Genomic DNA, 144,179 nt, shown 5'->3' on the forward strand with positions numbered 1-144,179 from the left:
AAATCATGATTCTGTATATTACAAAATACATTTTGTTGATTTTTATATAGCTAACACACACATAAGGTACAAAATTCAAAAGGCACAAAAGGGTACGCAATGAAAAGCCAGTTTCTCTCTCGCCCCCTGCCTCCCACAACCAGACTTTCTCTTAAATGTCTCATAAATCCTTCCAGGGGAGTCCTATGCCTACCATTGTACATTTTGGAGTGAGTTAATAGCCCTTAATCCTTCAAGGTTCTCAGGAACCAAAAATTGTTATGAGAAGGAAATACATCCCTAATGCAATGTATCTGTGCTGATAAAAGATGCAATTATACTACCTCTATGCCAGTTACATAAGCAAATTTATATAGTACAAGTCTTTCTAAGTAATGTTCTCATATTGACAACAGTAGTTGCAGGTACTCAACCGAGACACACTCCCTTAACAGGCATCCATCCCAAAGATTTCCCAAAGATGTCCTCAGTAACCAAAGTGATTCGAAAAGCTCAGAAACATAGATATCAGAGTCTGCAGTTCTCGGCGGTGTAGCGACTAAGACACTAACCCCCATGCCAGGCTCCTAAATGCAGGCTTCACCTTCTTCCAAGATCAGACCTGGCAAGTACTCTTCCTCATCTTGTTCTGCCCTAGGGTGCTGGGGGTGGGCAGGAAGCATGGGAGGGGTGGGTGGGGGAATTCCAGTTCAAATGAAGCAGTTTAAAGAAAGTCATTTCCATAAAATCTTGCTTAAAATAGAGAAAGCCATTCTATGCTTACCGAAACTCTGTCCTCTTCAAACTCACCCCCAACCCACCCCCAACACATAAAGAAGAGGAGGAGCGGGATCCAGGGTTTCCCTCGAGATCTTGGGCCGTGTGCGCTGCCCCACGGGCTTACACTGACACAGATCCTCCCACCTGAGTCTTCACCACCCACAGTCTCATTGTGGATCTTCTCCCCAGTAGGCAGTTTCAGGAGTTTTTCAGGAATCTGCTAGTTTGGAAGTTTATTTACCAGTGAAGTGAATTTCCCTGTCTGCTCTCCTTCCTCTCCTCCCAGTACCCATCTGATAAAGTTACAGAAGGCATCTCGGATTCACAACAACCCTCACCAGCCCCCCACTGAATAGCACATCGTCTGGCAACAGGAGGCGTTTGATTACATTTGGATGGAACGCCTGCATCAACTCCAGTTGTCCCTGAATTGGAACTGATGGGCCTCACGTGCTGCAGCCAACAGTTTGCCTTCACCCACTCCCCTCTCCGAAGGGAACCTTTCTTTGGGAAAACAAGAAACCTACGTGCCATCCTGGGTGAGAGACTAACAGGAGCTGTGTCCCAGCATTGCCTTCCAGGCGAAGCAGACAAGAGTACACTCTCAGAGGTGTGAAACTGCGAGCCGTGCTTCAAGCATCCTAGAAAGAACCTCTAAACCAGGGGACCCAATTGCCCTCTTCAAAGTACCTCTATGCCTCTATGTTCATTTCAACTCACAGGCATTGAGTTCTTACTACATGCAGTATAAGGCATTCTGCTGTTGTCTCCTTAGCAAGCCCTCATAGCCTCCCCTCTCCCATTCTGACTTATTTACTCAGACACTATTCTGTAGGCAGAATATTGGCCCTACAAAAATGTCCATGTCCTGTCCGTGTCCTAATGCCCTGAACTTGTGAATATGTTATATTACATGGCAAGGGAGCATTAAGGTTGCAGATGAAATTAAGCTTGCTGCAGCTGACCATAAAACAGGAAAATTATCTAGGGTTATTCATGTGGCCCCAGTGTAATCACAAAGACCCATAAGTAGGAAAGAGGGAAGCAGAAGTAGAAGAGTCAGAACTAGAGTGGTGGTATCTTGAGAAAGACTCGAACTGCCATTGCTGGCTTGGGGGATGGAGGAAGGGGCCAGGAGCCAAGGAGTACAGGCAGCCTTTACAATCTGGAAAAGGCAGGAAAACAGATTGTTCCCTACGGATTTGTTGATTTTAGTCCAGTGAAATCCATTGTAGATTTCCGACCTCCAGAACTGCAAGAGAATAAATTTGTATTGTTGCAGCCAGCAGCAACACATTCACTGTAGACCTCCTATGTGCCAGGCCTGATACCTGGTGCTGAGAGGGCATTCTCACAGCAAGGGATTTGTACCTTGTATCAGTCATCAGGGTCCCACTAGGGAAACTAAAGCTACTCTAAGTGTCTGAGCAGAACGAGTTTAATGTAGGTCACTGGCGACACAGGTGGTGGAAGAAGTTAAGAAGCTAACCCAGACATTAGCAATAGCAGAAGTTATTACGCTGGTGCTGCTAGACTAGGCCAGAGAGATAAAGAAAGGAGGTCATGTTACTGGAATCCAGAAGCCAGGGTCACCTGGTAGAAACTGGACCACGGTGGGCCTGTCCAGTAGAAGCTGGAGCTATGGGTGGGGATAGAACGAGCCAGAGGTGCTGGCAGAGGCAGAAAGGGAGAGAAATAAACCCAGCTTCTTCCTGCCTCCTGCCCCTCTGTCTCCTGACAATGTCTCCCACTGGCTGTGCCCAGGGGAAGCCAGCTGATGTGGGTACTTGGGATACACAAGGGTCATCCCTCTGTGGTTGAGGGAAGAGCAATGAATGGACTAATGAATCCGAGGATAGATTCATTCATTCCTTTGTAGTTAGGTGTGACTGAGTTCCAGCTAACGGAACATGAGTGGAAATATATGTGCCACTTCCAGGCCTGGCTGTGAAAACCTCCCATGCACACTCCAGCATGGTTCCCCCTCCTGCCAGACTGGTATCTATTCCTTCTCTGTGTTGGTCTCCATGAATCTTGAAATATAACTTATTGTTTAAAATCCAAGTTTTTACCATGATTTCTAAGGCCCTTCATCATGTGGCCCTTCCCTAGCTTCCCACTCTCATTCTGTGTGTCCTGCCCTCATTCACACACCACACTGGCCTTTGCTTTGCTCTCAATATCCCAGGCACGTCCCATCTCAGGGCCCTGCACTTGTAGCTTCTGCTGGACTCCTCTCCTCTTGTCTTTCTCTTAACTGATAACTGTTCACCATTTGGATGTCAGCTCGACTGTTATTTAGTTAGGCGACCACTTACTCCATCTAAGAAAGGCCCCCTTCAGCTTAAATGACAGTCACATTTCCTTATTTTATTTTCCTCATGATACCTGAGATGATTTTGGTTATGTGTTTATTTATGTAGCATAACCTTCCCAAACCTGTAAGCCCCTTGAGGATAGGAGCATGATCTTAATATTTGCTATATCCTTGTATCAGTCAGTTAGATGTTCACCAAAATCTTTCTTTTTCTTGAAAATAGAGCAGGGCTCATTTCAGATTCCTTTGTAGTTAGGTGTGACTGAGTTCCAGCTAATGGAACATGTGTAGAAATATATGTGCCACTTCCAGGCCTGGCTGTGAAAACCTCCCATGCACACTCCAGCATGGTCCCCCCTCCTACCAGATGATGACAAGGCCTCAGGGAGTAGTAGAGGGACGAGATGAAAGAAACCTGGCCTCTTGAATGACTAAGTGAAGGAGAGTTGCCCCAGCAACCTACATTCTCCTCCAAGACTGTTATGTGAGCAAGAAATAAGTTCTGTGTTGACTCATTACATGAGGCTACCCTAACTAAAACAATGCCCAATGCCAAGAGCAGTACCTGGTCCATAATTAGCCCTCAATGAACAGTGATTGAATGACTGACTATTACACACTTAATAATGATGTGTTCAGTGATGAAATGTCTTTTCCCAACACTCGTTCTTCATTTACTAAGCTCCCTGAGGACAAGGATGTTTTATCAATCTCTATACACTCTGTGCTTTCCACTGTACCTAAACCTCAGTAGTCATTCAATGGATGTGTGTTGCATTGAGTTTCCAGGCAATGTAAGGGAGACAATGACTGGCAAAGCATGGTCAAGATGCACGAGCATGAGGAGGTGTTAGACATGCCTGTGACCACCAATGTTGGTGCAGTTCTTGCAAGCTTACCAAGGGCTCTTCACCTGCTTCTTATTTGTAACAACAATTCTGAAATGTAATAACTTTTATAATTCCCATTTTAGACATAATAAATATGAGTTCACAAAGGGATCTTTGCTCAAGATTTTACTTTTTAAAGTGATAAAGCTAGAATTCATTCATTGTTTTGTTTTTTTTGAGAGGGATTATCACTCTGTCACCCAGGCTGGAGTGTGGTGGTGTGATCTCAGCTCACGTCAACCTCCCCCTCCTGGGTTCCAGCCATTCTCCTGCCTCAGCCTCCTGAGTAGCTGGGATTACAGGTGCCCACCACCATGCCCAGCTAATTTTTGTATTTTTAGTAGAGATGGGATTTCACCATGTTGTCCAGGCTGGTCTCAAACTCCTAACTTCAAGTGATCCACCCACCTCGGCCTCCCAAAGTGCTGGGATTACAGGTGTGAGCCACTGCGCCCGGCCCAATTCATTGTTTAAGAATACTTATTGAGTGCCTAAGATGGGCTAGTGCCCTGGCTGAATCTTCTGCACCTACTAGGGGCTTAGGAAATATGAGAACTCAAAGTTCTGAAGAAATTGGAATTACCTCCCAGAAGACAAATGGGAGGCTCCAGGCTCCAGCCGAGGACTGAGAAAATTGCCTGTGTCATGCAGCCGACGTGTTGAGCTGGGATGCCACTGCTGCTGCTGTGTGCCTTATGCAAGTTTCTGGGTGGTCTGCCAGACTCTCCTGGAATCAACAACAGCGCAGGGACCCCCTTTGCAGCTCTTCTACTTGCCCGGGCTAATGGCCCTGGCATTCTAAGTCTGCCCTTTTCCATACATTCTTTCCTCCTTTCTGTGCCAGGATTTCAGTAGATGATTTAGAGTGAGTTCCGGGCCATTTAGCTCAGAGATTTGGGTGAAAGTTTCCTCCCACCCATCCCAGGCCTCAGATAGCCCATCAGGGTATGACCAGGTCCTGTGAAGGAAGGGGAAGAAAAGCTTGTGGAGATTTTCAGGCACAGGGTAGGAGACGTTTCCTCAGCTGCTGCATTTGCCTACTGTAATCTGGCTGTACAAGGCTTGTCAATAATAGATTGGTTGAAAATGTAGGACAAAAAACTCAGGAAGACGTAACTTGCCTACACAGAGACTGCAAAGGCCCCTGGAGGGTTGCTGGCAGGCTGGATGATTTGTCGCTGCAAAGAGGGAAGGCGCTGTTGCCTGAAGGGGCAGGTGGCCGAAAGAAAAGAGGAAGATTAGATGACCAGTTCTTCACAGGGGTTCAGCCTTTACCAGCCTGGAGACACTCCTCTCTGTGCTTGAGCGCCTCTCTCTGTAAATAAATCCAGGCTGCTCTTACAGTGCAGGATGTCCCACATACCGTACATCTGAGGTGGGGTGAAATACAAATATGCCTTTTCATAATAGCTTTACACCTGGTGCAGCAGAGGACTGGTTTATTACCTTGGTAAACAAAAGTTAGAATTCAAGCAAAGTACAAACTTTGCCGAAGGCACTTCTGACAGTGCACCTTGTGTTTGTGAAGTGAACTCGATATATATACGATGTGAAGCAATGGAAGGCTGGGCTTTTTCTTTCTTTCTTTCTTTCTTTCTTTTTTTTTTTCACTTGTCTGATTTGCAAGGTTTAAAAGTTCACGTGTGTGTGTGTGTGTGTGTGAGAGAGAGAGAGAGAGAGAGAGAGAAAGGTTGGGGGAATTTACTTTGGCTCTGGCTTTTTCCAGCATTTTGAAATCATGCTGTTTAGCGTGGAAAAAAATATGTGAGCCAATTTATATTGTTTTCCAGAGAGAATGTACTTCTTGCTGCTCTCAGAGTGACAATGAGAATTTTTGGGTTGGAGACAGGGTAAACCAGTTTGGGGAACACACAAAGGAACCAGGATTTGCATTAAATCTAACTTAAATTAAACAATAAAAAATAAATATTTATTCAGTGCATTTTTTTTTGCACCAAGCACAGAACCAAAAACTTTCATCACCATTATTTCATTTAGTCTTCTCAACCGCATGAAGCAGGGATTCTTGATCAAAATATCCATTTCACAGGTGAGGAAACTGAGGCTATGGTTGCTCAAGTATTCAAGCTTGTGTGTTCTAATTCTAAATTCAGGTTTTTATGCATGTCCCCTAAGCTGTGCACGGGATCACAGACTATATGGTGTCCTGTCACTTTGCTTCTTTTTCCTGAACCCCCGCATTTTTCAGCCTTGTTCTCTGCCTCAATGAATAGTGATTGTGCCACTTCCAGGCCTGGCTGTGAAAACCTCCCATGCACACTCCAGCATGGTCCCTCCTCCTACCAGGTGATGACAAGGCCCCAGGGAATAGCAGTACTTGGGGAAATGACTGATCTTCTCCGTTCTTTGGTGTATTTCTGCCCAGATGATCTCCATACTGCTTACTTATCACCTAGTCATTTGAGCTGCCCTACGACCAGCCAGCACCTTCATGCATTCCAATACCAAGGATCTGAAACATGTGGATTAGATTTCCCCTCAAAACACACATAAGCCGAAAAGCTAAGGCAGAAAGTGCAAAGCAAGAACACATCTTATGTTTGGTTAGCTCCACAAATGCCTCTGCATTCTCCCATCCCCAGCTTGAATAAATCAGATAAGCTTCAGCAAAAGCATCTGAACTTTTTGGATTCTTTTCCCAAACAAGCCTTTGAACCTGAAGAACTTTGCCTATCTCTGCGTGTTCACTCCTCAAATGTTCAGCTGGGGCTTGCCCACTGCACAGCTCAAGCTGGTGAAATTTAACTCTTTCATCCACAGATTACTTTCCAACCCGTCTGAAGTGACAGTAAACTCATTAGGCTCATTTTCAAGAAGACTCTCTATGAATGTGTCAGCTTATGCCTGTCTCCACAGACGAAGGATTCCTTCAGGGAACATATTAAACTGAGACTAGTGAGAGGTGATGCCATTAAAGCGTTGTCAGTTCAGCAGTTTTATGGTACCAGAGCTGTGGCTGCTTGTCCTTAGCAGGATTTCAAGAGAAAGCCTCGTCTCCCTCCTCCAGATCCCCTGCTACCTCCACCCCCTACCATGGATGCATCTTTAATTGCAGTTCCTTGAGGAATGCCTTTGGCTTTATTTATTACAAGCTGTTAGAAAATTATTGGAACACAAATACTTATTACAGTGAACAGATTTCAGTTGCAAATGGATTCAACCCAATTCCTGTGCCCAAGCCCCTGAGGGAACAGGAATGGAGATCTCTGGGCTGTGAAACGAAACTTGGTCAAGGATGCTTCCTTCAGAGACTCTGCTCTGAAAACCCAGGAGAGCCAAAAAGTGGAAGGCTAGCATTTAAATGAACTGTAAAGAGCATCTAACCAACCCCTTTGTCTTACAGAGGAGGAAATGGAGGTTCAGTGGAAATAGCAAGGCCAAGGCTAAAATAGCCAGCCAACAATAGGCCTCTGCAACTCCCCGGCCAGGCATTATAGCTCTCTTCCATGCTGTCTTTTATACCCAGAGAAAGTGAGATTAAATAAAGCCAAAAAAAAATTGGCCCTAAATCCTGGCCTGGATCCACGTATCCGGGCTTTTCATTACAGCTTGTCAATACATGGCCATAGATTGAGTCCATAGAAAGATGCTCACCCCACGACAGAAGAGAGACAGGAAACCTGGAATGCTTCTGAAACATTGACTGGAAATCTTACTCAATGTTAAGAGATCTTAGTGTATCTTTACATGGTAACATTTCTAGACCAGATAGGCAACGCTTAAAGAGAAATCTATACTCCTTTCCTACTTTCAATTTCATTCTCATTAGCTGCTTTGATTTTCTTGCTGGTGACTCTCAGCTGCTATGGATCCTTATTATTGGGAAGTACAGTTAGTCCATGATGGGGTTCTAAATTGAAGTAACTGATAAAGTATGAGAATATTAGGGCTAGAAGAAAACTTAATGATACTCTGGCCATATCTTCAGTTTCCAGTTGAGTACAGTGGGTCTGAGAGAGGTTGAGTGACTTCAGGCAGGGTCACTGGGTACACTATGGACTGCAAAACATTGAATTGCCCCACCACGTGAAAGGAGGTTCCTTCCATCTGACAATGACAAACCACTTCCCTTTGTAATACTTAGGTGTCTTTTATGAATTATTAATGGATTGTGCCCAGTTCTACAGAGCCGAATGTGTATTGCAGCCTAGTCCTAACAAATCCACTGACATCTGCATGAGGTATGGATCATGAGATATCCTCGCCATCTTTTGTTTCATGGAAAGACCAGTAAACAGAAGTCAGGGGAATTTTCCAAGATTACATGGTGAGTCAGCAAAGGCTCTGGGGCAACAAGCTGTTACTGGATGAGGAATCGGAAGATACAAATTCCAGTCTTCACACTGTCTCTAATCATGTGGGAGATCTTGGGCAAGCCACTTCTGTCTCTGAGTCTCAGTTTCTTCACCCATAGAAGGGCTTTTCAGGATGGCCTCTAAGAACCTTTCAGCTTGCTGTGGCCTATGGATCTAGAATACAAGGTTCAGAGCTATTTAATGTCTAAAATATGATTGTGCAAAGCCAGAGATTGCCACAATGATACACCCTCAGAATTCTGGGTTTTGCCTCCAAAATTGGAAGTGTCTTAGCAATTTGTGTGCAAATAATAATAGTAGTAACAATACTTTTTTTTTTCTTAAATTATTTTCAAGCTCTTGGTGATTGCAGTACTTGTCTGCTTGCAAGGACAATCATATAACACAACAAACTAATAACAGACAATGAGAGAACTCAGAAATATGATATCTTTATTATTTTTACTTTTTGAAAAATAATAAGAAAAATAAATGGTATTTATGGAAAACTTACCATATGCCATGCAGTTTATATGTACCATCTGTTTTAAGATCTATGAACAGTGTTATCACGCCCTTTGTATAGATGAAGAAACTGAGATTCAATGATGAAATAATTCATCCGCTACGTACACAACTATTAAGCAATAAAGCCCAGAGTTGAAACCAGCTTTCTTGACTCCAAAGCTGATGTTTCCCACAATTACAGGTTGCATACATAAAATAATACTGCCTTGTTTGTTAGCAAAAGTGTTTTTCCATAAGAAAAGAAAATTAAATGTTCCATAAGAACATTTTATTGGACGTGACAAAGAACACCACCACGGCTTCCCTGGGATGCAACATTTGAACATCTTTGAAAACAGACCAAAAAGTTTGAGGCATTAGTCTGACTTTCCCCCAGTAATTTAGGAGGGATAGATACCTATGTCTAGAATTATTCCATTCAGAAATATTTATTAGTATGTCCATAAGATCTAGGGCCAGGTGGCCATTTCTTGTTTGGAATTTGCATAATTTCACATATGCACTAGACCTTTGTCTTGACCCACTCCCTATTTATTCAATCCTGTAATCCTCCTAGAGATATAGGGCAATATTAGAGCAGACTTGAAGAAACTGTTTCTGATTCAGAGTCTCCCCTAAGAGGGGAAGTGTGTATAAGGTCCCCTCAAAGTCATCCATACAAACAATTTCTAAGCCTATAGACCAATCCAGGACCAGATCCCGTATGTTCATTCATCCAACATTTCTTGACAGCCTTGGATGATTCCAGCACAGTGAAAGACTAATGCTTCCAAGACAAATAAGATTTAGCCTTGAGCTGACCTTGGACACCTAATCTAGGCCAGGCCTAGACTCCAGGAACAACCATGGGCAGCTCCATTTTACCAGCTTCCAAGGTCTAGAAATAAAAGTGAAGTGATATGACAGAAAGTCCTGCATTTTCTGTTTGGGCTTTCACCAGAATGAAAATTACTGTACCCCTTTTGTCATGCTATAATTGCCAAGAACCAGATAATGTTAAAGTTGGAAGTGACACTAGAGATTTAGTTGTCACTTCTGTTCCAATCTCTCCTTTAGAGATGAGGTTACTGAGGTTCAGAGAGTGAAAAAATCATCTAAAGTCACCAACAGAGCATGGGGCAAGGCTGGAATTAAAACCCAGGTCTCCTGGCTCCAGGCTCAATGCTCCTTTCACTGCTATTGTTTAATTGCCTTGGTAATGGGAAAGACATTAGCCGAGAAGAAAAAGAAGCCAGTCTTTGTTAATGAAAAAATGTGATTCAATGGATAGGTGGATCTGTGCTTCCTCTAGCTACCATGGCTCATGGTTATGTTGGGCTAATTCCATCGCCTAGTAGCAAAATGCCTATGCTGCAGCCACTATGAATGTCCTGAATGCAGCAGACTTTTTCATAGCTCTGCACACTACCTTCCCTGAATCCGGAATATCCTCTCATTTGTCCTCATAGCAAACAATTACTCTTTTAGAACCCATTCCATTGCTTCCTTTGTGGAGATGTGGTTAATTTATGCTGGGTCAACTTAGATAAGATGGAGCTACATTTCTCAGACCCCCTTCCCTGCATAGTTCCATATTAGCTTTGGCCACAAGAGATTTTGCATGATATTTGAAATATAGAAGTGAAGCTACTGTTTTAATATTTAGAAGGTTGGTGCAGGACACCACATATTGTGAGAGACAGGAATAGGCTGTAGTGTGCCTGGCAAGGTCCAGACCATCATTGCTCTCTCCTCCTCCACTGCTATTTCTCTTTCTCCACTGCCTACCCTTAAAGTCCAGCACAAACTCAGAAGCAACAGCCTCACATATACTGATTAGCCATTTCCTACAGTTGTACTCAGTAAGGTCCGACAATAAATTTCTGGTCCTATATCATACAAAGTGGTTCTGCTTGTCTGATAGAACACTAACTGGATCAGGAGTCTTCTGTGAATCCCTCAGAATTAATCATTTCCCAGCCACACAACTCTATTAAAGCGTATATCACACCATGCTGTACTTTCATGATTGACAAGTGTTTCTCTCACTGATGGGGATAGCTGACATGTATTGCAGGCTTACTTTGTGTCAGGCACTATTCTCAGCACTATTTAATCCTCACAACAACCTAATGAGGTCAGAGTTGTTATTTTTCTTCCCATTTTATAGATAAGGCAACTCAACTGAGGACCAGACAAGTTAAAAGACTTGCCCATGCTTTCACGACTAGGAAGGAGAGAATCCAGGATTCAGAAACAGACAGCCTGGCCCCAGAGCTAACGCCCTCACCCTCCCTAGGTGAGCTCTTGAAGGAGCATGTCTCATCTGTGAAGGAAAGATCTATCTACTAAGCTTGAAGAGAAAATGACTTTTCTACAAAGTTGAAGAGGGTTGATGGAAATGGAAGCTTTGGTCTAGGGTCCTATCGTACCCTGAATGACATGCTTTCCAGACTGGAAGTTGAGGTTGTAAATGCTCCGTAGTCGATGCCTTGTTAGTGGACAAGAGACCCGCTTACATTTTAGTTATACATCACCTGAAAGCCATCAGTATGCTCTCTGGGAGCTGTAGATACTAACACTGCCTCACACCACTGGATGAGCCTGCTTTTCTCCCTAGCCCAAGCTGATGCCCCACCCTGGGTGGAGCTCTCTCCTGTGGGTCTCCCTGAGTGGAGGGCTGAGATTGTCTGGAGGGAAGAGTTCCCACACAGGTGCCAGGTATGCAATTAGTGTTTAACACCTCATTTTTATGTGAATGATGAAACATGACTTCAAAACAACAGTTCATGTATCGTAATGTGGGCTGGGACTCATAATTTTTAATGTGGCTATCAACTTCTAAATATCAGACTAGAATAAAAAATCAAGTTTGGATTTCAAATCAGAGTATCATGTTGTTCAACATGATATTGGGCTTTCCTTATTCCTCTCTACATACAGGAAAATTTAAAGCCTTCATCTTATGTGTAATACATCAAAAATAAACACACATACACACACAAATAAAAAAGAATAAGCAAAAAACAAAAGATAAAATAAAAAACAAAAGATAAAATATACAACAAAAAGTACATAGAAAAAAATGGTTAGAAATAAAAATCAATGCTACAACGCAACATCAAATGCCTGTCTTGCTCTTCTAGGACACAGAAGGGAGGCTGGTCTGGAAGGTTGAGAGGCTTCGTGCCACTTGAAGTGTTCTACACAAGAGGAGAAAACCAGCCAGGCGCGGTGGCTCACGCCTGTAATCTCAGCACTTTGGGAGGCCGAGGTGGGTGGATCGCGAGGTCAGGAGTTCAAGACAAGCCTGGTCAACATGGTGAAACCTCGTCTCTACTAAAGATACAAAAAATTACCTGGGTGTGGTGGCATGCACCTGTAATCCCCGCTACTCAGGAGGCTGGGGCAGGAGAATTGCTTGAACCTGGGAGAGGTGGAGGTTACAGTGAGCTGAGATCACACCACTGCATTCCAGCCTGGGCGATCGGGCAAGAATCTGTCTCAAAAAAAAAAAAAAAAAAAAAAAGGAGAAAACCCATAAAACATTCACTGCATCATCAATATCTGCTATCAATATTATGTAGATGTTCCATATAAGCCAATGATGAGAAAAGCTTGTAAAAATCGAATTCATGGCTTTTATTCATGACCAGACTTGGATTGGACCTCTGAATTTATCAAGTTCAAGCTTTCGTTTCAAGATGAGGAAACTGAGGGCCTGTGAAGATAGACCCTCCAATTCCAGACTGATACTAGCAGACTAGAGAGGAGGCCCAGAGGAAAGGCTTTCCATCCAGGAAGCAACAGGATCAGGCTGAGGAATTTTTCTGTATCTTATGGGGGCATGGGAAGTGTTAGTGAGGAGAAGAAATGTTTGGCAGGTAGAGTCAAAAGGATTTGGATATGGGGGATGAAATTTCTGTCTTCAACTTAACAAAAAAATAGTCTACCTCAGAACTTTTGGCTGCTACCCATTTTTAATGCTCATTAACTGGAAAATACTATATATTTATTATAGAAAATTTGGAAATTAAAAAAAGAATTAAATTACTCATAATTCTACCACCTAGAAAAAACCTTTGTCAATATTTTGATTTTCACTTTTCTAAAAAGTGTAATTACATGGCATGTTCTATTTGGTAGTCTAATGCTTGTATTTTTTTTGTTGTTTGTTTGTTTGTTTGTTTTGAGACGAAGTCTCACTCTGTCACCCAGGCTGGAGTGCAATGGAGCTATCTCAGTTCACTGCAACCTCTGCCTCACAGGTTCAAGCAATTCTCCTGCCTCAGCTTCCTGGGTAGCTGGGGACTACAGGCACCCGCCACCATGCCCAGCTAATTTTTTTGTATTTTAGTAGAGACAGGGTTTCACTGTGTTGGCCAGGCTGGTCTTGAACTTCTGACCTCAAGTGATCCACCTGCCTCAGCCTCCCAAAGTGGTGAGATTACAGGCGTCATCCACTGCGCCCGGCTGTTTGTATGTTTTAATGAAACTCTTTTTCATAATATTAAATACTCTTCCACTATGAAATGTTCTTAGTGGCTGCCTAGTTATTTCACCCTATGACTATAGTGAGTCAATGTGTTTCTTACTATTGGACACTTTGGTAACTTCTCTTATTTCCCATCACAAATCATAATGAGATAAATGTCTTTGGGTCTCTGGTTATTCCTGAGTGAATTTTTTAAACATAATTTCAACTTTTATTTTAGATTCAGGGGGTAAATGTGCAGGTTTGTTACTTGGATATACTGTGTGATGCTGAGGTTTGGAGTATGACTGATCCTTTCACCCAGGTACTGGGCATAGTGCCCAACAATTTTTTAACCCTTCCCCCCTCCTTTCCCCTCTAGTAGTCCCCAGTGTCTTTTGTTGCCATCTTTGTGTCCATGAGTGTCCCCTGTTTAGCTCCCACTTATGGATGAAAACATGTGGTATTTGATTTTCTGTTTCAGTGTTAATTCACCCAGGATAATGGCCTCCAGCTGCATCCACGTTGCTGCAAAGGATATGATTTCATTCTTTTTATGGCTGTATAGTATTCCATGTCATATGTGTACCACATTTTCTTTATCCAATCCACGACTGATGGGCACCTAGGTTAATTCTTTATCTTTGCTATTGTGAAGAGTGCATGATGAACAGACAGGTACATGTGTCTTTTTGGTAGAACAATTTATTTTCTCTTGGATGTATCCCTAGTAATGGGATTGCTGGGTCAAATGGTAATTCTGTTTTAAGTTCTTTGAGAAATCTCCAATCTGCTTTTCACATTGGCTGAACTACGTACGTTTCCACTAACAGTGTTCTAGCATTCTCTTTTCTCCAGTCTTGAGAGCATCTGTTGTTTTTTGACTTTTTAATAATAACCATTCTGACTGGTGTGAAATGGTATCTCATTGTGGTTTTGATTTGCATTTCTCTGATGATTAGTGAACTTGAGCATTTTTTCATGTTTGTTGGTCATTTGTGTGTCTTCTTTTGAGAAGTTACGGTTCATAGCTTTTGTCTATTTTTTTAAATGAGGTTGTTTTTTGCTTGTGGAATTGTTTGAGTTCCTTATAGATTCTAGATTAGACCTTTGTTGGATGCATAGTTTGCAAATATTTTCTCCCATTCTATAGGTTGTCTGTTTACTCTGTTGATAGCCTCTTTTGCTGTGCAGAAGCTCTTTAGTTTAATTAGGTCCCAGTTGTCTATTTTTGTTTTTGTTGCAATTGTTTTTGGATACTTAGTCATAAATTTTTTCCCAAAGGCAATATCCAGAATGGCGTTTCGTAGGTTTTCTTCTAGGATTCCTATAGTTTGATGCCTTACATTTAAGCCCTTAATTAATCTTGAGTTAATTTTTGTTTATGGTGAAAGCTAGGGGTCCAGTTTCGTTCTCCTGCATATGGCTAGCAAGCTATCGCTGTTCTATTTATTGAATAGGACATCATTTCCCCATTGTTTATTTTTGTCAACTTTGTTGAAGATCAGATGGCTGTATGTGTGGCTTTATTTCTTGGTTTTTCTATGCTGTTCCATTGGTCTATGTTTCTATTTTTGTACCAGTACCATGTTGTTTTGGTTACTCTAGCCTTATAGCATAGTTTGTTCTTCTTCTCCTTCTTTTTTTCTTAATGATCCAAATATTTCACCTGAATAGTATAGTTTGAAGTTGGGTAATGTGATTCCTTTGGCTTTGTTCTTTTTGCTTAGGACTATTTTGGCTATTCATGCTCTTTTTTGGTTCCATAAGAGTTTTAGAATAGTTTTTTCTAGTTCTGTGAGAAATGACATTAGTAGCTTGATAGGAATATCATTGAATCTGTAGGTTGTTTTGGACAGTATGGCCATTGTGACAATATTTATTCTTTCAGTCTATGAGCATGAACTGTTTTTCCATTTGTTTGTGTCATCTAGGATTTCTTCCAGCAGTGTTTTATAGTTCTCCTTGTAGGGATTTTTGTTTTGTTTTGTTTTGTTTTGAGATGGAGTCTCGCTCTGTCACCCAGGCTGGAGTGCAGTGGCGCAACCTTGGCTCACTGCAACCTCCGCCTCCTGGGTTCCAGCAATTCTCCTGCCTCAGCCTCCTGAGTAGCTGGGACTACAGGTGCGTGCGACCATGCCTGGCTAATTTTTGTATTTTTAGTAGAGATGGGGTTTCACTGTGTTAGCCAGGATGGTTTCGATCTCCTGACCTCATGATCTGCCCACCTCGGCCTCCCAAAGCGCTGGGATTACAGGCGTGAGCCACCGCGCCTGGCCGAATGAGATTCTTAACATAGAATTGATGGAACTAAGTGAATGACACTTCTAAAATTTGACATATGTATATCCAAGTCATGCATAGAGAACATAGATCTGTTTACACTCCCAGCAATAGTGTAGTCTATGAATGTTTGCTTCATTATCACCTTCTGCTACAACTGTCTGAAATTTTGAGGAACTCTTGGAAAGTATTTCAATTATTGATGTGCAAGCATTTATATTTTCTACTTGGTTTCAATAAAAATGATAAAACTAAGTGATACTACAAAATAAATAACTTATAAGTAACTTCTATTTTACATTGCTTGAGTTTTTATATTTCTTAATAAACATAAATTTTCACAGAATTATAAGTAGATATATACAGGACACAGCATTATTTTATATGAACATTTCTATAAAATGACATGTGTACACTTGACATTTTAAAACCTAAAAAATATCTTTATACCAATATAGTGATCCAGCATGTAGATATCTTGAGTTTGGTGAGCCAAGTCTCCATATATGAGTTGTTTTCAATGTGATTGGAATTAACAGGTTAGACAGTATGAACTCTTTCAGAGTCCCTACTACATGCTAGTGTCTCACATTTAGTGGTGCTTTGTATGTCATTGGGAGCAAAAACAACCTCCATTATTGCTTCTGATGACAATATTTACAAACACTTTAATTTTTACAGGAATTAACATCTCGTTCTTTCTCAAACTCCCAAATCCCTATTTTTGTAACTTACTGTGAAAGTCCAAAAGGAAATAAAAAGCTAAAGGATGTACTAAAAAATACAGTTGCTCCTTGAATAACACAGGATTGAACTCTATGGGTCCACTTATATGCCAATTTTTTTTCAGTAAAAGTTACACCCAGAGTGCCTGCCTCTCCTGTCTCTCCTGCCACTTCTTCCACCTCTGCCACTACTGAGACAAGACCAATCCCTCCTCTTCCTCCTCCTTCCTAGCCTACTCATGTGAAGATGATGGGGATGAAGATCTTTATGGTGATCCACTTCCACTTAATAAATAGTAAACATGTTTTCTTTTTCTTATGATTTTCTTACTAACATTTTCTTGTATCTAGCTTACTTTATTGTAAGAATATAGTATATAATACATATAACATACAAAATGTGTGTTAATTGACCGTTTATGTCATCAGTAAGGCTTTCTGTCAACAATAGGCTCCTAGTAGTTAAATTTTGTGGGAGTTAAAAGTTATACATGGAATTTTGACCACAGGGCATCAGCACCCTTAATCCTCACATTGTTCAAGGATCAACTGTTTAGTTACATATTTATATGTACATTTTAAACTTTGATTACACAACTAACATATGCTGTATGTAGAAAATTACAGATTAGAAATTAAAAAGAAGAAAACTAATATAACTTTGAATTATATCATGCAGACATAATGATATTTATCAGTTTCCAGTCTTCTTTACAGAAATGTATACACACTGCCCATACTGCTGTTATAACTCACTATGATACATTGTGAACATATTATCATGTCAATATGCTAACAAGTACATAATTTTAAATAGCTTTCTAGTATGTGCCAGGCACAGTAATATGCAATTATGAGGAAGACATGGCCTGGTCTTCAGGGAACAACTGGGGAGAGCAGGAAAGAACAGAAGCTTTCTAAGCTCTGGTGTGGTGCTCTTTCTCCTGGTTTATTTTCATTACTAGGTAAAGCTTTACTCCTTAGCATTTTTGTTTTTACAGTCCCAGCACATTTAAATCCCAGTTTTCTTATCCTTGCCTTTAGGTTACAGTGTCCTATTCATTTACTTTTGATCCATGAACAATTGAGAGTTTTTAGTATTCAGTGAGTCCCTGTAATGGCATGGTAGAGCACAGTTCTCAGAAATTGTGGAAGAAGATCTTTCCAACAGCAGGTGCTGCCAGTGGTGCTACAGGTAGAAATGGATCCTGGCTTTTGGGGACAGTGGTCTTCCTTGTGCTTCAGTGTCCCTGTAGCAAGAAGGGGACTCTCATTTCCCAGAGAGCTTTCTGCTCCTTAACACCTGCTGTGATCTGTGCAGACATCTGTGAGGCAATTTGGGTTCTATAGAATAGGAAGGTTAGACTTAGGGAAACAAAGTATGCGACTGAGGCTCTGCCTAGAAGAGGCACAGCAGAGCCAGGATAAAGCACAGGCTTTGTGATGCCAGTACAGCACTCTTTCTATTCTTCCCCAGCTCCACTGAAGGCATGGCTGACTTGGCTGCAGAAGGTTGGTGGGTCAAAGAGACCAATGTTCTCTGTTCTTCACATGCACACACACATACACACACACCAGAAACATGTGTGAGTACCCTCACATGTAAACAGGCAATCTAACCAAAATGCTCCTAGGTATTCTGTAAGTGCTCCCCACCTGGAAGGATCTCTCTCGTCTTGTAGTTCTTGCACCACTGTTTGGTGTCTTGACCACCCACAGCAACAGGCCACCTCCAGACAAGCCAGGATCCCTTTCACTGGGATTTTCCAACTCTGCATCACATATACCCTGGAGGCATGCTCTCCCCAAGCAGGCAGGGTCAAGAGACTCAGTGTGATGAATCCCAGACAACAAATATACAGTGAGCACCTCTAACAAGCAAGATGCTGAGTTAGGCTGTAAAGAGAATTCTGCCATGATATAACATCTACCTGCTAGAAAGCACTCCATAACAACTAGAATAATATTATAACATTAGATATGTCTTGTAATTTATGATTCATAGGCATTGTCTCACCTGACCCCGACAACAGCCCTGTATGAGAGACATAGTCTTAATCACATTTAACAGATGAAGATGCAGAGGTTTAGAGAGGCTCACTGACTGGGCCTACATTAGATAGTGAATATTACACCTTGGACCTAAACTCCAGTTCTTCTGACTACAAAACCAATGTCCTCACCCTCTCAGACATCAACCTCAATATGTTATGGGATTCTCAGTTCTCAATGTGACCCATGAGGAGAGTTTGGTGAATGTCACTTAACAGGTGAGAAAACTGATCCAAGAGGTGAAGAGAATTAACCATGATCACCAGGGGCCTCTGGTTCCAAAACCTAGTGGTCCTTTCTCATCACTTGGTCCCTGCTGTGGAATAGCACCTCAGAGAGCAGGGGACTGTGAACAAAGAAAGAGTAACAAAGATTCAAAGCAGATTGTGTGTCCCTAAGGGGGCTGCAGAAAAACTCTTTGGGTACCTCTGCTTAGAAGCATCCTGGGGAGCCTCAGCCCCTGCCCAGCATGTAAGTGTAATGTGTGTTTTGAGGTCATGTCAACTTCCTGTTAGGTGTTGCTGTCTATGATCTTCCTTCTGGCCTAGGCCAGGATGCCATTTTTTGTGACCAAGCATAGAGTCCTGCTTTAGAATGCCCAACTGTTGTTCAACAGTGTGGTTTCTTTGAAGGAAATGTGATGAGAATAAGGTGGGGAGGAAGTTGGTAAGAGGGGACAGAAACAAGCACACATACTGGCATTGTCTGTTGCTTGATCTTGAAAAAAGTTATATGGCATTTTAGATGGATCCCAGCCTTGCTCCTTCCGCTATGTACACAGCAGAATCTCCCCTTATACTCCTCATTTTAGAGACTGGTGGGAAATGAAAGACAGGGAGACTAGTTAGGCGACTGTATTGCAGAAACCCAAATGAGATCCAATGGGGACTTGAAAGTGGCCTTAGGGTCAGGATATAGACGTATACTGAAGAACCACCCCAGAGGAAGACTCAACTAGTTGTACAGATTGGATGGTGGAGAGAAAGAAAGTGGAGGAGAGAAGCTTAGGATGGCCTCTGGTTTGCTTACTGAGGCATCCAGGCAGGTGAGCATGTTATGGACAGAGCTAAAGACTACAGACAAAGAGAAAGTTTGGAGAGAACACAATGAGCTTAATTTTTAATATATTGAGAGAGCACATCTGGACCATGTTCTTATGAAGGTGATTACGGGGAAAAGTGCTCAGAAATGAGGTCCTCCAACTCCACCCTAAAAATTCACAGACATTGCTACAACAACCATTAGTCACTGCAGGCCTAATCAGGAGAGATTTGGGAATGGGGAGCGGGAAAGAGTGGGCTGTGCTTATGGAACTCACAGTGAATAAAAGAAGATTTTGAGCAGGAGCAAATAGGCATCCCTGCTTTTCTTATAGTCCATTATTTTCATGGATTGTTTGTTAGGCAGCCCCAATGTCACATTGGAAGTGTCATACTGGAATGACTTGGAGATCTTGAGTTAAAAGACCTAAATTTGGTGCAGCATATTATTAGTTGTACGATCTGGGGAAAAACACTTAACTCCCCTGATCTTCCTTCCTTATCTATAAAATGATTGTCTTGGGAAAATGCTGTGTAAATTATAGCAGGCTATTTATGGGTAAATTGTTGGTTTAATATGTCATACTAATAAGCAACTAATTTTGCAACTAAATTAAATGCGTACCAATTTGAGAAGCTAAAGCTTTAAGAAGGAAGTATTAACAGACTGGAAAAACCCAGTGAATTTTTCAGACCAAATTATAGAAGACCCTTGGAGCTCCAGCATCCTGTAGAGATATCTTTAGGGAAAGGAAGAAGCAAGAATGGAATCAGGGGATATCCCAACAGCCTCTTCACCCCACCCCCAGTCACAAGCTGTGGTGATGTTTGTCTGTGACATGAATCACTACACTCTTGTGGGTGCTGTTTTTGCTGCTCTGGCACAGATATATGCCATATATTCTTGGGTCTTATATAGGGTTTAGTTTGTTACCTTCTTGGGCACCAACTGCTTAGCATTCCTCAACATATAATCTCTTCAGCGTCAACTCTTGATGTTACAAGAAAACATAGGTTACAGACTTCAATTGAACCCAAAACGACTGTTGATCGAGTTCTTTAGACTTTCCAGGCATTATACTAAACAATGGGGATACAATGCTGAAACAAATAGGCAAGGTCTCTGTCCTCACAGAGCTTTTATGCTACCAAAATTCAGAACTGGAAGAGATCTGGAAGAGATTTTCTAGAGCCCAGAATTTTTTGGAGTGACATTTGACTTTGTCACTTGGAGCCTACACAATCTTGTTTTTTGTTTGTTTGTTGTTTTGTTTTTGAGATGGAGTCTTGCTCTGTCACCCAGGCTGGAGTGCAGTGGCGTGATCTCTGCTCACTGCAACCTCCGCCTCCTGGGTTCAAACAATTCTCCTGCCTCAGCCTCCTGAGTAGCTGGGATTAAAGGTGCCCACCACCACACCCGTCTAATTTTTGTATTTTAGTAGAGATGGGGTTTCACCATGTTGACCAGGCTGGTCTTGAACTCCTGTCCTCAGGAGATCCACCCACCTCGGCCTCCCAAGTGCTGAGACTACAGGCATGAGCCACCGTACCCAGCCTAGAACCTACACAACCTTGAACAAATTTATGTCACTGTAAAATGAGAATGATAATAAAAAGAAATAGCCACCCTCCTCATGCATATACTGTGAAGAAACACATGAGGATGTGCATTATGACTGACAAAGCACTAGACAAATACAAGTGATTAACACTGAAATATTATACTTAAAAAAAGAAAAGAAAAGGAAAGAAGGAAAAGTTATACTCAGTGCTTATGCACACATCTGGAAAAAATACTAAGTGCTTATCAAAATATCTCATGATGTTTCTACCTAGTTTTGTCTCTGTTCACACTGGTATTCAATTACTAGACAACTAGACAACAAATCAGTTGAAATGGTAATATTAATTTGTGCAAAATGGGCCAATATTGCTTTAAATAAAGGTGGAATATGCTTTCTGTTGGTGTGTCCATTACAAAAAACCCACACAAAATAAAAACACATATGCATTGGAGGTCATTGCTCTCATTCTTACTTTTATGAGCAATGTACCCTAATGGGTACTAGCGGGTTTCCTATTATGTATATATTTCATAAAGCTTCTGCAATATAGTCTCGAGTTCAGTGGAGAATTCTGATGTGAAAAGCCTGGGATCAAAGATTGAAAGGTGTGTGAAGATAATGAAAGCCTATAAAACAAACAATAACATTTGTATTCAATGAAAATCTGAAGTCAGATGGTAGTAACTACTCTTCCTTTCATGGGCAAGGAAGAGTAGTTGTTTCATGCAAAAAAAAAATACACATGCATAAATATATTTACAATACTTTTCTTTCATGTATCTGAAAAATAAAATGCACGCCTTTCCAATGAATAAATATGCCTTGTTGAGAATATCATAAATAAGCACATGGATTTCAATAATTTTACAGTCATATTACTAATGTATATTTTTCCATTTTATGCTGACATTTCTGGTCTTGGAGATGAGAAATAAAATCTATAGGTATATTGTTAAAAGAAAAGGGCAAGAGGCATTTGCCGAGCATGTTCTAGTGCCAGGCATGATGTGATACATATCTCATTATCTCATTAATCTTCACCACCATACTCTTTGTCATCTAGATCTTTGGGCATGCGAATCCCTATGCCCAGCACATTTCTGTGGACCCCTTCTGCTCCCTTGACAATACTTGCTCCTTCCCACTCCACCCTTCACCTGGATGGCCCTTCCCCTTTAGGATTCAGCCTGTGCCCAAGTTCACCTAGATTATCCTGCTCCTGTTTCCCCAGCAGCCAGTAGTTTTCTATGATGTATTATCACAGAATAGAACAATAGACTGTAGTCTGTTTCTCATATTGAAGGGCAAGAGAAAGGGACTATGTTGCTTTTTCACTGTTATGAGCCCAGCATGCAGAGCAGTTCCCACAATATTGATTGAATGAACAAATGAACGAGTTGTTGAGTAAGCTAAGTATTATTAGCCCCAATTTTCAGATAAGAATACGAGACTCAGAGGGGGTTAGTATGGTATCAAACTGCTGGTATATGATAGATCTAGTAGGTCTGGGAATTGAAACAAATGATCTGACTTGCTGTCTCAATTACTATCAAGAAGAGTGGGTGAACCCTGGAGTTCTAATGCTGGTCTTCTCTATCTCCACTTTGTCAGTCTGTAGTGAAAAAAAAAAAAAAAAAAAAAAGGACTACCAGAAAAAATAAAGGCCTTAAAGCAACCTATGGTGCAGGGACCAGAAAGTAACCTTGAGCCCAGGAGCGCTCAGAACCGCTACTAAGGACAAATCAGTGAGTTTGATGAAATTCAACATGGGATTTTTGAACATCTTCTATATGTTTTACCCATGCTGCCAGCTCGGAGGAGTCTGTAGATGGGCAGACACATCCTGGCCCTCTGGCTGCTTACAGACTCTTCCAGGGTGTTGAGGTGATGCACCAGCTGGTGAAATCGTCCTCCAAATCAGGGGAGACCAAAAGTGGCATAGAGAGGCCCTGGCCTGGGAATCAGAAGGCCTGTCTCCACCTTTCTCGGCCCACTACCTTTGGAGAGCCACTTGCTTCTCTTTGAGAGTTTTAGTTTCCGTACCTATAAAATTTGTGAGTAGACTACATCACGGCAGCTGGTAGGTCGGATCTGACCCTCAGATTTCTTTTCATCCTGCCGTATGTTATGGATTGAATTGTGTCCCTGAAAAATTCATATGTGGAAGGCCAAACCTCTTGTACCTCAGAATATGACCTTATTTGGAGATGGGGAGTATACACAGCTGATCAAGTTAAAATGAGGTCATTAGGGTGGGACCTAATCGAATATGACTGATGTCCTTATAAAAGGGGGAAATTGGAACACGGAAACGGGTAGGCTCACAGGGAGAACACCGTGTGAACATGAAGATCATCATCTACAAGCCTAGGAGAGGGATGTAGAGCAGCTGCGTTCTTCCCAGCCCTCAGAAGGATTCCTGCCAACACCTTGATCTTGGGCTTCTAGTGTCCAGATCTGTAAGACACTAAATTAAGCCACCCAGTCTGTGATACTTTGTTATGGCGGCCCTAGCAAATTAAGAGACAGTCATGCTTCACCACATTCCTCACCATTCTCTATTTTCTTCTACCCAGCTGCTTGGCCCATATACCTTATCAGAGAGATTTTTAGGCATTATAGTCTGTCATTTATGGATGAGACCATTCCAAAGTTCTCCTTGAGTGATTCATCATGACTAGTCCCTGAATCTCTTTAATTAAATTAATTAATTAATTAATTTAAGGCTGTCTTGCTCTGTTGCCCAGGCTAGAGTGCAGTGGCTCACTGCAACCCCCGTCTCCTGGGTTCAAGTGATTCTCGTACCTCAGCCACCCAAGTAGCTGGGACTACAGGTGTATGCCACCACGCCCAGGTAATTTTTGTTTTTTTTAGCAGAGATGGGGTTTCACCATGTTGACCAGGCTGGTCTCGAACTCCTGGGCTCAAATGATCTGCCCACCTCAGCCTCCCAAAGTTCTGGGATTACAGGTGCAAGCCACTGCACCTGGCCCCTGAACATCTCATATTCCACAAGAAGGTCTATTTCAGGACTTGGTAGACAGGACTGCATACCCCTAAGCCACTGGTGTGCTGGAAAATGTTTAATTACCAGCTCTTGAGAGGATGGAGATCTCCCCTCTTGTGGTATTTGCTAATTTCCCACCACAGCCAATGTCAAGCTGCCAACATGACCTCACTGAAAGTGGACCAGAGGAGGGGAATGCCATTGGCTGTGGTGAGCTGGGAGGAGCAATTCTGGTACCATGGCCACCAGCAGTCCCAGTGCTCTACAGCCAAGCCCTGAGATCTTTGCACCTGATAGTCTTACGCCTGATCACGTTACTTATTTATTTTATTTTGTTTTTTCTTTTGTCAGACCTGGTCAACAGGAAGTAATTGCCTGAGCTCTTTAAAGCAACTGAGCTGAATGTCAGGAAACTGGAGTCCTAATCCAGGCCCTTTTTTGACTGACTGAGTTGGGATAAGACTTTCTACCTCGAGGATCATCAGGTGCAAAATGAAAAGGTTTGAAAAAATTAGGAGTTTATGGGGTTGGTATCTTGGCCTCCAAATCTCTGAGAGTGGTTGGAGGACAATTAAAGTAGGACTCCTGACCCGTCTTCCACCAAAGGTGCTTTGCTTGTGTATACTTTATATACAACTCCAGATCAGGTTTACCTGGAAGGTGAAAGAAACAGGTTCCACTGATTATTAAACGAAGGAATGAGTGCTGAGGCCCCGTCAGCTGAAATGTTTTCTATTCCTCCATGATTCCAGAACAAAACTCTCAGCCCCACCCATACACTTTAAGAAGGAAGCACAGAAGGGGTGGTTGTGGGAAGGAGAGCTGGCAGGGTGACCAACCCCAAAGAACAAGGCAAGGGAGCCAGACAGGCCAGGAGCACTGGACGGGCCCCTGGGATGCTGCACAATTCCTAGCATGCTTCTTCTAGAAGACTCCTCCAACAATCTCTGTGAAAAGAGAAATATTTTTACCTGCCCTTGGATGGCATTTAGGTCTGGGGTAGAAGGTGGCAGCTGTTTAACAGCCCATGGTAACACTGCACAGCAATTAGGGCAGGAAGTGAAGAAGGCTGTATCACACAGAAACTGCCAAGGTGGAATTGAGGTCAAGAGATTGCAGTTCCTCCAAAGTGAATTCACCCTTCTTCCCACCTGGATGGCCTCTGCCAGTGACTGGGGGATCTAGGGGAGCAAGAGGTGGTTTTCTAAAGAAGAGGGTCCTTCATAAAGGTGTGATACAGCATAGGTACTCGTGGGCAAGGGCAGGGCTTTTGAGAATGCCAGTGCAGAGACCACTCCACTGCTCTTAGGAATCGTGTGTCTAGTGACAATGTGGAGGGGAGGTTGAAGGGGAATCACTGGGCTGGGGAGACCAAGTGGCAGATAAGAGGTGTTGCCTAAGTGACAGACCATACACCTGTCAATCAAGAACAGTGACAGGATGGACTTTGTTCTCAGGGGCCAGGTGTTTCATTAGGGAGTACAATTTCATGCTCATACTTCTCTTTTTGACATTTCCGGCCTCTCCATAGTCCCTGTGGGTTGGATCTGTGCTTGGCAGTTCCTCTGATTGAGGGAAAGACAACCTTTTCTTGTGTGCTGTATTTATACTCAGGCATGAAATAAGACCGAGCAAACGTCATCCCAGAAACCTCAGGCCACTTGAGAGAATTTCGATCTGTAAGTGTAAAAGTAGCACAATGTCTGCCTCTCTCTTCACACTTGGGCAGAGGGGTTTGAGGAGATGATGATGATATTCTAGAGCAGTCAAAGAATTTTAGGGCTAGAAAGGGCCTTGGAGATGGATTTTAGGTCAAAAAGCTTAAAAGACTTATGTTGGCTCTACTTTTTTATTTTTTTTCTTGAGACAGAGTCTTGCTCTTGTTGCCCAGGTTGGAGTGCAGTGGCACAATCTCGGCTCACTGCAACCTCCATCTCCCGGGTTAAAGCAATTCTCATGACTCAGCCTCCCAAGTAGCTGGGATTACAGGCACGTGCCACCACTCCCAGCTAATTTTTTTATATTTAGTAGAGATGGGGTTTCACCACGTTGGCCAGGCTGGTCTTGAACTCCTGACCTCAGGTGATCCACTCACCTCAGCCTCCCAAAGTGCTGGGATTACAGACGTGAGCCATTGTGGCCAGCTGGCTCTACTTTTAACGTATCCAGAATCCAATCGCTTTTCCCCACCTGCAGCTATCCTTCTGATCCAAACTTCCAGCATTTCTTCCTGGAATATTGTGATCACCTACTACCTGCTTCAACCCTTGCTTCTCTCTGCTTCAATCCTGTGCCCCTTAGTATATTCTCAGCACAGTAGTGAAAATAATCCTCTTAAGATGTGCATTGGATAATGTCACACTTCCACTCAAATCCTTGCCTTGGTACCCCATTACTCTTGAGAAAAAAACTCAAGTCCTCAAAATAGCCTACCAGGCCCTACAAGACTCACCCTGTATTGCCTCTCTGACCTTATCTCCCATTACTCTCCCAGGTACTCCAATAGCTGACCACACTGCTCCAGCCACACTGGCCTCCTTGTTGTTCCTAGGATGTGCTCCTATTTTAGTCCTTTGCCCTCCCCTGGCACACTCTTCCTACAGACATATGCTCAGTTCACAGTCTCCTCTTCTTCAAGCCTGCTCATGTCTCACCTTCTCCCCCAGGCCCCACCTTGACCATGCTATTTACATATCAGCCTGCAAGTTGGTACCTGTTCCCCACTCCAAATCTGGGACTTCTGCTCCCCACCCCTCCATGCTGCTCTACTTTTTTTCCCCATAGGACTTAGCACCTCCGAACACAGCAGACAATTTTCATATTTATTGTGTTGATTAATATTTGCCCTTGCCTGCTAGGATATAAACTCAACAAGGGCAGAGATTGTCCTCTCTTATTGACTGAGGTATGGCTGCTGCCTAGTGAACCTGGTTGCATGGAAGAGAAGGTAATTAAAGAGAATGTAACTTTAAATAAAATTATTTTGAAGTAGTTTCAAACTTACAGAACAGTTGCAAAAACAGTACGGAGTTCAAATGTACCCCTCATGGAGATATGTTAACATTTTATCATCACATTTCCTTTTGGAATGAATGTTTAATGATATTAGTATTCGCATGAATCATGATAATAGTAATGACACGTTTGGAACTCTCTAGGTTTGCAGAAGGCTTTGTTTTTTTCCTTCAAGCTCTAGCCTACAGATCACTCTTCACATCTCCAAGATAGTGAGGGCAAAGATTATTGTACCCGTGAACAGACTAGAAGAGTGAGGCTTATTCAGGTCAGGTGACATCTTACCTAAGGTCACACAGTTGTAAAGGGCAAGAGCAAATCTGTGAGTGGAGCCGAGGTTTCCTCGCTCATAGCTGGGTACTGCTTCTTCTGCACAGTTGGTCCGTTTTACAACCAAACTCTGTCTCCTCTGCTCTTGACGTCAGTTACTGCCTGGGTCAAGAGTGACTCTCTGACAGCAAAGATGGCAACTGCCTCACGTAGGCTGGGATGCCCCATGGACAGCTGTAAGTCACACTGCAAAGGGCATGAGTCACCTGCATTCTTGCCCCTCTGCTACACGTGCTTCCTTCACTCAGCCCCTCTGAACACTGGTGTCCACAGTGCCAGTTGGGAGGTGGTGCTGCCAGCTGGGGCTGACCGCAGGGTCCTCAGGCACCCTCCAGCCTGGTGACTGAGATGCCATCTGGCACTCCCGACAGCTGCAGGGCCTCCAGCCTGACCCAGGAAGCAGGAGAATGGGAACACGACGTTAACAGGTGGGGGAAAGATTTCCCACCTCTGATCCAAGCACCATCACTTCCTAGATACAAGTTACTCATCCTCTCCAGGCCTCTGTTTCATCAGCTTCAGAATGGAGAGAATAAACAGTTCTGAGAGTGATCATGATTCCTCAATCCTGAGTTTCCTTAGCCTGTGATTCCTATACATTCAAAGAAGAGGTCTGAGACCCTGATCCCCAAACAGGAAAACTGCCAATGGGGAGACATTGGTAGAGATGAAGAAGGGGCAAGAGATGTCAAAGGGAAAGCAATCTGATGTAGCAGCCTACTGGGAGAATGACATGAGTTAAGATAGGTCAAGAATGTGGTCAGTGGTCAAAATTATTTACAATAACAGTGGTGAGGAGAGCATCTGTCCTTGAGTCTTGCTCTATTTCTGCCACACTGCCCTAAGTCAGGCCTTTGTTTTGTCACTCCCGTAATCCTGCAGTAAACTTCAGTGTGGTGTCCTGGTCATCAATGTCTTCCCACTCCAACCTAATCTGCCTACTGCTGTTAGAGGAATTTTCCTAAAACACAGCTGTGTCACGTGTACTTTTCCTATTCAAAATCCTTCAGTGGCTTCCTACAATCTCCTGAGTTAGGTACAAATCACTCACCCTGGCAGTCAAGCCTCTCCATAAATTAAGCCCCAACCTATCTTTCTCACTGTATTCCAACTACCCCCTGACACTTGTGGAATGCTTCAGGAAACCTGCTCTTCACTGCCCTCCAAATAGGTGCTAGCTGTCTGTCCCTTGCTGACAGCAATTAAGATAGTACAGTAGTAAGAGATGGTACAGTAGTCGTAGATGGTAGAGTAGTAGTTAAGAGATCAGGTTCTGGGTCCAGAAAGCCTGAGTTTGAGTAGCTGTGTGGCTTTGGACAAGTTGCATGGCTTCTCTGAGCTTCAGTTTCCTCATCTGTAAACAAGAATTTAATAATGGCGCCTCCTATAGGGAAGGTTGTGAAGATAAAAGATGTAAAGCAATTGGTGAACAGTGAATACTCAATAAATATTTCTCATGATTTAATCATTAATTTCTTACACTGACTATGTCCTCTTCATCCGATGCCCATGCCTGTCTCTGTTAACAGCTCCCTGCCAGACTAATGAGCCCCTCCCCATTCCTCATCCTTCACACACCTTTTGAGACACTCCCTTCTTTCCCCTTTACAGTGTAGTAACTTGATTAGGCTTATTTTCCTACCCAACTGCAAAGTTCTTGAAGGCAGGGAGGAGCCTGTCTCCCACAGGTCTCTATATCTTTCTCAGGATCTAGAACAGCACCCAGCACCTAGAAGGTCTCAGTAAGGATGTGTTCGGTGAAAGAATAAAGGAAAGAAATCACAGAAGGCTCAATAAGGAATGAAAGCATGGATAAGTCAAGTTTGAGGGGCATCCTGAAAACCTGGGGGTAGGGTGCCACTTCCCAAAATGGGGGACACGGCTGGGCTGAGCGAGGGCTCTGCTTTAGGGTGCCCCTTTCCTCATGGGACAAAGCCCAGCTTGGAGCAGTTTTCTCTATCCAGGGCCCTGCTGTGCTGGAGCAGGTGTGATAGAAAAGCCCTGGATGAAGTGGGGGTGGGATAGAAAATAGGGGGAGGGGCTGTCAGCGAGTGGGCTCTATTCCAGTTTGCCTCTAAGTTGCTGAGGCACCTTGGAAGAGTCACCTGTCCTGGCATCTAAAAGGGAAGCTGGGCCAGAGTAGTGGTTCTTAATGTTGGTCCCAAGAAAGCAACATTGTAATCCCATGACAGCCTATTAAAAGTATAGAATATTAGGCTGGGTGTGGTAGCTCATGCTTGTAATCCCAGCACTTTAGGAGGCTGAGGTGGGCTTGAGTTTAGGAGTTAGAGACATAGGCAGCATAGCAAGACCTTGTCTCTACAAAAGAGAGAAAAATTAGCCAGGTGTGGTGGCACATACCTGTAGTCCCAGCCTCTTGGGAGGCTCAGGTGTGAGGATTGCTTGAGCCCAGGAGGTCAATGCTGCAGTGAGCAGTGATTGGGTCACTATACTCCAGCCTAGGCAACAGAGTGAGAACCTATCTCAAAAAAACAAAAACATAAAAATGAAATATCAGCAATAATGAATCAGCAAGTCTGGGGAGAGGCGCAGCCATCTGTGTTTTATATCTAGCCCTCCAGAAGATTCTGAGGCACACTCAAGTTCGAGAACCACTGGGCTAGACCCATGGGGGCTTTCCAGGTTGTTTCCATTTTTGTTTGCTCCGATTTTTTCCAGTGAAATCTTAGGAAAGTGCCCAGTATGTAAGGTACATTAAAGTAGAGTCCCTCTGGTTGAGGGAGGGGCAAGGCCCCCCCCACTCTGACTCTTCCTCGCCATGCACACTCTGCTCAGTAAGAATCCCTGGTTGGAAAGTTCTCAAGGCGGCCAAAGAGCATAGATTTGTGGGGCTTGTCAAACCTGGCACTGCTGGTGGGATGAGCCTCCGAGAAAGCACCCCTGCATTGGCATCCTGGTCAGTGCCCCCAGCAGACTCTGCTGTGTATCCAGGGGACCTGGCACTGAAGCCCCAGATAGCCCTGTGTGAAGAAGGTGGCTGGGGCTCCACAGTGCCCTCCACGTAGGCTTCCTGAAACAGGGCAAGGCAGCCCGCTGAACCACATTTGTGGATGTGAGGGAGGAGCTGCCCTGCGTTTTGGGAGGCAGCAGTCACACTTCATTTTCACTCTGGCTGCTTTTGGAGACAATATGGCACCACTCAGATTTTTATATCCTCTTTTTCATGAAGCACAGCAGATCGTGTGAAGCAGTCAAGAGGCCTGCGGAAATATTCATCTGGACCCACAAATTCACTCTCTCAGCCTCTCCCACTCCTGCCTATGTGGACCGATGAGTCACTTGAATTTCTTTTTCATTTCTCTTTCTGAAGTGAAGATGATGGGGAGGAGAAACCTGAGGGCTGGGGGATGGGATGTTGGGGAAACCCATGGGTAGACAGCTTCATAGAAGAGGCCACACTGTTGGAGAAGCAGAGGGAGACTAATTTGAGGTCTGTTGTATACAACAGATGATGGCTATGAGATTCTTTTATTATATTATACTTTAAGTTCTGGGATACACGTGCAGAATGTGCAGGTTTGTTACATAGGTATGCACATGCCATGGTGGTTTGCTGCACCCATCAAACTTTCATCTACATTAGATCTTTCTCCTAATGCTATCCCTCCCCACCACTCCCCACCCCTGACAGGCCCCAGTTTGTGATGTTACCCTCCCTGTGTCCATGTGTTCTCATTCTCCTGTGTCCATGTGTCTCTGTCTCCTTCAGTTCTGCTCTGATCTTAGTCATTTCTTGCCTTCTGCTAGCTTTTGAATTTGTTTGCTCTTGCTTCTCTAGTTCTTTTAATTGTGATATTACGGTGTCGATTTTAGATCTTTCCTGCTTTCTCCTGTGGGCATTTGGTGCTATAAATTTCCCTCTAAACACTGCTTTAGCTGTGTCCCAGAGACTCTAGTACATTGTGTCTTTGTTCTCATTGGTTTCAAAGAACTTATTTATTTCTTCCTTAATTTTGTTATTTACCCAGTAGTCATTCAGGAGCAGGTTGTCAGTTTCCATGTCGTTGTCCGGTTCTGACTGAGTTTCTTAATCCTGAGTTCTAACTTGATTGCACTGTGATCTGAGAGACTGTAATGATTTCCATTCTTTTGCATTTGCTGAGGAGTGTTTTATTTCCAATTATGTGGTCAATTTTAGAATAAGTGCGATGTGGTGCTGAGAAGAATGTACATTCTATTGATTTGGGGTGGAGAGTTCCACAGATGTCTATTAGGTCCTCTTGGTCCAGAGCTTAGTTCACATCCTGAATATCCTGGTTAATTTTCTGTCTTGTTGATCTGCCTAATATTGACAGTGAGGTGTTAAAAGTCTCCCACTATTATTGTGTGGGAGTCTAAGTCTCTTTGTAGGTCTCTAAGAACTTGCTTTATGAATGTGGGTGCTCCTGTATTGGGTGCATATATATTTAGGAGAGTTAGCTCTTCTTGTTGCATTGATCCCTTTACCAGTATGTAATGCCCTTCTTTGTCTTTTTTGATCTTTGTTGGTTTAAAGTCTGTTTTATCAGAGGCTAGGATTGCAACCTCTGCTTTTTTTTGTGTGTGTGTGCTTTCCATTTCCTTGGTAAATATTACTCCATCCCTTTATTTTGGGCCCATGTGTGTCTTTGCACGTGAGATGGGTCTCCTGAATAAAGCACACCGATGGGTCTTGACTCTTTACCCAATTTGGCTGCAAGATTCTTTAAGGGCAGAGAATTGAGGCCAGGTATTACCTCCCTGATCTGAGGTAGCATTTGGATATGCATTCCTTACCCAAGAGCACATATCATCCCAATAGCAGTGGGTGGGAAGTTGGGCTGGGTAGGGAGAAGAGAGGTTGGTGCCAGAGTACATAAGTTGATGTGAAAGTGGCCATCTTCCTAATGCCATCCCAGGATATGTGTGCCTCATGCAGCTGGGCAGAAGGAAATCTCCGTGTTCTGGGGCACCGCCGAAAACCTTTATGTAACAGTATCATTCTCAGAAGGAGAAGAAGTACCATGCTGTGGGAAGGCATTGCCATTTTCTCAACATAGAGAGACCTCTTCTCTTGGTCCAGGTACTATGAAACATGACCCACGTATGTTCACATCCCTGTGCCTTGACTTCTGCATCTGAAAATAGGGAAAAATAATATCAACTCACTTCTTTTGCCTGGGGACACTAAAAAAAGCACGTAAGGCAGAGTTGATCATATTGGCATTTTCCATTTGTCTAATATTACCACTTAAAAGTGCTTCATGTTTGTTATCTCATCTGATCCCCCAATCAACCTGGTCACACACTATTATCCTCGTGAGGAAACTGTGACTCAGAGAGGTTAAAAGTTCTTCCAAGGGTCACACAGCAAGTCAGTGGTGGCCTGTTTCTTGATTCCCCATTCATTACTTTCCCCTAGATTCTGCTAACTTCTCATCTGTGAAATGCAGACCATTCAAGAGAAAGATGACTCCCAGTTGTGTCTTTCTTTTTTTTAAGACAAGGTCTCGCTTTGTCACCCAGGCTGGAGTGCAGTGGCGCAATCTCAGCTCACTGCAGCCATGATCTCCCTGGGCTCAAACGATCCTCCCACTTTAGCCTCCAAAGTAGCTGGGACTACATGCGTGCCACCACACCTGGCTAATTTTTGTATTTTTTGTATAGACAGGGTTTCGCCATGTTGCCCAGGCTAGTCTTGAGCTCCTGGGCTCAAGTGATCCACCTGCCTCGGCCTCCCAGAGTGCTGGGATTACAGCCGTGAGCCACTGTGCCTGACTGTTGTGTCATTTTTGTTCCCTGTTGCTCTAAACACTTGCAACCTCAATGCATTATACATTTTCCCCTCTCCTGGAACTCAGCCCTTTCTCTCCGTAAAGACTGGCTCCATGTTTCCTTGGGATAAGCTTGCAGAAGACTTGGCTGTGGCTTTTGCCCTATTTATTTCTCGGCTCAGAATTCCTTAGGATTCCACTGGGCTCATTCCATTTATGAGTTCTCAGCAGGAGTCAGTGGGAAACATTGCTTTCCTGTGGATTCCAGAGAGTTTGACTCCATGACCTCTAAGACTGTTCAAACACTGCGATTGTGTGACTTTATAATCTAGAAAAAAGATTTCTAAGGCATTCCTAGGGGTAGTGGGCTTCCCAGGGGAATGGGTTCATTTCATATGGCTGGAAGTCACTGAGCTAAGATCCAATTGAGAAGTGTGTGGGCTCAGGCATGAGGCAGCTCTGGAGCTGGGGGCGTCTTCCCACCAGCTCACGTAATGGAAGGCCCCTCACCTGTCTCTGAATTCCCTTTTCACCACACTTCTGAAATAGGGGTGGAAACAGCTGTCCATAAAATGCTTTGTGACCAGGCAGCAGGCGTTGTACTGTGGCCAAGTTTTACGGAACAGATGAGCTTTGCTAAACCCATCTCCCTAGGCATTCAAATGTGGAATATTTGGAGAAATACAAAATGCTATTGCTGGAAGGGGTGTTTTAGCAGTGATGAAGCCAAACCATCTACTCTCTTAATATCTGCCCTATATACTACTCTCAAGGAGGGATCGTCCAGATGAAGTGCTTCCAATGACAGCAGGCTCACTATTCCAGAAAGCAGCCCCTTTCTCTGTTGTGTATCTGTCAGGAAGCTCTGCTCAATAATGAATGGGAAACATATTGCTTTTAGTGTGCACCCTTCTTCTCTAGTTCTGTCCTCTAGGTTCCACTCTCACTTCCACCATTGTTATAGGATGGGACTTGAAGGTAGCTTTAATAACCATTCTTTCAAGGGAGTCTATGGTTGTCATCTGGCCAGGTGCAGATGCCACGTCTAGGGAAGGTGAGAAAAGGGGCAAGGAGGCTTTGGGTTTTGCCTTTCTCTCTTCCAGCTCTAGAGAACTAAGAATAAGACCCTATCTGTATACCCTCACATCCCTGACTCTAGTAGGTACCTGCCAGACAGCCTGTTTTACTGTGCAGCTTATCATCAGAGTGCTTTTTATTGTACCTCTGGATAAGAACACAGTCAAATGTTAATAAGAATTTTTTTTTAAAAAAAAGGAAGGAAGAATTAACTGACCAAGCAGAGGATGGAATGATTTTATGATGGTTTCAGCACTGAGGCGGAAAAGGAGGATGCTTGCTCTGTCGTGCACACCTGTGGCCCTTGGAAGGAATATTTATCACAGATGGACTGGGCTTCTGTTTAGTCATCTAGGGATTAAATGCCTGCTAGTCCCTCCCCTGCTACGAAGAATGCTCCAGGCTGCAGATTTATACAGAATGGCATTTCCAAAATACCAAAACGGGGCTATTCACTCTATGCCCATAGTAAAGAGTTTCTAATAGCTCAAATGTCTGACATTCTAGAACTCATTTTGTGTTTGAGGAGCAGAATGGGGAAATAGCATGGGAATTAAGTCTCAAAGGTTGGGGCTGGGTATGAGCTCTGTGACTTCCGGATGACATGATTATTGGCCAAATCACTTCACATCTGTAAGTCTCAGTTTCTGAGTCAGTAAAATTAAGGAAGAGAAATTCCTAAACTCTAGTGCATGTGTTTGTTAATTTCAATATAAAATCAGCTAAAATTTCTTCTGTAAATGACTTTCATTATCACCAACATTAAAATGGCGTATCCAAAAATCCTTCTCGAGTCATTCAAGGTTTCCAGTGTAAATTCAAAATAGAGAAACAGCTCTTTAATGCACTCAGTGTTTTGTGATGTTAGATTACATAGATACAAGTTTGAGATTTTATCAACTAGCCATTACATATTAAAGAGTAAGGTAACTCACAAGTGCTCTCATAAGTATTGAGAAATGAAATCTTGTCTCCTATTGAGGTTTGAAATCTTTGTAATCTATTGCAGGCGCATACTAGATTGTAGTGTGCTTCTCGGGCCACCAGGAAATTTCAAGTTACATTATACCCAACCTATGACTTTTGTTTTTCCCCATCCATTCATTTATTCTTCCATCTATCCATTAATTAATTCATTCAATGACCATATTTACTTTACTAAGTCTCTGCTATATGCCATGAAGGATCCAGTGTGGTTTCTCATCTAAAGAGCTCACAGTATAGTTGTAGATATGAGACATGTACACAAATAATAGCAGTATATGGCAGAGTGAAATAAATGCTATATGATATTTATCAATAAGCTGATGTGAAAACTTAAAAGGGAAGCAACTAATCCCATCTCCCTAGTAGTAGAAAGAGGGGAAGGGTTTAGTGAAGACTTTATCTATTCTGATATTAAAATTAAATTAAAACACACCTACAGTGATACAGTATGAGCATTAGCAGCTCTCATGGGCTTGTTTTCTGGATTTCTCATTTCCCAGCTGACTGGCTTTGAACTGTTTTCTACTCCTCAGCTTTCTCAGAATAGCACCTACCTTCTAGAATTGTCAACAGTGTCCAGCACGTAGTAAGAAGTCAATAAATGTTAGATGGCATTGTTTTTAGTAAAATTTCTAAAGGCAGCAAAGGAAAGCAAGGGTGTTCCAAGCAGAGGGAACAGCCTGAGCCAGGTCTTGTGGTAAGAAAGTTTCCAGAGAAGATGACTAGCCCTATGTGTTTGTACAGTTGAGTGTGTGGGTCATCACGGAATGGGGCAGGTACGGTGATGATTGGAGGTGTGGCTAAAGAAGTAGGTCACTGATATTGGAAGCCTAAGAAATCCTATCTCGGTAGATCAAAGATTTCCAAAGTGCAGTGTGCGCTCTCAGAAGGGTGTGCAAATCATAATGAATTTTCATTCAGGTTTACTTTTATTTTTTAAAAGGGAAAAGTTTAAAAGTACTATTATTTCATATACAGATTGAATATGGGATCCTTGTTAGATCCCTGTTCACACAGTTTCTTGCCACATGTCCAACTAAGGCTATTCTGAGGGAGGGGTCGAAATTTTATGCCCTAGAGGGTCTGCAAGGTACCCACAACACCATTCTTAATTATCTAGTTTCATGGGTTTATGGATTTTTATACAGATTTAACTGAATAAAAAGTCACATAATAGACCAGTGATTTTTAAAAGATTTCTGTAAAGAACTTGTGGATTGAGAATAGCACTTATAACGAACACAAGCAAACGACAAGAAAATGGCAGAGCTGACTTTTCTCCTATCCTAGCTTTCCTTTAGCCACATTTTGGGGAGGATAAAACTAATGATGACCTGATCATATATATCAAACAGTAAACAAAAAAAATTCAAATTTTCAGGAAGAGTGCTTCAAGTATGGATTTACATTCACTATTATTAATGGTGAGCCCTGTCTAAGGTGTGGATTATGCCCTGAGACAGTAGAAAAGATAGTAAGATGTCATTAAGAATAGCATGCATTTGAAAATAGTCTTCATTTCATGTTCATATCTTCTGTTATACTTCCCAGTTTTAATTTGTTATTATAAAGTGCATAATCTATTGGCATGGCTCTACACACAGGCACACACATGTACCATAAATCTATCGAGGTGCACATGCCAGTCTTCTTCAGCACTAGGGTTACATATTTAGAGAAGTTTGAAGATTGCTGATTTAGGTCCTGGGAAACTGTTATTTGGAGGTTCTTGAGCAGTAGGAGACATGATCGAAGCTGTGTTTGAGGGTAATAAATTTCATCACAACTCCCCCCACCCCGCCCCCAGGGAAAAAAAAAAAAAAGCATTGCACAAAGAATACAGAGAAGTGGAGTCTGGAAGAGAGCTGTTAAACAGCTCGGCTCCTTCTCTTCCAGAAATGTTGTTTTCTCTTCCTTCCTAAGGACCACTGACCTCCTCCAACGACCAGCAAGAACTAGTGAGATATATTCCACCAGCCAGGCCTTCTGTGGCTGCCTGCATAGGAAGAAGACTGCCTAAAAATATTCCTTAACTAATTTCCTCTCCTCTAGGTTTCTTGCTCTATTACAAGCCAAGTCTAAGGATCCTCAGCTTTCACTTGCTATTTGAGATTATGGGGTTTGTCTTGTGATGCAGACATTCCAAGTTTACCTGTTTACAGAAGGCAGACTTCCAGAGTAGCCGGAGGCATGGGCTCTAGAGTCAGACAACCTATCTTCAAATTCCAGCTCTATCAGGCACTACTACGCTCACCATGGGCTACTTTCTTTCTGCCACAGGTTCCTCATCTGTAAAGTGGGAATAATCATCCTATCTGTGTGGCAGTTGGTAAGAAGTAAATAAGATAATGAGTGTATGTAATCCCAGCACTTTGGGAGGCCAAGTCGGGCGGATCTTGAGGTCAGGAGATTGAGACCATCCTGGCTAACACGGTGAAACCCCATCTCTACTAAAAATACAAAAAATTAGCCGGGCGTGGTGGCAGGCACCTCTAGTCCCAGATACTTGGGAGGCTGAGGCAAGAGAATGGCTTGAACCCGGGAGGTGGAGCTTGCAGTGAGCCGAGATGGAGCCACTGCACTCCAGGCTAGGCGACAGAGCGAGACTCTGTCTCAAACAAAACAAAACAAAACAAAACAAAACAAAACAAAACAAAACAAAAAAAGATAATGCGCGTAAAAGACAGAGTTAATTCCTGGCATAGAAAAAATTCCCAAGGAATGTGAATTCATATCATTACAAAGGAATGAACTGAGGCATGGTCTGAAGGGCCTAGGGCAGAAAAAGGGAAGGAGGCTTCCAGGAATGCAGATCCTTTAATCTCTTTAAAGCAATATCCAAACAGAAGTCTAAGTCTCTATGGACGCTGGCATGCTCAAGGATGCCAGTGAAGGGGGCAGAGATGGCTGCCTCTGAGTCACCCTCCCTCCTTGACTCATCTGCCACCTCTGTTATCTCTGGCTATTGCCACAGTTTCTCATGAGAAATTATGAAATAAATGGCCTGCATGGTAATGCCTGGGTGAATAGGTGAACCTCGGGCATGTGGCCAACTCTCCATTCATTTTAAACATCCTTGGGTTTAGTGAACTCTAGATGATTACATCTCTTTTATCAAAAGACAAAATTACAACAAATTTAGTTTAAAGATCTCAGTTGGCTTCATTTGCAATTCTAGAATCCGGCAACACTCCATTCCGTACAATGAAGTAAGTGTCCCAGTGAACGGAGCAGAAGAGGTTTGCTTTATAGACAGAGAAGGGCTGAAGAAAGCAGGAGCAAAGTACAAAGACTATTAGTTCCTTTTAGACAGAACAGGAGAAAAATAACTGATTAATTAACATGAGGTTACTTCAGGCTGCCTTTTTTTTTAAGGTTGTCTTAAAAATTTTTGTTTATTTATATGTGATATTTGTACATATTTATAGGGTACATGTGATGTTTTGTTATGTGCATAGAGTGTGTGATGACCAAGTCAAGGTATTTAAGGGTCTATCATCTTGAGTATTTACCATTTCTATGTGTTGGGAGAAACATACATGTACCCATCAACGAACCTCCCGTCATCACTCTGCCCCACACTACACATACCCTCGTCCCAGCCTCTGGCCTCTATTGTTCTACTCTCTGCCTCCAGAGGATCAAAGTTTTCAGTGCACACACATGAGCGAGAACATTTGATATTTATCCTTCTGCACCTGGTGTGTCTCAATAACATAATGACCTCCTGTTCTATCCATGGTCAGCCTACCTTTTTTGTGTAAGGATTTAAAAAGTGAAACTTCATTATTATGCCAACCGAAGATGTAAACTGGCCTGTTTGGGAAATTGGCTAATTCTTCTGATTCTCCTCCAGTCAGATAACAACTTAGCTTAGGTTTGGTGACGTGGAATTATATCAAGGATGACATCATTTTGATTTTTTACTCTGGTCTGTTGGGACCTAGTGCAGGAGTGTAGTCCAAAACAATGGCCTTATATAATTTTTATTTAACACCTTTAAAAAATGCTAATAATCACTTTCAGGAGGACTTAGAGAAGCAAACCTAACACTCTGAGGCCCCACAGTGTGAGGTTTACCCGAAGATCAAAACTGTGGTGGGTGTCAGAGTAAACCCTGTCTATGCATGGCCATAGTGTTTTGTGTGCAGGTGTAGGCAGAGCCTGGAGGAGGGCAGCTGATCGTGGCAGCAATCAAGCCATCACACCAATTTGAGCAAATTTCTCTATTTTCCAGCTGATCTATAGCAGCTGGAAAATAGTTATATAGTTAATTTGGGGATTACTTATACATGAATCTTGTCTCTGGTAATCATACCAGGTATTTTATTTTCTTCTATTTTATTGGGATATCACTTAAATTGCACATTTGACATTGTACTTTTCTAATTCTGATGAATTAAAAAGCTCTGCTTGTGGATACTGGGCTGAAACCGTAACTACTTCTGCACCAACCATAAATATCCTCTATATTCTTTTCTACCTTTTTTTTTTTTTTTTTTTTTTTTTTTAACAGGCTCTCGCTCTGTCACCCAGGCTGGAGTGCAGTGGTATGATCTCAGGTCACTGCAGCCTTTAACTCCTGAGCTCAAGTGATCCCCCCACCTCAGCCTCCTGAGTAGTTGGGACTTCAGTTGTACGCATGACTTGCCTCTCCTATTTCTATCTGTCCTTCTAGTCCTACCTTAGGGCCCATGAGAGTATCCTTCTCTTCTGAACCTCTATGGAATCATCAACTCTCAACCATATTCTTAGAGCACACATATCTCCTCAGCCTACAGTGTTCTTGAGGGTAAAGATTGTGCCTGACTGCCCAATGTGTTCCTCATGGGACCTAGGTCAGTTCCAGGAAAAGCGGGCATATGGTAAGTACCAGCACCAGTGCCCACGCTCACATGGTTGCCTACCTTTTAGCAAGAGCCAGTGGGACAAGTTGGTGGCGGAGCCCAAGATGCCTTGGCACAGACCTAATTGGTAAGAGACAGAAAGAGCTGATGGCCAGGAGCCCAGCCTCATCTGACCTACCAGTACTCTCCTTTCACAATCACTGACACTGTCCCATCGAGGCTTTTGCAGAGGGGAAATTCCTTGAAGTCAGACAATAGATCTGTGAAGTGATCAGGCTTTGGGGCAAAAAGTTATCACTGCAACTTATTTGTGTAAAGATCTGCAAACCAGAGGCTCATTGTCAGGAAGGAGAAAAGGCAAAGGACCCTGTGAACCAGTTGGATTTGACCAGGAACAAACCAGGAAACTGGAACACTGAGCTAGTTATTTAGTGAATTAGTGAGTTACCAAGTTAGTTTGTTTAAATGAGGGAGAAAGACTGTGATTAAAAGTAAATTAATTAAAGGAGGTAACAGCCAACAATTTCATCAAGTTTTCATCTCTTTTAACTCAACAATCCTGCTCTTAGAAAATGATTGAAGACAAAAAAAATGGCAGAAATGTGGCCAAAGAGATATTGATAATAGAAGTAAAAAGTAAATTGGAAACAACTTAAATGTCCCCCAAAGATTTAATGATTTTTGAATGCTGACATAAATCATAATATATCCACTAAAGTAATATTTTAAAGTCATTCAAATAGGTCATTATAAAGACCACACTGGAATTACTCATGTGTGATGCTAGGAAGGAGATCAGAATGCAAAATTATATTTGTGCTGCACATCCAACACTGTGAAAAAAAAATATGCTTTTTTGGAAAAGACAGGAAAGAATGAAAATAGATGATTTGTAAAGATAGTAAGCTTGTGGGTGGCTTTTTATTTCCATAATCATGGTATTATGTTTTTGTATAATATAAAACCTTTATGTTAACCAGGCACTTAGAAGAATAACACCTTAGCATTAAAGGTATATTGCACCCAGAAATTGTTTCAGAGAATTAGACATTAGACATGGCTCTTTTTAATACTCGCATTTTCAAACAAGGGTCCAGTTTATATTTCTCTCTCTCACTGGTAAGAAGTTTGAAATTGCATACTTGAAAGACAGAAACGCTGGACAGATCCCTATAGATGTAGGGATAGATACGGATGCAGATATAGGTTTAGGTATAATTTCCCTTGATAGACTTCCTGTCATGCGTCAAATGCCTCTTGCAAAATGCAACCTATACCTGAAGGCTAGAAAACGTTATGAATGTGGGGAGTTAAATGCCCTTCAAATGCATGAGAACTTACAAATCAAGGGGGATCATGTTTAAGAGAAAAGACGTCTGGTCTTGTTTCAAATGTTTCCTAGACAACCAGAGCCCGGGTCTCTGTGTCACTTAGTTCTGAGTTCAGATAAACATCTCAAAAATTAGAAAACCCAGATATTTTTGGGCTCACAGAAGATTAGCGGTCTGTATTCTCAGTAAATACCAAAGTCAACAATAAGAAAGAAATCATCACAACAAAAAACAGAAAATGCTCCTTCTCTATCTTTAATGACCCGGATAGCTGTCTGTCAAAAGTCCCATTTTTCTAGTTCTCAGAAGGAAATTCCAAGTGTTTCCTGGAGGGTTCAACACCAGATTATCCCTTGCATCCATTTGCCTGAGAGAATAGCAGCTGGAATTGTTAATAAAATTATTATAACAATACTTAGATTTTAAAATGAACCATAAATCTTATTTTTTATTTTTGAGCATTGTTATGGGTCACATATGATAAAGTATCACTACCACAGAAAATGCTTCTACAGTACATCTCTATTACTTCTATCAGCACCATTTACACAGGCTCTCAAAGTTCTAGTGCCCACAATATTTCTTAACTTTTTTCCATTTTTTAAAAATGCTGGAATATAATAACAAAAACTGAAAACAATATATTGCTCAATTTGCTCAAATTTCTCTTTAATGGAGAGAAATTTGAGCAAATTTCTCTATTTTCCAGCTGATCTATAGCAGCTAGAAAACAGCTATATAGTTAATTTGGGGATTACTTATACATGAATCTTGTCGCTGGTAATCACGCCAGGTATTTTATTTTCTTCTAGTTTTTTTTTCTATTTTATTGGGATATCACTTAAATTGCATATTTGACATTGTAGTTTTCTAATTCTGACGATTTTCTTTCTTTCTTTCTCTTTCATTCTCCCCTCCCTCCTTCCCTCCTTCCCTTCCTTCCTTCCTTCCTCCCTTCCTTCCTCCCTCCCTTCCTTCCTCCCTCTCTCTTTCTTTCTTCTATGTTCCCTTCCCTTCCTTTCCCTTCCCTTCCCATCCCTTCCTTCCTTTCTTTCCTTCTTTCTTTCTCTCCCAGGCTGGAGTACGGTAGCACAAACACAGCTCACAGCATCTTTGAAACCCTGGCCCCAAGAAACACTCTTGCCTCAGCCTCCTGAGCAGTTGGGACGACAGACACTCACCACCATGCCTAGCTAATTTTTATTTTTACTTATTTTTTTTATAGAAGGAGGTTTTGCTATGTTGCCCGTGCTGGTCTTAAACTCCTGGCCTCAAGACGTCCTCCTTCCCTGGCCTCCCAGAGTGCTGGGATCACAGTCATGAGCCAGAGAACCTGACCTGAAAAACCATTTTCTTTGAATTAAAAAAAGAAAAAAATTATTTAAAAGTGAAAAAGCGAAACTTTGATGTGTTTGGTTATAATATTTTGCTAATAATATTAACAGAAAGCAATAATTCATGCCAAATAACAGGGGATAGTGTAAATTCAAAATTAATTTTTTTCCACCAAAGACTATAATTCAATATTTCTTTGAGGATATTCTACTGTTTTGCTTATTTCTTCTAGTGCATATTCTATCTTGTCTCTATTAAATCAAATTGTTTTAATAGCATTCTCCTTCCTGTGTTCAAGAATGCTTGTCAGATCAAATATGATATATTTTTTTCAAGATGCTCTATCTTTGGGCAGGTCCCCAAAATACTGAATATAATCTTTGAATTTTTCCAAATGTAATTTCAGTTAGCACAATTGAGGCTCATCTTCCAGTAACAAATTTAAATTATGATCCATATATAGTACAAAGAATGCTTCTGGATTTTTGCCTAAAATCTAGCTTCTATACCTTTTTCCTTATCATCCATGTTAGTGTCATTATAGGATTGCTTTTGCCAATCTTTTAAATAAATGACTAAAACTAAAAATTGCTTTTTTTTAGTTCACTGAAATCAAAATCTGTACCTTTACAGGCAGTATAAAACCAGTGATATTAATTTTGATATATTTGTTTTCTTTTTCGGTATAGTTCAGTAATATGCATAACTGTTAGTTGTTCAATGTGACTTTTGCCCCTGGAGCAATCTTGATGAATTGAGTAATGAAAATTCATTTTGTTCCTTTTTAATCTGTCTTACATGTGTGGACCTTTCAACACCACGTTCCACGTAATTCCCACTAGATCCAGAAATTTTCTCTTTTTTTCACCTGAAATGATTGATCCATTAGTGCCACAGAATGCATCATTATGCTTAGCTAAATAGTATTATTATTCTAAAAACTTGATGCTAACATTCAAGCATTTGCTTTGTCTTTGTTGTATATTATCCGACTGCTGCTTTTTTTTTCCATTTTTTTTTCCAGTTTACACTGGCTTTTCTTCATGTAAGTCAATTTGCTTACTCTCATTATTTCTATTTTAAATAATTAGGCAGATCACCTCTTTATTTCTGTTTCTCTTCCAGCTTTCTTCTTTTCTGCAGGCCTTTTGTGTTTTTCTATTTCAATTATCCTCTAGACTTGTTCTGTTTCAATGATCTAAAAATGTGCTGTTCAACACAATGGCCACTAGCTACATGTAGATATACAAATTTAATTTTAAATTGACTAAAAGTAAATAAAAGTTAAATGTCCTCAGTTGCACTAGCCACATTTCGCATAGTCAATAGCCACATATGTCTAGTGGTTACCATTTTGGCAGCACAGGTGAAGAACATTTCTGTGATAAGAAAGTTCTACTGGACAATGCTGATCTAAAAAACAGTATGACAAATTCTAACGGTATTCAAAGTGCCTACAATTTGACTATATTTGTATTAAAAATGCAAATGAAAGTAAATGTAAAAAAATTTAAAAAGTACTTTCTGTATACATTTTCAAAATTATTTCTTCTCTCACGCCTGTAATCCCAGCACTTTGGGAGGCTGAGGTGGGCAGATCACGATGTCAGGAGATCGAGACCATCCTGGCTAATATGGTGAAACCCCGTCTCTACTAAAAATACAAAAAAATTAGCCAGGCCTGGTGGGGGGTGCCTGTAGTCCCAGCTACTCGGGAGGCTGAGGCAGGAGAATGGCGTGAACCCAGGAGGCGGAGGTTGCAATGAGCTGAGATCGCAGAACTGCCCTTCAGCCTGGGCAACAGAGCGAGACTCTGTCTCAAAAAAAAAAAAAAAAAACTTTAAATATTAAAAATTATTAGTTAAAATTCAAAAGAAAACTATAATTAAATGATAATATATCTCAACATTTTAAATCAAAATTATTTAGGTAAAGCTAATTCTTTTAATTTTTTGGAATTTTAATTCTGTCTTATTTAATCATTTCTTTAAGAACATTAAACTACTAATAATGCCAGCCTTTAATAGCCAATTAGTTGAAAATATTATGAATCTGTATCATATTTGTCACACAGATTATGTCTCAACCTACAAATACACAAATTTAAGAATAATATGAATTATTTCACTTTGCAAACTATCCCTCAACTGCCATAAGTAACATGGCAAATTCATGCTAACTGGTGACTACCTTCAGAGTCATGGATTACAACATAAAGAGAAGCAAGCAAATGGACACTCAGCACTACTTTGTTATCAAGAATCTATTACATTTATGCTGAGAGGAAGGATTTAACAAGTGAATTAATTGTTTTATTTCTCTTACCTAAGTGCTTTAACCATTCAAATATTTTTTTGTACTTCAAAGCATTATCCATCTCCAAGTCCGTAATTGTACAACTCCCATCTCCAAAGTCCATAATAGCACAACTCTCAAACATTCACAGCGTCTAGACACATTCGCCTTTTGTTTCAACGACACAGGGCAAAATATCTGTAGATCTGGGGGCCTCAACGGTTTTTGTCACAAAAACGGATGTTTGAGATTATGGGTCCAGCTACGCCAGCTATGAGTACTGGATCCTGAACGATAGACATGCCCACACCCTCTTTTTCAGGTTTATTTGCTATTTTGTCTGTGGTACATGGTGGCATTTACCTTCAGAAACAAAGTATGTGGCCCAAGGTAAGGGAGCCTCTTGCCCACATCTTAGTGCCACATTATCAAAAGACACATGATGTGTTAAGCTGGTAACAGGGCTAAAAAACGCCAATTGGAAGGTCTATCACATACGCAATTTACAAAACACTTCCGTGTGCTATGAATCAGGTGTTGTGTAACACGGCAAATTTATGCTAACTGGTGACTTGCATGGTGTTGCCCTTGATTTACCTCCCCAAGAAAACCCAATAAGGAAGGCATGATTACCCTGCAATCTCATTTTACAAAGGCAAACTGAGGCTTTGGAGGAGTTCAGTCACTGGCTCAATATAACATTGCTGATAACAGGCAGAGGCAAGGTTCAAACCAGGGGTGTCTGAAGCCAGTCAAAACCGGGACTCTGAAGCCAAAGCCCTTTGTGTAACCACTCTACAGTTCCACTTCACTTGGATGGCTGAGCTGTGGGTGGGAGAGTCTCTGGGTCCCCGGAGTCAGTCATCTGAGTGTGTGCTCTTCCTGGGAAGAGGCTGATGCTGAAAGCTACCTTATTTAATGGCTGAGAAAAGTAGAACTGATGGTTGAGGAGAGGAGACCTGAGAGTGTGTCCCCAGCAGGAAGACAACTGGAGGAAGTGTTGCTGCCGCCACTGCCTTATAGATTTACTCTCATCTCCTGTGCCCCAGAATCTCCAGTGGTGCCCTGATGCCATCAGGGCAGGCCATATTCCAGGCATCTTGTTAAGGACACCCTTGATTTTGCCCCTATCAACATATTCAGCCATATCTCTTCATTCCCACCTACCCCAGCATAGCCCCAATTTTAGTATCAATGAACTCCACATTCTCAGAAAGCAATATGCTCTTTCATCCTTCCTGCCTTTGAATATGCTCTTCCTCTGCCTAGAATGACCTCTTTGCTCCTCTTGTCTGGAGAAACCTCACTCATCCTTAAAGTTATAATTCAAATGTCACCTCCTTTGTCACTTGTTCCTAGAGTCCTCCAGGGAGTTGGTCACTTCCTTCTCTGAGATCTCTAGAACTTTGTTCGGACCTCAGTTAGAGACTTGTCATCCCAGCAAAACTATGATATTTGCCCATATGGCCACTTTCTCACTAGACAGTAAGCTCCTCCCGGACAGACAGGGGCTATTTCATATTGCTCTCTGCTTCCTCTCAGCCCCATCCTATGTTCCAAGCACAATCCCTAAAACATAGCAGGCTCTTAATAACTGTGGAATGTTGAGCGAATAAACAAATAAAAGCCAAGAGAAGATGACCTTGAGGCTTGGTTTCCTGGGAGGAGACTCCGCCTTTCGTACCCACAGACTCCTTTGAGCAATATCCCATCCATGGCATTGAGCCACCATCTGGGGCCATTGCACCAGTAGAAGCTCAGGGTGGGGCTGGTGTGAAAACAAACAGGCAAGACAACAACAAGGGTGTGTTGAAACCTTTAAACGTTCTATTCCTTGGTGTTCAAACTTGCCAAGCATACTAGGTCAGGTGGGTTCTTATTCCAGTACTCTGAGAGAATTGATCATAGGCACTAAGCTTTCACATTGGGTCAAGGAGCAAGGGAGAAACAAAGGAGATGTGAAATTGGCTTCCTTGTTCTGCTTTTCTCTTTGTGTGTGTATTTGTCTTTCCAAACAGAAGAAACCCTGACCTTCCCCTGCTTTAATTACCTAATTATTTTGACACCTTGGGCTGTTGCATCACCCCCACACAGTGTTTTGTCAAGGACACCACATTGGGTGTATCTAGGCTTAGGGAGAAGCAATTGACAAGAAACAAGTTCTGACAGCCAGGGAAATGTTGGGCAGAGGAAGAGATCTAGGGGAAGGAGGAGAGGGGTGGGGGAAGGAAGAAAGAGGAAACGTTTGGTATGCTGGGAAATGAGTATCTTGGGGAAGGTGGCAGCAAGGTTGGCAAAATTGGGTGTCTCTGCTTGGAAGGTTTCCCAGATTGGGTTTCAGGGAAGATTGTGTCCAAGCCAGAAAACTAGTGTGCTATAGGTCCCTAAAAAGGATGAAATACAGGAACTCAGGCTGTCATTCCAGGGACTACATCTAACTGAGAAAATTTCTTCACCCTGGACCTCGGTTTCCTCTCCTTAGAAACAAGGCAAGGCTTAGTATTTTTCTCCCAAGCACAAAAATGTTTTTACTCAAATAGTTTGGAGATATACACGGAAGAAATAATCAAAACAGTCATAAAGTCCTTCACAAACCATATTCTTCAAACAGTTAACGCTGAGGATTCTGAAAACTAACATGGGCAAGCTGAATATTTGTCAAAATTGTGAAACACGGCCCCAGCAAAGCACAGAAAGCTCTTCAATTCTAACCTCCAAGTATTGTGTATGGAGGAACCAAAAAAGCAGATGATACAGAGAAGCTGAAAGCCCGAAGGTCTGGAAACCTAAGGACAAAGCAGTGTGGTTCAGTGGTATGGTCCTGGGCTGAGACTCAGGAGACCTGGGTTTTAGACCAACTCAGCATTTACAACTTTACATCTGCCAGTCTAGATCTGTCATCTGCACAATAAAAGAATGAATCTCTGTGGGGTTCACACTCTTCAGGGTAGGAGTGAGGGGTTGTGCAGCAAGGTACCGAAGGCCACAGTTAAGTATGATGAATCTTCCTAGAACATCAATTTTACCTGGTGGCAAACACTTTAAGGCATTATTTTTCATTCAAAAATGAATTCACTTCCTCAACCAATAAGTATTGAGCAATGCTCTATGCCAGATGCTCTTTTAATATGAAAGTAAACATGGATATTTTATTATGGTTAATATCAATAATTTATATGAACTAAGGCAGACAAGGGTCTCTCAAATTATTTTTCATATGCAGTGATACTTCTTGTTGTGCCCATTTACTCTCACTTCCAATCAAATCATACTTTGTCCTCTTTTGGCCCTGGATACACTCCAATGGATAGGAGTGCAAGTGGTCTCACTATCCCTTCCAGCAGACAGAGCTTATACTGTCAGGGCCACATGAAATTAAGCAAATCTTTGTTGTGACAACAGGCTGAATTTTTATATCTACCAGACAAAAGTAAGGAAAGGGACCTAACTTTTAATACACATCACAAACTGCATACAGGTAATAAATGTATCAGCCTTTTTAAAGCAATTTTATGTGATCTACACAATCATCAACCTGTAAGTAAGTATCTTTGCATCCATTTGAAAACTCAGAAGACCAAGCAGAGGTACAAAGAGGTTTTGAGATTTGTCCAAAGTCTCACTGTCAATAACTGAGAGAGACAAGATGTCATGCTGCCTTGATCTGGCTCCAAAGCCAATCCCCTTCTCACTCTGACGCCATCCTCAGAAGATGGTGGTGATGGTGTCACTTTTTCCCTTGATATCTCTCTCTGTCTCACAGCACAACATCATAGTGTAAACTCAAGTGCTAAGGACACAGTATTAGAGAGCAAGTGCACCTGCCTCAATTGATCCATAGGGCCACAGAATATCAGGGTTGAACAGGATTGTAGAGATTGCCCACTATCTTTGTTTGCATAGATGAACCTGGGACCTAGGCTATCAAAAGAACATTCGTAAAAAGAGGTTCTGATGTTGGCAAGACCTTATATCAAGGCCCAGCACTGCCAAGTATCTCCGGGACTCCAGAGTCCTTTAACCTCCCCAAGACTCATTTTCCTTCTCTGGAAAATGGGAACAAAATGGGGAAATACTGCTGCATGCAGAGGTTTATTGTGAAGCCTATATAAAACCATGTACAGGAAGGATTTTCTAAACTCTAAAGTGCCACATACACATGTCTATGACTCATATAAGGTCTCCTAGCACAGACCCAGTACTTAGATACTGGCATCCTGACTTCTAGTTAAATATTCTTTCCATTACCGCACAGTGCTAGAGATCCTTTGCTTTGCTTCAGGGAGCTGCAGCCACTGCACTGTCATGCAGGACAGACTCTCAACCACTTCACAAAGGAGTAGATGAGTGTGCACTTTTTCCTTTAAGGCAAGGCTGTCTAATGGTATGCACTTTCATAAACAAAGAAAATGGAGCAAGCAGCTCATGGTCTATTACCACCCCAAGATGCTCCCTGGAGGAGGAAAGCACACCACATTACAAACAGCATTGAGTGCCTGTAGTGAGCCGGGCACTGTACTGAGGCCAGTAAAGTCCAAGGTCCCTGCCCTCCAGGAGCAAGCCCAGGCACAGGGAGTTTCTGAAGAGAAGTGAATCATTCAGGGATGGTCCCTTTGGTATGACATGCACCAGGGCCAAGTTTAAATTACTAAAACTTCAAACCTGTAAACAGTGGGAACGTCTAGTTCCCCCACCCCCACCGCACCCGACCCCACCCCCCACATTTCTCCCCAGGCCTTCCCTTCTGAATCTACAAGGAGAGTGCCATGTGCAGAACACTCTGCACAGACAGGCCAGACATCCCACAAGGCCCCTGGTTTCTCTGGGCTCTCAGTCTCCTAAGTTCCCTCAGTATAAACCTGCCATTACCTCACCAGTCCCCAGAGGAGGAATGTGAAAACCACTCACCCACTTATGGTATAACTGGAGAAACTGAAGCCCAGGAAAGAGACCAATCTGATTCAAAGTCTGCCTGTGAATCAGCATTATAAAACACCAGAACCCAGGAATCTCAGCTCCTGCCTTCCCTGCTCAGCCACCAGGCACCTACAACTGGATATTTAGTGGGTTCCTTGTCAGGAGAGGTCCCATTTTCATAGGTCATCATAGCCACTGGGGCTTCCTAACATCAGACATGGCGTATAATAGGCACCACGCACAATGTTTACCAGTGACTGGGAAACCCACTTAATTCTCTCTGAGCTTCCTGTGTTCTCATCTGTAAAATGCCAGGATTAAATTAGATGATCTCTGAGACACTTTCCATTTCTAACTGGTACTTTTAGGCAAGCTGAGTGCCTTAACTTGGCAAGTGGGAATAGTGGAAATCGGTTTAGGAAAGTAGGTTGAGATTCCTAAGACTGATTGAGGACCTAGCAGTGGGGATGCAGGGTTTCAAAACTAGTGGGAGGCATGAGAGAGGCGCCCCGCCAGCCCTCATGGAGCCCACAGCCTGGGGCAAAAGAACCTCCTGGTCAGAATGGAGACTCACAGGCCGTGCTGCTCAGTGGAACCTCAATAGGCCTGAGGGTTTTATGGGACTTAGGTGCCTATGCAAAGCCTGTCCCTTTTTTTGCTGGGGAACCCTGGGAAAATTGCTCCCTTTCCCTGGACCTCATAGTATTTTAGTTTTAAGTCATAATATCAATTTTTCTACAATGTTCTGAAAGGAAGAGCTTCTTTTCTTTTCCTCGACAGGGGTGGAACAGAAAGACCAACTCTCTCATTGCCTGGGATTCTTTTTTCACATGGTTTATAGTGATCATGTCTACATGAGGATCCTTTGGGCAGGCCTTCATCCTCACTCGGCATATGCAGACATTCGTAAAACAGGATCTATAACATCCTTAGATGTCTACAGATGTCTGCATTTGCATCTTCTAAATCTATGCCTTTACAGGTGTTAGACCCACCTCGATCATTTATAAATTGCACAGTAACCTGTTGCTTATTAATTTGTGTTTGATTTTGATGGGTTTTTCCCTACTCCATTTTCTACAAGGGAGTCTAACTCAGTAGTTAATTCCATAAACTAATTCCACATGACTGAGCAGGTGTAAGGCTTGGCTTGACTCAAGTCTCAGCTCTGGCACACTCAGAAATGGCATTACTTTTGTCAAGTTACTTACCCTGTCTGAGTCTCAGTTTCCCAGTCCCTAAAAATTAATAATACTTGCCTCTTGGGTTGTTGAAATAATTAAATTAAATTAAATAGTGCAAATGAGGTCAAATGAGGTTGTTTATCCTGTAAGTGTTAAATAGTTAAGAAGACTTATTTTCCTCATAGTTTATATAAAGTCCAAATCCATCTCTTTGCAGCAGGGACTATCTTGTCAGTCTTAGTTGTATCCTCTGGGATCATGCAGAATAGGCCTATGCTCCTTTTCCACATGGCAACCTTTCAAATGTGTCCATTTGACCATGATCCCTTTACATGGCAAAGGGATTTGCCAGAGAAACTAACTAAGGTGGGAAAAAGCATATCCAGTACCTCGCCACAATCTGGAAGGAGAACCAAGAAATTCTGACTGCCGCTGCCCTGGAGTGACCACTCCAACATCTGCCTCCAGGAACAGAGGGGTGAGCCAGGGCTCCTGGAAAACTTGACTCTGGCAACACATGATGTTGAAGTGTTGAAACATGCCACTTTGATGTGGCATTAGCTCATGATACTCCTTTATTTCCTTAATTTAGAAGAAAAGCACAGCTGCTAGAATTTTTAATATAATAAGTACAGTGGTGCACTGAATGTTTTCAGGAATTTTTCTACAGAAGCATTGCACCCAATTGTGCAACTTTTACAAAATATATTCATGCAAATCTATTTTTCTCTATTATGCAAAGAGCTTCCCTTCTTTTAAACTGTTTTCTAACCTTTCAACCGCTATTGAATCCAGAAACCAAAGTACCCTGTCTACTTGAAACAATTCTGAAACGAGATAGGGGTTAAATAAATCAGCAAATACGTAAACTAAATTGCTCTATTTGTGAAATGAGGATTCTAAGAAATCTATTTGCTACCTTTCTGCCTGCTTGGCATGGGAGTATTATTTGATCCCTTGTTTTGAACCTACTGAAATGACATCATCAGGTAAGTGCAAAACATTATTATCATCAACTGGTCCATAACATGTTTCATAGGTAAATATCCGGTCTTTGGATGCTTTTCAGGCTTGGGTTGTTAGTGGGTGCCAGTGGCTTATCAGAAAAACTATGGAAAGGATTCTTTCACTGGGAAAAAGAGTGGATTAGAAGCGCCTAAGGTACCTTCAAACCTATTATTCTAATCGATGTCTAAGCTATTGTTGAGACAACTTCTGTTGTAGGTGGAAAAAAGAGTGCTAGTGAAGGCTTTTGCTCTTTGAATGATAATGCAAAACACAACTTATCTGATCACACAAATGATCAAAATTTCAGAGTTGTATTATGTTATTTTCTGTGTAACACTAAAAATTCTCTATCTTATGGTAGACAGCGTGGTGACGGTAGGACCAATCAAGGGCCATAATAATTTTTTTTCTTTACCAGTCTCAATGCCCAATTCATTTATTATATATCACGCTGATTAGGTCTGGAAACTGTTTTTATTAATCATCTTTACCTACCTGCAGAACTTTCCATGTAGTGTTTGCCCAGTGGGTCCTAAGAGTGCCCAGATCTTGATCCTTTCAGCCTCCTGAACCATCAATCAGCAGGAACAGAACAGCCAGGGTTCTGGACTATTCGCATCCAGTAGCAAGTAGCCTTATGTGTCTATTCCAGGGCAACAAATAATACCTCGATTTCTTTGTCTGCCAAGTTATAGAAGGGATTGGAAGGTAATAAACTTCATTGCGAATTATAGGTCTTTCAAAATGGAAAGTTGAAAGACCTATATGGAGTCAGTTGAAACTGGCCCCTTTTTGTTTTCTTCAAGTTTTTTTTTTTTTTAAGCCGCATTATGTGGAAACCTGTCCCTTTCATGTGAACTGTCCCTTTCATGTGACCATGAATTGGTCATCGCTGCCTCACTCCATTTCCCAATCTGGAAAGGAGTGGCTACAATTTAGAAGACAGTTAAAATGTCAAGAGCTCCCTCACATAAGATGGGCAAAAGATTCTCACCAGCTCACTTCCCTCTGCTACCCTAAGATAGGCCCTACCTCACATCCTATTCATTCAGCTCAGATACAATTTCCTCCAATAAGCCTTCTCTGACTCTTCACATTCTGTCACTCAAGCTGGAAATAATCTCCCCATTCTCTGAATCCCATAGCTCTTATTCTGTCCTTTTCTTACAACACTGAGCAATTTTTGAAGGCTGGTCAGTCATATGATAATAACTTTACTGGAATGGAAACTTTTGGGGGGTAATGTCCCTGTCTTTTTTCAATATTCCTTAAAACACTGCTGACAGGACTTGAATTACACATGAGAGTCACTTAATGAGATAAATGAAAGACAAATTAGCTTGACACTTCTGTTTGCTTTGTGGCCACAAAGCACTTATAGCTGATTAATTTGGAAATGTGAACTCCTTAGGAAATATTTTTTGGGATATTTTCTTGGGTGTTTTCAAAAAATTCTGAAAACATATGGCAGAATATTTTTTAATTTTAATAATATGATTTAAAGAAACCCAAAACACATGGAAAGCATTAAACTTTGCTGTTAAACAGTAAAGTACAAAAGAAAACAAATTTGAAACACTTACATATTAAAGTAGAAAAATCTTTGAGCAAACAGTGAATGCTTGAAAGATGTTTTTTTTTTGTTTTTTGAAAATAGAATACAAGAGTCATAAAGATGCCTAGACATAATTTCCCAGCCATGTCACTGTTAGGAATTTTGGAATTTATGCAAAGGTAATAACTCAATAACAGCAAAAAGCAAAATGTACAAAGATGTTCATGACACTACAATAGCAAAAAAGCAAGCAAATAAACAAAAAGTTAAAGACAACTCCAAGGTCTCAAGTAAGGGAATGGCATTATTAATTATAAAACAGCATCAAAAATTATATTAGCTAGTCATGAAAATGCAAACTTTAAAAGGAAAATGCTTATTATGTAATGTTAAGTGAAAAAAATTCAGGCCATAAAATGAAATATACATTATGCATGCATGATGAAAAGACAAGAAATAGATAAGAATGTGCAAAAATACAAATAGTTGGATATGGTGTGGGATTCTGGCTTGTTTTCTGTTTTAAAGACATTACATCATCTTTTCAATGACAAACTACATTTTAAGTAATTGAAAACAAAGTCTCATTAGCCTTGTCCTTGTATAAATTCCCAGAGAACACATTATTCTTATTCATTTCCACCTCTGCTACTTGTCTTTGATTTGGACCAGCTCCATTCTATTTTCCCACTTCTCAGTCATCTAACAAGACTAGAAAAAGACCCCCATCAAACAAAGAAGCAAAATGCACCAAGTTTAGCAGAAGCTGTGAATCCAAATCAGCGAACATTGGCTGACTGGATCTAATACCTTGACCCCAACATTGAAAAGGCAGACCCAGATTCTTCAATGACCACAAGAGGCCTTGGTTTAAGAAGCCTGCCAACGAAGCACAATGTTCCCATCCTCAGAAATAGACCCCGGCGGAGCTTCCAGGGGCCCATAAAAGTCTGCACTCTTGGAAGAATGTGACAACTCTGGCAACAAATACAGATTCGTCATTCTCTATATTAAGGGAATGTTCAGTTGCATCAGGCTTTTTTAACAGGGCCAACACTTAGTGCAATTTTGAGGTTGGCAAAGTGAATTTTCACCTACCCCAAGGCTTCTTTCCCTGCCTCCAGATGATCAATAAAATCACCTCATGTTACAGTTTCAAAGTCCTTTCACATCCAATTTCTCATCTGAATCTTTCATCAGCCCAATGAGGTGGGTGTTATTATTCACTTGACTTTTCAGAAGAGAATATTGAGGCTTAGGGAAGTGAAGCGACTTGTCTAAAGCCACCCAGCAAGTCTGGGACTGAATGAGACACAAGCCCCATCCTAACTTCTGGTCAGTTCTCCTTCCATTTACCCTAGGCACTCATCCCTCTTCCAGTTCATAAGGAGAGCTGACCCAGTGCACCTGCTGACAGCGGCACTCAGCGTGCTGCCATCCCAGGGATACCTATGTTTTAAAGGAAGGCAGATGGGGAAAGACAGCATGTAGCCTGTAAGAAGGAAAAGTCAAGTGGAATTCCAAAGAAGATGCTGAAATAGCTGACTTAGCAGCTCTAGGGAACTATAGAGAAAAACACTGAGAGGTAGAGAGAGCTATGAGGAACCCCTGGGGAGACAGAAACTCTTTTTAACTGTCAAGTATGTGTATCTGGAAAGGTCTTAGCCTAAAGCAAAAGGTATCCAGGCTGCTGTAGAAGGATGAAATAAAAGCTGTTGCTTCTTAGACTTCATTTCTCCTCCCTCTCACTCTCACTGTTTTGGGACAGACACGGCACGAGCTTAGAACTCTTGAACAAGTGCTCCTGGGATGTAAAACTAGGGTAGTGTGGAAGCCCTGTGCCTGGGTGGGAGTGAGAAAAAAAATAGACAATGATGGATGGGCCACAGGTGGTCACTGCCCAACTCTCTCCCTCTAAACCGCCAGGGCTGGTGGATTACCATCGCCTTTCCCGGATGCTAGTTCTTTCTAAAGTAAAGAATACATCTGAGGAGCTGTGTGGTGGATGAGGAGTGATATACTCTGGTTTCCTGATGCCTGAAACCCACCACTCTAGGTGCATGCTTCGCTCTATCCCCATCTCAAACTCATCAAGGCAGGTCAGTGCAGACGGAAGTTTGACCTTCAACCCTTCAGTCATTGGCATTGCTGGACAGAATAATCTATACCCTAAAGAAATGGAAGCTGGATCTAAAGAGAAGCACTAATTTTTTTAAAAAAGAAAGAAAAAGGAAAACCAACAACTTGAATTATAGATTCCATAGAAACCAGAGGTATTAGAATGGACAGATTAAAAATTTATGTATGCATATTTTTAAATAAGGTATAATATTAGCAATATGAAATGAAAACAAGAAATCATAAAAAGAATCAAGTATAGGCCGGGCGTGGTGGCTCACGCCTGTAATCCCAGCACTTTGGGAGGCTGAGGCTGGTGGATCACCTGAGGTAGGAGTTCGAGACCAGCCTGACCCACATGGTGAAACCCTGTGTCTACTAAAAATACAAAAATTAGCTGGGCATGTTGGTGTGCACCTGTAATCCCAGCTACTTGGGAGGCTGAGGCAAGGGAATTGCTTGAACCTGGGAGGCAGAGGTTGCAGTGAGCCGAGATCGTGCCACTGCACTCCAGCCTGGGTCTCAGAGTGAGACTCCATTTCAAAAAAAAAAAAAAAAAGGAATCAAGTATAAATTTAGGTGTGACAAATATAATAGTTAAGATAATGATGATAACTAGTAGAAAAGATTCTGTTGAGAAATGACTTAGTGAATGAGGAGATCACTAAGTCAAAATTTATCTCAATGCAATAAGAGCTATTTATGACACAGCCACAGCCAATATCATACTGAATGGCAAAAGCTGGAAGCATTCCCTTTGAAAACCGGCAGAAGACAAGGATGCCCTCCCTCACCACTCCTATTCAGCATAGTATTGGAAGTTCTGTCCAGGGCAACCAGGCAAGAGAAAGAAATAAAGGGTATTCAAATGGGAAGAGAGGAAGTCAAATGCTCTCTGTTTCCAGATGACATGAATGTCTATTTGAAAACCCCATTGTCTCAGCCCAAAATCTCCTTAAGCTGATAAGCAACTTCAGCAAAGTCTCAGGATACAAAATCAATGTGCAAAAATCACAAGCATTCCTATATACCAATAATAGACAAACAGAGAGCCAAATCATGAGTGAACTCCCATTCACAATTGCTACAAAGGGAATAAAATACCTAAGAATACAGCTTACAAGGGTTGTGAAGGACTCTTCAAGGACAGCTACAAACTACTGCTCAAGGAAATAAGAGAGGACATAAACAAATGGAAAAGCATTCCATGCTCATAGATAGGAAGAATCAATATCATGAAAATGGCCATACTGCCCAAAGTAATTTATAGATTCAATGCTATCCCCATCAAGCTACCATTGACTTTCTTCTCAGAATTAGAAAAAAAAAAACTACTTTAAATTTCATATGGAACCAAAAAAGAGCCCATATAGCCAAGACAATCCTAAGCCAAAAGATCAAAACAGAGGCATCATGCTACCTGACTTCAAACTATACTACAAAGCTACGGTAATGAAAACAGCATGGTACTGGTACCAAAACAGATATATAGGCCAATGGAACAGAACAGAGGCCTCAGAAATAACACCACACATCTACAACCATCTGATCTTTGAAAAACCTGACAAAAACAAGCAATGGGGAAAGGATTCCCTATTTAATAAGTGGTGTTGGGAAAACTGGCTAGCCATATGCAGAAAACTGAAACTGGACCCCTTCCTTACACCTTCTACAAAAATTAACTAAAGATGGATTAAAGACTTAAACATAAGACCTAAAACCATAAAAACCCTAGAAGAAAACCTAGGCAATACCATTCATGACATAGGCATGAGCAAAGACTTCATGACTAAAATACCAAAAGCAAAGGCAACAAAAGCCAAAATAAACAAATGGGATCTAATTAAACTAAAGAGCTTCTGTGCAGCAAAAGAAACTACCATCAGAGTGAACAGGCAACCTACGGAATGGGAGAAAATTTTTGCGATCTATCCATCTGACAAAGGGCTAATATCCAGAATCTACAACTTAAACAAATTTATGAGAAAAAAACAAACAACTCCATCAAAAAATGGGCAAAGGACATGAACAGACACTTCTCAAAAGAAGACATTTATGCAGCCAACAAACATAAGAAAAAAAAAGCTCATCATCACTGGTCACTACAGAAATGCAAATCAAAACCACAGTGAGTTACCATCTCAAGTCAGTTAGAATGGCAATCATTAAAAAGTCAGGAAGCAACAGATGCTGGAGAGGATGTGGAGAAATAGAAATGCTTTTACACTGTTGGTGGGAGTGTAAATTAGTTCAACCATTGTAGAAGATAGTGTGGTGATTCCTCAAGGATCTGGAAACAGAAATACCATTTGACCCAGCAATCCCATTACTGGGTATACACCCAAAGGATTATAAATCATTCTGCTATAAAGACACATGCACACATATGTTTACTGCAGCCCTATTCACAATAGCAAAGACTTGGAACCCACCCAAATGACCATCAATGATATACTGGATAAAGAAAATGTGGCACATATACACCATGGAATACTATGCAGTCACAAAAAAGGATGAGTTCATGCCCTTTACACGAACATGGATGAAGCTGGAAACCATCATTCTCAGCAAACTAACACAGGAACAGAAAACCAAACACTGCATGATCTCACTCATAAATGGGAGTTGAACAATGAGAACACATGGACACAGGAGGGGAACATCACACACTGGGGCCTGTCAGGGGGTGAGGGGCTAGGGGAGGGAAAGCATTAGGAGAAATACCTAATGTAGATGACAGGTTGATGGGTGCAGTAAACCACCATGGTACATGTGTAGATACCTAGGTAACAAACCTGCACATTCTGCACATGTATCCCAGAACTTAAAGTATAATTTAAAAGAAGAAAAAGAAAAAAAAAAGAAAAACCAACAAACTGAATTACAGATTCCATAGAAACCAGAGGTGTTAGAACAGACAGATTAAAAATTTACATATGCATATTTTTAAATAAGGTATAATGTTAGCAATATGAAATGAAAACAATAAACCATAAAAAGAATCAAGCATGGGGGGAGGAGCCAAGATGGCCGAATAGGAACAGCTCCGGTCTACAGCTACCAGCGGGAGCGAGGCAGAAGGCGGGTGATTTCTGCATTTCCATCTGAGGTACCGGGTTCATCTCACTAGGGAGTGCCAGACAGTGGGCGCAGGTCAGTGGTTGCGCACACCGTGCGCGAGCCGAAGCAGGGCGAGGCATTGCCTCACTTGGGAAGCGCAAGGGGTCAGGGAGTTCCCTTTCCGAGTCAAAGAAAGGGGTGACGGACGGCACCTGGAAAATCGGGTCACTCCCACCCGAATACTGCGCTTTTCCGACGGGCTTAAAAAACGGCGCACCACGAGATTATACCCCACACCTGGCTCGGAGGGTCCTACGCCCACGGAGTCTCGCTGGTTGCTAGCACAGCAGTCTGAGATCAAACTGCAAGGTGGCAGCGAGGCTGGGGGAGGGGCGCCCGCCACTGCCCAGGCTTGATTAGGTAAACAAAGCAGCCCTGAAGCTCGAACTGGGTGGAGCCCACCACAGCTCAAGGAGGCCTGCCTGCCTCTGTAGGCTCCACCTCTGGGGGCAGGGCACAGACAAACAAAAAGACAGCAGTAACTTCTGAGGACTTAAATGTCCCTGTCTGACAGCTTTGAAGAGAGCAGTGGTTCTCCCAGCATGCAGCTGCAGATCTGAGAACAGGCAGACTGTCTCCTCAAGTGGGTCCCTGACCCCGACCCCCGAGCAGCCTAACTGGGAGGCACCCCCCTGCAGGGGCACACTGACACCTCACACGGCAGGGTATTCCAACAGACCTGCAGCTGAGGGTCCTGTCTGTTAGAAGGAAAACTAACAAACAGAAAGGACATCCACACCAAAAACCCATCTGTACATCACCATCATCAAAGACCAAAAGTAGATAAAACCACAAAGATGGGGAAAAAACAGAACAGGAAAACTGGAAACTCTAAAAAGGAGAGCGCCTCTCCTCCTCCAAAGGAACGCAGTTCCTCACCAGCAATGGAACAAAGGTGGATGGAGAATGACTTTGACGAGCTGAGAGAAGAAGGCTTCAGACGATCAAATTACTCTGAGCTACGGGAGGACATTCAAACCAAAGGCAAAGAAGTTGAAAACTTTGAAAAAAATTTAGAAGAATGTATAAGTAGAATAACCAATACAGAGAAGTGCTTAAAGGAGCTGATGGAGCTGAAAACCAAGGCTCGAGAACTACGTGAAGAATGCAGAAGCCTCAGGAGCCGATGCGATCAACTGGAAGAAAGGGTATCAGTGATGGAAGATGAAATGAATGAAATGAAGTGAGAAGGGAAGTTTAGAGAAAAAAGAATAAAAAGAAATGAGCAAAGCCTCCAAGAGATATGGGACTATGTGAAAAGACCAAATCTACGTCTGATTGGTGTACCTGAAAGTGATGGGGAGAATGGAACCAAGTTGGAAAACACTCTGCAGGATATTATCCAGGAGAACTTCCCCAATCTAGCAAGGCAGGCCAACGTTCAGATTCAGGAAATACAGAGAACGCCACAAAGATACTCCTCGAGAAGAGCAACTCCAGGACACATAATTGTCAGATTCACCAAAGTTGAAATGAAGGAAAAAATGTTAAGGGCAGCCAGAGAGAAAGGTCGGGTTACCCTAAAAGGGAAGCCCATCAGACTAACAGCAGATCTCTTGGCAGAAACCCTACAAGCCAGAAGAGAGTGGGGGCCAATATTCAACATTCTTAAAGACAAGAATTTTCAACCCAGAATTTCATATCCAGCCAAACTAAGCTTCATAAGTGAAGGAGAAATAAAATACTTTACAGACAAGCAAATGCTGAGAGATTTTGTCACCACCAGGCCTGCCCTAAAAGAGCTCCTGAAGGAAGCGCTAAACATGGAAACGAACAACCGGTACCAGCCACTGCAAAATCATGCCAAAATGTAAAGACCATCGAGACTAGGAAGAAACTGCATCAACTAACAAGCAAGATAACCAGCTAACATCATAATGACAGGATCAAATTCACACATAACAATATTAACTTTCAATGTAAATGGACTAAATGCTTCAATTAAAAGACACAGACTGGCAAATTGGATAAAGAGTCAAGACCCATCAGTGTGCTGTATTCAGGAAACCCATCTCACGTGCAGAGACACACATAGGCTCAAAATCAAAGGATAGAGGAAGATCTACCAAGCAAATGAAAACAAAAAAAGGCAGGGGTTGCAATCCTAGCCTCTGATAAAACAGACTTTAAACCAACAAAGATCAAAAGAGACAAAGAAGGCCATTACATAATGGTAAAGGGATCAATTCAACAAGAAGAGCTAACTATCCTAAATATATATGCACCCAATACAGGAGCATCCAGATTCATAAAGCAAGTCCTGAGTGACCTACAAAGAGACTTAGACTCCCACACATTAATAATGGGAGACTTTAACACCCCACTGTCAACATTAGACAGATCAACAAGACAGAAAGTCAACAAGGATAACCAGGAATTGAACTCAGCTCTGCACCAAGCGGACCTAATAGACATCTACGGAACTCTCCACCCCAAATCAACAGAATATACATTTTTTTCAGCACCACACCACACCTATTCCAAAATTGACCACATTCTTGGAAGTAAAGCTCTCCTCAGCAAATGTAAAAGAACAGAAATTGTAACAAACTATCTCTCAGACCACAGTGCAATCAAACTAGAACTCAGGATTAAGAATCTCACTCAAAACCGCTCAACTACATGGAAACTGACCAACCTGCTCCTGAATGACTACTGGGTACATAATGAAATGAAGGCAGAAATAAAGATGTTCTATGAAACCAATGAGAACAAAGACACAACATACCAGAATCTCTGGGACGCACTCAAAGCAGTGTGTAGAGGGAAATTTATAGCACTAAATGCCCACAAGAGAAAGCAGGAAAGATCCAAAATTGACACCCTAACATCACAATTAAAAGAACTAGAAAAGCAAGAGCAAACACATTCAAAAGCTAGCAGAAGGCAAGAAATAACTAAAATCAGAGCAGAACTAAAGGAAATAGAGACACAAAAAAACCCTTCAAAAAATTAATGAATCCAGGAGCTGGTTTTTTGAAAGGATCAACAAAATTGATAGACCGCTAGCAAGACTAATAAAGAAAAAAAGAGAGAAGAATCTAATAGACGCAATAAAAAATGATAAAGGGGATATCACCACCGATCCCACAGAAATACAAACTACCATCAGAGAATCCTACAAACACCTCTATGCAAATAAACTAGAAAGTCTAGAAGAAATGGATAAATTCTTCAACACATACACTCTCCCAAGACTAAACCAGGAAGAAGTTGAATCTCTGAATAGACCAATAACAGGATCTGAAATTGTGGCAATAATCAATAGCTTACCAACCAAAAAGAGTCCAGGACCAGATGGATTCACAGCCAAATTCTACCAGAGGTACAAGGAGGAACTGGTACCATTCCTTCTGAAACTATTCCAATCAATAGAAAAAGAGGGAATCCTCCCTAACTCATTTTATGAGGGCAGCATCATTCTGATACCAAAGCCAGGAAGAGACACAACAAAAAAGGAGAATTTTAGACCAATATCCTTGATGAACATTGATGCAAAAATCCTCAATAAAATACTGGCAAACCGAATCCAGCAGCACATCAAAAAGCTTATCCACCATGATCAAGTGGGCTTCATCCCTGGGATGCAAGGCTGGTTCAATATACGCAAATCAATAAATGTAATCCAGCATATAAACAGAGCCAAAGACAAAAACCACATGATTATCTCAATAGATGCAGAAAAAGCCTTTGACAAAATTCAACAACCCTTCATGCTAAAAACTCTCAATAAATTAGGTATTGATGGGACGTATTTCAAAATAATAAGAGCTATCTATGACAAACCCACAGCCAATATCATACTGAATGGGCAAAAACTGGAAGCATTCCCTTTGAAAACTGGCACAAGACAGGGATGCCCTCTCTCACCACTCCTATTCAACATAGTGTTGGAAGTTCTGGCCAGGGCAATTAGGCAGGAGAAGGAAATAAAGGGTATTCAATTAGGAAAAGAGGAAGTCAAATTGTCCCTGTTTGCAGACGACATGATTGTATATCTAGAAAACCCCATTGTCTCAGCCCAAAATCTCCTTAAGCTGATAAGCAACTTCAGCAAAGTCTCAGGATACAAAATCAATGTACAAAAATCACAAGCATTCTTATACACCAACAACAGACAAACAGAGAGCCAAATCATGAGTGAACTCCCATTCACAATTGCTTCAAAGAGAATCAAATACCTAGGAATCCAACTTACAAGGGACGTGAAGGACCTCTTCAAGGAGAACTACAAACCACTGCTCAAGGAAATAAAAGAGGATACAAACAAATGGAAGAACATTCCATGCTCATGGGTAGGAAGAATCAATATCGTGAAAATGGCCATACTGCCCAAGGTAATTTACAGATTCAATGCCATCCCCATCAAGCTACCAATGCCTTTCTTCACAGAATTGGAAAAAACTACTTTAAAGTTCATATGGAAGCAAAAAAGAGCCCGCATCGCCAAGTCAATCCTAAGCCAAAAGAACAAAGCTGGAGGCATCACACTACCTGACTCCAAACTATACTACAAGGCTACAGTAACCAAAACAGCATGGTACTGGTACCAAAACAGAGATATAGATCAATGGAACGGAACACAGCCCTCAGAAATAACGCCGCATATCTACAACTATCTGATCTTTGACAAACCTGAGAAAAACAAGCAATGGGGAAAGGATTCCCTATTTAATAAATGGTGCTGGAAAAACTGGCTAGCCATATGTAGAAAGCTGAAACTGGATCCCTTCCTTACACCTTATACAAAAATCAATTCAAGATGGATTAAAGACTTAAACGTTAGACCTAAAACCATAAAAACCCTAGAAGAAAACCTAGGCATTACCATTCAGGACATAGGCATGGGCAAGGACTTCATGTCTAAAACACCAAAAGCAATGGCAACAAAAGCCAAAATTGACAAATGGGATCTAATTAAACTAAAGAGCTTCTGCACAGCAAAAGAAACTACCATCAGAGTGAAGAGGCAACCTACAGAATGGGAGAAAATTTTCACAACCTACTCATCTGACAAAGGGCTAATATCCAGAATCTACAATGAACTCAAACAAATTTACAAGAAAAAAACAAACAACCCCATCAAAAAGTGGCCGAAGGACATGAACAGACACTTCTCAAAAGAAGACATTTATGCAGCCAAAAAACACATGAAAAAATGCTCATCATCACTGGCCATCAGAGAAATAAATGCAAATCAAAACCACAATGAGATACCATCTCACACCAGTTAGAATGGCAATCATTAAAAAGTCAGGAAACAACAGGTGCTGGAGAGGATGTGGAGAAATAGGAACACTTTTACACTGTTGGTGGGACTGTAAACTAGTTCAACCATTGTGGAAGTCAGTGTGGCGATTCCTCAGGGATCTAGAACTGGAAATACCATTTGACCCAGCCATCCCATTACTGGGTATGTACCCAAAGGACTATAAATCATGCTGCTATAAAGACACATGCACACGTATGTTTATTGCGGCATTATTCACAATAGCAAAGACTTGGAACCAACCCAAATGTCCAACAATGATAGACTGGATTAAGAAAATGTGGCACATATACACCATGGAATACTATGCAGCCATAAAAAATGATGAGTTTATGTCCTTTGTAGGGACATGGATGAAATTGGAAATCATCATTCTCAGTAAACTATCGCAAGAACAAAAAACCAGACACCACATATTCTCACTCATAGGTGGGAATTGAACAATGAGATCACATGGACACAGGAAGGGGAATATCACACTCTGGGGACTGTTGTGGGGTGGGGGGAGGGGAGAGGGATAGCACTGGGAGATATACCTAATGCTAGATGACAAGTTAGTGGGTGCAGCGCACCAGCATGGCACATGTATACATATGTAACTAACCTGCACAATGTGCACATGTACCCTAAAACTTAAAGTATAGTAATAAAAAAAAAAATCAAGTAAAAATTTAGGTGTGACAAATATAATAGTTAAGATAATGGTGATAACTAGTAGAAAAGATTTAGCTGAGGAATAAGTTCGTGAACTAAGAGATCAGCTTGAGGAATTTTACTTAGCAGAAAATTATTTTAAAAATAGAAAATGTAAAAGTCAAGATATAAAAGGCAAAAGCAGTCCTAGAAAGAAAAAAAATAGTTGTAAATGGAGAGAAGGAAATATTTGAAGGAATAATGGAGATAATTCCTCCAGAATTAACAAAACATAAAAGACCTCAAGTTGAAAAGACCCACAGAGAGCAAGAACGAGAAGAGATAAGGAGAAACATACTCCCAGATATAAATTTTGCTGAAATTTAACAATATCAGAGACAACGGAAAATTGTAAATGCTTGCAAACAGAGAGAGCAAATCACCTTCAAAGAAAAAAGAATAATGATATCAGATTTTTCAGCAGCAAGCAAGAATGCAAGAAGATAATAGAGAAGTGTTATCAAAATTTTGAAAGTACAGAATTTCATATCCAGCTACACCTTCGTTCAAATGTGAAGGCATGATAAAAAAAAAACACCCAAGATGTACAGTCTCATTTCATGCCCAAAGATGTATGTGTAAAGCATTTTTCAATGACATATATAAAGTAGAAACAAATTGAAGGAACAATACAAGAGATATGTGAAATAAAGGTGACCAAATATCTTTGTGAAGTTTGGGATTGTCTTAAAAAATAGCTGAGACCAAAGAAAAGAGAAAGAGAAAGCATATCTACAAAAACAAAGAATTAAAAGTCTAGATGAACTCAACATGATAGAGCTAGAGGAGGCTGAGGATCATTAGAGTTTATTAAAGTCCTTATATGAGAGAAAACAAAGACAACTTTTAAAAAATAAACAAAGCAATAAAAATCACTGAAAAGTGTGACAGATTGAAATAACAAATGAACAGAGTAAAAGTCCTAAATATGAATAACTACTATTACTGTAAATGAGCTAACTCACCAAATAAAAAATAAAATTCAAATATTACCATTCACTACACATATTCTAAAGCAAAATACATGCAAAGGATGAATGTAAAATGATAGGAAATTATTAATCAGGAAAATAGAATAAAATTAAACTGATATTGATAGAGTATTATCAGATAATATGAAGATCACAAACTTTATACCAAAATCAGCAAAGAGCTATAAAAAAAGTTAATGCAGCTATGCCACTTATTACTATAGATGTAAAAATTTTAAAGAAAGTTTCAGTGAATCAAATCCAATCATGCATGTTAAAGGTCATATATCTCATTGAGCTTACTCAGTGGTAGATGAAGATAATATTAGAAAATCCATAAAAATAATTCACCATTAAACTAAATATTGTCAGTAAAATAAGAAAAGAAAAGAAAAGGGAATTAGAGGCTTAAAGATTGGTGAGGAGGAAATAAAATTGCCATTATTTACAGATGATAGAATTTTTTTCTTAGAAAACTCAAAATAATCCACCAGTAAAGTATTAAAAGTAACAGTAGTTAAGCAAGGTGACTGGATATAAGATTAATTTATGTAAGTCAATTGTATTTGCAATTGTATCCTTCCTATATTAGCAATAAACAACCAGAAGACATCATTTTGAAAGAAGACATCTTTTGCAGAAGTATACAAAAATATCCAACTAAATCTTCAATCAAATGGGAAGGCATGATAAAAAATACTCAGATATATAGTCTTACTCCTCAAGTGTTGTCTTCCCTTCTACATTGTGGTGCTTCTTGGGGTGAAACTGAATGTCTGAGCTGTTTGCCAAGGCCCATCCACTCCAACTTCTGTACCTGAAGCACCTCATGCTGCTGACATCTCAGCTTAGCTCTTTGGTCTCTTAGTTGCTGTTTTTCTGTATCTGATGGGTTCATCTGTGCATATGTACATTAGGAGTCAGGCAGTGACTCAAAGGAAAGTTTCCAGCCAATTTTTGGGTCTCTTGCTGTGCTTCTCTTCTCTTCAGGACTTTCCCCTTGAAGATTCAGCTACCTTGGCAACCCCAAATACTGGCCTCTGGTCCTCAGCCCAGTAAGAACACTTCCTTCTTCTTGGGCCCCAATCCCCTCCACCATGGTTTCAAATGTGTAAGCAAGGAAAAAGCTGCATGGAGATCACCGTGTGTGCCTCCCTTATTCAGTGATAGTAACGCCTTCACTCTTGCCTGATTTGGTTTCTCCCCATGCTTTCAAAGACTTTGACCAATTTTAATAATTGTTTTTGGTGAGAAGGTTAGTCATAGCTGGAACTGGAAGTGCTGTAAAACCACTAAGAAAAAACAGCTTAATTATTATCTCGTGAAATTGAACATTTATGGACTCCATGACCTTGGAATTTTATTTCTCTGACTATGCTTAAAAGAAATATTTGTGTACATATACTAGAAAATATAAATAAGGATGTTCATAGCAGTACTATGCGTATTAATGAACCTAACAAAAATCCCATCAACAGGAGAGGTGACACATAAGTTATGGTACATTCACACAGAGGAGTATAACAGCAGTAAAAATTAAATGAACTACAACAACAAGCAACGCTATGGATGAGTCTTCATAATATAATTTTAGTTAAAAAGTGAAAATATAAAAATTAATTGTGCATGATGCCCTTTTCAGAAATGTTAAGAACAACATTAATAAAATATACTTTTAAAATAATACACATAGATGGGATAAAACTATGCAAAAATTAAAGTAAGGGAATAATGAGTAAAAGATTCATGATTGTGGGTACTTTGGTGGGAGTGATGGGGGTGGAGTAGGAGAAAACCACATGGGAAGATGTGGTCAAGTTATCAAATTGGAAACTTCAGGTGCTGAGGCCTAGAAGGGGAGATTTATCTGGGCATTAGAGCTGAGTCATGCCATTTTAGTGGTCATTTGCCCTATTAACTCTAGAGGCCTACCTAGTTCCTTATTGGTACCAAACCTGTTGTAAAGATCATGGGCAAAGACCCTACATTTCCCTACTCAGACACCTTGACCTTAACCAGAGGCAGGCATTTACTTCTCTACACCAGTATGATCCCAACCAGTCTCCTTCCCTCAAGCCTCACTCTCCTGTACAAATTCTCCTCCATTCTGTCTCCAAAGTATTACTGCTAAAATGCATAGCAGACCAGATTACTTTTCCTACATCATTAACTCTAGAATCAAGTCTTTAGCTGGGTGTTGTAGGACCTCTGTGATCTATCCCCAGCAAATATGACTAGCTCTGCATTGCTCACCAGTCCCTGAATGCATTCTACACTTTCCCATTGCCATGCCTTTGCTTATGCTGTTCAGTGTACCTCAAATGCCCTTATCTCTATCTATTGACATTTTACTCATTTTCAAGTCTCAGTTCACCTACTGCCCATTTCCATGAAGACCTGAGAAGAGACAACAGGGAAGAGGGAGGTGGCTGTCCAAATGCTCATTAATAAATGTAGCTTCAACACAAACAAGGTTTAGACACGTGGAAGCCAAGCCAGTGACAAAGCCTGAAAATCACATCTGAATTGCAAACTCAGGCCTGGTTCCAGTGACTCCCTGCCCACTCCATGTGACAGTGAGACTGACCTAGATGGACCTGAAAGTGATCTCTTTTTCAGCCTTCTAGAGGTGGTTTATAGGCAGCAAGAAGTGTAAAGAGAGATTGGGCTTGGGAGTTAGACCAAGCTTGGTCAAATACTAAATCCACTTTTTGAAATGTATCACACCTATGGGAATTTAAACATTAACACTCTGAAAAGTGAGATAACAATTTAAATAGTGCACAGGATTCTGCCCATCATTTCATTCAGTTAGCAGATGTACCCCAGGGAGCATGGGATGATGCACAAGGACCTGTTGCTTATGCGGAACCACAAGCACTATACCAACAAATGGAAGGATTTCCAAGGTAATTTTGAGTATAAACAATGTTTGCTTTACTCATCGACTTTGAAATCCTAACACCTGGGTGAAATGCTACTCGACTATATTAGTTACATGACTTCAAGAAAGTCTCTCAACCTCTCTCAGCCTCGATTTCTCCATTCTTTTTTTTTTTTGGAAATGGGAGTCTCACTCTGTCACCCAGGCTGGAGTGCAGTGGCGGGATCTCGGCTCACTGCAACCTCCGCCTCCTGGGCTCAAGCAATTCTCCTGCCTCAGCTTCCTGAGTAGCTGGGACTACAGGCGCCCGCCACCACGCCCAGCTAATTTTTTAATAGAGACAGGGTTTCACTGTGTTAGCCGGGATGGTCTCAATCTCCTGACCTCGTGATCCGCCTGCCTCGGCCTTCCATTTAAAGTGTGACAGATTGTATTTTCCAAAGATGGCCACAAAATCTCCTCTACTCCATAAGCTCTCTTCCCATCAAAGCGTGAAATCTATGTCCTTTGCCTAGAATATGGGTGAGCCTGTGATTTGCATATAACCAATATAGTACAGCAAAAGGAATGACATGTGACCTCAGAGATAGGTTGCAAAAGGTGACTCAACTTCCACCTTTTCTGGGGGGTGAGGGACATTTGCTTTTGGAGGGCTGAGATTCTGTGTAAACAATATGATCATCCTGAGGCCACCACGCTATTAAGAAGCCCAGGCAACAGAGAGAGACCACATGTAGGTGCTTCAGTCCAAGCAGACAGACAGCACAAACTGCCAGACATGACTAAAGATGCTTCCAGACAATTCCAGTCCCTAGCTGTTGAGCCCCCAACATTTGCATCTTCCAGCTAAGGCCCTAGACATCATGAAGGTGTCCTTTTTGTGATCTTTTTGAATATCTGACCCACAGAATCCATGCTCATAATGAAATTGTTGTTTTATGCCACAAAGTCTCAGTATAGTTTTTATTTATTTATTTGTTTGTTTTATTTATTTATTCATTTATTGAGACAGAGTCTCACTCTGTCACCCAGGCTGAAGTGCAGTAGTGTGATCTCAGCTCACTGCAAACTCCGCTTCCCGGGTTCAAGCAATTCTCCTGCCTCAGCCTCCCAAGTAGCTGGGATTACAGGTGCCTGCCACCACACTCAACTAATTTTTTTGTATTTTTAGTAGAGACGGGGTTTTGCCATGTTGGCCCAGCTGGTCTTGAACTCCTGACCTCAGGTGATCCACCCACCTCGGCCTCTCAAAGTGCTGGGATTACAGATGTGAGCCACCAAGCCTGGCCTCAGCATAGTTTTTAAAGTGGCAGTAGGAACTGAATCAAGGGTCTTCTGAGGACTGAAGAAAATAATGTACTTTGTGTACCTGGCACAATGCTTGTGCTCAAAAAACGGTGACTGGTACCAGTATTGTGTCCGATGCCTGGCCTGGCAGCCTTGGGTCAGCTGCTTTATTTTTCCAGGCCTAAGGTTTCTCTGTAGTAGTAGCTGCCTGAGTAACTCAAAGGTTTGTTGTGAGGCTCAAATAAGATGATAAATGTGGAAGTGCTTTGGAAACCGTAATGCTCTGTACATATCAAAGAGGTTATTATACTTCTATTATATCAATCCACTATGGGTTCAGATAGGAGAACACTCTAGTAATCCTTTAGTGGCAGTTAGTGTCTGAAATCCTGAGACCAAAGGACTTTGACCTGAGGCTCCACATTTGTTCTCTTTTAGAGATAATTAATTTCAACCATTCATCAAATAAGCCTATATTAAGCACTCACTGCAAGCAGAAAACTGTTAAATGCTGTGTGTTTTCTGAAACAAAAAAAAAAATTAGGGTACTTAGCCCAGTCCTCCAAAAATATCCCATTATAGTTAAGAAGACGCGAAATGGATGTAATCCTAGTAGGGCGGAGGCTTTCTGCAGGAGTGTGTTTCAGGAGCTGCTTAAAAGGAGAAAGGGAGGAGAAAGATAACTAATGTGGTTTGAAAAACTTCAGTGTGCCAAGCACCATGCCAAACTCTTTACATATAATTGTCTCCTTCAGTCCTCACAATGACATTGTGAGATGGCTTATGTGTTAACTGCCTTTGCAAATGATAAAACAGATGGTTGGAAAAATTGTATTACGGCAGCGTTAGCACTGAAATCCCGGTCTGGAGATACTCTACCATCCTGCTACCCCTGAACATATTTTTCTGCCCAAAATAATTATTTCTCCACCTAGACTACCAAAAAAAAAATCTGTTCAAATATTTGCCTGTTAGATAATAACATTCCTGTTCAGTGAGTTTTCTTCTGAAATTTCATGTTAAAATAATTAATAATAATATTGTATTTGCACAGAACTTCAGTGTTTTAAAAGCATAGTATGTCCACATCTTTTCCTTCCTTGGTTCTCCAACAGCCCTATGGGCAAGGCACCATGTTATACCCAACGTGTCACAGATAATAAATGGGCAAAGGATTGTGCTTTAGTTTGCTGCTACATTGTAAAAGGAATAGTGCTTCCTTAATGGTATGTATTTTGTCTCTTATTGAGAATCACATGACTTTAAATATTGCTGAAAATTTTATAAAGGCTTGTCGTCATGTTTAGGATGTCTTACTCATCATCGCGGCCTCCTCTCATCATTCCGTTTCTCATGACAAAATATACATTTACATTGTAAACAACGATGGATACAAATCCGTTTTCAAAATATCTTCTGGACAGGTTATTTTGTCCTTTGTTGACTTCCTGTCAGCTCAGGTTAGATGATAATTGCTTTTATCTTGTCACATGGCTGGCAGAGTTTTTACCAGGAGTAGAAAGGGTTAACTCTGCCATTTCCTTGTTGTCTGGTTGTGTTTGCAACGTAAGTATTATCTTCAATCTACTGTTTGCAGAGGTTTTCTTTTTCTTCTTTTTTTTGAGACAGAGTGTCCCTGTGTCTCCCAGGCTGGAGTGCAGTGGCGCGATCTCAGCTCACTGCAAGCTCCGCCTCCCGGGTTCACACCATTCTCCTGCCTCAGCCTCCCGAGTAGCTAGGACTACAGGTATTCGCCACCACGACTGGCTAATTTTTTTTTTTTTGGATTTTTAGTAGAGACGGAGTTTCACCATGTTAGCCAGGATGGTCTCGATCTCCTGACCTTGTGATCCACCTGCCTCGGCCTCCCAAAGTGCTGGGATTACAGGCGTGAGCCACCGCGCCGGGCCTGCTTGCAGAGGTTTTTTAAGGCAGAAATCATTTTAACTCACTGAAGTCCATTTTGAAAGATTAGGTTAATGGAAACTGGATAACATCATCCATAGATCCGCTTGATGGGGCTCTTGTAAACTGATGAATGTGACGATACACTGAGAGTTCAAGAAAAAATAAATGTAGATTGCCACATGGTTCAACTCCTCTTCTCAGGTGAGAGGTATTTCTCAGGTGTCATAAAGCATGCAATTGTCAAATGCACATACAAACAGCAATATAGGCAGTAGTGCCCGTGCACTTATTAAACATTCATTCAGTTGTCTTTCTTTTCTAAATTTAAAATATAAACAATTCTTGGTGGTTATGTAATTCTACACATGCAAAAAAGTTGCATAGAAGCACACACACACAAATAAGTGCATATAAATACGGGAAATACAAACAGACTCTGGCTTGTACTGATGTCCATTTCCTTGTTTTAACAAGACTGCAGTTATGCAAGATGCTACCACAGAGGAAAAGTAGGTGAAGGGTGCAGTGAGACCTCTCCATTTTCTTTCGGCAGCTTCTTGTGAAGTCTATAATCATTTCAAAAATTACATAAATAGAAGTTCTAACATCCTGGCATCCCAGTAGATTCGCTGCACCTCCAGGAGACTGCACCCTGTTGGAGCCATGGCCTTGGTTCACCGTGAGACCTGGAGGGAGGCATTTCCACTCTTGAGGCTAATTTCCCTCATCTGTAAAATGCACAGTTTGGCCCAAAGCTCCACTCAGCTCTAAAATTCTAGGATTGTATATGCACAGTTTGGTGTAGGGAGGTGTAAATCTCACTCAGATTATGAGCCAGCTCTAGGTGGTGAAGGGAAATGTGCTCAGCTGTTTGATATAAAGTCTGCTTTCCTGGAAAATGAACTTGGAGCCATTTACCTCTTCCCATTGGCTCCTTCAAAGGGTTTTCTGACTAAGGAAACACAGAAAGTTTGAAAATATTTTCATCAAATACCTTGAAAACAGCATCACCAAAACCAAATAAAAGGAAAAGGTAACATTACTTGCTGAAGATGATGACCTCTCTACTGAACCTTCAGAGTTGATTTAGAGCACATGGAAGCTATTCTCTGCTTCCCTGACCTGTTTAGGCTGCTCAAAATGCTAGGTGCAGAGGAAAACACCCTTTTGGCAGCCAAGATGGAAGAGATATAAGTGGATTTGTAGTAAGAGTCTGGGCCTGCAGAAATTTGTGTCACCCTGACACTGAAGAGGGAAAGTTGATTGTTCTCCAATGCACAGCAATTAAAAGCTCATCTCTGGAGAAAGTCGGGAGGCAGGGGTTACATATATATATATATGTATTTTCACATCTGCAGACAATTTTTTAACCCTGGTAACTGATTGATTGGGATAATGTATTTACCTTGGATATGGAAAGCAGGAAGAACAGTTCTTGCGTGACTTTCAAGGTAGTCTATACCTTCAAGTGTTTTCAGCTATGTATCTTCTTTTGATCTTCTCTATTTTCTTGGATTTATCCTACAAAAATAACCACATGTTAATGAAAAGATAAATATATAAGTTTGCTTACTGCCACAGTGTTTGAACTTTAAAAGTCTGGAAACAATTTAAATGTCCAACAATAGAGGACTAGCGAAATTATGCCAGTGGTTTTAAACTTGACTAATGAATCAATAAAATAAGAAGAAATGACATAAGATTGACATCTTTAATTTTGTGTAATAAACATTTAAAAATACTAGTAAATAAAAATACTATTGTCCCATCAAATAAAGGATATTTTGACACCGAAAGTAAAGGGAATCCCATCACAATAAAAGGCCTCACCAGAGAAAAGATCATTGGCAAACCATGCCAACATATGAGAGTAGAGCAAGAGGGTCCTTAATGCAAAAAATGGCAAAATCTGAATAGAGTGTATAGATTAACATTAATATTGTATCAATGTTAACTTCATAATTTTGCTAATTATACTGTGGTCGTGTTAAAAGAATATCCTTGTTTTTAGGAAATACACCCTGAAGTATTTAGGAGTAAAAGGATATCATGTCTACAGCATACTCACAGACAGTTCAGAGAAAAAAAAAAAACCCTTCTATATATTTGTAGAAAAAGAACGATAAAGCAAGTGTGGTAAAAATGTTAACATTAGGGGAATATGGGGGAAGAGTATATGGAATTCATTGTACTATTTTTGCAACTCTTCTGCAAGTTTAAAATTATTTCATTATACAAAGCTAAAAATGTATATATTAAATTTTTATTTAAAATGCAGAAAAATACACTAATAAGTGTGGTGGAATGTTATAATGGTGGCGTTTTTCTTGGTATGAATTTGTTGTGCAACACCATGTCGTGTGCCACATCCAACTACTTCTGGCTCTTTTTTAAATTCACAAACTCAATTCCAAAGAAATATGTTAAAGAAATGGAAGTAACATGTGAGACTATATCACTTGATATGTAGATACTTGGCACTAAAAGTGAAGCAAGGAAGACCCCTGCCTGCTCTGCCTTTTCACCCAAGAACCTGGAGTAGGGATGGCTATGGCAAGCCTGCTGTCTGCCTCACGGTAGCAGGAGGCTTGCGGCTCAGAGTCCAGTCATGCAGAGGGCCAAATCCCCGTCTCCCAACACAGAGCGGGAATTTACCCCAGACAGGGACCACCTGCTATTTGATAGCTCATGAAATAGAGCACACACATACAATGGAACACTATTGTATTTACTTCTGGCATGCGGTCTTGGAAGTTACTTACGACAATACCTCTTTGCCCTCTCCTATCCTGTAGGGCATATCCAGATTAATCTCTCCAAAACATTTTCTGGCCCTTACTTACAAAACTTTTTTTTAAAAAAAAGACTCCTAAGCCTAACATCTAATGTCTTGCAGAATCTGGACCCACTTCTTTTCCCGAATTATTTGTCTCCTCCTATTCCCTGATTGAAGCTCCATTCCAAACATGGTATGTTAGCATACCTGGACAGAGCATGCATGTTTCACCTCAGAAGATTGCTTGTGCTCTGTCCTGTGCCTGGCATGCTCTTCTTGCTATTTTTTTCCAAATAGCAAATTCTTACCAATTTTCATCTTCAGGGCAGTATATGTAGGACACAGATTAGAACCCAAAAGAGACTAGATTCATATTGAAAAACCCATGGTTTGTGGATTTCTCTGCATTTTCGTGGATAATTTACAGACTCCAAAGAATGAAGAGCGATTGATGGAATTGTAAGCAGTCTGATTGGAATATAGATATATTTAGGGGTAGAAATCATCATTCCATACCATCATGCCTGGTAAATTTTATTAACATCAAGGCCACCCCACCCTTCTCTAATCCTACTTGTGGTCAACAATATCATTGGAATGGAATTTAAAGAATCAGCTCTTTCTACGAGATAATCCAAATTGCCCAATACAGAATTTTGAGACCGGTAAATTTAGTTCTCAGTTCTCCTCAACTGTTTCCCTTTCATTTCCTTCTTGGTTCATCCATAATGAAATAACATGTCAAGAGATGTACATTCTGGACACCAGGGCAAATAAAGACATTATTTTGTAGGTGGTGAAGCACCTCTTGGAAAAGGAAAGCAACTGCTCAAAGCCTCATGGTAATAGTGTTTGGTCTGTAAAAGCTCCTGAAGGATTATGTTTATTTTGCTCAATAAATATTGAATGAATAAATAGAGGCTGAGCTGGATCTAGAATAAGTTTCTTTTCCCCTCACCCTTGGTCCTACTCTCTTGCCAAGAGACTGCACTCTCTTTGGCCTTGTATTAGTGTGTATGCATCTGTGTCCTCTATTTTACTCTAACTTCTGGGAGAAGGAATCATGTTTTACTCATTATTGTCTTTCTCCTAATACCTGGTGAATATCTGGCTTTTAGAAGATTTTCAGTAAAGGTATATTCAATAAATATGAAAACAAATACCCATCATGTAAAATTAAAAGAAATTGGTCAGCTTTTTTTTTTTTTTTTTGGTATGGTTGGTTCATTTACATAAACTTTGCTTAACTGCATAATTTTATGAATATTATATCTACACAATGATACTATAGTAGGCTTAAGTGTTATTTCTTGCAATGTCTTTCATGACCACCCCAGATGTCATTAAAAGTTCTCTTTCTCCATTGTGTCATTGTACCTGTAATTATTTGTTGATACAGCTATGTTGGCCCACGGAGGAAACAGGATCTTTTTGAATTTGGAAACTGTCGTATTCGACTTTGTATCCACAGTATCTAATATTGAACTTAACATGCAGTGGTATACTAGGGCTGTTTTGTTTTGTTTTGAGACAGAGTCTTGTTCTGTCACCCTGGCTGGAGTGCAGTGGCACGATCTTGACTCACGGCAACCTCCACCTCCTGGGTTCATGCAATTCTCATGCCTCAGCCTCCCCAGTAACTGAGATTACAGGTGCGCACCACTGCACCCAGCTAATTTTTGTATTTTTGGTAGAGACAGAGTTTTGCCATGTTGGCCAGGCTAATCTCAAACTCCTGATCTCAGGTGATCTGCCCACCTCGGCCTCCCAAAATGCTGGGATTACAGGTGTGAACCACCACACCCAGCCATGCTAGGGTTTTTTGAATGAATGTGAATTGTTTTGAAATAAAATATAATAGTTTAAGAATATCTCAGAATGTATATGAAGGGATTTTTCTAAAGAAGAGGATCCCTGAAATCAGATAGTAATTTGATTTTGTTGTTGTGGAAGTGACTGGCCATTTGCTAATTGTCCAAATTGCTTGGTCGTGTTGTCAGTATGAAGTTAGTTTTTTAATTTGGATATTAAGGACATTTGCCTGCTCCTCACCTTTATTTCAGAAGCCCTCCTTTTCATTGGCCATTCTTTAAACTAGGAGATAAGCTACAGATTCCTATTATAAGCTTTTATGATCTTTAACAGAAACACTGCATGCAACTAAATATCTAATCTACCAGCCTTCTCAAAAGCACATATCATGCCTTTGGGGTAAAAGAAAGTTAAGAAATCATCAGGAAAAATCAGTCAATGAGATCAGTTGAGATGACTCACAACAATCTCTTCCAATTCAAACTCCTCCCACCATATAGCTGCTGCCATTTTTAGCAGTGGATAATGTCGCCTTAATTCTGCAGATAATGTAAATCTTAACTTAGACAAAGTAAAGAAACAGAATTTAGCCAGGAAATGAGAAGAATCAAAGATGTCATGACTGCTATCTTTAAATACCTAGAAGGTCTAGTAAGGTGGTGAATCCCCCAGCATTTATGTGAGAGTCCCAAGATCTAAAATTTAAAAAAAAGACAGTGAGTAGAAATTAATACATGGTTTGACTCATTATAGGGACCAACTTTCTATCAGACAAAATATTTCATTAACAGAATAGGCTGCCTCAGAAGTTAGTGAGTCACTGTCAGTGACAAGTAGGTAACCAATGCAATCAAAATAAATTAAAAATATTTATTGGGTACTTACTTCAAGCTGGACACTGTTTACGGCACTGGAGATGCAGGCAATGAGTATAGCAGAATTATTGATCCTAAGGGGACCCATAGAGCAATGGAGGAAGATAGACAAATGAGCAGATAACAATATATTGTGACAAATGTTCCAGGACAGGTGGAGGTAATATACAATGGGAACACAGAGAAAGGAGTAATTAACTGAAGCCTCAAGAAAGGCTTCAGAGAGAAGGAGATATTTGAGCTCAATCTCAAAAGTGATTAGGTTTTGAAGAATATTGAAAGTACTCAAGTTTTGAGGGAGTGGGTTACGAAGAAACTCGGAAGGGATTCTGTTGAGGAATTGGACTAACTAAATTTCCCCTTTCTTTCATATCAAAGATTCTATCGGTCTATAGGTTGAAGAACATCTATTTTAAAAATGCCATCCTCTCTTCCCCAGGAACATGGAACAATTAGAAGTAGAATGTTTCCTAGTATGTGCCCTTAGAGAAATCTACATAATGATGGGATTATGGTGTTTGTCAATCAGCATAAGGTTTGGCAGTATGGCTTTTTCTCAATGTGGGGAGGGTCCTCAGAATGACTTGTTCTGGTAAGTAGTTCCTCAGCAACTCCCCCACACTTTTCATTTGCCCAGCAAGTCCATTCATGGTGGATGGTACTATGGCAAATTTCAGCCTATTGAAATGATCATACATTCAATATTTGTGGTATTCAAGCCTCTGAAATTTCATGGTGATATCTCTTGCTCTCCATTCCATAGACGGAGCTTTGGCCACGGAGAAGGTAAATGTCCTCCACATGGGGCTTACTACTGGACTACAATTTATTTGAGCCTCATTTAGCAGACTCTCATGTATATGATTAACACATAACCCTTTGAAAATGCAAACAGTTTTTACCTTTAATTTTTTTTTTACATCAACCATAATCTTCCTGGCTGACACTAAGAGGTTGGGTAAAGAAGATTGGAGATTTTCATTTATTTGTTTGTTTTATTTGCCTATGAACTTCTCCAGCTGGTTTCCTGCCTCCTGCAGGAACCTCTTGGACACCTAAACTGGCAAGTTAATTTTAGATATTAGCTTCATGTCTCTCATTAGTAAAATTGGGTTTAAAATAATTAATTCTAGGAATCCTGACGCTACAGTCATTAAACCACCAACATGCAGGATATAAAAAAGGCAAGCACACTGTTGGAGCTGAGATTCTATTCATCTGGTTTTTTTGAACTAAGTTCACCATTTTTACTTGAAATAAAACCACTTTTCAACCTATATTCACATTCACATAAATTCCTATAAATGAATGTATACAACAATTTTATTCATAATTGACCCAAACTAGAAATAACCCAAATGTCTGTTAATTGGTGAGTGGTTAAACAAACTGGAAAATGCATACAACCAGTTTCTTCTCAACAATAAAAGGCAATGATCTACTGATACACATAACAAAACAGATAAATTTTCAATGCATTATGTTAAGTGCAGGAAACTACACTCAAAAAGTTACCTATCCTATGATGCCATTTTTATGGTGTTTTAGGAACGGAAAAAATACTGGCCTTCAATATAGACCATTGGTTGCCAGGAACTGGGGGCGAGGAGAAGCATTGATCACAGAGGGGTAAGAAGCAATATTTTGGGGTAATGCAACTGTTCTAGATCTTGATTATGGTGGTTACATTGACTATACACATTTGTCAAAAATCAGAGAATTCAATGCTAAAAAGGATGAAATTTATTGTATGTAAATTACACTTCAATAAACTTGATTTAAAACAACAACAATAAAAACAAAGGAAAAACCACTTCCTCCCTTTTACCAGGACTTCAGGATATAAAGTTTCCCATATTTCTTTTCTCCACACGTGTTCACCTGCTTTTGACCCATCCAACTTCCCAATGTTGTCCTCCATTTTCTATGCTGTGCTTTAGACTCCATGTTCGTTGCGCACTGGCCTTGTCTACCATGCTTCCACTCTGCTTAATGTCTTCTTCTCATTTCTCAGCAATCTTCCAGTGTCTAAATCCTACCCATTTTTAAAGGCAAATCCAAATGCAACTTTCTGCCTGATGAGAAGTCTTCTCTACTTACGCTGGCTGAGAGAGGTTCAGCCCCAATGCATACCCTTTTCACTGCTGTGTTTTTATCTTATCTCCTGCACAAAGTAACAAACATCAGAATTCTTTTTAAAAAGTATTTATTATTTTACTTAAAATAATAAACACATTACATGTTAAATAAATAACATATTTTTTGAAAAATAACAATTTTTCTAAACCAAAACAGATACAGTGAGAAGAGTGATGCTGTTTTATATTTTTGCAGTTATCTCTTCAATGTCTGGCTTGAGGACTGCTTGATTCTCCCAGCTGCTGCTGTGTTCAGTCTGTTGCAAAATCACATGTCATGTAGCCTCTGGAAAACTCCACTGTACATTCATGATAGAATGAGTTTGAAAGAGGCAAATAATGTGTCAGTGCTATCATGAAATTAGTTAACCTTCTGATAGGATTCCAGAGATTTAGGGAGGTTCCAAGACAAAACTTTGAGAAGTGCTGCTGAAGACCATCTTCTTTTTTTAATTAATAAACTTTATTTTTCTGAGCAGTTTTATGTTCAGAGCAAATGTGGGCAAAAAATAGAGTGCTCCCATGTACTGCCTGTTCTCCCCACTCCCCCAACACACATACCCACACAACCTCCCCAGCTATCAACATCCCGCACCAAAGTGGTACATTTATTATAATCTGTAGACCTATATTGACACATCATTATTATGCAAACTTCACAGTTTGCATTAGATTTCACTCTTGCTGTTGTACATTTTATTCCATGGGTTTTGACAAAGATACGATGACATGCATTCACCATCACAGTATCATACAGAATGGGTTCATTGTCCTAAAAATCCTTTTTGCTCTGCCTATTTATTTCTTCCTTCCCTTTCACTCCTGGAAATCACTGCTTCTTTTACTATCCCCATGGTTTTACCTTTTCCAGAAAGTCATATAACTGGAATCATATAGTAGGTAGCCTTTTTAGATTGGCTTCTTTCTCTTTGTAACATGATTTTAAGTTTCCACCATGTCTTTGCATGGCTTGATAGCTCATTTCTTTTTTTTTTTTTTTTTTTGAGACAAAGTCTCACTCTGTCACCCAGGCTGGAGTGCAGTGGCGTGATCTTGGCTCACTCCAACCTCCACCTCCTGAGTTCAAGTGATTCTCCTGCTTCAACCTCCCAAGTAGCTGGGATTACAGGCACGTGCCACCACGCCCGGCTAATTTTTTGTACTTTTAATAGAGAGGGGGTTTCACTGTGTTAGCCAGGATGGTCTTGACCTCCTGACCTCTTGATCCACCCACCTTGGCCTCCCAAAGTGCTGGGATTACAGACTTGAGCCACTGCACCTGGCCAGCTCATTTCTTTTCAGCACCGAAGAATAGTCCGTTATCTTTATGCACCATATATTTTTTTTTTGTCCATTCGTCTACTGGTTATTTCCAAGTTTTGGCTGTCATGAATAAAGCTTCTGCAAACATTGATGTGCAGGTTTTTGTGTGGACATAAATTTTCGATTCACTTTGGTAAATACCAAGTGCACAATTCTTAGATTATATGGTAAAAGTATGTTTTGTTTCATAAGAAACTACTAAACTGTCTCAAGTGGCTGCATCGTTTTGCATTCCCATCAGCAATAAACAAAAGTTCCTCCGGCTCCACATCCTCACCAGTGATCAGTATTTTCAGTGCTTTGGATTTTGGCCATTCTAATAGGCATGTAGTGGGTATCTCATTATTATTTTAATTAGCAATTCACTAATTGCACATGATGTTGTAAATCTTTTCATAGGCTTACTTGTCATATGTATATCTTCTTTGATGAGGTGTCTGTTTAGGTCTTTTGCCTGTGTTTTTAATAAGGTTGCCCATTTTCTTATTGTTGAATTTCAAGACTCCTCTTTATGTTTTAGATAACAGTCTTTTTCTGAGATGTGTCTTATGCAAATATTTTCTCTCAGTCTGTGGCTTGTCTCATTCTCTTGACATTGTCTTTTGCAGAGCATAAGTTTTTAATTTTAATGAAGTCCACTTTATCAATTATTTCTTTCAAGGACCATGCTTTTGTGGTTATATCTGAAAAGTCATCATGGGACCCAAGATCATTTAGGTTTTCTCCTATGTTATCTTTAAAAAGCTTTATAGTTTTGCATTTTCTGTTTAGACCTATGATCCATTTTGTGGATCATAATTTTTGTGATGGGTATAAAGTTTGTATCTAGATTCTTTTTGTATATGGATGCCCAGTTATTCCAACACCATTTGTTGAAAAGACTATCTTTGCAGCACTGTGTTTCCTTTCCTCCTTTGACATAGATAAGTTAACTATATTTGTGTGGATCTATTTCTGGGCTTCTTTTTCTGTTCCACTGATTTATTTGTCTATTCTTTTGCCAATATCACACTGCCTTGATTAGTGTAGCTTTATAGTAAGTCTTGAAGTCTGGTAGTGTCTGTCTTCTGACTTTCTTCTTCCCCTTCAATATTGAGTTGGTTATACTGGGCCTTTCGCCTCTTTATATAAACTTTAGGATCAGTTTGCCGATATTCTTGCTGATACTTTTATAGGGATCAAGTTGGAAAGAATTGAAATCTTGACACTGTTGTTTTCCTATCCATGAATACAGAATATCTCTTCATTGATGTGTTCTTTGATATCTTTCAACAGAGTTTTGCAGTTTTCCTCTTGCACATACTTGTTAGATTTATACCTAAGTACATCACTTTTGGATTGCTAATGTAAATGGTAATGTGTTTTTAATTTCAAATTCCACTTGTTCATTTCCAGTGTTTAGGAAAGCAATTTACTTTTGTGTATTAACCATGCGTCCTGCAGCAGTGCTATAATTACTTATTAGTTCTAGGAGGGTATTCTTTGTCATTTTTTAAGGATTTTCATGTAGATAATTACGTCATTTGTTTCTGTGAAAAAAGACAGTCGTATTTCTTCCTTCCAAATTTGTATCCCTTTTGTTTCCTTTTCTTGTCTTATTGCATTAGTGAGGACTTCCAGTATGATGTTGAAAACCAGTGATGAAAAGGTACATCCTTGCCTTGTTCCTGTTTTTAGTAGGAAAGCTTTGAGTTTCTCACTGTTAAGTATGATTTTAACTGTAGGTATTTTTGTAGATGCTCTTTATCAAGTGAAGAAGTTTCCCCGGATTCCTATTTTGCTGAGAGTTTTTATCATGGATGAGTGCTGGGTTTTGTCAAAGGCTTTTTCTGCATCTGGTCATATAATCATGCGATTTTTCTTCTTTAGCCTCTTGATGTGATTAATTGCATTAATTGATTTTATTTTTCCTTTTTTTTTTTAGACGGAGTTTCGCTCTTGTTGCCCAGGCTGGAGTGCAATGGCGCGATATCGGCTCACCACAACCTCCGCTTCCCAGGTTCAAGTGATTCTCCTGCCTCAGCCTCCTGAGTAGCTGGGATTATAGGCATGTGCCACCACACCCAGCTAATTTTGTATTTTCAGTAGAGACAGGGTTTCTCCATGTTGCTCAGGCTAGTCTCAAACTCCCAACCTCAGGTGATCCACCTGCCTCAGCCTCCCAAAGTGCTGGGATTACAGGCATGAGCCACCGCACCTGGCCTCCATTAATTGATTTTTAAATGTTTAACCAGCCTTACATACCTGGGATAAATCCCATTTGGTTTTGGTTTATACTTTTTTAATACATTGTTGGATTCAATTTGCTAATATTTTGTTGAGCATTTTTTCATCAATGTTCATGAGAGATATTGGTCTGTAGTTTACTTCTTTATATGTAATGTCTTTTTCTGGTTTTGGTATTAGGATAATGCTGGCCTCATAGAATGAGTTAGGAAGTATTCCCTTTCCTTTTATCTTCTAGAAGAGATTGTGGAAAATTGGTATAATTTCTTTTTTAGAAAAATCACCAGTGAATCCATCTGGGACTTAAAACAAATTTTTGAGATAATTGTGGATTCACATACAGGTGTAAGAAATAATACAGAGAGATTCCATGTACCCTTTATTCAGTTTCTCTCCATGGTAACATCTTGCTTACTGGTTCAATATCACAACTAAGCTATCACATAGATATAATCTATGTATCTTATTCAGATTTCCTTAGTTTTACTTGTACCCATGTGTACACAGATATAAGTAGTTCTGTACAATTTTCTCATGTCAATAGAAATATGGGTTTCTTACCCACCACTATACTCTGGATACAGGAAAGTCCAGATTCCCCCCTAGTCTTTTTTTTTTCTTTTGGCAGCAGTCTGGTTACTACATTGCTAAGTGACAGAATCTCAGTAAATATTTATCAACACATTTTCTTAGGGGATTTCATTTGTTGCAACCCAGTGATGATTACTAAGATTCTCTTTGTTTTGCTGTCCCTAGAACTGGCCCCACAGGCCATCGCAAAGCACTGTAATTGATGGGCTTTTTTCTGCATCAGAGTTGCTAAATTCAGCATCTTGTACAGGTCATGTATATGTCACATTTTAACATTAGGGGCTGGTGAACATGACACAACTCCCTTCCTCAGGTGAGAGATGACCTATCTGCAGTTATAGGGCTGAGGGATGGTACTTCACATCTACAGGATAAGTATTGTATTCAACCTGATTTCAGAGTCTAAGATATGGCTGTGTCTATACTGTACCTTGGTGGTTTGGGAGGAAAAGTGCCATGCAATATAACTGATTTATTCATTAAAAAAGTTTTGAGAGATGGTTATGTGTCATCCTTAGTAGGGAAACAAAGAAGAATTGAACAAAGATTTTGACCTAAAGGTACTTGTGTACTAGCCAAAGAGATATGACATATAAATATAATTAGTCTTCTTTCTCACCACTTCTCTTCACAGCCCTATGCCCTAGCCAGGCAAATGGCCCATTCACTAGCGGCTAAACCTCACATAATTTCCCTGCCTCTGCTTTGATTCATAGATTTCCTCTGATTGGCCCCCTTTTACCTCTCCTTGTCATTTCTTTCCCAAAACCAATCTCACATTCAAACTCCTCCATAAAGACTTTCCTGATACCCCCACAACAGGAGGTGTTTTTTCTCCCCTCTAAAATCCTTCCTATTGGGTCTAAAATGTCATATTTTGTATTTGAGTTAGTTATACCTATGCCTGAGCTTCCCTGAGAAGACATGAGCTTTGAAGGCAGGATCTACGTCTGTGAAGCTGTGGATCCGATCATGTCGCCCCAGTATAATCAAGTGCAATAATATTCTGTTACAGTATAATTCATTTCCATAACAAGCATTATTCCAATCTCCCCATCTACCTCTCTGCATATGAAAATTAAGATGTAATTATGTTATGAACATTTGTTATGGACCCTGGAAAATATGAGCTAAAGTACAGAACACTATATATATTTTTTAAACTTTTATTTTAGGTTCAGAGGCACATGTGCAGGTTTGTTATTTGGGTAAACTTGTGTCACAAGGGTTTGTTGTACAGATTATTTTGTCACCCAGGCACTAAGCCCAGTACTCAATAGTCATTTTTTCTGCTCCTCTCCCTCCTCCTACCCTTCACCCTCAGGTAGGCCCAAGTGTACATTATATTCTTAGGTTTCCTTTCTAATATTGGTTTTATGATCCTCAGGCCTGCAAGCATTCCCAGATTTCCTGGAGCAAAGATTATCCTCCTAGTTTCTAAACAAAATTCCCCAAGGAATGGAGAGATTTGGTAATATTCTGCTATGGAATGTCAGAGCTGGAAGATACTTTAGGGATCATCTAGTTCAAACAATTTGTTTTGAATATGACACTGTCTTGGAAGCTTGTCTGAGGTCACAAGGCGATTCAAGGGCCAAGTCAGACTAGAAAACAGGTCTCCTGGTGGTCACTATAATGTCTCTCTCTATAAACATAAGGCCATGCTGCCCCTGATCTTGCTCAGCATCTGTCTGAAGGTTTTCCCTGAAATGATCCTGGATGAGTGCAAACATCACAAGGACCCACCAGAAGCTTTACTGAGACCATTTGGATGGCCTTCCATGACATTGAAGAACTCTGTAATGATGGAAGTAGCTGGACATAATATGTCCCCAAGAGTCCCAAAAGAAACATATGGTGACTGACACAAGACTACGTCCAAAGACGGCAGCCAGAGCTGATAGGGGGAGATGTCTTTAGAACTGCAGACTCCTGGAGCCGGGGAGAACCTTGGAGAGCATCTAAAATAGAAAGCAGCACTTCAGCATGCAGGAGAGGTCTTGCCTTCTAGAAGTGACCCTGCTACTTACAGCCATGTAACCCTAGGCAAGACACTCCCCATCTCCAGTACTCAGTTACCAAGCATATCAAATAAACAGGTTGGGTTAGATAATACTAAGGTATTATCTAATACTTTCGGATATCTGGTACTATCTGATAGTTTTTTGTTCTGCAAAATACTACATTTCCTACTTTGACAGATGGGGAAATGAAGGCTTAAAGAGGTCTGATACCTTGCCTTAGGTTATAAAGTGAGTTGGTGGCACAGTGGTGACCAGAGGCCTGGCCAGCATTTTATCCACTGCCCCACATGGCCAGAATCATCTCATCCCCTGCCCTGTGGCCTTGTAGTAGATTGTGCAATTGCTCTCACAGGGCTGTTGCAATTGACCTCTTCTCTATCTCTGGGGACTGCTGGCAGCATTCAGAGAGCTACCGGAGAGGGGTCTGAGCTGTCTCTGTCCTGGAAGTGGAGCATGGGTCAGGCAGCTCTTTCTTCTCTCTCTCTGTTGAAATGAAACCGAAACAAAACTTCTTAATTTGGAGGCAGAGGGGCCAGAAAGGAGATGCTCCTCATCCTCTGCAAAGCCCAGCATCTCTTTCCCTTCTTTAGGGGATAGAGAAGTCTCCTGCCTGAGTCTCTGCAGAATGAAGCCAGATGACGAGTTAGAACCTGAGCAAAGTGGCATGACCCGGGAAAAGCAATACCTGGACATGGTGCAGAAAGACTTCAATCAGCATGGTACACAGACTTACTTTCTGTGTGACCTTCAGTCACATCTGATCCCATCCATAAACAGGGAAGAGGCAAACAGAAAAAAAAAAAAAGGAATGGTGTTATTTCAAACTAATATTACATTTAAGACTTACAATCTCGGGGGGAGGAGCCAAGATGGCCGAATAGGAACAGCTCCGGTCTACAGCTCCCAGCGTGAGCGACGCAGAAGACGGGTGATTTCTGCATTTCCATCTGAGGTACCGGGTTCATCTCACTAGGGAGTGCCAGACAGTGGGCGCAGGTCAGTGGGTGCGCGCACCGTGCGCGAGCCGAAGCAGGGCGAGGCATTGCCTCACACGGGAAGCGCAAGGGGTCAGGGAGTTCCCTTTCCGAGTCAAAGAAAGGGGTGACGGACGGCACCTGGAAAATCGGGTCACTCCCACCCGAATACTGCGCTTTATGCACCATGAGATTATATCCCACACCTGGCTTGGAGGGTCCTACCCCATGGAGTCTCGCTGATTGCTAGCACAGCGGTCTGAGATCAAACTGCAAGGCGGCAGCGAGGCTGGGGGAGGGGCGCCCGCCATTGCTGAGGCTTGCTTAGGTAAACAAAGCAGCCCAGAAGCTCCAACTGGGCGGAGCCCACCACAGCTCAAGGAGGCCTGCCTGCCTCTGTAGGCTCCACCTCTGGGGGCGGGGCACAGACAAACAAAAAGACAGCAGTAACCTCTGCAGACTTAAATGTCCCTGTCTGACAGCTTTGAAGAGAGCAGTGGTTCTCCCAGCACTCAGCTGGAGATCTGAGAACGGGCAGACTGCCTCCTCAAGTGGGTCCCTGACCCCTGACCACCGAGCAGCCTAACTGGGAGGCACCCCCCTGCAGGGGCACACTGACACCTCACACGGCAGGGTATTCCAACAGACCTGCAGCTGAGGGTCCTGTCTGTTAGAAGGAAAACTAACAAACAGAAAGGACATCCACACCAAAAACCCATCTGTACATCACCATCATCAAAGACCAAAAGTAGATAAAACCACAAAGATGGGGAAAAAACAGAACAGAAAAACTGGAAACTCTAAAACGCAGAGTGCCTCTCCTCCTCCAAAGGAACGCAGTTCCTCACCAGCAACGGAACAAAGGTGGATGGAGAATGACTTTGACGAGCTGAGAGAAGAAGGCTTCAGACGATCAAATTACTCTGAGCTACGGGAGGACATTCAAACCAAAGGCAAAGAAGTTGAAAACTTTGAAAAAAATTTAGAAGAATGTCTAACTAGAATAACCAATACAGAGAAGTGCTTAAAGGAGCTGATGGAGCTGAAAACCAAGGCTCGAGAACTACATGAAGAATGCAGAAGCCTCAGGAGCCGATGCGATCAACTGGAAGAAAGGGTATCAGCGATGGAAGATGAAATGAATGAAATGAAGCGAGAAGGGAAGTTTAGAGAAAAAAGAATAAAAAGAAATGAGCAAAGCCTCCAAGAGATATGGGACTATGTGATAAGACCAAATCTACGTCTGACTGGTGTACCTGAAAGTGATGGGGAGAATGGAACCAAGTTGGAAAACACTCTGCAGGATATTATCCAGGAGAACTTCCCCAATCTAGCAAGGCAGGCCAACGTTCAGATTCAGGAAATATAGAGAACGCCACAAAGATACTACTCGAGAAGAGCAACTCCAGGACACATAATTGTCAGATTCACCAAAGTTGAAATGAAGGAAAAAATGTTAAGGGCAGCCAGAGAGAAAGGTCGGGTTGCCCTCAAAGGGAAGCCCATCAGACTAACAGCGGATCTCTCGGCAGAAACCCTACAAGCCAGAAGAGAGTGGGGGCCAATATTCAACATTCTTAAAGACAAGAATTTTCAACCCAGAATTTCATATCCAGCCAAACTAAGCTTCATAAGCGAAGGAGAAATAAAATACTTTACAGACAAGCAAATGCTGAGAGATTTTGTCAACACCAGGCCTGCCCTAAAAGAGCTCCTGAAGGAAGCGCTAAACATGGAAACGAACAACCGGTACCAGCCACTGGAAAATCATGCCAAAATGTAAAGACCATCGAGACTAGGAAGAAACTGCATCAACTAACAAGCAAAATAACCAGCTAACATCATAATGACAGGATCAAATTCACACATAACAATATTAACTTTCAATGTTAATGGACTAAATGCTCCAATTAAAAGACACAGACTGGCAAATTGGATAAAGAGTCAAGACCCATCAGTGTGCTGTATTCAGGAAACCCATCTCACGTGCAGAGACACACATAGGCTCAAAATAAAAGGATGGAGGAAGATCTACCAAGCAAATGGAAAACAAAAAAAGGCAGGGGTTGCAATCCTAGTCTCTGATAAAACAGACTTTAAACCAACAAAGATCAAAAGAGACAAAGAAGGCCATTACATAATGGTAAAGGGATCAATTCAACGAGAAGAGCTAACTATCCTAAATACATATGCACCCAATATAGGAGCACCCAGATTAATAAAGCAAGTCCTGAGTGACCTACAAAGAGACTTAGACTCCCACACATTAATAATGGGAGACTTTAACACCCCACTGTCAACATTAGACAGATCAACAAGACAGAAAGTCAACAAGGATAACCAGGAATTGAACTCAGCTCTGCACCAAGAGGACCTAATAGACATCTACGGAACTCTCCACCCCAAATCAACAGAATATACATTTTTTTCAGCACCACACCACACCTATTCCAAAATTGACCACATACTTGGAAGTAAAGCTCTCCTCAGCAAATGTAAAAGAACAGAAATTATAACAAACTATCTCTCAGACCACAGTGCAATCAAACTAGAACTCAGGATTAAGAATCTCACTCAAAACCGCTCAACTACATGGAAACTGAACAACCTGCTCCTGAATGACTACTGGGTACATAACGAAATGAAGGCAGAAATAAAGATGTTCTTTGAAACCAACGAGAACAAAGACACAACATACCAGAATCTCTGGGACACATTCAAAGCAGTGTGTAGAGGGAAATTTATAGCACTAAATGCCCACAAGAGAAAGCAGGAAAGATCCAAAATTGACACCCTAACATCACAATTAAAAGAACTAGAAAAGCAAGAGCAAACACATTCAAAAGCTAGCAGAAGGCAAGAAATAACTAAAATCAGAGCAGAACTGAAGGAAATAGAGACACAAAAAACCCTTCAAAAAATTAATGAATCCAGGAGCTGGTTTTTTGAAAGGATCAACAAAATTGATAGACCGCTAGCAAGACTAATAAAGAAAAAAAGAGAGAAGAATCTAATAGACGCAATAAAAAATGATAAAGGGGATATCACCACCGATCCCACAGAAATACAAACTACCATCAGAGAATCCTACAAACACCTCTACGCAAATAAACTGGAAAATCTAGAAGAAATGGATAAATTCCTTGACACATACACTCTCCCAAGACTAAACCAGGAAGAAGTTGAATCTCTGAATAGACCAATAACAGGATCTGAAATTGTGGCAATAATCAATAGCTTACCAACTAAAAAGAGTCCAGGACCAGATGGATTCACAGCTGAATTCTACCAGAGGTACAAGGAGGAACTGGTACCATTCCTTCTGAAACTATTCCAATCAATAGAAAAAGAGGGAATCCTCCCTAACTCATTTTATGAGGGCAGCATCATTCTGATACCAAAGCCAGGCAGAGACACAACCAAAAAAGAGAATTTTAGACCAATATCCTTGATGAACATTGATGCAAAAATCCTCAATAAAATACTGGCAAAACGAATCCAGTAGCACATCAAAAACTTATCCACCATGATCAAGTGGGCTTCATCCCTGGGATGCAAGGCTGGTTCAATATATGCAAATCAATAAATGTAATCCAGCATATAAACAGAGCCAAAGACAAAAACCACATGATTATCTCAATAGATGCAGAAAAGGCCTTTGACAAAATTCAACAACCTTCATGCTAAAAACTCTCAATAAATTAGGTATTGATGGGATGTATTTCAAAATAATAAGAGCTATCTATGACAAACCCACAGCCAATATCATACTGAATGGGCAAAAACTGGAAGCATTCCCTTTGAAAACTGGCACAAGACAGGGATGCCCTCTCTCACCACTCCTATTCAACATAGTGTTGGAAGTTCTGGCCAGGGAAATTAGGCAGGAGAAGGAAATAAAGGGTATTCAATTAGGAAAAGAGGAAGTCAAATTGTCCCTGTTTGCAGACGACATGATTGTATATCTAGAAAACCCCATTGTCTCAGCCCAAAATCTCCTTCAGCTGATAAGCAACTTCAGCAAAGTCTCAGGATACAAAATCAATGTACAAAAATCACAAGCATTCTTATACACCAACAACAGACAAACAGAGAGCCAAATCATGAGTGAACTCCCATTCACAATTGCTTCAAAGAGAATCAAATACCTAGGAATCCAACTTACAAGGGATGTGAAGGACCTCTTCAAGGAGAACTACAAACCACTGCTCAAGGAAATAAAAGAGGATACAAACAAATGGAAGAACATTCCATGCTCATGGGTAGGAAGAATCAATATCGTGAAAATGGCCATACTGCCCAAGGTAATTTACAGATTCAATGCCATCCCCATCAAGCTACCAATGCCTTTCTTCACAGAATTGGAAAAAACTACTTTAAAGTTCATATGGAAGCAAAAAAGAGCCCGCATCGCCAAGTCAATCCTAAGCCAAAAGAACAAAGCTGGAGGCATCACACTACCTGACTCCAAACTATACTACAAGGCTACAGTAACCAAAACAGCATGGTACTGGTACCAAAACAGAGATATAGATCAATGGAACGGAACACAGCCCTCAGAAATAACGCCACATATCTACAACTATCTGATCTTTGACAAACCTGAGAAAAACAAGCAATGGGGAAAGGATTCCCTATTTAATAAATGGTGCTGGGAAAACTGGCTAGCCATATGTAGAAAGCTGAAACTGGATCCCTTCCTTACACCTTATGCAAAAATCAATTCAAGATGGATTAAAGACTTAAACGTTAGACCTAAAACCATAAAAACCCTAGAAGAAAACCTAGGCATTACCATTCAGGACATAGGCATGGGCAAGGACTTCATGTCTAAAACACCAAAAACAATGGCAACAAAAGCCAAAATTGACAAATGGGATCTAATTAAACTAAAGAGCTTCTGCACAGCACAAGAAACTACCATCAGAGTGAACAGGCAACCTACAAAATGGGAGAAAATTTTCGCAACCTACTCATCTGACAAAGGGCTAATATCCAGAATCTACAATGAACTCAAACAAATTTACAAGAAAAAAACAAACAACCCCATCAAAAAGTGGCCGAAGGACATGAACAGACACTTCTCAAAAGAAGACATTTATGCAGCCAAAAAACACATGAAAAAATGCTCATCATCACTGGCCATCAGAGAAATGCAAATCAAAACCACAATGAGATACCATCTCACACCAGTTAGAATGGCAATCATTAAAAAGTCAGGAAACAACAGGTGCTGGAGAGGATGTGGAGAAATAGGAACACTTTTACACTGTTGGTGGGACTGTAAACTAGTTCAACCATTGTGGAAGTCAGTGTGGCGATTCCTCAGGGATCTAGAACTGGAAATACATTTGACCCAGCCATCCCATTACTGGGTATGTACCCAAAGGACTATAAATCATGCTGCTATAAAGTCACATGCACACGTATGTTTATTGTGGCATTATTCACAATAGCAAAGACTTGGAACCAACCCAAATGTCCAACAATGATAGACTGGATTAAGAAAATGTGGCACATATACACCATGGAATACTATGCAGCCATAAAAAATGATGAGTTCATGTCCTTTGCAGGGACATGGATGAAATTGGAAAACATCATTCTCAGTAAACTATCGCAAGAACAAAAAACCAGACACCGCATATTCTCACTCATAGGTGGGAATTGAACAATGAGATCACATGGACACAGGAAGGGGAATATCACACTCTGGGGACTGTTGTGGGGTGAGGGGAGGGGGGAGGGATAGCATTGGGAGATATACCTAATGCTAGATGACGAGTTAGTGGGTGTAATGCACCAGCATGGCACATGTATACATATGTAACTAACCTGCACAATGTGCACATGTAGAGTATAATAAAAAAAAAAGGCAAAACCATATTAGAAAAACAGAAAAGAAAAAGAAAAAAAAAAAAAAAGACTTAAAATCTCTCTTGGGGCCAGATACAGAAAGCATTTTCCTCACCTGTTTTCTTTTCAAAACAGTAGAAAAACTGTTTTTAAAGAAGGGCAATTAAAGTAGACTAGCCCTGAATGATTTTTCTAATTGTTACAGAAAATCTGATGGTTTTCTTACCTTGAAGTCATGTGTACTAGGTCTTCCAATTCTCTCTGAAGGGGAAGCCACATGGCTTCCTAGATCCTTAAGAAAGGATAACCCTTATTGATAAGCCTCTGTTTATGACATGACTTGCCCAGGGTCACACAGAAAGGCAGCAGTAGAGACAAAAATTACATACAGATTGCCTGTCTCGCAGTTTCCCTTCCCTGTTGTTGGAGGAACGTAATGAGGGTAAGAAAGGAAGGGGTCTCCAGAGAGATGTAATGGCTATTTCTAAGCCATTTTTAAAATAAGCTTCAGATGATCAAAAGTTCGAGGTCAGAGGATAATTTAGGCCATCAGAAGTTGGCCAGATTGGAGTTAGGTCCTCTAGAGAATTCTGTCCTTTGGCAGTCAAAGACAGTGATGGACGCCAAGCCAGGCCTGTGATTTGGGCACAGGTCCAGGCTCTAGCCCCCTCTGGAGCCGGGCTCGGATCTTCACAAGGAGCTCTGCAGCAAGCAGGGTCTGTGCTTGAACATACGCTTTTAATCAGAGTCGCTGGAACCTGGATGGGGCCTCAAACATAATTTAATTCAGTCCTCTCACTTTGCAGATGTAGAAATTGAAGGCCAGATTGAAGGGTGGGCTATGGAATGCTTGCACAAGGTCATCTGTCAATTTAGGGAACAGCATGGTAAGGTGAAAAGGGATCGCTTTGGTGTCATTGCTGGGTTCCAAATCCCCGCTCTGCCGCGTATTAGCTAAGAGACCCCAGGTAAGTCACTTGACCTCCCTGACTATCAATGTCCCAGTGTGTAAAGTCGGGACCATAATTACAATGCCTGAATCACTGGATTGCTATCATTAAATAAGATGAAAAATAAGAAAGTGATTTGTAAACAGGAAGTCACTTTTCATACCACAATGTTAATATTAAATTATAATAAAACCCAACCCAATAAAAGCAGTCCACTTTTCTGAATGCCCACCACATGCCAAGTGCCAAGTACTTCACATACCTTGTTTCTTTTAATTCACACAATGAATGACCCGAGGAGAACGCTCAACTAACAACCATGTACTTGAACCAGGGGTTTAAATCAGTCATACACACAGCAGGATTTAAATACTATCTTCCACATGGTACCTTCAGAAACGTGGGCCTGGGATTTCATTCATGGGATACACATGGCTCCCCCCCCCGTACCCCCTGCCCCCTCTGTATTGAGTGGGTGGCTCTCACCTGTGGAGGGCAGGGTGCTCTCATGTTTGTTTATACCAGAACATAGAATAGAACTTGGTAAAGGTAAATGCTCATTTAAGAAATAAAAATACATCAAATAAAGTAAAAAGCAACCTGGTAGATAGCATTTCCTTTTCATTTTTTTAAAATAGCTTTATCGAAGGATAATTGAATGGAAATGGTCATTAATATATATCCAGAATCTATTAACGTTCGGCTAAGTTGGGGGGAACATAGGGATGTTTTAAGGCAACTAAGCGATTTAGAAAACTTAAGTTCTTTAATGTTTTCAAAGAAAAGGTTGAGTCTGTAAGATATAATCTGGCAATTTGTATAGAACTCTTTCTACTAGCTTCCAGGAATCCCTGCTCTGTGAGCTTTTTGCCAAACTGATTGATCTTCCCAGACATAATCTGGGGACCTTCTCTAATATGCCCCTGTCCCGCTGTCAGCTTAATACACTCTTTTGCTAAGTAATAGGGTATTGCTAGTGTTCTTCCAGGTTCTCTTCATAAAGGCGCTTCTCTGTCAATAAGAGACTGTGTTTATATTCTTGTGCACAAATAACTGGCCCTCTTCTCAGTGTTTGAGATCCCTCATCTTGCTCCGACTGTTGCAGCCTTTTCTCGCCATGACAGACTGCCATACTACATGGCCTTCTCCCATCGAAAGGTGAGGTCAAGTCTCCTTCCTCTGAATCTGGGTGGGGTTGTGACTCACTTTCAATCATTCTAATATAGAGTAAGTGATGTTGTGTGATCTCTGAAGGTATGTCATAAAGAAAATGATGCCATTGCCTCCTTGTTCTCTAGGGTCTAGCATGTGGACCACTGAACTGCCAAGGAAGCAGTCCAACTGCCCTGAGGCTGCCATGCTGTGAGGAAACCCAAAGTGGTCCATAAAGAAGGATTATGTGGAGGGACCCTGAAAGATGCCTGGCCTGCCTCCCACTGCTCCAGTACCCTCCTCCCCAACTCTTCCAGCTTCAGCCACTGTCTGCAACCACATGAGAGCTCCCGAGCCATAAATGCCCAGCCTAGTCTCCCCTAAGTTTCTAACCCACAGTTTAAACTACTAAGCTTGGGTTGCTTTGTTATGCCTCAATAGCAACTGGGACATGCCCCTTTCTCCATTCTGCTGCTGAATCTGGTTACAGCAGCAGAGACACATGCCAGGGGCATCTCTAGTAACAGGGGAAAGCCCTTTGGGAGTAGATTCAAAGTGGGGGGTCAAGACAAATTATTCAGCGAGCCTGACTTTTAGAACTCAAGGGGCACCAAGTAAGTGCATGATCCTGAGGCAATCAATTCCTCTCGTTTTCCTTTTTTTGTAAAGGGATGAACTAGACACAGTGTGGAAAGCCAGCTTTACCACATTCTCCTACGATCTTCTGAAGTTACCTAATCTCTCTAACCCCAGATTCCTCTTCTGTAAAATGGGGATAATAGCCACAAAAATAGAACAGTAGTGTAAAATTAGATAGTATGTGTGGAAAAGTAGAGTCTTGAAACTTGACTTAAGTGGTTGATGAATGTTAGCCCCCTCCACCAATGCCTTCCCCTTGCATTCTAATATTCTCTGCTCCTCTGAGCAAATTTACCAGATGATTGTTGGAGTTTTTTGTAATCCTCATCAAGTCAGAGAAGACTAGTGAGGTTGTGGCAAATAAATGATTCTGAGGGTCCAGGGCGAGCTTTAGGTAAATTGTGGTTTTAGTGTTTGAGAAAGAGCCTGTCACTAGTGGGAGTCTTCATTATTCACTGGCAAGATATAACAAGCAGGGCTTTGCAGTAATGCACAGCTCCTCTGCTCTTGGCAATCTTGTGGCCGAAAGATATTTTTAAAGCCCCTGTTTTCAGATGACCGTGTTTCTGATTAGCATGTGTCTTTTCCATTTTCAGTTCCACGAAGAGAAAGGCAAGTGAAATTTGCCCAGCCTCACCATCTCCAAATGGGTGATATTACTGAACAATTATTTAATGGCCCCACAGCATCTGTTTTTTATATTTTGGGGTCCATACTGGAAGTTCAAGCTTATGAATAATCCAGATATTTAAAAGCCAATGCTCAACTGGATATTCTCCTTAGGATTATTTTAGCCTTGTCTAGAATCAGAGTGTCTGTCAATTGCCACAACATATATATTAAGTTTGAAAGAGATTAAGCTGGAAAATTCGATATTTTAAAAATAATACCAAGAGAGGCTGGGAGCAGAAAGAGAAGAAAAGATAACTATTGGGTACTGGGTGATGAAATAATATTTACAATAAACCCCCATGGCAAGTGTTTACCTATGTAGCAAACCTTCACATGCACCCCCAAACATAAAATAAAAGTTAAAGAAAGAAAAAAACAGAAACTCTTACTTATAACTCATTTCATTTAATAACGTTTTTACTCTTTTAAAAATAAAATAATGCTAATGATGATGATAACAGGGTTCATACCTGTAGAGCATTTTACAAGTGGCAGAGAGCTTTCATTGATATCATTTCTCTTAAGTCTTCACCCTGTGAGGTAGGCATAGAAAGAAATTTTATCCCCAAATGACAGATGAAAAAATAGAGAGCCCATGAGTTTAACTGACTTGCTCAAAGCCACAAAGGCTGCATTTCCTGAGCCTGAGTACCCCTAGGAAGAGCTCCAGCCAATCTAGGGTGCAGAACCAATGAGTTAGTTTATCATTTATCAATCCCAGTGATGCATAAGCTGTGCAGAATTAGAAAGGTCAGCTCCAGGCTGGCCCACCAAAAAAGTAGAGGAAAACTTGGGAATGCCCACTAGCCTATTCAGAAGTTGGATTCAGGTTGGGAGAAAGAAAATAGGAGCCGAATTATTTTGAGGTGGTATACACGAGTTACCTATTGCCATTGTAACAAAGCCAGCACAAACTTGGTGGCTTACAATGACATAAATTTATCCTTTTACAGTTCTGGAAACCAAAAATCCAACATTAATTTCTCTGGGCTTTCAAATCAAGCTGCCAGCAGGGAGAGTTCCTTCTGGAGGCTGTAGGGGAGAATGTATTTCCTTGCCTTTTTCAGCTTCCAGAGATTCTCATATTCTTTGACTTGTGGCCCCTTCCTCCATCTTCAATGCATATAATCTCTGTTTCCATTGTCACACAACTCTCCTCCTACACCTTACAATGGACCCATCTGGATGACATGGGATAATCTCTGCACTTCATGACCCCTAACTTAATCACATCTGCAAAGTCCCTTTAACATGTAGGAGAACATAGTCCCAGGTTCCAGGAATTAGGACATGGGCATCTTTGGGACCATCATTCAGTCTACCATAGGTGACAAGGTGACAGGCGGATGGTGGCCACCGTTTTTTTTTGCATGGTTGTGTTTGCCTGTCTGAAAGCCACACTCCTCACTGCCACCTGACATGTAGAGGCCAAAATAGAAAACACATCTTCAGATCCCAAGTAAAGTGCTCTTTCAGGCACGTCACACCTGCCATCTCAAACTATATTTACATTCATTTTTGCAAATAGCCCATTCTTGTATAGAAGGCAATTAATATTTGCATAATGTTTTAGAGTTTATAATGGCCTTTTTATTTACATGAAGTCACTTAAACCCCTACAATAGCCCTCTGAGACAGTTATTATTAACACATTTTTACATATGAAGAAGCTAAGGCTCAGCGGGGTGAAGTGGTTTGTCTAAGGTCACCCAGCTGGTAAGGGCAAGACCACAATGCAAATCCCAAAAGTTCCACTATATTCCGCTCTAAATAATGAGTCTATACTGAAGTCCACTTACTAGCCATGGTGGCTTATCTTTTGGGGATACTCTGAAGGTGAATGGGGTCTCCATTGCGCTTTTGAGATAAAATGAGTCAATAAATGTGAAAGTCCTTTGTAGCAGTATGACTCACTATGACAGAAAGTTATTGATAGCATTATCATCATCACCACCAACATCCTCTGCCCTGGAGACCAAGAGAATTCAAACAGGTCAGCACCTCTAATTGCTGTATAGAACATTGACCCTACTGTCTCCCAGTTCCTGAGGATGGTGTGATAATAATACATCTCAGAGTTCTGTAGTTTCTTCACCACTGTGCAGGTGTGGTTGGTGGGAGCAATGCCCTGGATGGATAAGCCAAGCTCTTGTGTCCTGGCAGATAAACAAGGTGAACCCTCAATCCGTGTAGCAGGAGTTTCCAGACAAACTCACTTTGCATGGAAGGACACTAACCCTTCCAGGTGCATGGAAATATTTTGTAGTTTTTACTGTCTCCCCCTTCCTCCACTGCCTCATCTTTTTTGTTTTTTCCCCTGTGAGACTATTTGCTCTGCATTTCAGATGTGTCTAATTTTGTGGAAAGGAGAAGGTTGGGAGCTCCGGAGCTAATAGGATGCACAGGAGGAAGATACGGAGCACAGTGGCTGAGACCTGACAGCTCTCTGAAGACTCCACTTCACCGCCGCCACTCCACTTCACCGCCGCCAGCCCTGGCCCACACCTTTCTTAAGAGCAACTTAAGAAATTTGCAACTTCAAAACCAGACCAGAGGGTGAGAAGAACTAGCCAACCCATCCTCCAAGTGTGACTGAGCGGTCAGGCTGCCCCCACCTCATTTGAGTGAGACCGCCAAGAGCCTTCACGTGGGACCTAGACCACAGGAACACAATTAGGAAGTACTCCCTGCCCCTCACAACGGCCATCCTCACCAGGCAGCGGGGACAGAAGGGAGGCAGGTGCATTCAAATCGCGCTGGCCTGAAGAAGGGAAATGAAGCGCTAAACTCAGCTCGGTCCCACAATGAGTCAGAATGGGGGCAGGGAGGAGCGCCCAAAGCCCTCTGGCCCTTCTCCTTGGGAACTAGTCCTGCACATGGCCACCAGCCCTGGGAATCACAGCATTTGGCATGGGTCTCAGTTCTTGTACTCCATTGCTGTGGGACAAGAGACACTAAACTTCCAGGTTTTCTCTCAATAGCTGGCTTCACCTGTAAACACAGTGGCATATTAGACAAGCTCTCTTCATCTGAAATGTGCCCACCCCCCCAACAATCCCACCTTTGCCTGCTCAAACCTGACTCATGCTTCATGTTCATATTCAACTTCTTCCCTTGTGCTTCTAACTAAATCTAGGAATCTCCTTGTTCTTAGAACCACCTTTATCCCTTCTCAGATATTTATGTATATCAGTTTTTAAATGAAAATAATTTCTCACCTATTAAGCTGGGCACCCTGCTAATCACTTTCACACTTGCTGTTTAATTTGCTGTTTTGCTCCCTAATATTAGACAAAAACTCCTTGAAAACAGAGACTGTGTCTGACTCATCGCTCCTTCCCCCACCAGGCACTATCCTCTCAACAGTTACTGGATTAATAATTTTTTAAAAAATTTTAAAAAACTATTTTAAAAAAATATAAATTAGTAAAAACTGTGGCATTAGCATGAAATGACTAATATGTTCAAGTTCCACTTGAGGAAGTTAGGGTGATGTCAGTGAAAACCTGCCCTTAGAGGATCCCTGCCTGCATGAGGGACTCTGGGACTGCAAAGTGCCAAGAGAGCCTTACTCAGGGTGACCACAGGAAGGTGAGCCAGAGGAATCTTCATTTAGGGAGAATCTGGCAAGAAAATTCCAGGCATCTGCTGGAAGCCATAGAATGTAGGTGTAAGAAGCAAGTGAGGATGGTATGGAAAGAACTAGCTGAGAGAAAGCAAGTGAGAGCTGACACCAGAAAAAGATGAGGGTCTTAGAGTTCTTATTTTATGTGGTTATTTGTGAAGAATGCAGGGCCAGGTGCCTCAAAGGAGATTCACAGAGTATTAAGTATATTTGAGCCTATTTGACAAGCCCAGAAGACATTCCGAAGGGTCTTGTCTCTGAGGAGCTTGTGCCTGGTTGTGAGGAGGTACATTTGTTAGATATCATTTGTTAGATAGACTCAAGGTGAAATCTCAAAGCAGTTCACCTCGCTTTTGGCATATTTGTTAGATATCACTGCTCATCCTCCCTTGTTTCAGGATCTTCCCCAGGCCATGAGAGTCTGAGAAGCAGGTGGGGAGTGAAAAGAGCACAGGCATGGGGGTCAGGAGATGCCATTCACAGCCGTGGCTCCCCCATTTACTTGTATCACAAACTGGAACAAATTGCTCCACTTCTCTGAGTCTCCATTTCCCCATCTATGCAATGATGGGATGCAACTAGAATCTCACTGTCAGATTGAGTTCTACAACAAAGTGGTGTAGACTGCATGGCAACAAAAAACAAGAAAAATCTATTTCTCACAGTCTGGAGGCTGGAAGTCCAAGGTCAGAGTGCCAGTATGGTCGGGTGCTGGTGAGGGCCGTCATCTAGGCTGCAGACTGCCAACTTCTTGTTTTACACTCACATGGTAGTAAAGGTGCTAGAGAGCTCCCTGAGATCTTTTTATAAGGGCACCGATGCTATTCATGAGGTCCCACCCTCCTACTCTAATTATCTACAAGACGCCTCACCTCCAAATACCATCACACTTTGGATATGCTTCAACATATACAGTTGGTGGTGGGTGAGAAGCATGAGCGTTCAGTCCATAACAATCACTATATTTCCTCTGAGTTTCTCCTGCTCCTCCTCTTCTAAACACACCACCAGCAAACCTCTCTGTTCCTCTTCCCTGATGGTAAGAAGAGAGGTGGAGGGATCTCTTCTCACCATGGCTGGTCCAACCACCTATGAACTAGTCCCTTTCTCTTCAGCCTTCTTCAAGGACCTGCTTCACCAGTTATCCTCTTTACCTCTTGGATTATCAGTCTCTCCTGTTTCTGGAACTCCTTTCTTTCAGCCTATCAGTGTCCTTGAATCTCTCTAAATTCTTAAAACCATTTTTTTCATCCAGTAATTGATAAAGCTGTCTCCTCTTCACAGCTAAATTTATTGAGTATGTATTGCCATCTTCATGATCTCACTCCTTGCCTACACCCCACCCACTACAACCTGGCTTATAAACAACCACACACATACTCACACCACTGAAAACCCTCTTGATGAGGTCCCTGGTGACCTCCTCATTGTCAAATCAAATGATTTCTTTGCAGTCTTCATCCTCCTCATTCCCAAAGTGGTATTTGCACTAAAAACCAACTCTTCATCAGTCTTGAAATTCTCTCCTGGTTCTCCACAGTCTCTTCTATGCTGCCCACACTTTAATGTTGGGATGCTTCAAGATTTCACCTTGAGCCTATCTATTCCCCCTGACCCCACCACCCAAAGTTCCCTGGGAACACTCATTTGGTTCTAGAGCTTTAAGTACCATTATACCCTGATGACTCTAGTCCCTACTTCTCCCGCAAAAACCATCTCTGTCTTCCCAAAAGCCTATTCACATCTCTAGTGGGGTGTTTTTTACAGAAACTTAAAATACTGTGCTCCAAAGAGCCCTCTCCTATAGATTCACCAAATGTGCTCTGTGTCCTTTGTGTTCAGCCTTGGTTAACAGCATATTTTTCCACTCTACTTCTAAAGCTAGAAATCACAGAGTCTTCCTTAGACACTTCCTTTCCTTTACCCTCCGCATGTCAGTCAACAAACCCTAGGAGTTTAACTTCAGAAATTAATAGGCCTCATCCACCCCTCCCCTCCATCCACAATGCTTTGGCTCAAGCCCTCATTAGTTTTCAGCAGGACCACGGCAACATCTGCTCTCTGTCCTCCATGTCTCCTTGGGTTATCTTCCTAAAAAGCAAATCTAACCAAGACACACTTTTGCTTAGGAATCCCTATTGATGATCTATTGCCCATAAACTTGAGACAAAATTCCTTGGCTGGGGAACATAACACTTAACAATCTGATCTCAAGCTTCATCCTCAGCTTTGCCACCCCACACAGCCACTCTGAACTTCTTAACCAAACGTACCAATTCCTTTCACAATTTGGGGCCTTTGCATGTGCTGTTACCTTTTTCTGGAAAGTACTTCTGGCCTCCTGTGATTGGTAAACTCATATTTCAAGGCCCAAACTCCCATTTCACCATTTCTGTGATGTTGCCCCTTATTTCCTCCAGGCAGAACCCTTCGCTCTGCCCCAATCTCTCACAGCACTTATTTATGTCTCCATAATAACACTTATCACACTGTACTGTAATTTTCCTTTTCATGTGTCAGTCACTACATTATACTTTGAGCTCCAGGAGGTTAAGAACTTACACTTATTAATTTTTTATATCCCCAGGGTCTAGCCCAAGATCTGCTTATAGTCAGCCCTCGGAAAAATGCATATCAAATAAATCAGTGAATATACCAAAGGTTCTCTATGCTAAAGGAAGCATTACACCAAAGTGAAATTGATTCTAGATGCTAGTCCCATATCTGTTTTTAAAGGTTAAAAAAAATGGTCTTTGCAGTCAGACGTAAAGGGGATTCAAATCCCTCCTCTACAGCTATCTTATGTGATCACAGGCAAGAAGCTCCCAACTCTATGCCTGAGTTTCCTTATCCCTAAACAGGACAATGCCTGCCTCACAACACTGTCATGGATTAGATAAGAAGTTGAATATATACACTGTATAGCACGGGGTCTGATAACAAATGAATAGCCATGATTATTACCATTAACTAGCTGTAATATTCTGGGCCAGTCCCTTTCTCTCCCTGGGTCTTCCTGGAACCCACTCCCTCTATATAATGAGGGTTTTCACAAGTATCCCTGAGGTTACCCCAAGCTCCATCACTGTAGAACTTTACAGTAGTCAAAATTTATAGTATCAGCCATTCAGCTCTGAAATTAACCCTGCTTGGGTATAATGAACTCTAATAGTTTCTTGGGCGTAAGCTTTGCTCACTCTAACCAAAGTCAAATTCATCAACCACACTGGACCTCGCTAAGGGCAAGAGCTAGTTCTTTTATTCTCCTATTCATTTCTGGCTCAGGACTGGGCACAGAGAAGGTACGCCCATCAACTTGTCAGTAGAAGAAGCAGTGGAAAGGAGGCCTGTCTCCTAGGAGCCAGCACAGACAACAGGGGCAGGGCATGCAGACTCCCAATCACATCGTGTGCTCCTAATTTAAATGACTTTGTGAACTGATTTTGCAATCCCGTGTTTATTCCCAGCTCATTCTTATTAATATCTTGTTAACATCTTAATTTGAACTGTGGCCACTGCATTTCACACAAAGAGCACACAGGAGTATATTTAAATTACTTTGGATTCTCCCAGAGAGGAGGTGTCTTTCTCCCACATTTGCACATTTAAAATTTATTTTTGACATCTTAATATGATTATTTTTATTCTTGTAAAGTAACGGAGTAAAAAAAGAAAAATGACTGGTTGAGTTTCTTCTCCCAACATTAAAAACAGGGAAAATAGCCAACTCTTTGGAAGCCAGTTGTTTGGAGTAATATTTGAGGTCTTGCTGAGTGAAATAAATAGACACTTCTGAAGAATCGAGCAACAGAGAATTGTGGAGAAACAGTGTATTCGGGCCACTCAGTGCACACAGCCAGCTTTCCTGCTCCAGGGCAATGAAGATCTACAGTAAGTCACCCAGCATAGGGGAGGATCATGAACCCTGAGGTCACCCACAGCTGAATTCAACCTCCTCCCTTCCAGTTGTATGATCCAGACAATTTCTTCACATCTACAAGATTCGTTTTCCCACTTGCAAAATGAAAATAACGATATAGCACACTTCACGGTGATGTCAAGAGAATTTTTAAAAATAATAATATATATACACACATAGAGAATATTCAATAAATATAAATTCTGTCTATGATGAGAGCATGGTACAAGTCAAATGAAGCTACTTACATCTTTTTATCCTATCTTGTTCCACAAAAAATTTAAGATAAATTGTACTGATACTTCTAATATAACAAAGATAAATTAATGCAAAAAAAAAGGAAAGAAAATGAGGCAAGAAAAGGTAAAGGTGAGATAGGAAGAGGGATTGAAGAAATAAGATTGTTTTACAAAATTCACGGAGTCCTGTGGCCATATCATAGGTGTGTGACAAGGTTCAACAGTTGTTAAGTAACCTGTCACTCAAGAAAAGCCCAGCTTTTCCTGACTGAAAATATTTTTTTTCAAAGGTGTTTTATTCCTTGTGGAAAATGAGATCTAGGTGACAAAGAAACTAATTTGCCTTCCCTCTTCAGCATTTATTTTACTATGTGACCTTGCACAAATCATGTCACCACTCTGGACTCTCATGTTCCCATCTATACACACAGAAGATTGGATGAGATGAACCCCAAAGCCCTTTGTAGCCTCTACATTTTATAACTTGATTCTGTTCTGCAAAACGTCTACAGCATCCTCCTCCAAGCATTTGCAATTCATGTGACAATCTTATTGAAATTCTTTGCTATCCTCTAACAAAACTAGTTTTTCATTTGAAAATGTAGTTTTATTTCTTTCAACCCTGTCATGGGCCTCCTGACAGAACTTAAGGAACCAACATTCTCAGTGTAATAGCCACTTATTACTTAAGCCAACCTTACAATAGAACCAATAAAAGCAATCAATTGCTAACTTGAGCAGATCTGCATTTACTCAGAGTGTGGGTATTTTATTCTCAGTATTCTGTTCATTATATTCAATTTTTTAGTTTGTTGACCTTTCATTATATACTTAATAGGCAATTTTTCAATAATTTCCTCTGTTCTCATTGGGACTGCCCAAGGGCCCGAGAAACGCAACTGGAGGAAGCAGCTGATGAAGAGGCTCCTGCGCCCAGCTTGTGAAGATCTGTTGGGAAGAATGTGACTCTGGTCTGGCTCTTTAGCCGTGGTTTCTTGATTTGTATTCTAGATCATAGCAGAAACTCAGCCAAACCGACTTTTTATCTGGGTGAGAGGGCTGGATGGGGAGAAGAGATTTTTCTGGATATTAGGAACAATCTTTCCTCTTCAAGATCTACCTCATCCACCACTTCTTTTCTGTCTCCTCTGAGTATGCTCTCTTGTAAATCTCCACCTTTTCTCAGCAGGAAAAGCTATGTGCCCCCTCCCTGCCCCTTACCCCACATTGCCTTCTCCATATTCTCTGCACTCCTGCAGACCCTGTGTGCTGCTGCTCATGGCTGCTCCTCAGACAGGGCAGGTAACTCACCCAAGAACACACAGCCACTAAGATACAGAGTTGAAGTTCAAATTCCAGTTTATAACTGCAAAGCCAGCAACTTAATCCTCACTATTAAACTGAATCTCCAGTAGAATTCTTTCTCCTCCCGGGTTCAAGCGATTCTCCTGCCTCAGCCTCCTGAGTAGCTGGGACTACAGGCATACGCCACCAAGCCCAGCTAATTTTTGTATTTTTAGTGGAGACGGGGTTTCACTATGTTGGCTAGGATGGTCTTGATTTCCTGACCTGGTGATCTGCCCACCTGGGCCTCCCAAAGTGCTGGGATTACAGGCTTGAGCCATCACACCAGGCCTCAAGTAGAATTCTATACTCTACTCCTCCATGAAAACATTTCAAATTTCTCTATTAAAATATCTTTGTGTGTGTGTGTATGTGTGTGTGTATGTGTGTGTATGTGTGTGTGTATGTGTGTGTGTGTGTGTCTCCCAGTTCGTCTACTAGGCCAGTACAGATTAGAATCATCTGGGGATCTTTTAAAACTTAGAAAGCCCAGCGTACACCTCAAACCAATTAAATCAGAATCTCTGGGAATAGGATACAGCAGTCACGATTTTCTTAAGCTCCTTAGGCAGTTCAATGTGCAGAAAAGTTCTGGAAGCACTAGTTTATATTACTGTTACAACTTTTGGCATAACTCAACCCTGTATTATATTCAGTAATTTACCTCTGTTTATAAATTGTAAGCTACTTAAGCAGAATTTTTTTTTGAGACAGGGTCCCCCATCCTGGAGTATAGTGGCACAATCATAGTTCACTGCAGCCTCTGACTCCTGGGATCAACTGATTCTCCCATCGCAGCCTCCCAAGTAACTAACATTACAAGTGGACACCACCATACTCAGCTATTTTTTTTTTTTTTTTTTGGTAGAGACAGGGTCTCACTAAGCTGCCTAGGCTGCTCTAGAACTCCTGGCCTCAAGTGATCCTCCTGCCTTGGCCTCCAAAAGTGTTGAGAATACAGGCATGAACCACTGCACTTGGCCCAGAAACCTTATTTTCTTCAAATTTGTGTTCCCCACAACACTAGGAAAATAGAGTAGCACAGTGAATATTATTAAATGATCATGTTCGTTCTACAAATTAAGTGAAATAGGCAAATTAATAAGATTTCAAATGACAGAATGAGATATGCCAGATGTTTGGGTGTGGGAGCCCTGAGGTGGAAATTGTGATTGCTTAGGGTAAAAATAGAGCATGCTAATAAGATCCTTAAATTTCTCCAATCACAAGAAAAGTAAACTGAGAATGATGAGTCTTTGTTTTTAATTCTGCTAAGGAAATAGGTCTAGGCTGCCACAGAAGTTGAATGAGTTACACTTTAGGAATAAACTCTTGATGACCCCAGAATGGAAAACAATGACCAAAGAAAGCCACAAAATCATCTTCTCAGCAGAAGTTTGAGAAAGGATGAGACCACAGTTTGTTTTCAGTTCTTAACTTAAAGGTGGGATAAAACTTCCACTAGGAACTATAAATAATTGTTTTTTTTTGTTTTTTTTTGTTTTTTGTTTTTGTTTTTTTGTTTTTGCTGGTAATGTGGTGAGTTTCTGATTCTTTCTGGAGATTACAAAACAATCCATTTATTAAGTCCAGGATATAAATTCAGACGTTCAGATTGGTCATAAGACAGTTCGAGAAAGCAAAAGGCAGATTGTCCAATCTGGCTGCTCCAGGTGCCAGGAGTTATTAATTATGCCTGTTCTAATAGCAAGAGCTGGGAAGCAGCAAACTCAAAACATGTGGGGAAAACAAAAAATTAGATGGTGGTTTGCCTTAATGAGAGGAAGTAAGAGGCAGCAGCCACAGCACCAGGCTCAGTACACTGAGTACAAATCCTGCCAGCAACATATTTTAGCCACAACTGGGCATGATCACCATAGTCGCTACAGGGATCATGGAGTCCTAGCGGGCTCTCCAACATCTGTGCAGTAATCAGTGAGGTCACTTTCTTCTTTGTGCTTTTCTAGGGTGGGTGAGGGAGGATTCAAGAAGTCAAGAGGGACTAATCAGAATTTGGTGTTCGGTAGATCATAGATTATGAGAGCTGGATGGTACATTACAGACTAAATAGTCCAACCCTGCCCATTCCCACATATGAATAAACTAAGTTCTAGAGTAGCTAAGTGACATAACCCATGTCACCCAACAATGGCAGGGCAAAACCAAAGTTTTCTCTATTCTTTTTCTCTCCGGTTAATAGCAGACTCCTTTTCTTCCTACTTAAGAAACTGGCTTTCCTTAGACTTTTGCAAGCTCTTTAAATAGCGAGGAGCCTCACCTTGGCAGAGGCCTAGGTATTTCACTTTCCATCTTTAAACATGGCCCTGGATTAGCTCTGCTTGATGAGTAGCCATCTCCTATCCTGCTTAGAACTCTTCTCCTGGTTTAAGCCTCAGAAATTCAGGCTCTGGGATGCTATGACATTTCTGCCAAATGGTATATGATAGCTTCCACTTGGTAGGACAGTCATCATTTTACCAATGAGCCATAGATAGGCTTGGTTCATCAAAGGAGACCATCAGACTTACCTGTGGGTGTCGTTCCCTGACTTACTCATCAGCCTGCTATCTAGGAGGTCTCTAGAGCCAAAGTCTTGGGGGGTTGTGCTTCCCTCTGACCCACTGGACTCTGAGCATATGGAGGCCAAGATCAAGGTCTTACTCATCTTCATTTCCTGCTTGTTGCTTGGATGATGTCTACTAAATTTTAATAGATGAATGGGCCAAACACTTATAGGAAGAAATTTACAGACTGGAACTCACTCAGTGAGCAGCAACCAGGACTGTGAGAAGATGAACATTTGAGTAGGATAAGGGATGCCTTAAAAAGAAGAGATATTCAACTTGGAGAAGAAAATGTTCACTGGGGAAATGATCATCATCTTCAAATAACAAAAGGGTGTCTTTGGGAAGATGAGAAGTAGGAGAAGGCAACTCTGGAAAGGAGGACTTCAGAGGAACATAAGAATCTGCTTTGGGAACAACCCATATTTACTGAGGATCCTCTCTTGACAGAGATATGGAAAGGAGGGGACAATCAGTGGGGAAACAGCGTGGCCCAAGACTTCTAACTTTAAGGAGCCTCTGCTACCTTAGAATAGAGAAGAACTGGTAGCACTTTAATTGGAGGCAACATTGAAGGTAAGGAGAAACTATTTGCAGTAAATTGAAATGGAGGCAGGAGTAGAAAAGAAAGAGGTTTGAGGATAGAACAAGCATGCTTCATCCTCCTAGGATTCCTCTTTTTATAATAACAATACTGATTATTAAGTGCTTCTATTTACCAAGCTCTGTATCATAATTTTAGCCTCACTGATGATAACCCTGATACAGCAACAATCAGAAAGCCCCACTTCATACAAGTTGAACTTGAAAAAAATAAAGGAAATTGATTTTAAAAAAACATGTTGGCAAGCTTTCTGTGACACTGGCATGCTCGTGTGTGGAACACAAACTGAACGCAAATGGAAACAATCCCTTTGGAGAGCTGTTTGGCAATACCTTTCAAGGTCATAAAACTCAGCTAATAATCTCAGTCCCAGGGATTTACTCTAAGTAAAACGCCTCTTAAAAAAAAAAAAAAAAAAAGAAAAAAAAAACCCTATATGGTCAAGGTGCTTTAAAATAGCAAAACCTGGAAATAATCCAAATTTCCAACAATTTAGGAATGGTTAAATAATTTATGATATATTAACTCCATGAAAAATTATGTAGCCATTAAAATGATAAATGAGAAGACTCTGTGGCAAAATGAAAGACATATAACAAATAATGGGCAAGCATGAGAGTGGAATGCAAAATTGTACACATGCTCTGATTATCACTGTAAAAACACTTATGGCTAGAAATTGAGAGGGACAATAGGGGTATATAAAAAAATTATTGTTTTGTGAGATTTTGTGCATAATCATTGTACACTTTATAAAATGAAAACACAGAAGAACTCTTGCCGTCGCTGGGGAAATTTGAGAATCACAGCATGTAAGTTAGAAAGCATTGTATGGGTCCTTGGCGAGCGCTCTCTTTGTACGGTTAAGGAAACCAAAGCCCTGAGGAAAGTAGCTTGTCTGTCCCACAGCTAGTTAGCAGCAGGGTTGAGGCTAGAACACAGAAGCACAGAGTAGAGGATCCTTGGAAGATTACATTGAACAGCCGGATAATGTGGGAAACACACAGGGTGAAGAGGGCAAGAGAGAAAACAGGATTGCCTGTCATAAAAATTCTCAGATGTGAGCAGCAAATTCAGTCAGTGAAGAACACACCCCATTCTCCGTCTATTGAAAACAGCTACTGTCCACTCACTGAGTGGGCTGTGGGTCTGAAAAGAGAGGATCTGGTTTTCTGCCTTTGAGGGTCATCTTCCCTCACCTTCTCTCTTTCCCCATTACCACCTCCTGAGGTCAAGTTCTTGGCAATTATTCTCCAAACTCTCTGTGGGGCCAGTGATGCCCCAGTTGCTGCGCTAGGACTGGAGACGCAATGTTGACTAAGACACACATAGCCCTTGCTCTAATGGTGCTTTCACTTTAGGATTGAGACAGACAATTAGCTTGCTAACAAATAAATAAAATGATTTAATAAGGCAATGTGTACTACCTTAACAAACAAAACAGGGATTTGTGATGGGGACAGACAGTATGGGGCATGGAGGCTTATAAGCAAGTGGGTAACATGGTCTGACATATGTTTGAAAGCTTACTCTGGCTGACTTTATTTCTAGGATAATTGCAACAGTCTCTGTCTCTTCTTACTATGGCCAAGGAGGTCTTAACAAAATGTAAATTTGACGTGACACTGCTCCATCTGAAAACTTTTTAAGATTCCTTGTCAGCCCCAAGCTAAAGCTCAGACATTCAGCACAGCTATGGAAATTTTCATGCTAGGCTTCTATACCACCTTCACCCCCGCCACAGTGCAGGTCTTGCACTCTGCACCACAGCCCTCTTCAGGAGTCCCAGCCAGCTGCACACTCCCCTCAGGCTGAGCCTTTGAGATGCTGTTCAGAATCTGACCCTTTCCTCCTTCCTTGTTTATAGAACTCTTTCTCTCCCTTTAAGGTTTTGTTTGAATGTTACCTCTCCCCTCACTCTTCCAGGCACAGCAGATTAGTCACCGCTTTCTCTGTGCTCATAACATGCTTTGTTTACACTTGTATCAGGATATACCACATTGAATCATAATTATGTGTTTGTGTATGCATGTAGGTATAATAAACTCTTAGAGAGCAGAAGCCATATCTTATTTATGTTTTTATGTCTAGAACTAAGTGCAAGCTGGGCACCTAGCTTTAGTGAATATTTAATGAATGAGTTGGTAATAGATCATTGGATAAAAGGATGGATAGGTGGATGAATGAATTACTAAGCAAATAAATACAATCTATCCTCATTTTAAAAGCAAGGCAAATATGATCTGTTTCCTTATCTGTGAAAAGAATCACATAAGGTGATTTTTAAGGTTACTTCCAGCTCCAGGGTCTGATAGTCAATAAATCACAACTGGTTATTGCCGTTGGAATCAGAAAGCTTTCTTGGCTTGGCTGCTTGAGATATCTCAAAACGCTCCCAGGTTCATATTAAGGACTGAAAAGTCTGTGGATCCTTAACTTGCAAGCCTGCTGCACTGGGATAAATAAAACCTGGGCCTGGGCTGGGTGTTCTCCTGTCCCAATTGGCAACACTCACCATACCCAACATATCTGGTGAGGGAAGAAGGCTCGAGCAAAACAGGTTTTGAGCCAGCTCAGCAACAGCACAGCTATACATTCCTGTAAATTTCCAGGCCCATGTGAAGGCCGGGACAGGCGTGAATATTCCGCTATGTCACTCAGCTCCCGTGGTTATTTTTGTTCACCCCATCATCTTGTGGATGTGGCTTCAGGACAGACCTGTATAGATTTAGGTCAGAGGTCAGGAGAGAAATAATTCCTAATTCAGCTTTCAGTGGAGGAGAAAAGAGTGAGGACACACCATTCCCTCTTATGAGAATAAAGGTGAGACTGACCTGAGATTCCATTCATGCAAGAAGGCCTGTCTTACACCACTACAGGCCTAGTCCTCTGTTAGGAGAATATGGAGAGAGATAAAGTGGTTCCTGTCTTCAAGGAGTTTATACTCTAGTAAGAGAGATTGCTAATGTGCCTAAGGTAAGTTATTTGGGGCACAGAGAGGACAGTCCATGTGGATGAAGGTTGGAAGGTTGAAGGAAGAGGGAAGGAATACTTTATAAAGGAGGAAGTGTCTTCAACAGAGAGAAATGGAGATTGACTATGACAGTCAGAAAAAAATGCTTGAACGAGGGTAAGGAGAAGTCAAAGTACAGAGCAGTGGGGGAAGGTAAGCAGAGACTTGGGCACAGCAGAGGATGGGTAAGAGAAGGAAGGGAGGTATTTCACAATGTTGAAAGATGAAGGACAGGAGGGGTCAGCCGGGTCTTAGAGACCAGCCTCATCATTATTAAAATAAAATATTATCTAGTGCCAGTTATTGCCAAACAGGAAACCCTGTTCCTTCCTCTGAGTGCCAATCTCCAGGGTTTAGAATGCACCTGGAAAGCAATGGGGGTCTCTGGAGGCTCTTGAGAGCAGGGTGGGGTAGAAAGTGTTGAGACTTGTTCCCTGCCTGCTTCCCTTTCTTACCTGGATGCCAAGTGGTGGAATTGGCTTGGCAGGGACTTGAGCCTCATGGAGGGTTGGACACGTGACCTCTCTGATACTCTCCTAAGAGTGTCTGTGATCAACTCTGTGCTTATAGTCAACACAAGGCATTTGCAGAAAATAGAAAAACGTGAGTATGCATGTGCATGGACATACACACCCAGATGTCTCTGAAAATAAGTCTCCTGGAGTTAATAAAGATGTGATATAGAAGGCCAGATATCAAAAAGCACCCTTCTGGCAGCAGTTATAGGAGTTGGTCCCTCACAGAGATTTCATGCGATAGTCCCCTCTGCACTCTGGAAGGTAATGGAAATCCCAGCCCTCTCTTTTCTCATGTACAAACGGCAGATTTCCAGGCCCATGATCAAAGGCAGAAGGAGAGCTCAGAGAATGGCAAGAGGAAAAGAGAACAATCAGAATCTGAAACTAAGGCAGAGAAAACATTTATTAACCAACAAAGAAGCTCATTTTCGAGAAACTGAGTCCTTTCAAAAATGCAATCAGCATTAAAATCACTAATTTCCTTCTTCCTCTTCCTTCAGAGGGAGGAGTTTACAGTAAATTAATTTGGAAGTTAAGTGAGTACAAGTTTATCTTTAAAAGTATGTAAGAGACAGAACTAGGGATGAATCAAGCTTCAAAACATAAGCAAAGTAAAGGACGAAGCTAGGAATTTAAACCTGTCTTGGTGACTTTTTAAAAAGTTACTCTTGCAGATGTGGGGAGTTGTGTGACTCTTTGCTATTTTTAAAAAGTTTTCATTTTGACTGAATCATGGGGACTTCATTAATCCTTTACCCTGTGAAGTGTTTTGGAGTCATAGCCAGGGCTTTTGTACAGAAGGGGACTTTGATGACCTTCAAACCGTATTGATAGGGTAAGTTCCTAGAGTCCCCGAGCAAACAGGCCATTTCTCCTCCAGCTCTCTGTTTCCTGCTGTGCAGAAACTCTGCATAAAGGTAAGAGTTGGTCTGCTAAAAAGATCCCTGGTCTTAGCCCCAGAATATTTGGGTTCTAGTATCAACTCTAACCCCTCACAGACATGAGGCTATAGTGACATTCCCTCTCTGGGCCTTAATTATCTTTTACAGAAAATGATGAAATTAGGCATATTTTCTTCGTGGTTCCTGTCAGAACTAATGCTCTATGAATTGAATTTGTTCAGACACCAAATTGGCTAGTTAAGAATTCGATTCTTTTCTTCTTTCCCCTGATGTTCTTGAGGAAAAAAATAATAACAAAATAATGACTTACTCTATACCAGGCACTATGATAATATGTTTATGCTTATTATTTCACTTGCCAACAAACTGGTATGAAGGAAGAAATGATTCAACTCAACTGCAGCAGCAGTTCCAGCGATCTGGTTGGGAGTTAATACTGATGCAGCCCAATTGTCCCCACCTCCTGCATTTCTACCTCAAATCCTTGAAAATGACAAGTCGCGATCTTAACAATGGTATTAGGTGCTAATAGATCCTGAAGTACCTTATGGATCATAAAAAAAAAAGCTTAAATCATACCCACTATCATTTTAGTGATTAGCAAAGTGTGTTGTAATTTACTTATTTTGAAACCAAGAATCAGTAAATGATATGGAGGGTAACCCAATGAACCAGAATTTTCCATTGCTCAGAATGCCCCATTTCCTAGCCATTTTGGATAAACAGGAATTTACTATGGCATTAGAATAATAATAGCCTACAAGGACTAGATTCTGGTAGCTGTAGCCTTGCCAACAGTCCAGCAATGTGTCCACTGCAGAGATCACTGTCCACTCCAGCCGGGTATCACCAGGGCCCAATCAGACTCCTTTTCAGAAATCATGGGCGGTGTTTCCATGGAGCTCTGCCCGAAAAGAGGTGATCTAAATCTTGCATGAGAGATGTACATCAACAGGGAGCTTTGCCTAGAACACTGTGACCTAAAAAATCATATTAAGGAACTCAGAATGCAGAGTCAGTTTCACAGACACCAAGTGACCTTGTGCAAGGCACCTCACGTATTGCCTCGCCTTCTTGACACCCCCTAATGAATGGTGACAGCGACACGCCCCAGCCGGCTGGGGCAGGCATTCTGATTTTCACTGCTCTGTTTCTTTTTCTTTCTCTCTCTCTCTCTGTTTTTTTGTTTTCGTTTTTTTTTTTTTTTTTTTTTTTTTTTTTTTTTTTTTTTAAGGCAGCCTGCTCCTTATATTAATCATCTTGCTGTTTGTTTAGTTCTGGGAAGGCAAGCACTGATTCACAAAGGAAAATCTCGCCTAGTGGTCAGATTGAATAGTATCTTTGCTACATTTCGGTTTGAAGATACCACCCAATTTATTTTTGATATTTCTTATATAAGGTTGCACATGATACATTTCTTGTGGAGTTTAGGGCTAGAAAGGGCTGGGTCCCCCTTGATCCATAGCTATTCTTCCTTTACTAGAGGAAGAGGGCTGTGAAATGCAATGCATGTTCCTTTCTTGTCTAAGCTGCTGGGAAGCTCAAAATCACATCATATGCTTGATTAAAATTATTCTTATTCTGTGTTTTTTTCTTCGAGCTGTCCTTTCATGACAAGGTCTTAATCTTTCATCTGTGTTTTAATGATCCTGTAATTTCTGTGACTAACAGTATATGTTACTTCAAATCCTTTTTTAAAGTAAGTGGCATGCAAATAAATCAATAATGCGGACAACTATGTTTTATAAAAACTTTGCAGATAAGAAAATCGGAAAGATTAAACCTTATTCTATGATGAAGTCTGAAATTTCATTTCTAACACAAATTAATCATTAATATTTAAAAGCTTATACATAGTAATAGCTATGAACCTTTGCATATCCCTTACCATTTATAAGGCAAACGCTTTCACATATGTGATCTCATTTTGTAATTAGCATTCACACTTTACAGATGAGGAAAGTGAGGCTTAGTGAGATTAAGTTAGTAAACTCAGATCTTCTGACCCTAGGCCAAGTCTCGAGTTGTTCTCCCCACCCCGCCCCCAACATCACTTTGCCTCTCATTGTCTTCTCATTTAAATCAGCATTCTTCTCACTACCTCTAGACAAACGCTTTGTTTTTTTAATGTGTCCATCAGAATTAAGCAAAAAAGCCATTTCAAGTGTTTATTTCTCTTACTGGGAGGGTATGCAAAAAGTTTGGAAACCACTGATTTAAGGTCTAAAGGGTCAAGCTTGAAGCTTGGAGTGGTCACTTCTAGAAGATCTGAACTCCCTGTCATCCTGGGGTTCCCTGTGTCAGTTTAATGGGGCAGGGGGAGACATCCAGTCTCTAACATACTTTTCTTTTCTAAATAAATGTAATGCCTAAGTGACACACAGATACCTGTAATACCTGTTGACACCAAATCAACAGATTGCTGGGAGAGTCAAGGAGAAGAAAGTTTCGTTACTCCCTAGGGCTTGTTGGTGAGAAAACACATGTGAGTCTTTAAATTGAAAGTGTCAGAGACGTGTTGTTCCACCAAGGGAGGAGTGGGGGGCAGTTGGCCAGCTTACTTTAACACGACTCTGAAGATAAGTGCTTGGTAAGCACTGTATTTGTATTTTTGCTTTTTGCCACTTCAGGCAACCTACCTACTGCCAATTACAAGTTGAAAAGCTTTGGAGATAGTTTGTATAGAAGGTCCTCTGCCTACAGAAACTTCTGGGAGGCTGAGTACCCTAAAAGAGATGTGCATCCGATGAGGTTGTGTCTGATTCTCCTCCAGGTTTGGACAGACCCAATTCTAGTTTCCCATTAGGGCCCAGATCCTGCCCACAGTCTGGGGGCTAGAGAGGCTAATCTCAAAGGGCTAGAAATGAGTCAGTTTCCACGCTCAACATCAGGCGTGTGGCTTCCTGAAGCACAGACGAGGAAGCGTTGAATTTCAAAGAGCAAATTTTTTTTTTCTTTGCATACCATATCCGGAACTGAAACCACCAATTCATTTCACTTAAGATTTTGCACTATACTCAGATCATCAATAACATCCCAGAGATAAGATACCAAGATTTTCTCAATGCAGACATTCTGTCTTCCTCTCTTTCTGTCTTTTGGTGATGACTGTTATTGAATTCTTCTTCTTTTTCTTCTTCTTTTTGAGTCCTAACAACACAAAATTCGGAAGCCTTTGTTTTTTTCATAGGTGTCTGTGAGTACTAGAAGTCAAATGTCCAAAAATCTGCTGAGACTTTCACCTTGCTCATAACTTTCTGCTTTCCCTTGCTAGTCAGGTGTGTGTAAGATCACAGATCCAGCATTCCACTCAAGGGGGTAACTAGATTTGCTGAGGGCTCGCTGAGGTAACCAGTCACCTCACTAAACAGTGAAAGTGGTTGAAAGATGGAGTCTGTGGCAGATTCATGCAAACTACCCTCACAATGAGAAAAGCAATGGAAAATACTCACATCCTCCTGATGCTGCTGTAACATCAATATGTTAGGAGGAAGGAAGATTCCTACATATCACAGTGCAATTTATAAACCACTTTCACATTCGTTCTGTCTTGATTCTTACCGGAACTTTTGAGATCAGCCACACAAGCATTATTCTTCCCATTTTAGAGATGGGGGCACACAACACTAACAAAAGTAGAAAGATGGACCTAAGCAGTGACAGTGACAGAGCCAGAGGCCTCCGATTAGACCCCAGCTTTATTGATTCTAAGTCCAGTATTCTTGTAACTGCTGTCTAACCTTATGTATAATATAATATTACATCATAATCCATGACCTAATGTTACACAGTCATTTGTTGACATTTTAAAATTTCAAGTTCTTGCAGGTCAGAGTTAATGGTTGTTGGTCATTACTTTGGTATAACCCTTGCAGGCCTCTGCTTAGTTTATTCAAAAAGTGGGGGAATGGCATTAAATTCTGTGTTGCTTTCAGTTCTAACATTTTGTGAGTCTATGTGTCATCCTTGGAATTGCCCAAAAGTGTTACCACAGTGTTCACCACGGAGCATCAGTTCCCAGGATGACAGTAGTTTTAGGTAAAAATTGACACCACCATCAAATAAGTTTTTAAAAAGAAGGATTGGCCAGGTGCGGTGGGTCATGCCTGTAATCCCAGCACTTTGGGAGGCAGAGGCAGGTGGATCACGAGGTCAAGAAATCGAGAGCATCCTGGCCAACATGGTGAAACCCCCGTCTCTACTAAAAATACAAAAAAATTAGCTGGGTGTGGTGGGGCACACCTATAGTCCCAGCTACTCGGGAGGCTGAGGCATGAGAATTGCTTGAACCTGGGAAGCGGAGGTTGCAGTTAGCCAAGATCATGCCACTGCACTCCAGCCTGGTGACAGAGCGAGACTCCGTCTCAAAAAAAAAAAAAAAAAAAAAAGCAGGATTATTCCAAATGAAACAGGTTGCTTTGCTACAGCCCTTCTCAGAGCCTTTGAATGTAAATCTACAGGGAGGAAATATGGATACACAACATTCCTCTTTACTTGGCCCTAGAACACGGATCTTATGAGATTAGTACTCCATGGAGTTCATTTTAATAAACAGTGGACATTCTCTAATGATCCCATTGGTCTCTCAAAGCAGCAGCACACATTTCAAGAGAAATTTTGCACCATTCCAGCACCACAAACCCCACGCCACACCGTGCCAATGCCGCACACACCAAGTCATGCGGTGTAGTCCTCCAACCCAGGGCCACCTGAAGTTGAGCAATTCCAGCTGCACAATCTGGATCACATCACTTCAGCCACAGAAGCTTTTGTGTTTAAAAAAAATCCCCACAATCTGTCTGAAAGCAAGGACTTCCACATGTTGCCTGAATACAGGACTAGAGACAGCGCCTTTCATTGCCTTGGAAGTTTATTGCCCTTTCATTTCCCTGAGTGCAGAATCCCATCATTCTCCCGATTATGAGAGGAGAGAAGAGAGGCTGCCCAAGGTTTTTGCATCCTGCCTCTTGTCATTCTGTCTCCCCTGGCTTTTCTAGTATCTTTCCTCTTTAGAGAAAGGAATTCTAGACTCTCAGACTCTTAGGAGTGTGGAAAACCAAAGGGGAGATTTCTCCAATCTGCAGCCACTCTTAACTTGACTCTTCCCCTTTGGCCTCCCTTCCAGAGCCTCTGTTGAACAGCTTCTGTGGGGCGGTGCTCACTCCATCCAGAGGCAGCCTGGCTCCATGTTTTCACACTTCAGATTATTCAAAAGTTCTGAACCACACTCTGTCTTGTGGGAACTTCCTACTATGGGCTCCAAACAAGTTTGATCCTGCTGATCCTGCTTCCACACGTGTAAAATGTGTCTTCCCCAATCTCACAGGCGACTCTACTTGTCTCAAATTCATATCTTAAAGGTCCCATAAGCAGTATGTACTTCCATTTTTGAGCCCAAAATATCTTCTGGCTGAATTAACTTTCAGTCATCTCTTCCAATCTCCATGGTTCTAGGGGGCAAGTCTTTGTGGTGACAAAGATATTATTAACCTCTTTAACTGGGAACCCTCTCCTCAGAGTTTAGACTTCCTACCCTGGGGTTAGATCAACAAATGCCGTAGAGAAAGTTAGTGTTTCTACTTTTGACCTCAGCTACAACTTGTGCTTAGCTGAAGATTGCTAACTATTTAATAGACTAAGACAAATTATCTTTAGTTCTAGAATGATATGAAACTTCCTAGGACTAAATTATGCAAAGGAAATTTCAGCTAAAATAAGGCATATAGGCAAACAGACATTTTAAATGGCCTTGGGAATTCTGTTTTATTTGCAAGAAGAAAATAATTCTTATTTTCCCCTTGACTTGAGTAGATGTTCTGCAGTCTTTGTCAGCCATCTAGTTGGTGCTTTAAAGTATTTTTCTTTGTCTGTTTGGGTTTTTTGAGTTTTAGAGACATAGTCTTACTCTGTCACCCAGGCTGGAGTGCACTGGCACAATCAGAGCTCACTGCAGCTTCGAACTCCTGAGCTCAAGCCATCCTTCCACCTCAGCCTCCCAAATAGTAGCTGCTGGAACTACAGCTATGTGCCACAATGCCTGGCTTTTTTTTTTTTTTTTTTTTTTTTTGGTAGAGATGGAGTCTCACTTTGTTGCCCAGGCTGGTCTCAACCTCTTCATGGCTTCGAGTGGTGCTCCTGCCTCAGCCTTTCAAAGTTCAGGGACTACAGGCATAAGCCACTGTGCCTGGCCAGTGATTTAAGATTTTACATGAATATTTTACTTTCCTTATTATTTATTCCCATAATAATCCTTTCAGATCATATATTATTGTATCATGTCATTACGCTTTGATTATTTTATGAACACATTGGTGCTTCTGAAGAAGTTCTTATAGGTTCAAGTCTTTTTTCCTACTGTTGGAATCCTGAACTGTGATGCAGGAGTTCTGGGTTCTAACACCTGTGTGACCGTAAGCAAGTCCCTTTCTCTTTTGGCCTTCAGTTTCTACATCTATAAAATGAAAGAGTTATGTGGTGAACTAGATGATCTCTGAGAAACCTAATTCTGGCCAGCCTCTAGCAATTGCTTGTCCTTATTCACAAAATAAACAGAAAGATGGAAAACAGGGCTGGATTCAGGAGGGCAAACTTTTCCCTACTAATTGCCATACTCATTGTGTGTGGGAAATAAGATCTCATTATCTTTACATCTAAAAAGACAACATGCCCACAGCCATTAACTACACTCGACACAGTGACAATTATTTTTTACTGTAGCAACTCTGCTTGGTTCAAGTAAAGAAAAATTTGAGAGAAAGTTCAAGTCCTGAAACTGCTAATGCCTTCCTGTGATGGTATGTGGGATGCTGTGGGGGTAGGGAACAATAAGCCAGACAGTTCATCTTAGGGGTAACCTCTTTGGTTTATGTAAAATGTATGACTCAAAGCAAATTCATTCTTGTAGGCTGCCATGCCTGAAAGAGGATGAAGCCTCTCTGAAAAGCTATTGGCCCCTTCATACACTTAATCAGCTACATCTCTATGTTCTATGTTGCGATGTCTAATTTCCAGAGGAAAGATCATTTTCAAACCACATAAATGATGATGCTTTTGGAAAAAAAGAAACCAACAGAAAGGAAAACCCACCTCTCCTAAATGTAAAGATTTCGATATGAACTTGCTTATTGTTTGTATTATACACCCACATTCTTGATGCCTGGTATCTCTGAAATCATTTCAGTTTCCAGAAATCATTTGAGACACTCCTACACCCAGGGTTTTGATAAACAGTCCAGTTTCTACAGAGAGTAATTACTGTGTGTGTGTGTGTGTGTGTGTGTGTGTGTGTGTGTGCGCGCGCTTGAGAGACAGAGAAAGACAAGTTTTGGGGTAGAGAGAGAGAAAACCAGAGCACACTTGTGAACTACACAGCATGGGCACCTGCAAAGGCTGGAGTAGGTTCTACAGTAATGTGCAAAGGAATTCAATGAGCATGGGTCTTCCTGCATGAATTAAGAATTTCTCTTTTGAGAGTGCAAGAAATTTTAGGGTAATTTTACTCAAATGCTAAGAATAAAAGTAATGATCAACATTTTGGAGCACTTACTATGATCCAGGAGCTTTTCTAAGAGATTTAGTACATAATGACACATATATTATTCATAAAAAGTCTGTGAGGTTGATAACATTATTATCCCATTTTGCAGATGAAAACACTGAATCGCAAAGAATGACCTGGATGCAATTAGAGACTATTATTCTAAATGAAGTAACTCAGGAATGGGAAACCAAATATTGTATGTTGTCACTGATATGTGGGAGCTAAGCTATGAGGGTGCAAAGGCATAAGAATGATACAATGGACTTGGGGATTTGGGGGGAAGAGTGGAGGGGGGCAAGAGATAAAAGACAACAAATATGGTTCAGTGTGTACTGCTCAGGTGATGGGTGCACCAGGTTCACACAAATCTCCACTAAAGAATTTACTCATGTAACCAAATACCACCTGTACCCCAATAACTTACGGAAAAATAAAATTAAAAAAGGAGGTCCCCAATCCCTTGATCATTAACACTGAATTAAAATCCTGCTTGACCACTGTGAAGACTCAAGGTACCACTTTCTCTGGGAAGCACTTTTAGTGAGATGGAATCTCAATTTGCTCTGAGCTTTTTCATGGCACTGAAGTCTCTGCCATAACTTACAGTAATCTGTGCACATGCCAAATCATTTCTGCAAGACTCTAAGCTCCTATGATCAAGATGGTTTTAAATTTATTCCTATTATTCCACAGCATAGTGAAGCACCTGGCACTGGGTAGGCACCTAGGAAATATCAGTTGAGTAAATGTATGAAAAGACTCAAGTTTCAGATCCAAGTTCTCTGCTAGCTGAATCTTGAGACAAATGTTTGAAACTTTTAAAATACAATGTTCTGTTGTATTTTGTTTCCCCTGAATTCATCTTTACCACCTGGATGGTTATGGTGTGTGGTCTTTCTATCTGGCCTGGAAAATAGGTTTCAAAAGTGAAATTGGATTCTGAAGTTTGTTGCACACCCCACTCCTGATCCTAAAGTGAACTTCACACAGGTTAAACCAATATAGTTCATCTTTGCTCTCATGGAGTTCCTTATCCTTATAGAAACAGAGCAGAACTCTAGGAGAGGACAGGCCTAACCTCATCCCCAAAGAGTAGCAAACCCTATAGAAAACTTGATTATAGCAAGATGTCTCTCATAAAGATATAATCTTATAAGGAGACCATCAAAATAGACAACTCCTCAAAGGTCATTGACTTTAACCATCTTATTTGGCAGATGGGGATAATGTGGCTCAGAGAGAGGAAATGAGTTGCCAAAGGTGACAGATCAATCTAATAAAATAAATGGGAATAGACCCAGGGAAGGTAACTTCCAAATGAGACTCCTTTCCCTATTACATTTTGCTAGACTTCATGACTGGGTTATAAATCAACGATTCCTAAAATAAAGCCTATTTGTTTACATTTGAGGCAAAACCTTGATTTAAGTTGGAATAAGTCCTCAGGCTTCAACAATACTAATCATAAGTTACTGAATGACAGGGGGTCTCTATTTTTGATCACATACTAAACATTTGTGCCTACAAAGCTATGGCAGGATAAATTAGTTGGTTGGTGTCAGGAGAACATGAGTCACCATTCTCACCAGCAATAAATCCAATTGCTGGCATGGAAAAGATTAAATGAAAAATGACAGCTGAGATTGGAGCATGCTGGCCTCATTCCATCTAGGGTTCTTCAGTCCATGGGGTGGAAAATGTTACATCGTCCTTACAGTGATGGTCAAGGGTTTTTAAGTAGTTATCATCACTTAATGTTGCTGGTGGCTGAAAAGAGGGCAAAAGTGAACAATGACAAGCAGATGAAAGGAGGAGACACATGCTTGAGTCTTAACATTGATCCTGGCTTTTGGTTGACTTTGGACATGACACATGTCTCTGTGAGCTCCATTTTCCCCTTCTGAAAATTGATGGGAGTGGGGTGGGTTATATGTAGGGTCCCTTTCAGAATTTATCAGTCCCTTTTTTCTCTAGTGTGGTTCTGTGAGTCCTCAGGTGAGCAGAAGCTCAGAAACTTCTCATCTCAGCTAACAGTCTTGACATCATCAGGGAAAGGCCATTTTGCAGTACCAATCTTAGAGCCAAAAGAGCAAGCTCAGGCCGCATGCGGTGGCTCATGCCTGTTATCCCAGCACTTTGGGAGCTGAGGTGGGTGGATCACTTGAATCTAAGAGTTTGACACCAGCCTGGGCAACATGGCGAAACCCTGTCTCTATAGAAAATACAAAGACTAACCAGGCGCAGTGGCGTGGGCCTGTAGTCCCAGCTAATCAGGAGGCTGAGGCATGAGAATTGCTTGAACCTGGAAGGCGGAGGTTGCAGCGAGCCAAGATCACTCCACGGCACTCTAGCCTCTGTGACAGAGCAAGACCCTGCCAAAAAAAAAAAAAAATGCAAGCTCAATTCCCTTTTTAAACCTCCAGCTCTTCCTCTAAAAAAATAAGGTAATAATACCTATTTCACAGAGGTATCTTATGGATCAAATGAGACTATGTAGTCCAAAGTGCTTTGTAATCTGAAAATGATAAGGGGTTGAATAGATGATGATGAGTTTGAAGGTGGAGATATAGATGAGGAATTAAGGACGTGTTCTGGTTTTCCATAAAGATACAAATGAGCTGTAGGTTCAGGGTCAATAGGTAAGTAAAAGGTAAGGAGGGAGACGTTCCATCTCTACTCCTGTGCTCTGCCCACCGTGAGAATTACACCAGAGGCTTCTGCATTAACTCTTTCTTTAGTTACAACCATCACTCCTCTGTCCTCCCAATTTAAGAGGAAGTATCACCTGTCTTATGTCTTGTGCTTTCCTTTCCCCCACCCCTATCACTGCAGACCCAGCTGGGGTATCAAATCAAAACTCCTGTACAGATATTTCACCCTCACTTATTTAGTCTTTGTGCTATCTAAAACAGCAGAGGTGCTCCCTCCACCCACACACTTCCCTTTGTTTCGAGGGCTGCAGCACCCTGGCCTGTGGCAGTTAGAGCTCCTGGCTAGAGAAGCTGCTCGACCTCCAGGTCTTCTCCTGGCATGGGAGCCCTGGGTGTGCAGCAGGTTACCTGGCATTTTTCCAGCGGTAAAGCATAATGCTATCTGATAGGAATAACACATTAGGTAGAAAACACAGCTTTTCATATGAATTCACAAGTTTATGGAGCTGAAAAGGACTTTAGGAGCTACCTGGTTCAACCCCCTGTTGTTTAGATACAGAAACTGAGCCCTAAGGAAGAGAAGCAACATGCAGTATCATTTAGAAATAGAACCAGAATGGTCTTCAAAAGATGACATCTAGGCCGAACTCCTCATTGGAAAGATGAGAAAACTGTTAATTAGCAATGGAACGTGCTAGTTGACATGTGGTTAACAATGTTATCTGACCTGCTCTTGAGTTAAAGAACAGCACTGAAATTCACAACCTCTGATTCAAAACTCAGATTTCATTTCATGAGACATAGAAGGTATACGATGTGGAAACTATGTATATGAAATCAAGGGTCTAAGGAGATATAGCTTAAAAACAGTAGGTTATGATATTAATATAAATTTGGGGAAATACATTTATATCCATATTTTGGAATTTCAATGTTACAAGAGCTACATTATATATTCCTGGGTATATGATTATGATCAAGAGCATAACTAAATTTGTGGTAGAGGTTTAGGATATATTTTATAGGCATAAAATAACCACTAAGAATTACTTTCACTCCAACCCCGAGGCTCAAAGGAGCCTTGTGAAAGTCAATTTTCTATTCTGAGAAAGCAACTTATCTGTGATGGTCCAAAGGTAGGCCCTACCAAGTGCAGACTAAGGCTGGAAATGGAGATGTCCATGTGTGCTTGGGCCAAAGCCTGTTTCTTTCTGAAGTACAGTCCAGTTCTGGGGCTGGACTGTGGCATGCTTGTTAATGTTTAATAACTGCCTTTCTGGGAGGAAGCCCTCATTTGTTGTGTTTGCCAATATCCTTGGTGTAAATATTCTCATCATGGTTGAATTCAGGCCACCAATGCAACATCACTGAATGTGGTATTTGGAAGAGATACACAGCAGCACACCATTGTACAATATTTCTAACATACAAATGCAAGAAATACAAATAACCTCAAGAGCATATTTAATGATGAAATGTCCTAAAAAATAGGAAGTGGTGAGTTTTTAGTATTTATTACCATTATTTTTGTATGATTTATGTTTTTATGATTTACTTTTTAATAATGACTGTGCTTTTCCAGCAGTTCCCAAAATTCCTGATAATTTCACAATTAGCTCTTATAAACTGGAACAAGCCAGCTTCCAGCACACCACTAGGCCAGATAGACCTGGGTTTGAATCCTGGTCTGTTGTTCTGCTAGCTATGTGACATTGGTGAGGTTTTGAACTTCTTTGAGCTTTAGTTTTTTCTGCTATTAAAAATGATGACAATAATAATAATTTCATGGATTTATTGGTCATTAAACAAGATAGTGCTTAGCATAGTAGCTCCATATGATAAATATTCTATGTTTGTACTAGTATATTCCAAAGCCAAATTCATTTACTTAATAAACATTTTGCAGGGATGCATTTTATAGGTGTTTTGTATTGTACATTGTCTGCAGTATTACGCACTATGTGGGTACAAAGTGCCTCAGACATGACTCTTGACCTGCCCTTAGAAGGTTCATAGTCTATCAGAATGGGATATAAGACATGGACACCAATAAGTTTATAATACAGAACAAGCTATGGTCAGCTAGTTAAAAACAAACAGCCTGGGAAATGAAGAAAAGAGAGGATTTATGGAGGTGATGGCATTTGATTCATATATTACAGAATAGACTGGATATACAGAGATGTCCAGAAAAAGATTTCCCAAGAACAGAGAGTAAGGGAAGCAAAGACAAAGACAAAGGAACAGGAAGGAACAAACGGTACAAGGTTCAGTGGAACAGAATATGAAAAGTGACCCTGAGGAGACTGATGGACAGGCAGGCAACCTCCAGGTCATGTTCACCTTGAATGCTGAGGAATTTGGTTTATGTTTATGTAGGTAACGATGAGCCTGATAAGTGACACAAATCATGTTTTTCAATTACCTATCGTATTATTTTAAATATTATACTTGTTCGCTGAATAAATTTTGATGGTAACTGTTCTTTTCCCCTTTAAAAGAAATAGTTAAGAGTTAACTACATAGTGAAATACAGTTTTAAACTAAGTAAATTTCCCCTGTGGAAAAAATCTTATGCTCAGGGTTAGTAGGTGGCATTATAATTCCCAGTTGAAAACTATGTCATTGTTTAAAGGTTTTGATAAATATTAGCAAGGCTCAGACCAGAGGCAGTATTTCATGAGTTTTCAATTGTCTGCCACGTCTCTCGTGCATTATGCTTCACACACAAAAAAGTCAGATGACCTACATCTTCCTCTGCTCCAGTCTGAAGCTGCTATATATAGGCTTTGGTTATGAATGTTTTTTCCTACGAAAAGGTCAGACCTTGCACATGTACCATCAATGCATAGCTCTGTGTATTAAAGAGCAGACGGGCAAGTTTGTAAACATCATTGAAATATTACTGATATGGGGAAAGCTTGGCAGTTTGGTGAAAAACTAGTGGCCTCCAAACTCTCTTTGAGAGAAGACAGGGAAACCTCTCTCTTGTGATTACAGAAGCACTTTCCTTCTGGCTAAAGCAACATGTCACTGTCAGCCCACATGTACAGAAGCAGGCTGGGACACTCCCAGCCCCAGATCTCTCGTACATGTGGGTGCACACAGTTGCCCCTATCAGAGAGACACTAGGGTGCGTTAACTCCTCCTTCCCACTTCAAACCCCCATGGAACATCTGGAGGTGGAGCTGGGGAAGGTACCTTGGCCAGATAGATGCAAACACAATTTGGGGTTTCCGTTTGTACACAGGGTGCAGCAGCCACCCCTGGCCAACATCGAAACACAAGAGAAAATGTGGGGAGAGTTGAACTCTTACTTTTAAGCCAAAAGGTCATAGGTTCAAATACCCTTCTGATGTCAGCTGCTCCCTAGGGCTAACCCTTGAGTCTGAATGCTCTGAAAAGATTGGCTCCAGGAAAGAGGCCTGATGATTCAATTTGGATCTTTTCTCAACAAGGCCAAGTTCTTTCCCAGAATGAAATTATTTAATAACTATGTGAAACCGATGTGATATTCACTTGTTTAATAAACAAGAAATTAAAGTCCAAAGAGTTAAAGTGACTTTGCCCAAGTTCACTGGACAGTAGAGGAGATGAGCAGGCTTCATGATCGTGTCATCTTCCCATGAGGTCTGTCTCCTGTGGACTCAACCAGATATTCTTGTCATGTGCCCCAGGAACCAGCACTGAGATGGGCAGTGTTGCCATAGAAAACAATAGCTGGCATTGTGGGTGTCTTCAATTCGTTCATATCTACCTGTTAAGACAAGCCTCATAGAGGGGACATTACAAAATGGGAATCTCCAGGTTATAGTAAGTAAAGTATTATTAGGCTGAAGGTCAGAAAGAATCTGGCTCTGGTTTTAGATCAGATGTTACTTATTCATTTACTCACACATTTATTCATTCAATAAATACTCATTGAGAGTCTGTCAGGCCTCATTCTAAGCACTGAGAATATAGTGTTGTGAATAAAAAGAGATATAGTCCTGACCTCATGGAGCATAGACAGACTGGTGGCCTCCTATGTGTACATTGCAGAGCATATCTCTCTACATATATGTATAATATATAGCAATTATGTGTGTGTGTGTGTGTATATATATGTGTATATATATATATAGCTTACCCCTTTATCTGCCCCCTACCATGTAAGCCCATCACAGCAAGAGCTGTGTTTACTCCATTTGTGAATCTCGTTTCTTGGCACCAAGTGGGTACTGATTGAAAAATGATCTGTAAGGTTTCCTCAGTCATTCATTGAAAAGAACAAAGGATGCTTAATAAGAATTACAAGTGATTTTCATGACTTCACCTATTTCTTTACTAACATGGTTACTACTGAAGTCTTGTTCTTGGGCTCCACTGAGAAGGCCACAGATGCAGTAACTCCTTCATATCTTCCACCTCTAACATCTTGTGCCACCTGCCTGGCTGGGCCTCTTTTTCCTAATCTAGCTAAGTCTGCGCCTTCTGAGGGTGCTTGTCTCATCTCCCAGTCCTGAGCCTCCCTGGTCCATCCCCTGGTGATCCCCACAGAGTTTTCTCGCTGACAGCAAAGAAAGGTTTGGGGCCTTTGGAGATTGCCAATATGGTGACACTGAGGCAGTGAAATTCCTAGATTTGAATAATGTAATGACTGAGCATTTGTAGTTAAATAAGAAAGAAAAGAAAAACCTCATTGTGGTGATAAAAGCTATCCAAGAAAAGCAGGCTGCTTCACTGGGCAAGGAATTCCCCATGGCTGGAGGAGTTTCCCAGAAGCCAGGCCACCACCACAATGAAGCAAAGAAGTCAAGCGTGGGACGGAGGAGGGTCACTCCTGAGGTTCCCGTTAACTTCATCTTCTATGGCCACATCTCCATTCTTCATCGTTTTGAGAATTAATGATGCACCAAATCCCAGAAATTTCTTCCCCTTTTTTCCCAGATGAGTCTAAGTTGAAAAATTAACCTTTATTTATCTTTACCAATCCACAGACTAGAGTAACTGTGCTGATCCCAGATAAACGTCCTTCTCCTATTTCATTAGTTTAAGTCTCTTAAAATTCTCTTTTTGATATACTATTTACCTGATCCAAAATCCTTCACAGTTGCCCACCCTCTCCAGGCTAACACCCTGTCACTTTAGCCTGGCACTCTGGACCCTCCACCATCAGGCTCCAGAACATCACCTTTTCAGCCTCACCTTGAACTGCTCTTTATCCACCCGCTTGGTTCTCTACTCTGTTAAATGCACGGCCACTGGAACACTCCTCCTCTTTTCCATTTCCACATTCTTCTTTACATTATTCCAGTGCCAGTCATATTTGTAGTATCTTATTTCCTTATTCTTTGGAGTATTTTCTTATTTGCTTATGCTTCTGGAGAGCATGGACTGTCTTCATCATTACACAGCCAGTGCCCAGTCTGGCACTCAAGCCATGTATTGATTGGAATCAAATTGAATTACAAACATTTTTTTTTTCAATGAGGGAGGCAGAAGAGCATATTGGTTAAGAGCACAAATTTTGTAGCCAGACTTCCTCGGTGTGAGTCCAAACTTTACTATTTACCAACGAGGTGGCCTTGATCAAGTTACTTAAACTTTTTGGAATTCAGTTTCCTCATCTGTAGAATGGGAATAATAATAGTCCCTGCCTGACGTTATGAGTTGACTTTTATAAAGTGCTTACTTCCTTGACAGGCAGGCACACAGCTCTCCACTTACGTAGCACCTATTCATTCTTCAAGGTGCCCCTCTATTTCTCCCTCCTCCACAGATATTAATTCTATTTTCCATGTATAAAGCACTTTAGAGTTTACGAAGACCTTTCATATGTGTTTTCACATTTAATCATCACGGTGGCATGGGAGGTAGGTGTTGCTGTCCCCGGAGAGTTTTGGTGACACAGGTAAAGCAGGGGGAGGGCAGAGGGACAGGAGCCCAGAGACTGGTTTTCTATCCAGAGTATGACCAGCTTCAACGTTTTTCCTCCATTCTGAACCAGTGGGATGGTACAGCACTGTCCAGCATGTCACCAGGTAAGCCTCATTTCTGCCTTAAGGGTCCCCTATCGTTGCACCAAAACCCAAAGCCAGTGCTGTTGTTCTTGCTGTACTCGAGCATGTTATTTGCATTTCCAGACCAGGCTTAGTCTCATAGCCTTCTCAGGTGAGGAGGGACTTACTGGTTCATGTGCTCTCTGGAGGCTCTGCGGTTTCATTTCACCTGCTGCAGATTGTTCTGTGACCTTTCCTCCATCGCTGGACGCAAACCTTTCTCATTGCGAGATATTAGGTAACTGCAGAACAGAACATCCAAGCTAGAAGGAATTTTGGAGATCATTAAGTCCAATTCCAAAACCATCTTAAGGAGGAATGAACACTGAGTTCTAGGAAAATAAACTACTTGCCCAGAGACTTTGCTAATTTATGTGCTCCTCAGGGCAGGGCCATGTTCAAGCAATGAAGAAATAAGGATCAGGCACTTGCTTTCAAAAAGCACACCGTCCGGTAAACTACACCCTACTCATCTTAACATCTCAAATGTCTAACCCAGGGCCTAACACACATAGTAGATGCTCCATAGATGGTTCCCGATTAAGTAAACAAGTGAATGAATTAATGAATGTCACCTTGATAGTCACCTGCTGAGCCGGTGCCAAACCTTGAACTTAGGATTTCTATGCTGGGCTCCCACTGCTCATACTCTCTGCCTCCCCCATTCAGACTCATAGTAAGGTTCGAGAAACAGCCAATAAACATGACAAAAATGCATGCAAATATTCAATACCCATCATGTTTATTCACGATTCACAAGTGTATTCCTAGTCTTCTTCGATAAGACTCTCTCTCTATCATGATGTGACAGAAGCTAAGCAGAGAAACAGAGCTTCCAGCTGAAGAACAGCACTGACAGAGCCAGGAACTGCCTCTTGGAATGCCAGTACTGCCTCAAGCCGAAAATGTTCCCATGTCCTTGCTCTTCAAATAGGAACCAGCATATGACACATATGGGCTCATGATGGATATTTTAACATGTTTCAAATTTTGCCTGATTTTCACTCATTCCATAGAATGTCTAAGCTAGAAAATGCCTTGGAGATCATCAGGCTTAATAATTCTTTCATGGGACAGATAGAAATCCGAGAGTCAGAGGGGGAACGTGAGTGGTTCATGGTCACACAACCTGTCAGTGGCTCAGATTGACCCCAAACCCAGGATTCCTAGATTCCACCTAAGAGATTCTTTGTGTGCCCCATACTGCTGGATTCAGCATTAAGCCAGCAGACCAGTCAAGTGTAAGCTTCTTGAGAGCACAGGCTGTATCAATGGCTTATCTTTCTATCTCAGATTTCTAGCTCAGTGGCTTGCATGTCACAGAAACTCCTTCTCTACCCAGCACTGTGGAGTTCTCAGAGCTTTCATGTTCACCATGAGCCCCACTTTACATATGAGTGAGCCTCATGTTGCTCAAATGGACAAAGGGCTCACGGCTTCAGAAAAATGGTAGCAGAACTTGAACCCTGATCATTGGACAGCTAATTCATGCCCTTTTTCTGTCCTACGTAACCACCCAATAACTTTGATTACCAAGTGAGTAAATGATTACAGGATGAATGGTTGAAAGACTGACAAACATAGAAATCAATCACTCTCTCTTGAAAAACAGATTTTAAAAAACAAATAACTCGGCCGGGCGCGGTGGCTCACACCTGTAATCCCAGCACTTTGGGATGCCGAGGTGGGCGAATCATGAGGTCAGGAGATCGAGACTATCCTGACTAACATGGTGAAACCCCATCTCTACTAAAAAATACAAAAAAGTTAGCTGGGCGTGGTGTTGGGCGCCTGTAGTCCCAGCTACTGGGGAGGCTGAGGCAGGAGAATGGCATGAACCCAGGAGGCGGAGCTTGCAGTGAGCTGAGATTGCGCCACTGCACTCCAGCCTGGGGGACAGAGCGAGACTCCATCTCAAAAAAAATGAATAAATAAAAATAAAATAAATAAATAATTCTAGACCCTCATTCAGTAAAAAGTCTTTACTTGGACCCCCCGGTGGCCTGCTTTGGCTCTCTCACCTTGAATTTCCCTTCATTTGACACCAACATGTGTGTTTAGGGAAAAGGAAAAGCTAACAGCACTTAACCTCTGTGTTCCTTGAGGGGTCAATTTTTCTGATGTTAATCCTGTCCAATTTGGGTGATTTTAAAAAGTACAAAGAAAGACATTTAAGCCATGCAAATTCCTCCTCCCAGAGATTGCCAGTAGTTAACATTTTGGTGAATATCCATCATCTTTTTAAAATCTTTTTTCTAAAGCTTATAAATAAATTTTTAATGGATTTGCACTGAAAAACTGCTTAGTAATTTGTTTTTGTTGCTTAATAATAAATCACAAATATCTAATTAGGTCGCAAGTTGATCAAGTGGGAGAATGAGCATATTTTAACAATGTTTGATCAGTTGAGTAACACACAGGTGATGAGATTCCCAAACATTGCTTTCCATTGACTGTTTTAAGGACCCAGAGAAGCCATATTACCAGTCCTTGCCCGGGCTCTTCCGCTTCTAACATGACCATGGCTGCAACATGGTTAAGGTATCAGTAATTATAATAGCTCGGAATAACAGCTTACATTTTGCTAACCTCTCTTATAACACACACACACACACACACACACACACACACAGAGTAACATGTCAACCATTGTGATCAATAGGCAGAGAAGGAAACCTCACATATCTCATGTTCCTTGCACAACCCTGGAAGAGAAGCAGGTTCATGTCATTATTTTAAAGATGAAAAACTTGAGGATCAGGGAGATCATGTGACAGGCCTGCCTTTTGGGTTTTTGTTTCTTTGTTTGTTTGTTCTTTTAGTAACATCTTTAGAAAGAAAATAAAGAAAAATGAACCAAAGTTCAAAGAGGAGTTCTTATGATTGGAGATTAGAAAAAGATTTTACTCATTCATACTAGAGAGACTAACACATTCTTGGTCTTTCATTCCAGACCACTCTTTATACCTACCACACTGCTTCCTGACTTAAAACACCTTTGAAAGTTTTGGTGATTTTAGCTAATTTAATAGAACATTTTATGATATATACATATAAACATGCTGCGTTCTTTCCTGCCCCACCTCTAGCAGCAATGAGTGCTGACGGTGCATTCTGCGGCCTCCACGGATGGGCTGACTGCCTGTCACGTCTGTGAACAAGGTTTAATTTGATTAACGTGGGCTACCAGTCAGGACGACCTCCCCTGCTCAGCGACGCAAGGGCTGCTGGGTATGGCTGGCTGGAGGGCCAGAGAGCAGTTGTGATTCATTTCTGCCCCAGGCACCCACCTGGCGGGCCTGGTGCAAGTGCCGTGGGATCAGGGGAAAGTGAGAGGCCTGGCAGGCGCCTTGGCTGTGAGCTGAGCTTCGGGAGTAATAGTGAGAAGAGGGATGAGGGCAGCAGCTGCTGAGGTTGATATTTATATAATGACTCTCTGTGTTTTGAGGCAGGAAGTGAAACTGAGGTTGTGCTGAGACACTTTCCTTCCCCCATACCACTGCCCACGGCGGCTCCGGTGGGTGACCCAGGGAGAGCCACAGCAGATGCAGAGCAGGCTCCAGCCCCTTACTGGGGTGTCGGAGCTAAGGCTCTGTAGGGTCCAAGAGGCTCCCCTCCCTCTCCGTATGATTGTCCCTCCTTTCTCTCCACTTAGTTCTGCCTTATGGTGGAGACAGCATTGCTGCACCCCTGCAGCTTTGTAGGATTGCCATAATGGACTGTGGGACAATATCTACAAAACACAAGGCCAATCACGCATCTCTGGAGAATTAGCATTAAAACTCTTTATTACTTTCCTATGACCACTTCCAACACCACCACCACTGGTTTTTGTGGATTGTTTTTCCCTGACTTCTATACCTGCCTCAAGCCAACTTTCTGCCTGGTTTTTCTTCCTTCCTTCCAAGCATTAATACCTTTTGGAACCACCTCAGACCTCACAGTAAATGTCCCCTTCAGTGCTTTCCTTTCCTCTTGCTTAAGCCCAAGTTTAGGAATTCCATTCTTTCCTGTCTAAAACAAAAAGGCATTTTAATATAGATGATGTTCCATCCAGAGAGGCCTTCCTATTCTGCTTCTCACTCTAGTGTTGGGAGATTATTTGAAACATGGAGTGTTCACAGCTGAAAAGGACTTAAAAACTGTCTAGCCTCTGCTTCTCAATGACTGAAGGAGAAGCAAAGACCGTGTTAGAACTGAGGATCCCAAGGCCCTACTTCAGACCTGCTGAATCAGAATCAGCATTTTAACAAGATCTCCAGATGATTCACATGGACATTACACTTTGAGAGGCACTGTCTTATCCCAAGATGCTTATTAACAGGTGGAAGAAATAAAGGCCCAAAGAGGAAAACAAACAAGCACAAGGTCATCAGCAAGAGAATGCCACTAAAATAGAAGTTAGAAGTCTGTTTAGTTCAAGTCCCTTCCCTCTGCATGAGGCCTTAATAAAGACATAGTTCCAATGCCAGCACTGTGAAACAAGCAAAGCAATCTCTCCTCCCTCTTTATTTTTACTCTAAACTTCATCTATGGGTATGTTTTCAATTTATTTTACAAATAGAAAGTCAATACTAATGATTTCACAGCACTGCTTTCGAGCTCTTGTCCGTCTAGGTTGCCATGCTAGTTGCTGAATTCCATAGTCCACTGTACTTGATCAAGTATACTTTCCCCACAGTTTATTTGAAGTGAAGCTTCTGAGTGCTGGCAAGAAAAGAAAGATGTGCTGGGTGTGGTGGCTCATGCCTGTAATCCCAGCACTTTGGGAGGCCGAGGCCGGCCAATCACCTGAGGTTGGAAGTTCGAGACCAGCCTGACCAACATGGAGAAACCTCGTCTCTACTAAATATACAAACTTGGCCGGGCGTGGTGGTACATTCCTGTAACCGCAGCTACTAGAAAGGCTGAAGCAGGAGAATCGCTTGAACCTGGGAGGCAGAGTTTGCAGTGAGCCGAGATCATGCTGTTGCACTCCAGCCTGGGCAACAAGCACAAAACTCCATCTCAAAAAAAAAAAAAAAAAAAAAAAAAAGAAAGAAAGAAAGAAAAAGAAAAGAAAGATATGTTGTCAGCTGTTACAGCTGGCCCTAGTTTTGCCCACCAGAGACCTTGCCAGGAAGAACTATGAATGACAGCACATTTTAGAATCACAAAATGACAAAACTGGAAGGAACCATAGAGATCATTTTATCCAACCCCTTCGAGTCTCAGATGGCAATGATGAGCTACAGAGGGAAATGACTTACTCAAGTTCATCCAAGTTAGATGCAGATTTGGGGCAAGGATTCAAATTGCTGGCCTATCGGGTCAGGGCTCCATGCTGCGTACTGCCACCCCCCTCCACACACACACTAAATGGAATGAACAAACTAAGTAAACAAATCACCTGGACTGATGACATTCACTCCAGAATTCTGGAATAAGTCATGTATAAAACTGTGGAGCCATCGTCCAGAATGCACAGCCTGTCATTACTACTAAACCAGAGGGAGCATCACATTGCCAATAGGATTTCCACCCTAATATGAAGAGCTACCTGGGAATTACAAGCTAGTAAATATCATTGCCATGTCTGGAATTCATAACAAAGAGTGGGATCATGGAAGTGTAACAAACAACTTGTTATGGAAAAAACAACGGAAGGATTTTAACAAACCAATGTTCTTTAAGAGTCTAGAACTAGGGATAAGTAGGGAACTATTGAAACTCAAATATTTAAATTTTCAGAGATTCAAGACTATTGTGATTAGATTTTTACATCAAGAAACAGCTTGATTGCAGAACTATTTGGTACAGTACATGTCATCTTTGACAAGGATCATGGAAACAATATAGTAATATTTGATTGCAACTCCTTTGAATAGAAGATATTAACATAAAGATCACCAGAAATCAGAAATCCAGAGTCAGTAAGACACTGACTTGGGTCTTACTTCATATTTTAATGAAATACATGGAAGAAGTACAAAGTCGTGAAACATTCACTTTTGCAAATGGCACTGAACACTTCTAGTCACCATAGTGCCTCATTTTCAGATTACATTAAAGGTTTCACCATCAGGATTTTATCAATGTTTAAGGCACCCCTGCAAGGTAAGTAGAAAGAAGTCTGTCATCTTAATTTGAGACAAGAGACCCAAGCCTCAGGAAGCAATGTCTTTTCAAAGTTTATAGCACTTGACTCACAGTTGGACTACTCCAAATCCACTCTCTTTCAACTACACAATGTTGCTTCTGGGTAAAGAAATATTACAACACACAATAACTGCTAATATCTGCACACCTATTTGTATCTTTTTTTTGTACAGATGGTGGGGGGATCTCACTATGTTGCCCAGGCTAGTCTTGAACCCTGGGCTTAAGTGATCCTCCCACCTCAGCCTCCCAAAGGGCTAGGATTACAGGTGTGAGTCACTGCACCCAGTCTGCACACCTCTTTGGAAGTTACAGAACATCTGGACAATCCCATGACATGAGGAGGAACACAACTAATTGTTGTTGAGAACCCACTATATGTAAGCTGGAGCTGTCTATATTCAATGCTATACATAAGTATCTCACTGAATTATGACAAGGACTCTGTGAGGAGGGTGTTATTTTTTTCCTTTTGCATAATAGGAAATTGAGAAAGGTTAAGCAACTTGTCCACGGTCACAAAGCTAGAAATTGATAGAGCTAGGGTTTGAATTCTGAGGCAATTCAGGTTCAAATCCCTTGTTTCCAGGTCAAGTATTTCTATTATCTCAATGCTACAGCTGAGGAAATTGACTTAGAGATGTTAATGAGCCACGATCTTAGAGCTAATAAATCATAGAGAAAGGATTCAAACTGGAGTCCTCCCAGGACATAAAGATCTCAGAAGAATGAGGGAAAAAATGTAACAATTGAGCTTCGGTTTTGGCAAATATAAGGTAGTTCTCTTAGGTAAAATATACCCCAATCTCTATTTATAAAATGATGGACTCTAACATATCATAGCTCAGGAAACACATTTAAGTCTATTTCATTTCACTTTCGCAAACATGTATTAAGTACAACTTCTGTACCAGGTATCACACAGGACACTTGAATGGATCATCTTTTTTTTTTTTTCCTTTGAGTCTCCTAAGTTTTTATAGTATTGCTTTCCTCATTATTAGTGACTTGTACAGGAAAATTAGTGACTTGTACAGTGTTACAAGCTAATAACGACAGAGTAGGAATTGTGATTAGCTCTGAGAAAATTGAGCTCCAGTGGCTGCATAAGCTGAGATGCTCAGAGGAATGCTGGGTTTCATCAGAAAGTGTATGGAAGCCAGATAGAAAAGGCATTATCCCATATTCACATGAAAGCAGTGTGTGGGCTCGGAAAAAATGTGGCAGTTCTATTCATGGACCTTCAAGAAAAATTTAGTAGAGCTGGGGAGGTGGGAGAAGGACAGAGAAGAACTATTCAAATCACCAATATGACGGAGGCTTGTTGGTATAAATATAGATTTAACAAAATTAGATTTTTCTCAATCAAAAAATGAGCAGACTGAGAAGGGATATAACAATACATGATAGAATGGAACTATGCACTTAATCAGCAAATCTCAGAAAAACAGAACTATCCCAACCTCCCCTTACCCCAAAGTTTGCAAGAGTTAATTTTAGAGCAAATAAAAGAAAGTACTACTTTACATAGTAGATAGTAAATTTAATAAGCAAGAGAGGTAGGGACTAGCTGGTAGTACAGATGCATAAATGGGTTCAAAAAGGGATTATTTAAATACCAGGGCCTCATAAAATCCACATGGGTATATTAAAGATATGGGGGACCTTAAACATCACCCAGCCCAACCTACTACCTCATGAATATCTGGCATCTACTTGGTCACCTCCAGTGGCCAAGAGCTCACTGTTTTCCAAGGCAGAACATTCCAGCCTTGACAGCTCTGCATGTCAAAAAGTTCTTTCTAAGCTGGGTGCTGTGGCACACACCTGTAGTCCCAGCTACTTGAGTGGCTGAGGCAAGAGGATCCTTGGAACCCAGGGGATTCTAGGCTGTAGCGCTATCATTGTGCCTGGGAATAACAACTGCACTCCTGCCTGGACATCATAGAAAGTCCCTGTCTAAAAAAAAGTTATTTTAGGTTTAAACAAAACCTACCTCCATTTATTATATTCGTTTTGACTTTATTTCTGTATTTGAGATTCCGCTTAATAAATCCCAATGCTTCATTTTTACATCCCTGCAGGTATTTAAATTCAGCTGTTAATTGTGGTTGTTGAAGTCAATGTCATGAACAGAAATCAAATTTACTCAGAAATTGTTTAGGGGGATATTCAAATTCTAAAAGAAGAGTATTATGTGGCACTTCCAACTTGGAAAGGACCAAAGGAATAAGCATTGGAGGGGGAATCAGGAGACTTACCTTCTAATTGGGTCCTGTGACTATTTCTATGAAAATTCATGTCACTGTATCTGCCACTAATTAGCAGATGGCTCTTCCAGGGCAGGGACCTCACATTTCTGGACCACAATTCCCTTAACTGTAAGATAAAAGGGTTGAGCAAAATAGTGTTTATTCTCCCTCAGTCACTGACTTGGACTCAGTTAACCAGTGGTGGTTCTGAGATCCAAACCCACTTCATTTTGAAATCCCCTTTAATATACCATCATTGGAAAAGAGTTGTACCAATCCCTTAAGATGGACCAACCCAGTTGGGTGTCAGTTTTAGTGACCATGATTACTGGTCACTAACTGTCCCACCTCCATTTCCTGTGAAAGCAAGTTCATCTAGGGATAGAGCAGATTTCATCAGATTTTCATTTGTTTTGAGCTAAGCTGCTTACTAGTAGCCAGAGAAGGGTTGATAAGGAGAAAGCAAGCAATAAACAAACAGACTGAAATTTCGTTCCAGATCTTAAAATTGACCCATGCGTGGGACAGGACCCTTCCATAGACATGTTTAGGGCCAGTGACTCTGGTCTTCTCCCTACATAAATGGGACTCACCTGAGCAAAGTAGTTCTCTGTCTGTGGAAACCCTATATGAATAATGATCCCCAGCATTTATGTGGAAGAAGGCCACACTAGCCCAGGGGAAGTACTGGAAAGTATTTATGTGTCTAGAGATTCCAGCTAGTCAATGTCACAGCTAAGACTGAAACAGCTGTCTCGGGACTCAGTGTTCCAAGAGTTCCCCTGTTAGAATGTATTAAGCAGCTACTCCATGCTAGGTACCGTGCTAAACTCTTCAATACATCTTATCCCCTTTAATCTCTATTAAAAGCTCTGGGAAAGCAGGGATTTCAGCTGTCTTGTTTATAATTTTATCTCAGTCTCAAGAACATCACCTGACACTTAATAGAAGCTCATTAACTATCTGTTAAATAAATTTAAATAAGCAAATTAATGAGGGAGAGGTTAATACCCCCATTTTAAAGATTAGGAAATTAACGCTCAGAGAGATCAATGGACTTGACCAAAGTAAAACAAACAAACAATAATAGCAGAGCTAGCATTTGAGCACAGGTTTTCTGAGGTCAAGGTCAGTGCTCTTCCCAACAGAGCATAGCTGCCTCTCAGCTTAACCACCTTAAAAACCGAAAATAAAATCCAGTTTAATCCTTTCAAAAATGTAAAGTAAAATTTGTGGAGCAAGCATACATTTCTTAATGCTCATCAGTTTTTTAGCCATCCAAAGCCTTCAGAAATCATAAGTGACCGTGAATGATTTTCCCACATAAGCAATATTAAAGAGATTTAAAAGGATTCCATTCAACTGGAAAACAAAAATAAACAACAATAACTACAAAGAAAGCTTGCAAATTTCATGGATATCAGGAATGTCTTTCTGATGGAAAACATATTTCCCCCAAAGGTCCTGTGGCCCTGGAGAACACTGATTTGAAACGTAAGTAAGTAAGAGACAGAAGCTGACCGTCAGGGAACAGCGGGTTAGGAGGGCGTGCCAGCATATCTTGTGGAGGACCCATGGACTCTTCACTTTTAGTTGTCTACCTTTCCCATCCCTCTCCTCCACCACAGTTGTGCAAAGGGATAGGACGTACACTAATTCTTGAGGACCCTGTAACTGTGGACAAGGACCTCTTGACTTCAGCTTTCCCAAGTGTAAAATAGAGGGATTGTCCTAAATGACACCTAGGAGCCCTTTCCTCTCTGCCACAGCCTCTCTTTCCCTTTCCTCTGTCCTTCCCGCTTCTCTTCCACCTAGCTCTAGACGGCGCAGGCACTGGGTCCCAAAAGCGGCTTTGGGGACTCCCCGCCCTGCCGCTGCTGGAGCCTCCTCATGCAGCTGCACAGCTAACCGCTGCCTCACCCTGCACTGCTGACCACTCTGATTTACCTATGCAGATGAGGCAATAAATATACAAGATCTGCTGAAAGTGAAAAGTCCCTCATTCCTCACATTACTTTTAGCCTTCACTTTCCCTAAGCCAAGGGACAATGAATGACCAAGATAAGCCTCCCTTTCCAACACTGGCCTGCCTTAGGGACTCACCGTCTGCACTCCGCCTGCACAGGTGGAACTGAGTTCAGATGAGGGAGAATTGCTTTCCATTGTTCAGTAGGCTTTTTGTAATTTCTAGTTTTGCTTACCTTTCCTACTCACCACACACACAAAACAGTGTGAGCTTTCTCATTCTAGTGCATAAACACAGGTCGGTCAATACCCACAAGTGTTCCAAAAGGTGAGCTGGCATTGCTGCCCAACTGGGCATTATAGTCCCTTCTGTCCCTGCCCATCAGGCTTGCCTTCCTCGGCAACCTTTCTAGCTTGAATTGTACTGTGACTCCTTCTCACGGACCACTCCCGGAGACTGGTGAAAGTTGGGCCCATTCTTGAAGCCTCTGCTTCTAAATCATGTTTTCCATAAAGTCTCCCTCATCGTGCTTGCTTCCACCTTCTCCTATTTGGAATTACTGGTGGGCTCTTCCACTGTCCCATAGCAAGTGTTCTATACATTCTGAAGGCACATTTGAATATATACTTTGTCATGGTTGCTTGGAACCATGTCGTCTTTTCCAAGTAGGCTGTGAACATTCAGTGGCATGGATCATACCGTGCCCATGTTAAAATTATTCACTGGCCTGACTAAAGGTAATCATAACTCTTGATGCCGACTAATACTGCAGACACTTTTCTTTCCTACGGCTTCTACACTGGGGAAGACATATGGGGCTATATAAGGGTTAAATAGAAGCTCTGTGATTCATTCAGTCCCACCCTAAAATGCTTCTTCCAGCTTCTGTTGACTTCTCCTGTTACCAAGCATAAAACAAACATTACTGTCTCCCTCTCCCTCATACCTATTTTCTTGGTCCCCTGGGTTGCACTCCCTTGCCAGGCTCTTTTCTTTCTGATCCAGCTTTCTTTGAACATATTTATTTGCGTTTCACTCAACACGTGTCTCAAATTGCATCACCAGTTTAATTTGAGTTTTAAGCTAAGATGCTAGAGCTTTTCTCTTTCCTGTCCCAACAAGTACTCTTCATTCATGTCTTTATTAATTCTTCAGATAACTAAACAGCAGCCAAGACTTTGAGGGATGCAAATTCGAAAGTGATCCCTTTCCTGACTGCAAGGTGATCCCCGTCTGGTAGGGGAGATAGGACATGCACAGAAATAGTTAAAATACCAGGTAGATGGCAATAGGAACCCTTAAAGGGCAGGCCAAGTAATCGAGTGTTCTATACACTCCTGAGGGGGGAGGGGTCATTCCTCTGGGAAGGAAAGAAGAGGGTAGGATTAGGAAAGACTTCACAGGGGAGGTGGCATTTGAAGTGGGCCTGAAAGAGTGAGGTTGGATTTCTACTTGCAGGGTAGGAGAATTAAGCAGAGGGAGAAACACACTAGCAAAGGCTGGAGATGGAAAAGTACAGGACGAGAAGAGTGAGTCGTTTGCCTGGGTTGCAGCACTGCATGCTCAGACGGGAGCACTGAGGAATACAGCTGAACAGGTAGGTTGAGATCCATGTTGCGGGGTGGAAAGGAGCCGGAAAGGACTGGCACAGGGAGACCAGTTGGGAGGCTTTTGCAACCTCCTGAATGAGAAGTGAGAGGGCGGTGGTAGTTAAGAAAAGTAGGATGGGTGTGAAAAATGTTTCAACAGAGATGCCTAAATTCTTCCAACTCACCTTGACTAATTCTGCTTAATAATGCATACACCTGTTTTCATTGCAAGCATTGTGCTACCTCTCCCTGCCCCCACTTTAGAAGCTTATCATTTTATCTTCCAGGTGCATGACTTTCTGCCCAATTACTTGTTTTCAACCCATCAGAGCAAGTCAAGCATGCATCTCAGAAGTCTCACTGTCACACTTGGCCTAGGTTGCCCCCGTGCACTGTCTCTGTTCTCAGTATTCTGCCTCTGCATACCCACAGAACAATAGCTCTAAGTTTCCCAGACCCTCGTGTGGAGGCTTGGTCAAAAGGCGAAACCTGAAGAAATACTTTAGCACAGGATGAAGGAGGAAGTGGCAGAAGGGTAAAACCAACCCCTGTCAAACTTCACCAAGTGGCTCTGCCCCGGACTCAGCTCCACCACATCCTACTCTTATTGGGAGGCCAAGCAAGAAGGACTAAGGTGACTGGGACCTGGGCAGTGGGAGAATGGGCAGTGGGAGAAAGATCATGAGGAAGCAGAAGGGGCTTTGTTTTGGTCCAGGGAACCAAATCCAGCACTATAACCGCCACCAGTCCTGGGAGTCACTGGCAGAAAAAATCAGAACAGGGAATGCAAAGGTGCTGCTCTGCCTCTACTGAGCACCCCTCCCCATCTCTAAGACTCATTCTTATATTCTATAAAATGGGGATTATGACATCCACCTGTGTGTCCTGTTGACCTGTTTGTAAAGGTAGAATAAGGTAAGTGAGTATGAAAGCACTTTAAACATGTAAAGCACTATATTACAGGCTTTTTCTCACTCAACTGACCCTAGTCATTAGGATGGGTAGACATGACAAGAAGGAAGAAGAATGCAGATGCCGGGGAGCAGAGACTGTGAACATCTCAATTTTGCATAACAGAACTATGGTGATTGGTCTTATGGAGCAGCTAGTCCAGGTTCTCATTTGACAAGGAAGCTAAAGCCCAAAGAGGGGAAATGAATGTTCCATGGTCAAGAGATGATTCAGAGGACAAACCCTGGTCCCACGGATGCCAGGCCAGTCCTTTCTCCACCCCACACCTCTGGTTGCCCAGTGTGAAGGTCTCTAGGATGGAGACCGCAGGCCCAGAGTCCAGGCGTGCTCAATTCCTGAATTACTGGTGAGTAAGTCACACAACTGAAACTAAGGAAGAGCTTAGCATGGGGCTGGATATCAGACACCATTTCTTTAAATCATTAGGTTTAGAATCCTGGATAACCATTTCCTAAGATCCAGAGCATTCATGTCCTGAAAAGGAAGACTCAGTTTCAAGTTTCCTATTGCCCTTTTCTCCTCTATCCCCATGAATTATTTGGGCTCTGTGATAGGAGAAAAACGGATGATTCCTCTGACTAGCTAGTAGCTGTTAAGTATCAAAGGCATAGCGAGTGGCAATCCTGCAACAAACATGTATAAGTACCTTACCTTGTTTCATCTTCATGACAACCCTGGTAGTAAATCATCTCAGTACTCTCAGTTAAACACACACACACACACATACACACACCCTGAGACTCATAGAACTCAAGTGTCTTCAGTCACAGGCCAGTGCCAGGTGGTGTCTCTCAAGACCTCCCCAAAGTACAGCAAGCGTTTTTATTTTAATAGGAAACAACAGCCTCTACTTCAAATGCTTTTAGAATGAGCTCTTCCATAGTATCAGAACTGTTGAACGACATGACTGTTTTACCCATGAGATTCTATAAATACAGACTCCCTCTGTTTCATCCACTAGTTTGTATGTTTCTGTCTTCTGATGAATTCATCATTGCACAAGCATTTTTGGAGGACAGCATTGTGCTGTGAGCTGAAGGGCTGAACCATACCCCTGCCTGCAGGGTTTTGAAGTCTGGTAGTTGTCCAGGGAGCATGTTGTCAGACAGCTCCAATCAGGAGAGGACAATTGTGTCACAAGAGAGGTGAAAACGTGTATGTGAGATATAGAGATAGGAGAGGGGAGAAGGGAATGTGTCTGCGTAACTAGAGGGTCTAGTGAGTTTAGGGAGGCAGGCAGGGCTGAGTTGTCTGGGCAGAGGGTAGGTTGAAGGAGGAAGAGAAGCTGGAGTTCAGGCCAGAAATAGTCTGGGGCTGATGTCTTGGGGGCTCTGAGGCTGTGCTAAGGTGCTTGCTTCTTCCCAGAGTTTGCCAGTCCTAGATGTGCGCAGACATAGGTGGTACCTTTGCATGACTTCTTAGAGCCTCAGTTTCCCCTTCTGTAAAATGGAAGACATGAATGTTGCCTCTAAGGGACCTGTGTGAGGGTGGGCCAGGGGAAATTGGTAGCACAATGCTTTGAACTCCTCCAGAATACGATGTGAAGGGAATGCAAATCACAGTTATTTATAATGGCAGCAAACTGAGATGCTGAGAAGACGTTGCTGCAGGCCGCCAAGCACTCCCTCTGGAAATCCTGAAAGCCTGCTACTGCAGGGCTGTGCCCAGATGCCAGCTGGAAGCAGGCTTATCTCTTCTCAGTTCCCGGTGCTTCTTCCGATCCTGCCAGGATGTTCCTCACAAAACAAACACTAATCTCCCTGCATAGTTCCACCTACAGAGGAGGAAGCTCTGCACCCTTCTGCCCTCCCCCTTTAGAAAACCAAGCTGAGTTCTAAACTCCCAGGTCGTGACAAGTTCCCATTTTGTGTCATCATTGCCTCACCAGGTAGCACTCTCAAGGCTAGACCTTTGGAGGCGGGAATGGCATGGCCTAGGAAACAATCTAATGTCTCGTTAGTCTCCTAAGACAGCCCTTCACTTCTGGAGCCGCCTCATCCTTGTGCCAAGCTTGTGTTGGGCACAAAGCACTCAGGCATCCAAGGAGGTAATGTGCAAGGCAGGGCAGTCAGGGGCGTGGCCCAGAAGGAGACACCGGGAGCAGGGTCCTAACATCCACACAATTTCGTTTTTTAACAAAGGAAGGAAAGGACCACATTGGTTTCAACTTTTTAATCTTTGAAAAAAAAAATGCGAACAGCACTCCCTTCACAAATATTGTCTCTTATGGGACCCTACCATATACAACTTGAGTTCACCCACTGGTGACTCTCTCAGGTACCCCAAAGGGATTCTAAAACAGTGTTTCTCAAACTTTGATGTGTACACAAATCCATAGTGGGTATGGTTAAAACGCAGGTTCCGATTTAGAGGTCAATGGTGGGACCTGAAATTCTGCATTTCTAATAACTTTCCAGTTTATGTCAATGCCACTGATCCATGGACCAAACTTTAAGAAGCAAGGGTCTAGAGCTC

General features: G+C 41.4%; 3 long non-coding RNA genes across 3 annotated transcripts, besides 7 other annotated features; 1 reads left to right on the top strand and 2 right to left on the bottom strand.

The window, feature by feature from the left end:
* Window positions 1-27,011: 27,011 nt before the first annotated feature.
* On the bottom strand, window positions 27,012-86,920 carry LOC105374264 (uncharacterized). Its single transcript, XR_924813.3, has 3 exons — window positions 86,432-86,920; window positions 73,225-73,340; window positions 27,012-32,397 (listed from the first exon to the last, which is right to left on the bottom strand). It is a non-coding gene; the product is annotated as an uncharacterized LOC105374264 (long non-coding RNA).
* Window positions 58,975-59,625: an enhancer, noted in NCBI's record as "OCT4-NANOG-H3K27ac-H3K4me1 hESC enhancer chr3:187580545-187581195 (GRCh37/hg19 assembly coordinates)". NCBI's record gives its function as "activates a minimal SCP1, AML or CMV promoter by ChIP-STARR-seq in naive and primed H9 embryonic stem cells {active_cell/tissue: H9 hESC(naive and primed)}" and the evidence as "EXISTENCE:reporter gene assay evidence [ECO:0000049][PMID:30033119]".
* Window positions 85,975-86,578: an enhancer, noted in NCBI's record as "H3K27ac-H3K4me1 hESC enhancer chr3:187607545-187608148 (GRCh37/hg19 assembly coordinates)". NCBI's record gives its function as "activates a minimal SCP1, AML or CMV promoter by ChIP-STARR-seq in naive H9 embryonic stem cells {active_cell/tissue: H9 hESC(naive)}" and the evidence as "EXISTENCE:reporter gene assay evidence [ECO:0000049][PMID:30033119]".
* Window positions 86,579-87,182: an enhancer, noted in NCBI's record as "H3K27ac-H3K4me1 hESC enhancer chr3:187608149-187608752 (GRCh37/hg19 assembly coordinates)". NCBI's record gives its function as "activates a minimal SCP1, AML or CMV promoter by ChIP-STARR-seq in naive H9 embryonic stem cells {active_cell/tissue: H9 hESC(naive)}" and the evidence as "EXISTENCE:reporter gene assay evidence [ECO:0000049][PMID:30033119]".
* Window positions 93,841-99,092, top strand: LOC124906315 (uncharacterized). Its single transcript, XR_007096212.1, has 3 exons — window positions 93,841-94,522; window positions 94,663-98,072; window positions 98,173-99,092. It is a non-coding gene; the product is annotated as an uncharacterized LOC124906315 (long non-coding RNA).
* Window positions 98,007-98,508: an enhancer, noted in NCBI's record as "H3K4me1 hESC enhancer chr3:187619577-187620078 (GRCh37/hg19 assembly coordinates)". NCBI's record gives its function as "activates a minimal SCP1, AML or CMV promoter by ChIP-STARR-seq in naive H9 embryonic stem cells {active_cell/tissue: H9 hESC(naive)}" and the evidence as "EXISTENCE:reporter gene assay evidence [ECO:0000049][PMID:30033119]".
* Window positions 98,515-98,564: an enhancer, noted in NCBI's record as "active region_20971". NCBI's record gives its function as "activates an Ori minimal core promoter by ATAC-STARR-seq in GM12878 lymphoblastoid cells {active_cell/tissue: GM12878}" and the evidence as "EXISTENCE:reporter gene assay evidence [ECO:0000049][PMID:35858748]".
* Window positions 115,476-115,655: an enhancer, noted in NCBI's record as "active region_20972". NCBI's record gives its function as "activates an Ori minimal core promoter by ATAC-STARR-seq in GM12878 lymphoblastoid cells {active_cell/tissue: GM12878}" and the evidence as "EXISTENCE:reporter gene assay evidence [ECO:0000049][PMID:35858748]".
* LOC105374265 (uncharacterized) lies at window positions 127,687-129,443 on the bottom strand. Its single transcript, XR_924814.1, has 2 exons — window positions 129,363-129,443; window positions 127,687-129,050 (listed from the first exon to the last, which is right to left on the bottom strand). It is a non-coding gene; the product is annotated as an uncharacterized LOC105374265 (long non-coding RNA).
* Window positions 128,777-128,826: an enhancer, noted in NCBI's record as "active region_20973". NCBI's record gives its function as "activates an Ori minimal core promoter by ATAC-STARR-seq in GM12878 lymphoblastoid cells {active_cell/tissue: GM12878}" and the evidence as "EXISTENCE:reporter gene assay evidence [ECO:0000049][PMID:35858748]".
* Window positions 129,444-144,179: the final 14,736 nt, after the last annotated feature.

Source organism: Homo sapiens, chromosome 3 (assembly GCF_000001405.40).
Source record: "Homo sapiens chromosome 3, GRCh38.p14 Primary Assembly".
In the NCBI taxonomy this organism is placed as follows: Eukaryota; Metazoa; Chordata; class Mammalia; order Primates; family Hominidae; genus Homo; species Homo sapiens.